At 36.2% G+C, this 121896-nt stretch overlaps 2 protein-coding genes across 2 annotated transcripts; both read right to left on the reverse strand.

Annotated features, from left to right (window-relative positions):
• Positions 1–33789: 33789 nt before the first annotated feature.
• LOC129247726 (zwei Ig domain protein zig-8) lies at positions 33790–102027 on the reverse strand. The gene is made up of 6 exons (XM_054886997.1): positions 101693–102027; positions 97232–97309; positions 92959–93091; positions 40939–41179; positions 40293–40390; positions 33790–34443 (listed from the first exon to the last, which is right to left on the reverse strand). Exons 1-6 carry the CDS (start codon positions 101867–101869, stop codon positions 34106–34108), a joined length of 1065 nt encoding a protein of 354 aa, XP_054742972.1. The 5' UTR covers positions 101870–102027; the 3' UTR covers positions 33790–34105.
• Positions 102028–117308: 15281 nt separating this feature from the next.
• Positions 117309–119823, reverse strand: LOC129247800 (protein I'm not dead yet). The gene is made up of 11 exons (XM_054887112.1): positions 119738–119823; positions 119538–119664; positions 119345–119461; positions 119134–119282; positions 118946–119060; positions 118819–118868; positions 118299–118751; positions 118150–118244; positions 117813–118093; positions 117620–117757; positions 117309–117560 (listed from the first exon to the last, which is right to left on the reverse strand). The coding sequence occupies exons 1-11, from the start codon at positions 119740–119742 to the stop codon at positions 117426–117428; spliced, it is 1665 nt and encodes a 554-aa protein (XP_054743087.1). The 5' UTR covers positions 119743–119823; the 3' UTR covers positions 117309–117425.
• Between the last annotated feature and the right edge of the window lie 2073 nt (positions 119824–121896).

The raw sequence follows: 121896 nt of genomic DNA on the forward strand, positions 1-121896 counted from the left end.
ATGTTTTAATGGATTTATTTAATTAAATTTCCGCCATAAATGTTTATGACCATTAGGATGTTAACGTATGCTGCGCTTGCCTGTATGTGTGTGGTATATGTCGCCACGAAACGGGCCGAATGACAAAGGTAGGGATTAAAGGAAACTTAAGGAATACCTCAAAATTTCAGCAGTTGAATTCAAAAGGTTTGTTTCTGGAAAGAAAATAAGGGGTTTTCACTGCTTTAAACCGTCGCAACGTATTGTTTATGCATCAATGCGATTAATGTTGTTAAATTCCAACCCAGTCACACAAATGCAAGTACAAACGCGAGCAACAGAACACCTTTATATGTAATTGTATTGCGAGAGAGATTGAGAGAGAGAGAGGAATAACGGTTTTTATTTTATATAGAGTTAATGAACTTTATTCCTTACAAACGGCGCAGACGCTGACAGTATTGATGGCAGTGACGGTGGAAGTTAAAGTTATAAAACAGGCTTGCCGCTTTTGCTGCATGAAGCAGTTCCGCGCACATTTTATTAACTCAGGCTGTATTGCGGCACCGAAATGTGCTATTGACTCAAATGCAAATAATTTTACGCATGCAGATTGTGCATATGGAAATGTATGTACATATAAACGCACATGGAAGGAAAAGATTTTTTAATGACTGCAAATATTGCAAATGTTAAAAGTCATTAAAAAGAAACTTAAAAGCAACTCAAAAGCTACATATACACTAACATACATGCATATGTACGCAATATGTTACAATGCTACTCGTATCGTAACACTCATCAGCAGTCAAGAACCCTTTCGCCGTCAGCGGGCTACAAGCCGACCGGAAAGAGTAATGCTCGCATAATCACTCCAAGTAGTTGGGGTCATTAAAAGTGTGCGAGCACGTGCAAAAACTTTCAAAATTCATAACTTTAAATTATACGGCATGCACGAATTTGTCCAATAAACATAGCAGTTTGGTGGAATACAAAGCTGCAAAGGATCCCAATTACGGTATAATCAGATGCAACGACATACATAATTATTTTACTAATTACCTCTAAAAATGTTGTCATATTTTTAAATGATTGCTTTGAACACTTTTCTACTATTCTGCAGCATCCTAAAATTTTACTTTATCTTTAGAGAAAGTCAGCTAATATATTTGCAGATGATATATATATTCTCAACTCTCTCTCTTGCAAATTATGTCTATTAAATATTGACTAAATAGAACAGAGTATTTTCATATATCCATTAGCATTCGTTTTTTTTCTTCAGGAAAGAGTATAAGGTTGAATGTTGTTATTTCTAGGTGAAAACCTCATAGAAAGTGTATTTCGCGTGACATTTATACACCCATGGCATAGTACTCAGAAAGCTTTACCGATATTTATATAGAATTTAATAATACTACATACGAGGGTTGCTAATTACATTTAATTTCCTTTTGCGTGTTTTCACCACGGTGACGACCTTACTGAAATTTTCCTATTTCACGGTCAACTAAATAAATAATACTATTGATAAATCATATTTCCTGCTTTCACGTGCCGTTTTAATTCTAAATTCACTGACCCGTACACTTTAGAAATGGTTTTTACTTCATTAATTCGCTCTAAGTTGGAATATGCAGTATTTGCATGTAAATCACATTGCAAAACTTGAACATTAATTATGCTTTGAGCTTTTTAAATTTGGAGGACCCTCCTTTTCATACAACGATAGAAGTCAGTTACTCGACCTGAAAACGTTGCACAGTAGAAGTAGATTTTTTTTATATTTGAAGGGGTTTATTTTCTCGCTCCCCATAGAAATCTTCGAAGTACTGAAATATTCTTTTTAGTGTGCGTCAATGCCAATTGTGTATATTATGACCCAATCAGAAGAGTTCAATCTAGAGTTTTCTATGGGTATTCTTACCCATTCATTTAATTCATTATTAAACGATTTGTTCACTAAGTCTGCTTTCTTATTTATCTATAAGTTGTTACGTAGCATGAAAAAAAAACACTTTATATCATAGAATACCACTTGTAAATGAATAAATAAACACTTTTTTAAATTCTACCTGCTTTTTCATTTACTTAAAACCAAGTTTTAGATAAAGTGTCTCAAGTGTCAAATGCATCGGCATTTTCGTCTTTTAAACTTTCAGTTTTATGTGGAGGGGCGGCAAACTTTATCACGAAACAACTAGCATGTGATTAATGCTACGCTCATCCAATTAAAAATATTCGTGCCGCAGCAAATTTTCCACTGGCTCTTTTTGTACCTAACTACATATATATATAAAAGAAAGTCATGTTAGTTACACTATTTACAACTCGAGAACGGCTGAACCGATTTGGCTGAAAATTGGTGGAGAGGTAGCTTAGAACCACTTTAAAATGTGGCATAACAAAAACACATCTGATATGGAGTAACAAAACGCAAATGACAGCTAAACGTAATTTTGTCTATGGTTAAGTAGAAAATTTAATATATAAATTTTGTCAGAAATATATAATCACAGTAATTTGTATTCTCTTTGAATCATAATTATCAATGCCGCGACCAAGACGATCGAATCTTTCCCGACAAAGCCGTAATGCAAGAAGGATACGAAACATTGCGAATGAAACGACTGAAGAAGCGCAAGGAATTGCCCGTGAAGAGCGCCACGTTAGTATGGCTCGACTTCGTGCTTCTCAATCACAAGAGCAAAGCGAGGCAGCCCGTGAAACGGCTCGGTTGGTAATGCGAAATCGTCGAGCGAATAACAGAGATCAACAAATAGATTATTTTCGACGCACAAGAAGAGAATTATCAAGTACTGATTTGAATCGAGCAGCGTGTCGATATGATTGCAACACTGATTACTGCTTGCATCCCAGCGTTTGCATTGGGCCAATGAACGTTGTTTGCGAGTATTGTGGCGCATTGAAGTTTTCCGGAGAAAAGCCCGGATTGTGCTGCTTTAGTGGAAGAGTGAAATTGCCATTATTGACTTTTTTGGAGGCGTAATGATTTTACTGTCTGGCGACTTGCGCCAAACACTGCCAGTAATTCCAAGATCAGCGGCTGCTGACGAAATAAACGTTTGCCTCAAATTATCGAATCTATGGCGCTATGTGAAGAAACTTCAGCTGACAACAAACATGAGAATTGCATTACTTAATGATACATCCACTGAAGATTTCTCTGAGCAATTACTGACTATCGGTAATGGTCGAGTACCTGTCGACGAATCGAGCGGATTGATTTCATTTCCTCAGAATTTCTGTAACTTTGTCTCATCGAAAGACGAACTTATCAATAAAGTATTCCCAAACATCATTAATAATTACAAAAATAATGAATGGTTGAGTGAGCGAACAATTTTAGCGGCTAAGAATAAAGATGTAGATGACCTAAACTACATAATTCAAAATGCACTCCTTCAAATCCATTGACTGTGTAACAAATGAAGATGAAGCCACCAACTATCCAATTGATTTAAACTCCTTGGATGTGCCTGGCTTACCACCGCATAATTTACACCTAAAAGTTGGCTCGTAGTAATCATGCTTCGAAACATAAGCCCACCAAAACTTTGCAACGGTACGCGTTTGTTGGTAAATAAATAGATGAACAATGTAATTTACGCGGCGATACTCAAAGGAAAATTCGAAGGTGAAAAAGTTCTCATTCTGAGGATCCCGATGATCTCAACCGATCTTCCGTTTGAACTTAAAAGAGTTCAATTTCCGATCCGTCTTGCATTCGCCATGACCATTAACAAATCACAAGACCAATGCTTGAAAGTTTGTGATCTGAATCTAGAAAATCAATGTTTCTCATATGGTCAATTATATGTGGCATGTTCACGGGTCGGAAAACCATCTGCGTTGTTTGTTCTTGCACCTGATAATAAGACAAAAAATGTCGTGTATAACAAGGTGCTTAACTGAAGAGTGCAATCTATTAAAGCTTCATTGAAATACTTGATTAATAAAAAAAATTAACTTAATAAATTAAAAAATCTCCTTTTTTATTGCCTCTAGGGCGGAACAAAGTTCGCCGGGTCAGCTAATTATAATAATATAATAAATTACACGTATGAATTTTTATAATTTTAGTGATGTTGTTAGTGTTTTTCTCAAATCTTTTTCACATTAAAATGAGGCCAACATGTTAATATAAAGAAGAAAAATATCCCGCCCCTCATCACATACCGCTCAAACTGTTATTAATACATTATTTGCGTTTCAAAGCATCCGTCGAAATATGCATTGAAAAATTGCAATAGATGCTTTCCATTTCAATTCAACCGGGCTATTCGGGTCATGTTCTTCGATTTCGATGTAACTGAAATATGTTGCTCTCTAGTCAAAATAATGAGACATGTATTTTTTTGTTCGCCCGAAAAAAATTTTTTTCAAGAGTTATCGGCAATTTTGTTTTTCGGCTCAAACTCGATTTTTTTTAATTATATAAGAAAAAAATTTTTTTAAATGCCCATAACTTAGTCAAAAATGAACCGATTTTAATAATTCTGGGTTCAAAATGATCGTAATTACTTACACAAGCGACTTCATGTAGAAACAATTGCAAAAAAGTAGTTGAAAATTTTTTATTTAGCAAAAAAGAAAAAAAATTGAAATTTTTTTGAAATTCAATATTTCAAAAAGTGTATATTTGTTTTTTTCTAACTTTTTCCAAATCAAGAGGACACCTCAAACTTCAATTAAGCTGAATGCCTAGTAGCTAAAATGAGTTGTTTTTGAGTAATGAATTTTTGAGTAAAGAACCTGTTTCGCACTTTTTGTTTTTTGCAAAATAAAAAGTTTTCAACTACTTTTTTGCAACTGTTTCTACATGAAATCGCTCGTGTAAGTAATGACGATCATTTTGAATCCAAAATTATTAAAATCGGTTCCTGTTTGACTAAGTTATGAGCATTTAAAAAAGAAATTTTCTTATATTATTAAAAAAAAAATCGATTTTAAGCCGAAAAACAAAACTGCCGATAAAGCTTGAAAAAAAATTTTTTCGGGCGAACAAAAAAATACGTGTCTCATTATTTTGACCAGAGAGCAACATATTTGAGTTACATCGAAATCAAAGAACATGTCCTTTTGAATTGAAATGGAAAGAATCTATATAAGAAAATTTTTTTTTATTACTCATAACTTAGTCAAAAATAAGCCAATTTGAATGATTCTGGGTTCAAAATAATTGTAATTACTTACACTAGCGACTTCATGCAGAAATAATTGCAAAAAAGAAGTTAAAAATGTTTTATTTTGCAAAAAACAAAAAGTGCGAAACAGGTTTTTTACTCAAAAATTCATTACTCAAAAACAACTCATTTTAGCTACTAGGCATTCAGCTTAATTGAAGTTTGAGGTGTCCTCTTGATTTGGAAAAAGTTAGAAAAAAACAAATATACACTTTTTGAAATATTGAATTTCAAAAAAATTTCAATTTTTTTTCTTTTTTACTAAATAAAAAATTTTCGACTACTTTTTTGCAATTGTTTCTACATGAAGTCGCTCGTGTAAGTAATTACGATCATTTTGAACCCAGAATTATTAAAATCGGTTCATTTTTGACTAAGTTATGGGCATTTAAAAAAATTTTTTTCTTATATAATTAAAAAAAATCGAGTTTGAGCCGAAAAAAAAAATTGCCGATAACTCTTGAAAAAAATTTTTTTCGGACGAAGAAAAAAATACGTGTCTCATTATTTTGACTAGAGAGCAACATATTTCAGTTACATCGAAATCGAAGAACATGACCCGAATAGCCCGGTTGAATTGAAATGGAAAGCATCAATAGGTATTCTCTTTTCGCCAGGAGTTAGCAATTGGCGAATATTGATATTAATTGAAGGAACTGGCATAAATGAACATATATTGGCATCGCTGGAATAGTAGAATACATGCGTTTGTAAGACAGTGAGTTATACCAGTTTAATGAGGTATAACCATACTCGCTAGCCGCGAATCTTGCTCGATAACTTTGTTGTTGCTTTCGCACGCAAATTTTTTATTAAGTTAATCGAGCCTAGAGATAACTATCGGGGAAGTGGCGTATAGAAGAGACGCGGTTTGCTTATGCAGGCAGCAGACGAAAAAAATCGAAACAATCGGTTGAAATTTCAACATATGGACCATTTGACTAGCAATACTAAGGTAATAATGTGAACATTTTTTGTAATTTTATGGTACAATTTCTCAGATATTTATATTTACTAGGATCGCCCGGACGTCGAAATTTCGACGTTATTCGACGTTATATAAATACGGAGAGCAAAATTTAGTCATCATTTTTGTAGTATTTATAGTCATACAAAAAAGTTGAAACATACATATATAAATGGATAGTTTATGTTGAAACTTTTTACATGATATATGTGAATAGATGTAGTAAAATTAAATGTGAAAAATGTCCCATTTTTCCCGTATTATGCGATGCTATATTTGTGTATTTCAAATATCATAATTTTTTTTATTTATGAGTTGGAAACATTTAATTTCATGTATTACGGAAAAATAAAATATTTTTTAAAAATTTTGAAAAACCATAATAAAAAACAATCATTAATTAATCCATGACCAGCATAGTTTCTGAATGAAATTTATAATAGTATGCATTCACAATAATATAGCTATGTTTCTTATTCCGTCTTCACATTATTCGTTTATACATTTCAACATTTATATGTGTATGGCAAGAGCTGCTTGTAACAAAAACTTAGCAACAGAGGCTATATAGTATGTATATACATATATAGCAATATTTTTTTGTATTTCATGCGATTATATAAATAACTAGTAAGCCCGGCCCGCTTCGCTGGGCATACTAAAATAGAATAGATATGGTTTAGAACAGAAAAGATATGGTTTTCATATTATTTATTTCTTTATTCTTTATTCAAGCGCTTTGGCATAAACAATATTTTTTGTTTTTCTATTTGTTTTTGAGTAAATATAAAATATAAATTGAAAATCAGGAAAAAAGAAGATTGTTTTTAAATTTCAAATCAACGCAAATGAATAACTAAGAAACAATCGTCTTTTTTCCTGATCATCCATGAATTTTTCGTTTCAATTTATATGTTTTAATAAGCATTGGAGCTTTTTTAACCATTATCCATTTATATTTTTCAAAAAAAAAACGAAAAATTTTTTTTTTCCACGAACACATAATTTCATTTGAACATTCGGATTTCACATTAAATTCTGAAATTTCGTAAGAAATTATTCACTGTTCCAAAATCCACTCCAAAAAAGTTCACAAAAAAATTCACAAAAAATTTGTACACTTTGCACTTACGTCTTCTCCTTATGACATCCAAATTTGAAAGAAATATTGACACATTGTTACTCACACTGTCAATTTGACAGTTCAGTTCCGCCCCAAGCGTTAAAAAAGTAAACGTCATTATGGCTGGTTCAAAAGAACGCTGTACGTGTTGCCAGTGTTCCGAATTACAACCAAACTTTACGAAACCCATTTTCAATACTTACTTAACAATGTGTGTAAATTTGGTTTAATTCGGTGCAAAGACCCTAGTCATCAATAGATATGAAAACTACCCCGTATTAAAACACTTATCAACAGCTTTCATTTGATACCCATATTGTACATACACATCCGAAGGTTACCCGGGTCCACGTTTTGACCTATATCTTGAGCCCTATCTACCAATAGGCATCCAAACTATACGTAAACCATCTTCAATACCTACTTAACAATGTGTGTAAGTTTGGTTTAATTCGGTGCAAAGACACGGCCGGTTAGCGAACACACACAAAAAGTTGACTTTATTTTATATTATATATATAAGATATATATAGTATTTTCAAACAAACAACTCCGTTGCCATTACAGTACGACTATATATATGTAAAAATATATTTCTCCCGCTCGAACACACTATTAACACAGGTAAAATAGTGTGATTAATTTGTCCTGCAATTATTCACTTATGTATCTATTTTAATACATTGTGCAAACCGTCTCCACATATGCTATCCGTTGGTGTATGTTTCAAAATTTTTTCTCTGACTATAAATACTAAAAAAAGTACAACAAAATTTTGCTCTCCGTATTAATATATACATAGATTTTTTACGCTTTCCACGGTACTACCGACCATTATGAAATATGTCTAGGGTGCTTTGTTTAGCTGCATGAGAAGTTTCAATATTGACAATGGCAAAACTTTGTTGACATATCTGGTGTATTTGGAAGATGGCGTGATTAGAGTAGCTGATTTCTTCTTCTTCGATTCGGCTTTGATTAATAAATGACAGTAAAATGGGATGGCTGAAAGTTATTGTTGCATTGGGTATGCGCGACTAACCACATGTACATATCTATTTGCCATTTATTCCATTCTTCTTTTCTCCTCCTTTGACATTTCTAATTTAAAAACGTTGCTGTTGCTCGAATGTCAACACCTTGTATAGATACGCCTTGCTTCCACAGAATACTTCCAATACCGCATAAGACGCCGAAATGTTGATTTGGCATCGGTCTCAACTTGTTGGCTTTTGCCTTTCGAAAACGTAGTAAATTTTACGTAAGGATCTTCGCTTAGGTGTCCATAAAATACAGCACGCGCAAGAGTTGAAGCCAAATAATCATTGCTTCCTTCACAGTTTTGTTGATTGTGCTCCTTTAAATTTATTATTCAGATTTATTGGTAAATGTAGTCAAAAATTGGACTCATCAAACGGAACATGTAACTCGTAGCCGTTGTGGACGCAAGCCGCATATCATACCCAAAAAACAAACAAAATGAAATTATCAACCAAATTATAAGAAGAAAATACTCCGTTCAATAATATTTCAGTTTTGTATTATTTAAAATTCCAAAGCTTTTAAAATACACCGCCTACATTTTCATTTCATTTCATTTTCTTTCGTTTATTTCAAGTCTAAAACATAGTAAAGTTTTTTACGAACCTCTCAAACGTAATATAAGCTTAAATTAGTAAAGATAGTTAAATAAATAAATTCTAAAACCTCGTTTCTTCACACCGAAAAGTCAAGCGGAATAGAACTCGATATCCCATTGAAATCTCTTAGTGCGCGGGTAAGTTTCTTAATACGCGCAGAATTTGCATCATAGTTCTAAAATGAAATCAGGGATATCATTAACAAATATTAATTTATGCCAAAACATGCTCATGCAAATCTCTCTTGTCGTATACGTAACATCCCAGAAAATTGCTCTCTACCTCTTCGCAGTACTCATACGCACCGGCAAACCTCAATACCTTCTTATTCCTACCTTCGAGTTATAATTATTAATTTTACATGAACCTATTCACTCATGTATCTATTTTAATACATTGTGCAAACCGTCTCCACATACGCTATCCATTGGTATATGTTTCAACTTTTTTCTCTGACTGTAAATACTAAAAAAAGGTACAACAAAATTTTGCTCTCCGTATTAATATTTAGATATTATTTCACATTTTTACTAAAACTTAACATTTTTGCCACCTTTACATTTTTAATTCCAACTTTTAAGTACCAGCGGAACATTATTTACGAACAAGCAAATTTTTTTTTTATGAAAATACAACTTTATTCTGAAAACCTGAAAAAACAAGTGAATCATTGAAAGTATAGCCCATCGCTGGCTACTACTTTTTCCCATCTTTTTGGTTGATCTCGTGTACTGTCGCGGTAAAACTTTTCATCTTTTGAGGCTATCCACGGATCAAGCTATTTTTTGATGTCTTTATATGAATGGAACTGCTGGTCAGCTAGACTATGTGCCATCCATCGGAACAGGTGATAATCGAACGGCGCAATATCTGGAGAATAGGATTTCCCCGGGTGGGAGAGGATTTCCCATTTCAGTGTTTCCAGGTAGGTTTTAACGGGTTTGGCAACGTGAGGCCGAGTGTTGTCATGCTGTAGAATCACTTTTTCATGCCTCTCCGCGTATTGCAGCTGCTTCTCGTGCAGTACTCAACTCAATCGCATGAATTGAGGTCGATACCGATCGCCAGTGATGGTTTCGCTTGGTTTTAAAAGTTCATAATAAATCACACCAACTTGGCTTCACCAAATACATAGCATAACCTTCGCAGCGGGAGTATTCGGCCGAGGCGACGACGTAGAAGCATGACCGGATAGTCTCCATGACTTTGTTTTCTTTGGATTGCTGGAATGAAACCATTTTTTATCACCCCCTCCTTTTTTGCCGCTGGAGGAGTTGTTCACAGGCGAAAAAACGACGTTCAACATCCTTTGGTTTTAACTCATAAAGAACCCAAGTCCCCTGTTTCTGAATCATTCTCAAAGCATGAAATCGCTTGGTAATGGATTGGAGGGTAACTTCTAATACTGAAGTAAGCTCTTCTTGCGTTTGACACGGATGTTCATTGAGCAATTCAGCGTCTTCGAAGGTTTTTGGCCTTCCTTCACGCGGACGGTCGTCAACATAAAAATCACCGTCTTTGAAGCGACGGAACCAATCTCGGCACGTTGTTTCACTTAAAGCAGTATCTTCATAAACTTTTTGTAGCTGTCGATGCGCTTCAGCCATCATTTTTTTCGAATGAAAGAGGAAAATCAACACTTCCCGCAAATGACGATTATTCGGCACAAAATCAAACATTTTCACAAAATAAAACAAAGTCACTAATGTGTCAAAGCAGTTTATTTACCATATGTCTAAGCTTGGTTTATGATGTTTAAATTATGTTAGAATCGACTAGCACCCACTGCTGGCAGCATCTGTTGACAAACAGCGGGAACTTAGTTGCGCACCAATATCGCACGACCAGGGGAAAATACTCCGTTTTTTCCGATTCTAGAACAAAAATGAGTTGCTTGCTAAACACTTTGGTAATTACTCATAATGATAATATAAGCCATTATTTAATACTCAGCTGTCTTACAGGATAGTGTGTGTTTTTGGATGAGTCTTTCTTTCCCTCTGTTGCGTGCGTCGTAAAGCTTCTGCATACATATGTACATATAGAGGCATATAGTTTTATGTCGCCTCCGTGTGACAGTCGGTTTTTATGAAAAGACCGAAATGTATTTCAATGTTTGCTTGCTGAGTAGATTAGTCTTCTTAAAATGGATATATCTACCTTGCACGGTCTTCATTGCTAGTTGTTTTCCAACTAAACTTAAAACTTACCAACTACTAATTAATTAAATTCTTTCATCATCTCTAATTACTGCCGTTGCGTTTTGTTCCATTTTTTAGCTTTCATTTCTCCATTTGTAAACTTTTAATTCATCAGCGTCAATCGCCAGTAACGGCTGTCCTCATAAGCGATGTAGTAAGAGCGCAAGGACGCTACCTCGTTATATAAATACGAAATGCGTAACTACATAATCTATTTAAACAATTCTTCCCCGTCTGCCCGTCCATCCGTCTGTGCGCTTGCATCTCGACTGACCAGAGTGTAGACTCCCTTGATTCACATGCGCCACTTCATGTGGTTAAGAATGCAATTGCCACAAAGCTAAAATCCCAACAAAGAAACCCTATAATAATGCCACGAATACGCAAATAGCATTTAACTGCATTGCGTGCAACACCAGTGAATTCAATCTCTTATAACTTTTTGGTCGACACTCAATTCAAAGCACGCGCCCGAGAGATTTGTGTCGTTGCGTGTATTAAATCGCTAAGCGAGCTTCAACGATTTATTTAAGCGAATACAAATTGAAATGTGATATTACGAGCTTTAATAGATATTCAACATGCCCAAAAAGAAATACTTCAAAACATTTTATTTATATTTGATCATTTTAAATTTTTTGTTTATTAGCGGTAAAAATTGTTCTGTTAGCGGTAAAATAACGTCAAAGATGGGTTCTATATAAGTCATATGATTGCATGCCTAGATCAGGTAAGACCACAAAGTGGTTCTGGTTCGGGATCTTAGAGTATTTCTTTATTTTTTGTATACATGTATTTATAAACAAATTCAAATGAAAAGCAGCGTAACGCTTTGTATGAAATACTCTGCTTTTTGTTTTAAGTGCCATGGGTTGAGGGCATGCGACAGGAATGGCAAAAATACCTTCGTCTGGCTAGTCTTTGTAAGGTAGGTTAGGATTTATGATGAAAGATCGACTTCGTCGCTAAGTACTTTTGGTTACTCCGGTAGACGAGCATCTCGCCAGAATACTTATCAAAACGTTGAAATCGTGCTTGCTAATTTCCACACCAGGATGGCATGAAATGAGTATTGTAATTCACAGTCAGAAATTTAGCCTCCACATAACGTCAGTGGCAATATGTAGCCTTAGCTTCAGCACAAAATTGTTTATCGAGGAATATGACCTGATCAAAAAACTACAAGTTAAACCAAAAAGATTATGTTGCGTTAGTTGGATGGCAGTTAGCGATGTGCGTACGGTCCGACGACGGTCACTGCAATTGCAATATACTCGTACAACCAGGTTCGCCACTCGCTCACGTTCAGAAAATCTAGTGCTAAACAAAATTATCCTCACGAGCGTCCCAGCCGAAAAGCAATTGATATAATATAACGAAGAATACCATGCTGTCACAGATAGAAAAGACACAGCTACTGAAGATTAAAAAGGCAATTTTTGAAGAAAAGAGAGTCCGAATAATAAGACGGCTTACAGAAGATCAAGCTCTCTCTATCCAGTCTTCAGGAATGGCGATCCCAAAATCCGTGTAAATTATAGCGTACATTAATGATGAGCGGGTAAGTCTAGTAACGGCCAGATGTACACAAGTCACATAGTCGACACAACAACATTTTCTTTCATCTGTATCGGGCGTTTTTTTATGTTTTTGAGAAACAAAAATATTATTAGAATGCTTTTTTTTATTATAATCCGCCGCGGCAACGAGTTATTTGGTACATTCGATCAGTTTTTGACTATTTTTTTTTACTAAATCCAAATAAAAAATCTGAATGAGCCCAATCAGCAAAAATGCGTCGCAAACGATGATGATTTGGATTAAATTTTTGCACGAGCTGTATTTTATTGGTGCATAAGCCAAGATCCTTATATAAAATTTTCCACGTGGATGAAGGTGAAAGGCCAACAAGTTGAGAACGACCACGAATCGACATTCGAATCAACATAGTTTGCCATTCTTAACTGTCAAACCATAGTTAGCGATGTTGATAGTTATAATACAGCTAAAAAAATACGCGATATATGTACATATATTTAGAAAGAACCTCATCGAATCTTTTTTATGCCAAATTAGGTTTCAGACGGCGTTAAGATTCGTTTTTATTTAGTCAATGAAAATATTGTTTATCCCTGAGTGGTATTGAAAAATATATACATATATGTATGTGCCGTCTGACGATATTTTTGTACTTACCATACACAAAATTAATTTTCGGCAGCGAATGTCGGTATTTTACAAGATGTATTAAAAAGACCCGGAGCAGTTCAAAACTACGGCAAATAAGACAAAAGGAGGCATTTCATTTGCTCCTGGCCTCATGAAGGAACGTCTCACAAGGCATTGCAATTTCTGCAGAAATGAGACTATTCTTAACATTGAAGTAAGTAGATGAATATGATTTCTTAAGCCGACAGTCTTAGCTACTAGTACCTTTCGAAATGTAATATAGTTATTCATAATCATATTTCTAAAAAATAAATAATATAAATAAATGAATTATGGTTTGTACAGAAAATTTAAAATAATTTGTGTGCATTGCATTCATAGTTTTCTAGCACACTGAGAAACTCAGCCACTGTACCTTACAATTCACTATAAACTTATTGAAATTACTGTTTCGTAACTATCTTTAACATTAAAAACAAAAAACGTAAAAACAGTTTACTGCGTAGAATGTTAAAATTTATAATTTTGCTAGGATAATTTTACAAGGATAATTGTAAATATATGTACATATATAATTTTCCTTTTATGTGAATTTGATTCTAATAGGAGTGGTTATTCATTGTCCAAAATCCAAAGGGATGGCTGGCTTTAAAATTAATGACGGAATGAGCCTGACATTGCTTAAATTACTTTTCGTCAGTTTTTTTTTATCCGAGGGCGTAATTTCTTTTTCAAGCTTGAGCCATTTGTTTTTATAGTAAACCTATTCATCCTATATGCCTTGAACTAACCACTTCAGCGAAGCTGAAGCTGTTGGGACTGCGAGGCCACACTATATGTCAGGTAAGGTGGTCTACAGAGAGAAATGAGTACGGAGTAGACATATTTTGGGCATTTTGGCATCAAGATCAAAGAAATTTATAACAATGAAAAAAATATGGTTATTACCAGTTTCATGATAATTTTCTCTGTGAAACTTGAGCAGCATTCCGAATCTTTATTGAATGGTCGATATTTGGTTCACTTGAAAGAAAATATCCGATTGGATTCATTCAAGAAAGACTAAAAAATGTTCTAACATGAAAACTGGTAAATTTTTTGAAAAATATTTCATAATATACGCATATCTCAAAAACCATAAATGTTATAAATGTTATTTGAAAAATATCACACTTGTTACTTGTTTAGCAAATTTATTGATACAACATTCTACGAAATATTTAGAAGATTTAGTCGGATTTAGAAGAATGAACTCAGCTAAAAGCCACATACACACACGCACTAACATTTATAGCTTGAAATTACAGCCGCATGATTTAATCCACTTCCTTTAAAAATCGTTTACTTCAGGGATACTGGCTGCTACTTGAGTATTAATGCGTCATCACCTAGAACTTACGAACAAACTCAGCTTCCCTTCCAAAGCAGGATTTCGCAGTAAAAAAATTAATGAATTTGCTACTTGCATAATTACAATTTTTTGCCGCAGATATTTTCTTTTTTCATATTTTCATTTAAATTAGTGTTATTTATAGTACGCGGTGCCAGCTAACAGCCATAAGAGCCAGGATGATATGAGTAGATGAGTCTGTTGGTCTCGAAATGCGATACAATGGGGATTTAAAGAAATCTGAAAATTGTTTGATGCCATAAAAGTGCAAGCAAGCAGTATTGGGTGGATGTTGATAATCCAGAAAAAAATTTGGATTTATAAAAAATAAGCAATTTAAGAAATAGGGCATTCGCTTTTGGGGGAAACTCTTAGATGTACAGTGAAAAAATCCCTGTTTCCTTTCGAAGCTTTAATATTTAATGGTTAACTACTTCTTCCATAAACTATTGAAAGTGCTGCACATATTTTTTTCTCTCTCTAAACATTCGTCCGCAAGCCTTAGGAACCGTTTTACCATGTTTACAGGGACTGGCACGGATCTTCGTGCAGAAAATCGAATAATTCTGAATCTTCAAACGCTTCTATATGGCAGAGTGGCATTCTGATCTGAAAAACTCGCTGTCAACTTATATGGGTATCGGATAAAAAGGGCATTGCTGAAAAGTAATGTGCAAAGGGAGGTGAAAGGATCTCTTGCGATACTCTCTTGGGTATTGCGCTTAGTGTAAACACTATGATGCAAAGGCGCGAAATCTTCTCGGTCACATTTGGGACACCAGCGATCGAAGGAGCTTCCAGGCTGGCAAAGACACAACTTCCGATAGTGTTAGGTGTTTTCACTGCACTCTATCGAATACGGTGCGCTTTAACATAACTTGTACAGCGTTACATAACTTGTACGAAGTATTGCACAGCTCCCGCGTGTTGAGGCTTTTTTATTGCGCCTCTGAAAACATCAGTCATGAATATTAACTGCCTAAGGAATGGTTTCATCAGCACCTAGCGTTATTACATGTGTTGTTTTTCCCTTTTTAGAAAAACCTTTGCAAAGTTATTCATTCAATCGCAGCAAAAAGTCAAATGTCAATGTAAACGTAAATATGTCATGGATATGTCGTAGAGCGCATATATGCATCCACATACTCGTACACACATAAATATATATTCTATGACTACACGGTTTTGCTATGTATACCATAATCACACAATTCATCAATCAATGCCAAATTGTAGCATTTGATTCGAACACATAATACTTACTTGTAAATACATTGTCCAACGAATACAACTTGCACACAATTTAGAAATGGTTATGCTTGCCGAATGATGACAAGTAACAAGAAAACATCTTAATATTTTTTGCAATTCAGGGTGGTACAAAATTTCATTCTAGTTTAAGCATTTTATGTAATAGTTAGTGAAACAGAACAGAAGTGAAATTTTTTGTAAGAATCAAATAAGAATAGCCGCAAAAAAAGTCAAAAGTGCGATGAAACATAAAGGGACAATTCAAACAAAGATAATAAAAATGTAAATTTGATTACACTGTTCAGTTTTAATTCTTTTTGACAGCAAAGAGCGAAGTGAAAGTCATAAAAAATAATATTCTTGAGTTGAAGTTGTTGGTGTTTTGCGCTTCAATTTTTGTTTTATACATTCAAATTTAATGAGAGTCTACTATTTTGTATTAAGATACTAAATAAATCAGTGTCCTTCTTAACATCAGTTGCACATATATATACATATATGTATGTATGTACATATTTCAAATTAAATTGTTAATAATTTCGGTAATCTCAAAGGGAGCGGCGGAAACTCGAACCTGAATAAACTACGCCACCGATGACAAAAATTATTTATTTCACATTTCTTTCATCTATTGGAGAACCGCTGAGGTAATTAGGTTCAACAAGCCTGGAAAACCAGCAAACGACGTTTCATCACATCGCCCCATATCTCTCCTTCCTACGATTTCAAATAGAAGCGATTTCAAGAAATAGAAGCGAGAGTATATACGCCATAACGACCTTGAAAGCCACAATACAAAAGTATGCTAAATCTAAAGATGAAAGCGGCGGGCAAGGCTTATGCGTTAGAAGGGCTCTGCCGGCCCTTCTGCGTCTATGTCTTCCAAAAGACATAGTGCGGAAGTGATACCCACGAAAGCTACCGAGTCCTCGATGGGCACGGGCGCTCCCAAACTGTCTCGCTCTCGGAGACGGACGATGACTGAAATCAGTACACCTCCCTGCCCTGCAGCTACCGCTACGAGCTCGGTCTTAGCACCGGCCAATGTAGCAGAAAAAGGTTCTGCTAAACCACGTCCCTATCGGCGCCTCGACAAAATGTCCAGCACAGCTGTCTGGCCGGCGAAATTTTCGTCAGTGGAGGATGGTGACTTGCGTGTCTCTGGCCAACTTCGAGTGGATCAGGAAAGTGGTCAATAACGTGCCCCCAATGCTCTTATGGTGCGAGTGGATGAGGCCTGTACTAATATCATGGGCTCGCGATACGGGAACTGTCTGAGTCTCTTCATTGTTAATTTTCGCGTAGACCTAAGGCCGCTCTTATAGTATCATCTCATCTCACTGTGACGGGTCTTAAGCAATTCTGTGGTCAAGACCTGGAAACGGCTGAGGTGTGTTACAGGGGTAGAGACGCGGATGGTCGAAGTTTCTGATTGAATCTGCTTATTTTTGGGAAGAGCCAACATATTCAGGAAAGGGTTGGAAACAAGAGAGTAAACTTTTGGTGTGTTTGTGGGCATTGAAGGAACTTTTGACAATGCAACCTTTGACTCTATGTGCTCTTCTATCAGAAGTTATGGAGTAGAAGAAATCATTGTCACATGGATTCACTCAATGCTACTCGTATCCAAAAGACTGCTTACCATGGATAGAGAAATCGATGAAAGAGTCAGGGTTGAGGTTAAGAAGGGTTGCCCACAAGGCGGTGTACTCTCTCCCTACTTTGGTGCTTTGTTGTGGACACTCTTTTTAATGATCTATAGGAAATTGGACACATGCAAGCCTACGCGGACGATGTGTGCGTATTAATCTCAGGACGATCACTTTAAGCTATATGCAATAAAATGCAGGTAGCTCTAAATAAGATTGAGAATTGGTGCGAATTGCATGGTCTTTCGGTGAATCCTATAAAAAGTACCTAAATGCTTTTCACTAGGAAAAGCAATATGGAAGTCCTATTACTATCCACATTGAAAGGGGTAACATTGCTACTGTCTTCTGAGGTCAAATACTTAGGAGTTATGCCAGATAGTATACTTACCTGCAAAAAGCACGTCAAGCAGAAGGTCTCTCGAACACTAAAAGTTTTCTGGCAGTGTAAGAGAACCTTGGCAAGACATGAGGTCTAAGACCGGCGATAGTACACTGGTTGTACATCACCCTTATTAGACTTATTATTACATACACGCTTCTGTAGTATGGTGGAAGGCTACAATGGTTAATTCCAGAGTAAAACCCCTAACAGACTACAGAGAAGTGTGTACTTGGGTGTCACAGGTGCTATAAGTACGACATCTGGCGATGCCTTTAATGCCATATTGAACTTGCAACCCCGAGATTTTTAAATTCAAAAGGAAAAGGCTATGAAGACGGTGTACAGGCTCAAGTTAAACGGAGTCTGGGGAAATAAAGAAAGCTCTGGCCACTGTTAGATATACCAGCAGTTGTTGAAGCGGTGCACACTGTTCTCGATGCCAGTGGACAATCGGGTGCCTGTCGTTAGCTTCGGTAGGAAATATTATATGATGTTTTGATCCCAAATAGAGATCAATGGTTAAGTCCAGAGAACTTATTAACGGGATATCAGCACACTTTCTACAGCGACGGATCCAAAGCCAGTGATGGTAGGGGATCTGGATGGTACTTAGACGAAGACACTAAGTACTCCTATGCCACAGTACAGATGGCCACGGTATTCTTTACGGAAGTCCATGCCATCTTGGCAGCCTTTTTTCTGCAACTCAAGCAAATGTTTATACGTCGCGTACTAAATTTTGTTTTGTTGTAACATGTGCTCCCAACAGATGTACATATATTTGTGTTTTCACTGTTTTTTGCCGCAGTTATAAAGGCTAGACGTGTTTTTTTTTTGTGATAGTCGATTTTTTTCTATCGAAAACATTCATCAAAGTAAATATTATTTTTGGCCAAAAGCAACACGTTAATATATCTCAGCCACTGTTTTTATCGGACTTGGCTCCCAGTGAATATTTCTTGTTCCCAAAAGTGATTTCTCAAATGGAGGTTTGTCACAATTGAGGAGATAAAACCTCATTGTTGGAAGAGTTGAAGGCCATACCAAAAATCACATTGCAGATTGCCACAACAATTTTGGTTTGAAGATTTCTCCGAGTGGAACATAATAGATACCGATGAATAGAAAGTAATATTTTTCGAGCAAAATAAAAAGCACCCCTTTTTTCATAAACCCGCACACACATACATTCATACATATTGTGGAAGTGTGTACTCATTTAATACTCTGACCGAAAGAGAAATTAAAAATTAAGAAGAGCAGATTACGTTACTTACACATGCACATCCATAAGTAAACTTAAAAGCTAATGGCAGCATAATGGATTTTAACATGAAAATCCCGAAGAAGGTGGCAAAAGACCGAAGGAAAAATTGTAAAGCAAACTTGAGTTAAGCATAACTTTATGCGCTTACATTGTAATTTTAAGACTGCTAATGGATGCAATAAGCATTCCTGTAATTTTATGATGAAAATGGAATGCCGGATTGATCTATTGAATAAACGCAAATGTGTGTGCATGAGGTTCTTAGATATTTATTACTTATACTTTTGTGGTAATAAAATTTGTATAGCAATACGAATAAATTGGGATATAGTTAATTAGTTTTATTGAGCCAAAATGCATTGCAACCTTTAATGTGTTCTACTATGCTTGACTGCGAGCCAATAATTGAAGGCATCTAATGAATTTGACCACCTAGGTAAGTGAGTTTTAGTTTGGTGGGAGCTGCACAGTCGCTAGAGGTGCGACTTCCTTCAAACCGATGTTTGAGTGAGTCCACACTTCCACAATATGTATGAATGTATGTGTGTGCGGGTTTATTAAAAAAGGGGTGCATTTATTTTGCCTATTAACCTATTTTGAAGGAAAGGTATATCCTGTTCCTTAGATCAAGCTTTTCTTCAACAACACTTTAATGTAGTCCCTACAGTTTAATAGAAGCTTCGAGCGGCAGACTTCTTGTATCAGTAGATTTTTAAGTTACGTTAAGGTAGCGGCTAAAAAATTCACCAGCACACATAGACCTGGAATTGGGCCCTTTGTGGTAGCGCATGCATGCAAAAACCTCTACTACTTCTTAAGCCGAAGAAGCTGCGATACATTTAATTATTAATTATTTAATTATTTAATTATTATAAAAAACCTTTTTCCCTGCGAGTATAAAATGCTGGACAACCTAAATACTCGTAGGAATTGTGTTGCTACTCCTTAAATTTAGATCTGTTACGAGATATATACTCTCATTCTCTGAGTTTGTTTAATTTAAAAAATCAACAGCCAGCCTCAATTAAATTTTCCTAAAATCTGTGAGAGTATATCAAGCTCCATCCGGATCAAATTTCATACTTCCTTATTTGAGATTTTAAAAGTAACATAAATTTCGAGATCTTATAATCCTGGCTGTATGGGATAGTCCAGTCAACATCGCTCCGCGCGTGAAAGCTATTTTAAAAGTGTGTTAGGATTTTGCAGTGGCGAAAATGCAGCGATTGGAGCAACGTTACTCGATCAAATTTTGCGTAAACCAACAGACGCAAGGTGTGAACCGGGTTCGTGAATTTTTGAACATTGACCGTCGTGCTAGCCTACGTGAGATCAGTGAAGAGTTAAATTTAACTTATTACAATGTGCGGGAAATCGTGATTGGAAATCTTGAAATGCGCAAAGTGTGTGCAAAATTGGTTCCAAAGGTTTTGACTGATGAACAAAAGCGATTGCGTGTGGAAAAGAGTCGTAAAGTATTGGAAAGTGACGAACAGGATAATACAATACTTTAGACAATTGTATCACAGGAGATGAAACCTGGTGCTTTGAGTACGATCCTGAGGGCAAGTGAGCGAGTGTGGAGTGGCATTTTCGCCACTACAAAATCCTAACACACCTTTAAAACAGCTTTCACGCGCGGAGCGATGTTGACTGCACCGCTGTTGCCAGCGAACTGTAGTCGGTTTCTAGTGAAAGGGGAAGGGGAAGGTCCAACGATCATTTTCCCCCACCACCCGATTCGGTTGATCGCTTGGCAGACGCTCCGCGCGGGAAGGCTCTGTACTTTTCAATCAAACCCTCTATCCCTATAAGTATGTAAATTATTTGATTTAGTATGTTTTGTTATAGATTTTTCTTATGGATTAAGATTATTATTATGTTATTTAATGAAACATTTGTATTAGTCTGTAAGACAATTTGTTTTTGTTTTTTTTTTTTTGAAAATCTTTTATGGCACCATATATTCGGATAAAAATGCTGATTCTTCTGAAAAAAATTTTGAAAAACTTTTTAAAAAATAATCTGCTTGTTGAAAATAGCATATAAATGTATATATGAGTAGTGTTTTATTGAAATTCAAATTTCGGGTTAGATATATAATAATATTTTAAAATCGTCTTTCAATGCATGACGGCACAAAGTTCGCCGGGTCAGCTGGTAAATAAATAAATAAATAAATCCGAACGGCAGATGTATATATTTTATTTTTATTTTTATGAGGAGCTTTTTCATGGCAGAAATATACTCGGTGGTTTGCACTTGCCTGCCGCGGGGCGACCGCTATTAGAAAAAAATTTTTCTTCACTTTGTTGTTTCATACAGATTCGAACCTTAATTCTCTCCGAATTCCGAATGGTAGTCACGCACCAAACTATTCGGCTTCTCAAATTAATTATTGGATTTCAACAACTTCTGCAACTTTCTCAACGTTTCACAAACGCTTTGATAACCCACATCTTAAAAACTATAAGCTTCCCATAAATAAGATATTTATCCCTTTCTTATTTCGTTACCGCGCCAATAATAAACTAAATTTGTTTATTTCACGTCGCATTTCTCTAATACAATGTTTTCTGCGTGCGAAAATAGTTTTTTTTTCGTAACAGATGTACTATCGAGTATTTCGTTTGCATTCAATTTAGAAAAAACTGCTTACAAGAGCTTAGTTTTTCTTAAAAAATCATTTGAGACATATTCACTTAATTTGGGCTTGTTGTACACTGGTCTATTTTTGTCTCTCACAAACAAACTAAGAATGCTATATTGCGAAAACTGTACATATCTTCAGGACGAGTGTACCATCATATAAGACATAATAATCCAAAGCAGAATGTACATAGTTTACGAGATTTTAAAATTCACCTTATTTTTTGAGTACACCTCGTATACCTATACCTATAATATAACGATTGCACTATTTTTGGGTGTTTAATTTGGAGCTCCTCCTCCAAATTGTTCTTGATGCTGTTCCACAAATGGAGGGATCTACAGTTTTATGCCGACTCCCAACGGCAAAAATAAACATATGTAGGTATATTACTGAAAACTGAAGAATGGCTAACTCTGTTGATCAAATAAGAAGCCGTTTTTTTCTTTGAAAGCGAGAAAGCTGCTTGATACAGAACCTTTTATTATTGAATCTGGATATACATTTATTTTGATTTCTTTTTCTTGTATATACTACATATTGGGAGAGCTTTTATAACACACATTGTCATTATTAAACACAATTTTGTGTGGAATTGACAATTATGTTAAATTGAGTTATCGACTTGGATGCTCACATACACTCCCATCCTATAGCACAGAAACTTATTAACAAGCCTTCAAAATTTATGTATTTGCTATTAAATTTAATATATTTTTTATGAAAGTATGGTTCATTCTACTACAAAAACCAGAAAAAAGCAAATTAAAAAAAGCTCCAAAAATTTGCATTAAAATTTGAAACTTTTTATGAATAGTTTTTAATGATTTTTAAAAAAACTTTTAACAATAACTTTTCTTTTCATATAAAATGAAAGTCAAAAAATAACTTTTTTCTCGATACTTGTATGCTTTTTATATTTCCTTCAAATGTCTCCATGTTCTCCTCTAATGCGATCTGAGGTTTAATGTATTTTCATGTATGTTTTTGCAACGCTTCAAACACCTGTACGCTTTAGCATATGTTGCACCTAAAACCCTCCAACTATTCCGAAATATTGGCCTAGCTCATCATTCTTCGTTATTCAGGTGCACATCCTCATCATTCGCTTAATCATAACTGACGCGCAACACTTTTTCTCAATGGGCGTATACACCGTTGTAACAACGAAATGTTACGCAGGCTTAAATGAATGCAAAATTACTAATGCAAAGAAAATAATGCTCATTTTTATGCGGTACATACATACACATTTGAATGCATGTACGCATAATACATAAGTTGACCAGGAGCAATAATTCATTCGGACTACACTACTACCCGAAGTATGCTCATTTATGCTTCCATAGATGTATGTAAGTCTCTTAGTGTTAATACCAGTGCTGTTTGCTCTGTCGCTACTGTTGCAGTGTTCAGAATAAATCCACACAAAAAGTATGATAGTTGCTCCTAAAACAGACAGCAACTACAGCCTACGTTTAACCCTTGGCTATAGTACCTAATATTTCGCTCTGATGCTCAGATTGAAAATCAAAGACATAAGGCATATAGGGGGCATTTGGGGATACATTTGATAAAATAAATTTGGCCACCAAATTTTAATTCGGTTTCGGTTTGGCTTCGGCCAAAAGAGATCCGAGCATTAGCCCAACATTTCTCTAAATTTTTTTGTTCAAAATTTATATCCACTTTTAGTTTTTTTTTAATTTATTAAATACTGGTATCAAAATCCACATTCTTTTTTCAATTGCTTTAAAACATCTATCTTCTCCCCCATCGAGTGCGGCTTGTGAGCAATTGTTCAATGCTGAATTTTTTTTATTAAATTACTAAATTTTTGAATAGTCATCGGGTCGTGTAAAATGTTTGGTTCGGCCTTAAAAATCGCTGTTCGGTCGTTCTCTAGATACATTATTTAAATATGTATCAAATAATTAGAGCAATGGTTATAAGGTTTTGAATGACCTCCATTTTTCATCATATAAAATACAACTACAATACATAGAATATTAACCAAACCACAATAAGTCAGTGAAATCTATGATTAGTTGACCTCTTGCTTTATATTAAGATTTTCGCAAAGGGTATACAATATAATTTTTGTATTAGATTTTAAAGGAAAGTAATATGTAAAACCAGCGGTTATAAGATTTAAAGCCATTTACTTTAGTGCAGACACGATAAAGATAGTATGTAATTATCTAGAAATTTCTGTCTGTTATAACTACTTGTTCAACCCCTAAAATGGACTTGAAATACTTATACCCTGGCGCCTAGAAGTATTGCTTATAGAAATTATGGTTTGCCTTCCCATATTATATTTATTTGCACTTATATTAGGGTTAATGCTGGAAGTGGAATATATTCGCATACAGAGGATATTAAATAATTTCACACATTCTCCATTGTCGTAATTTTCAAATATGCTTTATGATGCATGAGGCAAGTTCTAATTTAATGACTGATGAGCGCAATTCCGGAATCACCAAGCAGTGGAGTAGGTATGCAGCCAACCACCCCCTTGGATGCCCACAAACAAGCGGTTACACTTTTCCATGGAGAAGCACTAATGCGTTTTTCAGAACTGCACTGAATTTTCGGAGCAATGTTACTTTCGGGAATCACATATGTATATACTTATGTACATGTATAAGTAGGTAGGAAGGTGCAACGTATGGCGCAGAAGCGTGGACGATGACAACATCCGATGAAGCAACGCTTGGAATGTTTGAGAGAAATATTCGTCCGAATGGATACTAAAACTCCGGCTCTGAAAGTATTCGATGCGGTATCAGTTGGTGGTAGTAGAGGAAAAGGAAGGCCTCCTCTGCGTTGGAAAGATCAGGTGGAGAAGGACTTGGCTTCACTTGGTGTATCGAATTGGCGCCGGTTAGCACGAGAAAGAAACGACTGGCGTGCATTGTTAAACTCGGCCAAAATCGCGTAAACGGTTATCGCGCCAATTAAGAAGAAGAAGGAAGGTGCAATGGTTAAAGTGCCAGTCTGGTACCCCTCAAGTAGCACTAAAGCGCCGCTTTGCTACCATCATGAGACCTCCAACAGGCAGATATCTATAGCCAGCCAGAGCTGTTGATATAATGGAGAACATTGATGAGATTTAGGTTGGCGCACTGCCCCAGGCTGTCGAAGAAAGTTCATTTACAGAGAAAGTGATCAACAGTGTCCTTCTCTGCAACAACTTCCGCAATGGGGGCTAAATGGCAACCCCAACTTTGCCGCGTGTGTGCCGATCGTCCAATGACCGGTAAATACAGCTACGAGTTTGGAAATTGAATGGCAAAGAGTCCAAAGGACTTTCTGAGTCCTCCGTATATTGTACTGGGGTCAAAGGGTTTTCGAATTAGCACATGAAGAAATGGAGCTCCATCTTTTCTGCACTTTCCTGAGAAATAATTTGTGCAGTTCTAGTTTAACAACTGTCAGGGGGATGGCGATGCCCGAGTAGGAGGTCTCTGAGGCCAATTCAGTCCCCTTCCTGGCAAGGTCATCAGCAGTTCGAGAGATTTGATCTCCTCCTTACAGGAGCGTACTAGTTTCGTTCTACACCATGGCGTTGTCAGATCCATGATCGCGACTTGACTATCGGAGAAAATGGTAATATCTTTCTCGCTCCCGTGTTCCCTAAACATTTTGCATGCCTTCAGCAGGGCAAAGACTTCTGCTAGAAAAAACACTTCCATCTTGGAACCGTTAGTGAAGACAGAGTTGCAAGCTTCGGTGCAAATTTTCCCCTCGATCCAATCCTGCCTATTTGAAAAGATTGCCCTAGCACGACCCTCAAACTCTAGTTTGCGGATAGAGAGATCTGTTCGAAGGTCGGAGAAATACGGTGTTAACTGCCCGAAAATGCTACCATGTTAGAGATTGCCTCCAGAGGTCAACCTTCTTTAACATGATTTCACTTTGAGCTGCGGTAGAAATAACGTACAAGTCGATAGGAAGTAAGTGCAAAAGGACATCCGGTCATGCCAATGCATGCATTCTTCCCAGTTTAGTAATATTATAGCCCCTTCGAAGAGCTCCCACCAAACCAGGCATCCATACGTTCAAATTGGCAAAACCACAGCATTGTACATCCACAGCACGAACTGTGGCTCAAGTATCACTCCAAGATACCTAAATTTCGATGACAGCGGGAGAACATGGTTCTTTAATTTGGGAAGTCGAAAGGGTGGAGGTTTATATTTTCTAGTAAATAGCACCAGCTCCGTTTTTGTTGAGTTGACTCGGAGGCGGCAAGTGGCACCCCAGCGACCACAAAATCTCAGCCTTGATTGAGGGAAACGGTCCTGATATCATTAGGACCACGTCATCGGCGTTTGCTACTACCTTAACCCCGCCCTTATTTAGCATTATCAGAACTTCGTCAATAGCAACTAGCCAAAGTAGGGGCGAAAGGGCACCACCCTGCGGCGTCCCCTGTGAACGAATCTAGTAACTTTAGCCCGTCTTGCGACCGCATTAACTTCCCTGCAGCCAAGGAGGGACGAGATCCAGAAACAGATGGGTCTTGCCACTTCTAGTCTATCTAAGGCAGTGACAATTGACTCCGCCCTGATGTTATTAAAAGCTCCTTCTATATGTATAAAGGCCGCAAAAACCATTTGTTTGCCTTTCAGAGATTTTTCCACAGTCCCTTCGACCTCGTGAAAGGCTACTTCCGTGGATTTCCCTTTCAGGTAAGCATGGTGCGCTGGAGATAATTTGGATTATATGTGCTCTCAGATAAGATAATCAATAAATTTTTCAAACACCTTTAGGATAAATGAGGCAAGACTTATAGGCCTAAACTCCTTGGCCGAGTCGCGACCCCTCCTCCTTGCCTTGGGTATGAAAACAACCCTCGTTTTCTTCCAGTTGGCGGGGATGTGATTAAGGGCGATACACGCCAAGTAGATTTCTTGCAGGACAGGAACCACCGAGGGACTTGTTTTCTGAAGCATCTTAGGCAAGATATCGTCAGAACCAGGAGATTTAAAAGGGGAAAAACTATTTATTGCTCACGTGATTCTGTCATGTCACTGTTACGTAGGGTAATAGAATTTTCCGGTAAGTGATTATTTACCAGGATAGTCAGAGATTCTTCTGCAGATTCAGCCCGCTCCCCATCCTCCCTTTTTACAAGAGTTCTGTAGGAGTGGTCTCTCAAAAGGAAGTTGCTAGCCTAGCAGAATCCTTCACGGATTCAACGGATTCGTAGTACTCCTTCCAGGAGTGGCGTTTCTCATATTTAATGGCTTTTTTGTATTCATTCAAAATTATACGGTAATTTTCAAAGTTTTTAGTTTGGTAGCTGTTCGCAGCAGCACTAATCGGCATCTTCGGTATTCGCAGCAGCACTAATTTGGCATCTTCGGTATTTGCATCACTAATTGGTATTTTTAATTATTTGCATCACTAAATGGCGTGATCATAACTGCAACTGTAATGTACCAAAATTCTTTGTATTTCCTTTTATTTCTTTTTATATGTTGTACATATACATGAGTATGTACCAACATACCTAAGCATAGCATAAAATTATATTGCGACAAATTAGAAGGTCACTTCTAACGCGATCGCCAAGTAATAAAGTTGTGGAGAATTCGTTAGCGCTTGTCTTTTTTTATTTCGAAGCTTATTGCGTACACAGGTGGTGCAAACCAGCTCCTCCTCAAACAGTAGCATTCAATAAAAGCCCCCTAACCTTCTTTTTCAAGTCGGTCGCTGGGAGGAAAGTCTTTCTTGTTAAAGATACTGAACAAGCCACATTGAAGGCCGTCTGATCGCTGCAAGTGCTCCATCTGCTTGTCCAGTAGATCAGTGGATGAAAAAGTTCGCATTTCAATTTATTATTAAAAACCCAATTATAAACCCTAACGGCAGGCGAATGAGGATGGCCTCTTTATTAAATTAAGGTGAGCCCACCAAACACCCCACTTCCTCAAAAAGTGCTGCATGTATGCAGAAACCCAATAGTAGCAACGGCCACTAGATGTTTCTACACGCATTGTTGTCACGTCTGGTTAGCTGAAATGAGAGGTCAGAAAGGTATTAGTAGTATTCCTAACGCGGATACAACCCTTGACTTACCTTCCGCCTGGACATAAAAAAGATCATAGTGTCTGCTCTGGAGGCCCATGATCTTAGACTGCCGAACCCAGGGTTTTTGGATCAGGCAGATATCTATGCATTTCTTCCTGAGGATAACACAGAGGCGAAACACAACAAATATGGCGAAACTAGCGTGCCGAAGGTTAATCTGAGCTACCCTTAACATTACTTTGTTAAAAGATGCTCACCTAACCCTGTTTTATGGCCTTCCCAGGCTCCGAGGATTTCATGGAGCTCCTGGCTTCGGGTACCGCGTCCGTCGAAAACGTCTGTAGTTCGTCGAGCTGATTAGCTACTTCCCCTATTCCATCCAGGTCGCCATCCGGAGCACCAGACGCGGGGAAGATCTTAAGTTTAGCCGTCTTGAGGCCAAAACTTAGTTTGTACTTCTTTTCCTTCAGGTTCTCTTCTATTTACGTAGAATACACAGTTGCAAAGAAAAATGTGCTGAACAACTTTTTGGGCAATTTTAAATTTAAACAAATTTTTTTTAAGTTTAGGCCAGATGTCAAAGTTTGCGTTTTAATCAAGCGTCACACAACTTTCCAATTTCTGCGCATACGATCTCAGATTAAACCCACAATTGGGACAATGTCGCGATTATCACTTGAAGTATTTAGTAGTAGTCCTCGAAACCTTTATGGAAATCTTACTTTCATCACAATACTTCTAAAGTCTTAACAACATTTTGGACCGATGATAAGGTTTCTTACTCTCCTTGACGCAGATTTCATTGTCAAATTAGTATAATACAGGGTCCGGCTATCGAAGTGTAACAATCAGTAAATGATTTCAAACGTAGGTATGTAATAGTGTGATTGCTCGAGCACCTTAAAGTAAATAAAGTTTTTGTTTACCGCACAATTATCGATACTGAATTTTGGATTATTTTCACACATTTTTTACTTTGAATTGAATAAAAGTAGTTATCAAAACTAAATTTTTATTTGGTTACACTTCGAGTGACGGGCTCTGTATGTAGTGCGGTGAGGAAGAAATCACTATTGGAAAGGGGCCTAGAGACTTTTGTTGCCTCAGAATAATGTGCAACTATTTTCTGTGTTAGGCTGACGCTATTGATTAGGGTGACTATATTGAGCTTTGAGAATTTCACCCTGCTGCTATAAATACGTTTTTTGTAGGTTTAATCTCCAGCACAATACACATTTCTTTGTACTATTTATATTACGATTTGTCCGTTTATTGTTCTTTGATTAAAAAACTTCCATGCTTATACTCGTACATATATGACACGAGAAGAGGCTAAGAGGAACGCCGCGAATATTTCACTGCAGCGTTTTATTGCTTTCAGAATGAAATAATCAGTATGCGTTTATATGCAGAAAAGAAAATGTGAATTAACAAGATCTATTTCTAATGCACAGTCATTTCTGTTTTGGTTATTTAATCAACTGCATTTACTTGAAAATATGTTTATATCTGCTCCTAATATTCTATACTCTCCTAATATTCTATAATTCCAACTCTCGCTAAGTTATAATATAATTTAAATGGAAGTTACCTCAGTAAATCATGTCGTATATACAATCCTTAAGCTAGGTTGGATTATGCAGTAGCTAATATTCAAGCGCACGTTTTTAAAAACAGTCAAAAGAAAATCGCTCATATATGCAATTAATCGAAATACAAATCGTAAACCAACTTATTATATAATATGATAAAAAATTTAATAAAGGCAGAAACATATTTACGATGAATATTGTCGCAGATATCGACATCAGGATGTCCTTCAGTAGCAACTCTTCTCCACCTATTTAATTTTTAACGAGTTTCAGGCTCGTACTCAATCTACCCAACTCATCAATTTTAGGTAATATGGAGTTTTCGTAGCGTTCCGTCACTCTGCCGAGATTATCAATGAGGACTCCCTCTTTCTGCCAGGGCACTAGGCCACACACGTGTTGGCTACCGTCTCTCGCACTTGGCCTGCTCACAAAATGAAAATGAGAAATCGTATATTTCTATAGCTGCGTAGTTTGTAGTAACCATTTAATGTAAAACACTCAAGCATATTTTTTATAAAATCCAATTTAATATAGCATTGTTGGTGCTACAATCGATGCATTTTAGGATAACTTATTCTTACCCCTATTTTCATTAAATATTTGCATAATGTTACTAAAATGCGCAAAGTCCTTAACTAGTTTATTTTGCGAAATGGTTATTTTCGGAAGTTAAGTTGCTCCAACGCATTTATGGTTCCTTCGAAAAACCCTTATTGTTGGGAATGATTCCTCTTCTAAAGAAAAATAACCTTTAACTACCCAGTAAAAACGAAAGTATTAATTTTTGAAAATTCACTTTTTGTGTAGTCTAACCATAGAATTTCAATCTGAAAATGCAATAAAAATATTTCTAACAAATATAGTTTAATATTAATTGACAATGAAGTGAAGTACTAACTCACTAACTTACAAGTGTCTGAAAAGCCCAATAGGAGAATTCAACAAAACTTGCGAATTTCCCATTTGTGTAATTGGGAAATTTTGCACTATGTCTGGCTGAAACGCACTTCCGATAAGTTTTCTTCCCAAATTCACTCAGAAAATAGTAAAAGGGATATTGGATAGCGATATTGTTGTTGCCGATAGACAGTTTGTACCTTTTCACGTATTGGAACTTATTGTAAAATATACCAATGCGAAAGCGTCTCGAGTGTTACAAAATCAATGGGAACATACCGATAAAACAGAAATACAATTACTTACTTATTGGCCACAGATATTAATAAACAGGATTTCAGAGAATACTGGGACCCAATTCTTGGGAAAACGAAACTTCGAGCATCAATGGGAAAACATATATTTGCTTCCATACTGCGATTCTTAAGATTCGATGATAAAAATACTAGATCTCTGAGGAAGTCAAATGATAAAGTAACACCTGTTAGAGAGTTACGGGAGTACATAAACCAAAATCTAAAAACGTTGAATTTACCCGGGAAAAATCTCACTCTTGATGAACAGCTTATACCTTTTCGAGGACGAATATCATTCAGACAATATCTACCCAGCTTACCTGATAAATATGGCATGGCAAATTTGGTGGATCTGCGACAGTAAAACTAACTACTCTCTATATGGTATACCATATCTTGGAAAAGAAGGACAAAACAGAGCTAAAAATTTAGCATATAGTGTAGTCAACCATACATGTGAAGAAACAGAAATATTTCTTTTGATAATTATTTTACTAGCCTTGAAATTGCGAAACCGTTGACATATTGAGAAAAAACAAAACTCGTATATCACCAAAGTTTGAACCCAACAGAAATCGTGACAACGAATATAACGTCTTTGGTTTTTATAGAAATATGACACTGATTTCGTATGTACCGAAAAAAATCGTGCAATAATTTTCTTGTCTACTATGCATCATTCAAGAGAAACAGATGTAAGCAACAAAAATAGTTCTGTAGTAAATTTGTACTATAATTCCACTAAGGGACATATAGACACCCTCGACCAGATGGTTCATGAATATTCAGTTCGCCGAAAAACAAATAGATGACTGATTGCATTTTTTTTTTTTTTCAAAATATTATAAATGTGCTGTGAACATTCTGATAAACAAATGATCTGAAATATCTGCTAGCAAGTAACAACTAAATAAACGTTTTGATGTGACTGTTGGACACTACTGGTCAGGTACGTTACAAAAGCATACTGGATAGTTAGGGTTACTCAAGCGTAGCGAGAAATACCATTCTAATGGGAATGTCTAAAACCGTTCATTTATTCTTTGATTTAATGTTCTCTACAATCATGAAAAGTAATATCTTATCTCTCTCTTTTGTCTTTCTAACCCTTCCTTTCAAAATTTTATTAAAGAATCTCAAATTTTACAGTTTCATTTTTACAGATCCAATGCAACCATGAACTAATGTAGTTACTAAATATTTGCATCGGAATAGTAATTTTTGTATTTTTCTTTTTCTGGAAACACATTTGTCAAAAAATATTCTCTACTTAAAAAATTAGTTTTAAAACAGCTTTTGTGCGATATTTTAACAAACTTACTTAACTAGATTAAGTAAATAATATCACTGCATCTACATTTTTTCCGATTACTCTCTATCCATAACATTATTGCCAAATATTATACTAAAAGTGTTTAATATTATTTTGAGTTTTCTGGGCTAGATAACACCCGCCTTACCTTATTACATACTCATTTGGCAATTTCCACTTACATGGGTTCTACAATTCGTTACAATTAACAATTTTGTAATTTTCATTATTTTACAAATATTTAAGTAACATATAAATACCGTATAAATATATAATTATGTACATATTTATGTATGTATGGACAGAACTCGCGTTACGATTTAAAACCTATTTAAGCACACGTGATCTGAAATTGTGCTAATGTGCTAAAGATATTGTAATATTCATGTGCATGCAGAGGACGTTTAGCTATATCTTCGCTGCTCTCTAGACTTTCTCAATGCATGCATAGAGAACTCAACATTGGTGTATAAGTTAATAATTAACATATTTATTTTAGTAAATGTAATGTAATGTTAAATTTACGCGCCAAATATCTGAACGTCAGTTAAGATTGAGCTTATGCGTAATTTTACTAAATGAATATTAAAAGTCTCTACATCTTTTGCTGTCTCTTTCAAATCTATCTTCATCGAATTTTTATCTTACTGTATTTCTCTTCATATCCCTTACTCTCTGTCTACTTTTTGATAAATTATTTCAATAGTCTGTTGGGCACAAAAGACCGTGGGATCGAAGTGCACACCCCAATTTCATTCATTCATCGGTCGCTATGAGCGACCAAATAAATAAAAAATAAAATAAATACCCAATCAGTGCATGATTTGATACAAGTATGGTATATTCATTGACTATATAAGATTGAAAATGTGTAGGCCTTGAGACTTCTGCTTCTGAGCTAGTATTCAAAAGTCATTCCTAAACCGTAGGTGTTTCTCACTGGATGCCGTTTTTTTACCTGGAAAGTAATGAGGCTGAATTCCATGACGTACGTATTTGACTGTAGAGCGTCTGGTCGAATCAGCCACACGTGTTTCAATAGAATTATCTTCAGAGACTTTGATCTTATATATCTTATATATATATATATATACTTATATATACATATATATACATAATTAATTCGTACACCCTTTTTGGGTGTTTGGCCGAGCTCCTCCTCCCATTTGTGGTGTGCGCCTTGATGTTGTTCCACAAATGGAGGGACCTACAGTTCTAAGCCGACTCCGAACGGCAGATATTTTTATGAGGAGCTTTTTCATGGCAGAAATACACTCGGAGGTTTGCCATTGCCTGCCGAGGGGCGACCACTATTAGAAAAATGTTTTTCCTAATTTTGGTGTTTCATCGAGATTCGAACCGACGTTCTCTCTGTGAATTGCGAATGGTAGTCACGCACCAACCCATTCGGCTACGGTGATAGTTATAGTAAATCATGCTTTTTTTCAGCCGAGCTCCACACCCTTTGGATAAAGTTGGTGACGGAGAAACACTAGTCTGAATTGTCTTCACCGGTTTCCTTGCGAGCCGATGGCCAGCAGATTTATACTCAGCTAGATTATATTAGCCACAGCCCATTGCAAAAGCGAAGTATTCGCAAAGGTAAATTTAATACGCGAGTGGTGAAGTGATTTCGATCTCAAGATAGCACCAGAGTAAAATAAACTAAAAACCTAAAACTAAAGTTAAAGTTAAAGAAAATTTATGAAATTATAATCTACGGAACAAAGCTTAAAAAAATATATTCTTTTGTTTGTATTTACAATGGGGTTTCGCTTAAAAGGTATGTTATTATACTTAGGTATCATACCATAAAAATAAATATCCTAAAAATATTAGTTCGGGCAGTGCATTTATGGCGTAAGCTACTTATGTACAAAGTTTAAATTTTCGAAAGTATCTAAGCAGACAGGTATAAGCTTTGAAAAAATTTACATATGTATCTGTATTACATTTAAAAGAATTCGATTATTTAAGTCAAGCACACATCTGACGTCTGTATGTATGAATATACTATATTAAAATTTATATGGATAGCATTTTTTGGTAACTAAACTTTTCCTTAAATAATTACATGAAATTTTATCTTTTCTCATAACTAAATATTTTATGGAACGAACATGTACGCACGTAAATTTGTTCACCTTTTGCGAGACCCCACGTGTCATATAGCAAATAAAAGTAAATATTTAGCGCTGAATTAGATTCGCCTTTCATATGCTTGAATTTTGGCGTGTCTACTGATTTGAGCAGTGGTTGAGTCTTATTGAATTGCTGCGGCCGTTGATGATGTTGCGGTGAATGTAGTGAACAAAGCGAGGATAACCACCTCACTGAGAGTCCTACTAGGCAGAGGAGAATAACACAGTAGCTTTGTAAATGTGAAGCTGCACTTTTTTGCATGGCCGCTGGATTTTCATCTGAAATATATTTAAACAAAAATTTGATAAAAGATATATATAAACTTTTTAATAATTCAGTGAAGTAATGAAATGACTTTGTTAATTTGCATATAAAGGAATATAGATAATGAAAAGCAGGAGCCGGTGTCCTCATAACATTGAATAAAATACAACTGATATTCCTCTGACAGAGGTAATATTGGAAACCACTGAAAGGATTTGGATGCGATTTTTCATAATGTGATTAGTTGATATTTGTAGAAGAATAATACCCAAGCCGTTTTGAGTTTTTTCAAGAAAGCGTGAGGCACAGTTATAATGTGTATTAGCTGCTCTTCTACAATATAATGTTTAAAGCAAGCAAAAATATTTGAAATGATAAAGATCCTTACATCTCTACACGATCAAAGCACCAACCATGGCTATACATGCCAATTATATACATACATAAATACCTATACATTGAACTCAAATTTTTAAGCAGGTGGCAACCCTCTTCAGAAGTTTGTATATTTGTGCAGCGGATACTCCGTCAAGTCTATGAAAGCTACTGAATAATACCAGAACTTTGTAAATATATTGATTTATATTGAAATTGAAATTGAAGTGTAAAACTCGTAAAGAAGATGCCAGGCAAATGAACGAAAGCCGTTCAGGCGAGGAAGGAGAAGTTGACGGCAAAGAAATGTGGTTTGAACTAGAAGAAGTTAAAACCTATAATCAGATATAAAAAAATGGTATCGTCTGATATCACATACCTATAATAAAGAAGTTTTAGTCCTTTGTTTAGAATATAAGGATGAATAAGATTTCCTGCATTTAAGACCGGGTTCATCCATTTGTACAAAATTGGTCTAAGCTCGATGTAAGAGAGTGGTGGTTTTTGCACACCTAGGCATTTAATTTTTTCTCCCCGTTTAGATTAGTGTATTTTCTTTCGAGCTGAGCCGACTGCTTTTGCGTTTCGACTGAGAGCTTGGCGACTTTAAGAATCTGTGGAAAAACCATCGCTGACTGCAAAAAAATTTTTTTTTCTTTCCCCTTTATTTTGTACATCTGTCCATTGACATTAGGTATGTTGTTTAATTAGTTGGCCACGATTTACATACATCGCTTAATGACCGGTGCCAAAAGCGATAAAAATTAAAATAAAACAAATAATAATCAATTAAATAATATAGTATGCAATACAAGTTTCATTTTACATAATTACAATTGTACAGCAATATAACAGCAATTTAACTACTTTTACATATTTATTGTTTTCTAGCATTCATTAAGTCGCTTGGTCGAGTTCTCTTTCGACGTCTTTTCGTGTTTTTTGCCTCTTTCAAGAATTTTGTTGACTTCTGCATTATTGGGTTTGTGTATTTTTTCAAAGTGCTTTGTTGTTTCTTTGATTTCTTCGTCTACTGTTGCTATATTAAACGTCCTGTGGATGTCATCATTTTTCGTGTACCTGTCAGACATAGTCAAAAAACGAAAAATTTTTGATTGTTGTCGTTTAATTTTTACTACATGAGACATCTTAGCCGTTCCCACACCTGTAGTCCATATAGCCAGATTGGTTTAATCATAATTTTGTACACTAACAGCTTGTTCTGGATAGTAAGTCTGGATTTTGTGCTGACTGACCAATCAAGTTGTCGAAGTTTTTGTTTTATTTGTTTGACCTTTTGCTTTATATGGTAACTCCAATTTAGTTTGGAGTCCAAGTGAATTCCCAGATATTTAGTAGTTGATTCTATTGTAATTGCTTTATCATTTATTTTAATTGGAACTGCGGTAAATTTTGATTTGTTAGTAAATATAACCTGTACGGTTTTGTCTTCTTTTTTAGGCACCAATTATCGAACCATTCCTTAACTGCGTTTGTGTATCGCTGCAGTTTTCAGTAGCGATAGTTAAGCTTTTGTCCGATGCCAATAGTATTTTATTGTCTGCGAACGTATCAATTGATGAATTAGTTTCATCAGGAGATGGTACGTTTACGGTGAAAAAAACATATATAGGTATAGTAGTGGTCGCTTCCTTGCGAAACTCCAGCTGTTATTTGATGAATATCTGAACATTGATTGTCATATTTAATATAGACACTTCAGTCGGTTAGGTAGCTTTTTATGATGAGGTAGTTGTCAAAACGTATCATTATTTTTATTTGCATAAAATTAGGACAATATTACCACTCGACTATTATTTAATTATCAAGAGCTACCTTACCGACCGATGCTTCTACATTAAATACAATGACAAATACTCACATATACATCCAATAACAGCAGGAGTTCCTCAAGGCAGCGTTCTAGGACCACTGTTATATGTCTTATTCACCTCTGACATACCACTACCAGACGAAACTAATTCTACTATAGCAACATTCGCAGACGACACAATTTTATTGTCATCTGACAAAAACCTCTCAACCGCAACAACAAAATTACAGATGTACACCAACAATGTAAAGAAGTGGTTTGACAAATGGAGTTTAAAAGTAAACGAGGACAAATCTGTACAAGTAATATTTACGACAAGAACAGAGATTGCTGCTATGCCGATTAAGCTCAACAATAAAAATATACAAATAGGAACATCTGCAAAATATCTTGGAATCCATCTGGACTCAAAACTAAATTGGAACAACAATCAAAAATCTTACGTATAATAACTATGTCCGACAGATACACAAAAAATGATGACATCCATACTACGTTCAATATACCATTAATCGACGAAGAAATAAAAGCGATATCAACAAGGTATTTTAACGAAATAAACCAGCACAAAAATAGAGAAGTCAATACACTCTCACAACTTGAAAGAATAACTTTACGACGTCTGAAGAGAAACCGACCAATTGACCTATTAAATTAAATATTAATTCTCGTATACTAAAATAACTGTATATATAAAATGTAATTCTTTTCCTAAAATGTAATAGCTGTATTTGTCTTGGCATTGGCCATGATGAAATATATTTAATAATTTTCCTAACTAATTGTCAAAAAATATACTAGATGTCAGTATGACAGATGTATGATTAATGTAGGAATAATAAAAAAAAAAAAAAATTTATTTTATCAAAACGACTGCAAAAATGGATTTAAAATATCGCCGATCTTTTACCGCGATGACTGAAATATTGTAAATAAATGCGAATACGAATAAAATAAATAAATACGTAAAGTATAAGGTTGTCAAAAAAGTCTTGCGGTATTTCCGGAAGCTTGTCTTTGCAAGCGCGTAGTTCTAGTTGTATTCGTCGCATCGGTTCACGCTAGAGCTTTTTGGAAAGCTCTTTTCACGTGCTAACACGTGTTTGATTAATTGTTGTTTGCTTTTAGTCGTTCGTGAGTTATAGCGTCGCAAACATGGAGCAAAATAAAGAGAAAATACGGCATATTTTACAGTACTACTACGATAAAAGCAAAAATGCATCTCATGCTGCCAATAAAATTTGTGCAGTTTATGGACCCGACACAGTTTCCATTTCCACCGCACAACGATGGTTTCAACGTTTTCGTTCTGGGGCAGAGGTGATCGAAGATCCGTCACGGTCCGGAAGGCCTGTCGTCAAAAATTGCGATAAAATCGCTGAATTGATCGAAAGAGACCGGCATAGTAGCAGCCGTAGCTTCGGCCAAGAGCTGGGCATGAGTCATCAAATCGTTATAAACCATTTGAAGAAGCTTGGATTCAAAAAGAAGCTCGATGTATGGGTGCCACACGACTTGACGCAAAACAACATTTTTGACCATATGGATGCATGCGAATCGCTTCTGAATCGCAACAAAATCGACCCGTTTTTGAAGCGGATGGTGACTGGCGATGAAAAGTGGGTCACTTACGACAACGTGAAGCGCAAACGGTCGTGGTCGAAAAGCGGTGAAGCTGCCCAGACGGTGGCCAAGCCTGGATTGACGGCCAGGAAGGTTTTTCTGTGTGTTTGGTGGGATTGGCAGGAAATCATCCACTATGAGCTGCTCCCCTATGGCCAAACGCTCAATTCGGACCTGTACTGCCAACAACTGGACCGCTTGAATGCAGCACTCATGCAGAAGAGGTTATCTTTGATCAACAGAGGCCGAATTGTCCTCCATCAGGACAACGCCAGGCCACACACATCTTTGGGGACGCGCCAGAAGCTCCGGGAGCTCGGATGGGAGGTTCTTTTGCATCCACCGTATAGTCCGGATCTCGCACCAAGTGATTACCACCTATTTCTGTTCATGGCGAACGAGCTTGGTAGTCGGAAGTTGTCCACAAGAGAGTCCTGTGAAAATTGGCTCTCTGAGTTTTTTGACAATAGGGAAGCGAGCTTCTATAAGAGGGGCATTATGAAGTTGGCATCTCGTTGGGAACTTGTCATCGAACAAAACGGCGCATATTTGACTTAAATCGCATTATTATAACCAATTTTATGAACAATTGAAAATTCAATAAAAATACCGCAAGACTTTTTTGACAACCTTATATAAATATTAAATCTTTACTGACTTTCAATTGCCGGGACATTCATGCCAAATTGGGCGTTCCCCGGAATAACTTCTGCATATGTCATATAAGAGTATATAGGTACAACACCTTCTCTAGCACTGCATATCCCAATCCTGACGAAGGGCTCAAAAGCAGATCCAAATTTATTATATAATGGAACTAACGAAATTGATTGTTCTCGCTGGGGTTGCCATCCAACCTAATCTCACTTAACCCATTCACGTACTTCTATGTCATAAGACCAAGTTTTCTCACAATTAATATTAGAACTTACCCCTAAGCGGGTAGGGGGAAAAAATACATCAGCGATAAAGAATGCCTGACAATCACCAGTGACTAGTGTCTGATTCTGGCTCTGGACACAAGCTTCCATAAGGGCACGTGTCAACCCTCGCGTGGCCTCCCTGTACTTGCATAGATAACCACGGGAATTACTTTAAAGACAACTGTACATCATGCAGAGGTAGCGGTTTGAAGCGGCGACCCAAAAACACGAAAATGGAAAATAAACCACAACAACTACAACAAAAACAGATAAAGAAAACGCCGATGAGAGAAGCGTGTTCAAAAGGAGCAGAAGAGTACTACGATCTCCGGTGCTGAGTTCGCCTCAACCATCAAAAAATACAAAGGAGACATCCAGGAGAGGCTTAGAAAAACGATAGTAGAAACCCAAACCGAAACACCAAAACAGTCAACACAGCCCGCCACTCCTACACATACTGGACTACTGCCATACTATTACAGTTCTCCAAAACAGGAGTACATACACAAAATGAGAGCAGCCGAAGAAAAATCACTTACGAAATACAAAAACTTGATAAATAAAATGAAGCTTGCACTACTAAATCAGAAGAACGTCTGCATGGACAGCATGATGAGGATAGTGTACAGGAACTGGAAGAATTGTTCGACGTAATTGGCAGCTACCGTCGAAATTGGATGAATAATGCCGCAAACAGTGTGACTAAAGCTATACGAGTTACCATTGTGGCCACACCTAGCACATACCAGGCGAAACGACTGGCCACAAACCACATGTCAAGAAGGAATGCGAAAGCGGTTCCAGAGTGGGTGCCGGCTCCAAACGAGGCGGAGTTTTTTAGTCCCCGGACATACCATTGCTACGACGACACCTTTGCATTAGGCATTTTAAACCCCCTCAACCGCAAAAAAAAAAACAAAATAAGCGACGTTTGGAAATTATAAAAATTACTACCGCCATTCACAGGGGGCTTCTCACGTTAAAAGTGCTTACTCTAATAACGCCAATTATCCTTCTGGGTAATATAATCTTATTTTTATAGGCTGAATAAAAATAATAACTATGAAAATATATAAAATTACTTTTTATTTTTATCAAATATATTTACCGTTTATGACATTCACCATCACACTGGCTGCTTCAGCAGTGGTCGGCATGCAGGTGTAGTTGCCCGAATCACTAAGTTGTGCGTTCGCTATACGCAGCCTATAATTATCGAAATGGATACACAGATTTATTAAAGAGCTACCGAAAGTAAATAAATCATTCATATAGAATTCTCAATAAAGCTGCAATTTCAATTAACAATTAACAAAAAACCAGAAAACCAGAAAACAAAAACACTTTCAATTTGTACTAAATAATTACATCGCCTTTGCCACCATAAAAGCATTCCATGCGGTCGGAATCCACATTTATATTTTTCCGGCATCTCTTTGTCATAGTTTAGTCACGCGGCTTAAATGCCACATCAATTCAACTCCATTGATCAAAGTATTGTGTTTCGCATTCTCGCTACACATCACACACACCCAAACATACAGAAGTGCATATGTGTACTCGCATATGAATCAATACATGGACTGGATGAGCTCAACAGAGCGTTTATATGTATTTTTTTTACACATGACTCCATTACGTTTTCCTAACAGCGACAGAAGCAATAAAACTCAAAAATACCTCATTTCACGGTTTCACTAACTCATCGCTATCGTCTAGTCCCAAGCCAAAACTGAAGCGAATTTTTCACTCACCGGCTTTCCAGCTTTACACCCAGCTTCGATTCCATTGATATGCGCTGCATATCGATGGCGGCCTCATTGGGATGGGACACGAAAGGCGTCAGCATGTAGTTGGCTCTGTACCAGTAGATAGGACCGATATCCGGCGCCGATAACGGTTGTTTCACATGACAGGTGAGCGTAATGGCACTGCCCACTTTCACATAAAGAGCAGGAGGGCCGGTAATGAACGCTTTGGCATCCGGCGGTGTCACTGCAACGAAAAATAATAGTAATCAAAGCATGGGGGAAAATTTTAGTATAATGTATATCGCTTTGAAAAAAAAGGTTCAAAGGGGAGGATAGAGGGGTGTATCCCCATCTTAAATCTGAGAACCGCACCCTCCGGAGCCTTATAGTTTTTAAGTAATTTATTTAGCGAAAAGTTGATGTTGCGATACACCTGAAATAAAAACGAAGTTCGTATGCAAAGATGATCAGTGGAGGATTGATTGTAAAACTGCAGTATTTTTTGCTGTAATTTAAAATTAAGAAATATTTTTGAAAATAAAAACATACAGCTCATCGAAACTTAAAAACAATGATGTTAAGCGTGTCACAAAAAATAATAAAGTAATTAAAAGCCAAAAATTACTGTTCATAAGTGTATTGTATTGCTTCGATCAGTTTTACAAACGGGTCCTCATGCCTTTTATAAACAGATTTTCTCCACAAAAATTCGATTATCATGTCTGCAAAACAAATAGGGTGGTCGTAGTTGTCTTTATTAAAATACTCGTTTCCTTTCAAAAAATAACCCTCATCAGTCCAACTCTGACTACGCAATACACAGTATTTTTGCGTAGAACTCCTTTCCGTGTTAAAACCATTGAACCCAAAATTAACACGTCATAAGCGTGAGTGTAGTAAGAAGGCACATAACCCCCATACCCATCATTAACACTAAACTGAAATACTTCATTTTTCTTCATATTTTTGTTTTCCTTTGCAGGCATCCGGCAACACCATACTGTTGTCATTCCAATCTTCTTCTTATTCGCGTTTAAAATTGGAAAGTGATTATATGGACAAATGCATTTGCATTTAATTTTAATGAAAATAATTCGAATATAAGTATAAAAATAAGTAAAAGCACGCGTATGAGTGTACATTTAGTGAATTTTAGTGAAGTATAAAAAATATATATGAAGTGTAATGTGCCAAATTATAGTGAAGCTCCCGAGGGCACTTTGAAGGCAAATAATTATGAAAGTATTATTTCCCGAATAATTTGGAATTATAAAGATTTCATTAATAAATACATTATACAGGGTGGGCCAAATAAGACCTACTAATGTTAAGCACAAATAACTTTTTTATTTTTTGACATATTTATTTTTCTCTTTTTGTAGATTATAATTGAATTGTTGGAAATTTATTATGGGAACAAACTGTAGATTGTAGGGCTCTGAAAATCCAAGGGCAACACACCAATATCAGTTGCACCCATCTAGATGTAATGTTTGGTGCGGTGTTATGGCCACGGTCCATATTTCTTCGAAAATGAGGATGAAACGCAGGAATCTGTTTCAGGAGCTTCTTACAGAACATTGATTGAAATCTTTTTGCGGTCAATGGTGGAGCACTATTCTAATTTGTGGTTTCAACAAGATGGAGCAACTGCGCATACTGTTAGCCAAACTATGGACCTACTGCGTGAAATTTTTGGCGAACGTCTGATTGCCAAAAATTGAGATTTCCCTTCGCCACCTCGTTCGCCAGATTTGACTGCGCCCGACTTCTTTTTATGGGTATATTTAAAAGACAAAGTGTATCTTAATAAACCAGAGACTATTAGACAGCTGAAGCAAAATATTCGAGACGAAATACTGAGCCATCAACCAGAAACATTATGTGGTGTAATGGAAAACGCGTTAAAAAGAGCCAATCTTTGTATCGAGAAAAATGGTGGAAATTTGTCTGATGTAATATTTCATACATAATTTCCATAAAATATATTCAATGTATAAAAACAATTAACCAAAATAAATGATTATTGCAAAAGTTATTTGTGTTTAACATTAGTAGGTGTTATTTGGCCCACCCTGTAGTTCGCCAAAAATTGCCCAATATATATTACTGCGAATCCCAGCCAGGCATGGATTTATTTTCAGTGATTCGGTAGTGATTCTTACTATTTATAATTTTATATAAATAAGTGTGAAAATTCTACAGTAATTTGTGAAGATATCAAATTTTTAAGACGTTACTTAGGGGGAAGCACGAATTTAATTTTATTTTTGCGTGTTTGCATACTTAAAAAGTAACACCACACACGTCCAATCAACAATTCAAATGTGAAATTCTTTATTACATTCTGTCCTTAGATTATGCTTAAAACCAAGATTAAAGAAATAGCGGAAATGGAAGAACAGTACGTGGAGAGTTAGAGAGAGTATATGTGAGTAAGGAGTTAGGTAAATAGAAATAAGAAGAACGGAAAGTATAACTGTAGAAATAGAGTCAATGATCGAAAGTAAATAGAAAAAGGTAAAGAAGATAGCGAAAGCGAGAAACAGTAATGTACATATATATTTGTATAGAAAATAACTTAATATTAACCTTAAATATAATTTACATTTACATATTTGTTCATTTATTTTCTGTTGAGTCCAACTTAGGGTTCGATTGAAATAAGTCCTTTGAGAAATATGTTTTCATTATAAACACTTTGATGTTTTTCAACTCTTGTTATTTATTATAATTTTCTGCGAAAATAAGTAGGCTTTGTTTGAAAAGAAATATTTATATATAGGGAATACTTTGTAAAATAAATTCAGAGAAAAATTGTAACTTTTCAATTGAAGCAGCAAATTGTATTATTGTTTTGAACAATTATTGGATAAAGGATTCTCCCCGCAACATTAAGGATACAGGACTCTGCCCACAACGGATTTATAGCCTCATACAAAATTTTTCCAGCATCAATTTCTTCCTGCAACCTTATTGGTTCTTCCTGTAACATTATTGGTTCTTCCTGTAACATTATTGATTCCCGCAACAGATTTGTAGCCGCATACAGGATTCTCCCCGCAACTTTTTATTACCGCAACATTATTTTCAATTATTTAAAAGTTCTAGTAACTTTTTAATAATAGTTTTCATTTATCAAATTTAATTTCAATTTTAATTTATTTGGTTTTATTTTGCTTGAGAAATTGGATTTCTTTAAATCTTGAAAATGTAGAGTATTTTTAAAGAATTAGAAAAACTTTAAAAGTTTAATGACATTAGTAAATTTATAATTTTAAATACTTGCAAATGTCAATTGAAGTCTTCTAGGGGCCTTGCTCTGCGCTTGTCCTTCCTCCTCGCTTTTGCGTGAACTAGAGTGAACTAATGCTGGAAATCAGATGAGAAATGCTAGTCACTAAAATCATAAAAATTGGATTGACAACAAACCTATTTTAGGTTTTCAGTTCAAAATAAAATTAAGAATTGTTCAGAAGTGTTTCATTATACTTTAGTATCGTTTCGGCAAGGATCAAAATGATTCATTAAAATCATACGGCATTTTACATGGTTTAAAAACAAAGAAGAAAAGGCTGTTTGATACTATAGATGGAGGGTGATATTACGATTAACTTTCACCAGAAATCGGGCTAAAAATCGGTCATCTGGTAGTTTAATTTAAAATTTTATTCCTAGTACTCTTCTTCGGTAGTTGGTGCTGTTAAAGTCTCAGATATGCCCTTAGAAAAAGAGAATATTTATGTGTTGTATTTGTTGTTATCATAAATAGCCGTAGAAGATATTTTTTTTGCAGTGCCGTTCGTGGAACGTCGTGTAGTGAACTCTGACGTGTATGTTACGTCCAGAAGGGTTTGGTGTGAATCCTTTTTAATTTGTTGCAATTATTCGTTGAGAATGATTGCCTGCGCTTTCACTGAAAATGTTGAACTCTAACCGGGTAAAAGTGAAACTTTTTCTGCTCTCTATTTAGCATGACTTAAACTTAATTTTCCATTGCTGTTTTTTTCTTTTAAGGCTAGCTTTGTATCCCTTGCATCATTTTGCAGTACTAAACTAAATTAGAAAATACCCAAGCGACTAGTCAACACGCAAGGAAGTACAAACTATATTTTAAATTATTTCTTACTCACATCCCCACATACGCACCTACACATACGAACTTATTAGAGAACAACGCCAACCGCCAGCAAACACCAAAACAACCAAGACGGAATCTCTACTAGAATTATACCGACTCGAAAAGCCTCTTTTCAATACGAGTAAGTGCCGTTAACACACAAACGAACAATCACACGTTTGAGGAGCAAAACAGAGGCAATGACAAGGGCCATTAGTCATGCCAACATAAAACCGAACAATAACTGCATAAACCTTTACCTCATGGCAAAGTTACCGGGATCCCAAATGATTCACAAATAATGTAATCACAGCTGTTCAAGGCGATTCCTTCCAAAAATGCAAAGGTCGGTCATAAAAATGGACAAAAACGCAATGTAATTAAACAATAAGGAAGTAATGAAAAAAGCAATTTAAAAGCACACAAATATAAAAGCAAGTAGTGTTTCTGATAAAAAAACGAATAAAAATTTGAATAATGATCCCAAAATGCACACACCAAGTAAGTAAAGAGATACTAGGCAAATCCAGATCAAAAACAAAATCTATTGCTTATGCGAGAGACTGGGCTAATGATTATCAACTGCAAGCAAAAAAAGCGTATGCGTAATGCACTCAAGCCATATTACAAACATTGCAGACAAGCTTACAATTCTACTGTAAGAAATGCCTAGCTTGAGTAGAAAAATGTGCCTTTCAAGAGAAAAAAAATGTTTCATTTAGTGTTGATACAAAACTGTTGTATAATATTTTGCTGTAGGTGCGTATGTAAATAGCAGGGGTGTAGAGAAATGACAACTTTAAAGCATCACTGCTGCGAAAACGTAGACTAAATCAACCATAAATGGAGAAATAAGCAGTAAAAAGCGTAAAAGGAACATAAATTAATCCAATGTGAGTGCTCGAATACCTCAATATGTCATATGTATATGTATGTATACATTCACGCACACACTTCGAGGATAGGAAAATATGTATGTGCGGAATCTATTAAGAAAGCAGTTGAACATGTAAAAGGGACAGGAAAGAAATATACGGTAACAGTTACCGAGAAGAATGATCTCTAAATATAAAACTCTGCTAAGGAAAAAAACTGTGCTAATATACAAGGTGCATACGGTAGTTGAGGGCATGCATATATGAGGCTATAACTTCCTAGTACCATTATTTATCTTTTTGTACTTTTACAGATAAGACATGAGAGACTACAACTGAAGGGCATGTAGTCGCACCGATTTTGCAATCTCTAATTTTTTAAGTGCGGCCGCTCATTCGTTCACAAGATTTGCCGTGAATCGGGAGCATCACCCGGTGATGTAGAATCTGTTGCAAAACGCAAAAACACAAAGAACGTTGTGACACTATGCGATCTACAGAATTCATTAAAAAAATACATGCGATCATTGACAAGGGCCCTTCAAAATTGATGAGGGTCCTTGCGAAGGAAATTGTGGCCGCTTATATCCCTAGACCTTAATCAACATCAATAAGTATCCTCATAACACGATTTCTTCTATGAAGGTTGCTATTAATACCGTTATGGTAAATATGAATAAAGAACATTTGATTCGGGCATACAAACGTTTTGTTAGCCAGATCGAAGATATTATCGCAGTTAACGTTTTATTAAACGATTTTATAGATACGAGTATATAATAAGGTAATATCGTCTAAAAATTCGTGAAGTTTCATTAAATTTTGTTCAAAAGCTAATTAGTTTTTCTCTCAAGATGTCGACAAATACCGATGGGAATTTTGTTAGCAAAATAAGACCTATTTCCAATTATCAACTAACTATTACAATCTTAGTATTACGAACTTCTTTATGAGCTATGTGGTAAAATTATTTCGGACTCATTATGAAGAATATTTTAATGTTTCTTTCGCAAATGTTAAAACATTTATATACATATAGTATATGTTTTTCTCAAAATAATAAAACGTCAATTCATAATCACAGAAGCTTATTGCTGCTGAACAGATCTCACGAAATAAAGCCGGGATGCATAAGTAAGCTAAAACGAACGAAGTTACGGCGGAATGGCAAAGCATTGAAGCAAGTTGCGCTATGTCTGTATCACCGCAAAGTTTTAAGATAAAGCATTTACATCCATTCAGCAAATTTACTTGATCTTTGTTGCCTGCTCTATGTCTAAAACATTGGAAAGCTCTTAGACTTTCAAATTTCTATCAGCTGCGATACCCACCGTCGCCCGCTTTGCTCTTCTTTCCTCCTCCGCTTTTTTACCAAGTTTAGAAAAGGCAGAAGTAGAACCATGGATACTGAAGTGAATCATATCAATATCTTTGCATACGCCAGTAATTATACGTTGAACATGTTACAAGCCTTCCATATCCTTTATATAATTTTCTAATCTCTCTGTATAATATGGCACATATGCTAATCAGTTCAAAACAACCTTAAACTGTGATTGGGTGAAAATGTAGTTTGCTTAATTTACAAAAATAGTTCTTGCAAAACGTTTGGAATGATCCCTTATTCCGATTCATTTCGATTTGTAAAGAACTGATAATTTGCTGATACCGTAATAATTAATTAAGTCAAGAACTTAAAAAAAATTCTTCTTTTGTTTATTTTATGATAATTAGATGATCTTCTTGTTAACATTTCGTCATATCCTGTGCACATCCACTTAGGTACATACATACAACTTATTGAATTTTTTACGTGGCAAACACTTTGAGCACAAATAAAAGGACATAGTTAACGCTGATGGGCACGTGTCATGGCAGTGTTAGAAGCACTATGCAAAGCTCTTCGACTATCACTTATACTCATATGCCCTTTGACTTGAATGTCTGTACACCTAAATGCGTTTTTAGTCAAGTACTCTTTTTTCAAACACTTTTTGTACCACTTGTCTGACTTTAACGATGACGACTAGTATAACATACTATAGCCAACAGACTATGTAGATGTGCATAAACTCGTACTCATCAGGAGTCAGCAACTCAAACACTCAAAAACTGTTGTTTATTTCTTTTTGCACTTTATGCTCATCGTTCATCAACTCACATCAACACTACGATAATAGATATATGTAAAACACAGTTTCGAGCCTCTATAAATGTAGCAGTATGTACTTGAAACACGTGAGGCTGGTGAGGTCTTCGTGCGTGTGAGAGTTTGGAGGCGTGGCTTGCATACATACATAGGTGAAGTAATTTGAGCATACGAGTATGTGGCGTCTAAAGATAGACATAAATGTTAGAAGTGTCGTAGCACCTGAGCTAGCTATAACTGCAGAAAGCCTTTGATACGCATACTTTGTTTATGTGCATGTTGGAGTATGTATGTACTAGCGTTTTTGTTTTTGTATTGACAGAATATTTTATAGATAGTTTGTACATGTGCAAGGAGCGTAATTCAAATCATTGCCCACTCTCTAGAAAAGTGTACGTAAATGAACAAACGAACTGTGCATATTTACATCTGTTCAATTCTATTCGACACTACAAGTACTTCACAGATCGGGTATGTCATATAAAACTAATTTTTATACACCAATTCCGAGCAACTGGCATGGAATTGGCTGGATATTTGGTTTATGTTTCTCTATAATGTGACGCTTAAATTAGCGCGAGTTAGTGAATTGTGACAAGAGAACAAGTTGAAGAAGCAGGGAGTTGAAAAATTAGCATAAACGCCTGTGTGAGAAAAAAATTTGTTTTCAATGTTCGCACAAAAAACATTTTGCCAAATTAGTTTTAAATTTATCAGACTGTTAAAACTCAAAATAGCAAGGTTTCGTATTGAAATTGTTACTTAAAATTTTAACACCCTTATTAATTTTGTGTTCGATACAAATCAAAAATTTTCCATCTCCTACAAAACAAGTGAAAGAAGACATACCAGCTGAGTTTGTTTACATATTTTTGTATTGTCCAAAAAAATTACTAAAATTAACTCAGGTTTTTTGTTGATCAATTTTCCATTTTATCATTTCTGACTATATACTGCAAATTTCAAACCGGAACAGAAACAAAAATATACAAAATACCTGATTCCACAAGAAGTGAATTTGTTTGTTTACAAAAAGTTCAGCTATATGCTTGCAGGTCATATGTTTTCTAAATGCATAATTTTTGTTGGCTAAAATTTCTACAGCACAAATTAAGCGTCTCTCTTGCATCTAACAGTCACGGAGCTCTTTCAATTTTTGAGCGATGGTTAATTTTTTTGGCATTAACGAACTACTTGCAAAAATTATAAATAAACATTACAACTTTCGTGTTATCGAACACGACTATTTATTCGGTGAAACCGATGACTGCTTAAATTTGGGTGGCCAAAAATAATTTAGTTTTAGCTGTTAGGGACCGGAATTGGTTTACCTTCAAACTACTTCTGGTATTACAACTCTGGTATTACAACTCCCTCGAAAATGTGAGCACCAAAATGTTTAATGCCATATAAATCTTTATGCGCTGGACTGGCAGCTACCAACAACTTTTCGTTATTTAGTTTAGTGCTCAGAACAATTGAAAACTGCCTAAATAGATGAAGCTAAAATCATAAATAAAGATAACCAAACCGATGGCTTTTAACTTAAATCATTTACTGTATTCCTGTACAGGAAACCATTCCACTTAATGCACTTGGATACAATTATTGTTAGATTCAAATGCATTATTGTAATGGCTCTTTTATCCAGTGGCGGACTAAGGGCAGGGCAGAGAGGGCGGTACGGCCGGGCCTCTGGTCTTGGGGGCTTCCAAATGGCTGCAAATTCCCTTGATTAAATCGCAATTAAAGCGTTTTATACATTAACGTTTTTGACGGGACTCCCGCCAAAGTCATATACCATATACCATATTTAACTTCGTCTTGGTTTTACTCATGTTTAAACGAAACTAAATATTTAAGGAAATGGATGCTATATTCACCATCATCATGTCGGTTATTTGAATCTGAGGGAGACAAAAGTGTTAATAAATTTGTCTCTGGTTTTTGTCAATGGTGGAAATTAAATCCAAATCCAAAATCCATCGCAATTTTCTAGAATTGGTACAACTGTAATCAAAATATGCTCCAGTATTGAAAGAGCATTGCCTTAATCTTGAAGCTACCGCTGGTGGGTCAAAACGAGCTCCAAGTTATTTGTCAAAAGGTAGATATTCAAAATAAATTTATTCAATGTTTGGGTGCACATGTAAAGCGACCAATTATTGCAAATATAAAAAAATCCAAGTATTAGGGAATCCTTTCTGATAGCACTCCTGATGAAAGTAAAACAGACCAAATGAGCCAAATCATTAGATACGTTCATATAGAGAATGGCATCGTGGAGATACGAGAATCTTTCTTCGGTTTCATTTTGATGTCTGGAAAAGTGCTGCGGAAATGTCGAAAGATATTCAGGAACAGCTAGAAAAAGATGGACTTGATATGTTGTTGTGCAGGGTTCAAGGTCATGATAATGCAACATCAATGTCAGGTATTCACGGAGGTGTGCAAGGGAAAATCCGGGAAGTCAATCCAAAGGCGCTTTTCAATCCTTGTTCGAATCATTCTTTGAATCCTTACTGAGTCCACGCATTTTCATGCGTTCTTTCTAGTGTCACGTGTTTTGGAGCAGTAGAGAAATGATATTAATTTTTTTCGGCATCTACGAAGAGATGGGAGTTGCTTAATGAGAAAACAGAAAAAAATTAAAAGGTTTATCTGATACCCATTGTAGCGCACATTACGAGTCAGTAAAAGTAGTCAAAGAAAACGTAGAGGCAATAGTCAATGTTCTCGAAAATTTACAAGGTCCTTCACAAGCAAATTTAGATACAAGATCAGAAGCAAGCTTGCTACTGCCGGCTATTTGCGATTTTACCTTTTTAACCTATGTACAATTTTGGCTCTCTATACTGGAAGAAGTTGATTTGGCTCAAAAATATTTACAGTACCTAAAATATTTATTTAAATGATTGAACGAAGCGCGATTGTAGAAAATGCTGTAATTTTTGGCACTAAAAAATGCAATGATATGAATATAAACCTCGAGAGACAAGGAAGAAAGATGGTAAAAAAACTATGGTGGGTGAATTAGCTCGTAATGCTGAATTATCGATTCAAGATGAAATACGGCGGTCAATGTTTGAATGCATAGACCGATTTATACAGGGATTGTCGCAACGATACAAGGCTATCAAACAAATTAGCAGTATTTTCCAAATAATTGAAACAAAGGTCATGATGGAAGCTTCAGATGACTCTCTGGCTGTAGCACTGGATAAGAAATTTACAATTAATTCGACAAAGAGCAGGTTTTACAAGAAATAAAAAGATACCGCAGGCACATCCGTGCTACCGATACGAGTGCGCACGTCGCATCTAGATGGACCGCCCAAGAAGTCCTACAATTCATAATAACATGGGACTTTACTGAATACTTGCATTTGCATTTCAAATGCATCATGCCAGCTAAGTTTTTCTAAATAGAAACCAATTAAAAATTACCTTCGATCTACAATGAATCAAGAGCGACTCGTCAATCTGTCTGTGCTCTCGATTAAAAGAAAAGTTTCAAAAGAAATTGATTTCACTGCAGTTATTCAAAAGTTATTTTACTGAACACGAAAACATAAAATTTAATATAAGTATGTATAAGGTTCATGTTACCTACATAATATTATATATGTATATGTACATATCTCTTACGTCTTCATTTTTACATTCTTACATACTTGCATATCATATATATATAATATATGTAAAAATATATTATTTCTTAATTCTATTGCATGTTTTTTGAAAAATTATACTTACTTATTTTATTATTCCATTGTTTATTAAAGTCTAGTTCAAGCTCGAACGGCAATAATAAAATCTGAATCAAATAAACATACTTATGTAAAAATACTTAGGCAGACATATTTGAAATTAATCAAAATCTTTTTGCACTAAGAAGGGCCTCATTCAATTATGCCGCCCTGGGCCTCTGACTAGGTTAGTCCGCCACTGCTTTTATCAATAACTATTAGAGGACACTCGCTCATGCTTGAATGCATTCATATGACAAAATGTAATTCTATGTATGTATATCGTTCATATATATGCAAATACATACGCATAGATACTACGTGGTACTTATTTATGTGCATACTGGCAATGTATGGGCCAAGCAATTCATGCCGCTTATTTAGTCCAACTCCAACGAAGCTCAATCATTTTTGTTTTATAGCAAAAAATATAGCAATAAGAGAATATACATACATAGGTTTCGGCATATGCAAAGTGCATGCGCATACATACACACATACACAACATGGATTTCATGCGATTACTATTACATGCCATATCAAAATCCATATGCAATACTCTGTAAACAGCACTCAAAGCCCAACTGAGAGTTCAACTCATTACACAGCTTGCTTCCTTTTCTCTTTTTAGCACTCAGTTTTTATTGCCTCATTGCCCATTGACTTTGACCAATTAACGGTAATAGCGATAAAGTGGCATACTAAATACATATATTTAGACTTTATAAGTAAGTGGGCAGGTTAACCACTTCTATATTGGCTTTAATATTTATTGGAAATATTTGCTTGTACGGGTACTCGTGCTGCACGTCGTCCTTCCAAATAGTTTGAATCAATTTCATGTACGAGGTTTGCTCAAAATACTCGTATAAGGTGAATTTTAAAATTTCGCGGGCTGCGTAGCATGTTTAGTTTGTTTGTGAGAGGCATAAATAAGACAAGTGTTTTGCGTGTTCGGCGATTTTCTGCTATGGACTCTTGGCTCTCCTGGGGACTCTTCCATTGGGACGATTGGGCTTTGGTTTCGATGTCCTAACCATATACCCATGATTCGTCATCAGTTATGACCCTTTTAAGTAAATCTGGAACATCGTTGACGTCATTCAATAATTCCTGAGCGATGCTCATGCGCCATTGTGTTTGGTCGAAGGTCAGCAATTCTGGAATGAACTTCGCTGCCACACGCAGCGAAATTTCCAAAAAGATTGCATGACACGAACCAGCGATATGCCGACATTCTCAGCAACTTCTCTAATTGTGATTCGACGATTCTCTATAACAATTTTCTTAACTTTCTCAACATTTTCATCGGTTGTTTATGTGCTGAGGTGGCCAAAGCGAGCGGCGTCATTCACATCTTCTCGACCTTCTGTGAAAAGCTTATACCACTTCTAAACATTTTTTGACTCAGAGTGCTCTTACCGTATATCACTCTCAACATTTTAAGAGTTTTTGAGCACTTAGTTCCCTTTTTCCATTTCCTTCGATAGCAGAAAATCGCCGAACACGCAATTTATTTATTTTTGCCTCTCACAAACAAACCAAACATACTACATATATTGCTAAAACCGTGAATATATCTTCGAGACGAGTGTACCATCATTGCCCGCGAAATTTGAAAACTCACCTTATTTTTCAAAAATTATGGATACTATAGATTTTCATATCCATTTTACATAGTAAATGAATGTCATGACGCCTTCAAACTTCTGGTAAAGAAAACCAAGTTTTGATGTGTGAAGTACCTGGCCACCGCGTGATGTTAGGAAACGAGATCGCCAACTAGCGGGCAAGTAGAAGTTAATCCCTTCTAACTACGTGGTAGGAACTATTTTCTGGTATTAATTGGTATCCGTTTAAGAGAATAATACATGTGGGGATGTATTATATATACAGTCCTGTGTATGCTAGATTTAATAAGGGCTTCGTGCAAGCAGCATATTTTGGACACTCTTTACAGGATTGGCGGGTTGAAAGTTACAATATACTGAAACAGAGTTCCGACTGTGTTTGGATTATGAGAGGCTTAAAAATACTTTATTTCAATGCTTGGTCTTGGATGGAACTTTGTTAATATTTTTTAATAAAACTATAACCGTTCCTATAGTAAACAACTTGGCTACAAGGACATCCCAACTCGTATTAGGTAGTCTGAAGGTGCCTTGGATATTGGCGATTAGGTGCATGAGTCTCCATTTCTGCGATGCCCAAATAGCTTACCTTATAGACCAATTAAAAATTGATATGTAGGTATTAAAATTATAGGATTAAGTTTCGCTGGTATAACTCAATTTTTACTATCATTTACACGGACGAGCGGGAGGTTTAGCGAATATATAAGGTTGTCAAAAAAGTCTTGCGGTATTTTGATTGAATTTTCAATTGTTCATAAAATTGGTTATAATAATGCGATTTAAGTCAAATATGCGCCGTTTTGTTCGATGATGAGTTCCCAACGAGATGCCAACTTCATAATGCCCCTCTTATAGAAGCTCGCTTCCCTATTGTCAAAAAACTTGGAGAGCCAATTTTCACATGACTCTCTTGTGGACAACTTCCGACTACCAAGCTCGTTCGCCATGGACAGAAATAGATGGTAATCCCTTCGTGCGAGATCTGGACTATACGGTGGATGCAAAAGAACCTCCCATTCGAGCTCCCGGAGCTTCTGGCGCGTCACCAAAGATGTGTGTGGCCAGGCGTTGTCCTGATGGAAGACAATTCGGCCTCTGTTGATCAAAGATGGCCTCTTCTGCATGAGTGCTGCATTCAAGCGGTCCAGTTGTTGGCAGTACAGGTCCGAATTGAGCGTTTGGCCATAGGGGAGCAGCTCATAGTGGATAATTCCCTGCCAATCCCACCAAACACACAGAAGAACCTTCCTGGCCGTCAATCCAGGCTTGGCCACCGTCTGGGCAGCTTCACCGCTTTTCGACCACGACAGTTTGCGCCTCACGTTGTCGTAAGTGACCCACTTTTCATCGCCAGTCACCATCCGCTTCAAAAACGGGTCGATTTTGTTGCGATTCAGATACGGGCAAAAATGTTTTTTTGCGTCAAGTCGTGTGGCACCCATACATCGAGCTTCTTTTTGAATCCAAGCTTCTTCAAATGGTTTATAACGGTTTGATAACTCATGCCCAGCTCTTGGCCGATGCTACGGCTGCTACTATGCCGGTCTCTTTCGATCAATTCAGCGATTTTATCGCAATTTTTGACGACAGGCCTTCCGGACCGTGGCGCATCTTCGATCACCTCTGCACCAGAACGAAAACGTTGAAAACATCGTTGTGCGGTGGAAATGGAAACTGTATCGGGTCCATAAACTGCACAAATTTTATTGGCAGCATGAGATGCGTTTTTGCCTTTATCGTAGTAGTACTGTAAAATATGCCGTATTTTCTCTTTATTTTGCTCCATGATTGCGACGCTATAACTCACGAACGACTAAAAGCAAACAACAATTAATCAAACACGTGTAAGCACGTGAAAAGAGCTTTGCAAAAAGCTTTAGCGTAAACCGATGCGACGAATACAACTACAATTACGCGCTTGCAAAGACAAGCTTGCCGAAATACCGCAAGACTTTTTGGCCAACCTTATATAAGTCCATATTTCTCTCAATATTTTGGAATAGGGTATACATATCTATTTTTGTATGCCGTAAGGTCCAAATTATGTGATCGTATACTGATGCTTATAAAAATGGAAACACTGAAAAGTTTCAATAGGTGAAATACGCAATTAACCGTAATCTTCCATGTATCGAAAGGATGTTTTCCAATATTGGATTCGGATACCAAACTGGCCCTCCTGGATGAAATATTTTAATCATCAGCTTTTACTTAAGCTAGTTTTTCCATTGTTTAATAAAAATTTAAAATATAAATTTAAATTAAAATTAAAATAATTTTTACTAGCTAAGATCTTAGAAATAATATTAAAAAAAGGGGCATACAAAAAATTGTTTTGCCACAAAAAACGTAGTTTATTCCTCCAATTTCAGTTAAATAAAGTATTAAAAACACTTTTCTGCTCAAATATGAACGAGACTGATTTAATAAAACACAAACGGTTAATTATTGTTCAATTTTTATTTTATCTCCTTCAAAGTAATCACCATTGGAGGCGATACACACATGCCAACGTTTTTTCCAATCATCATAGCATTTCTGGAAGGCCGATTTCGGTATGGATTTCAGTTTCTTCTTCGAATTCTCGAATTCGGCAACTTGAGCTTGGGAAACAGGAAAAAGTCACATGGAGCCATATCAGGCGAATACGGTGCTTGCGGAACGATATTAACATTATTTTTGTTCAAATAATCGCGAACAAGACGTGATGTGTGAGCTGGTGCATTATCGTGATGCAAGAACCATGACTTGTTGTCCCACAATTCCTTCCTTTTAAGAAGAATGTTCTCGCGCAAACGCTTTAAAACGTCTAAATAATATTCAGCGTAAACCGATCCGACCTTGCGGAAGGAACTCCGAGTGCACCACACCTTCGTAATCGAAAAAAACAGTCAGCATAACCTTAATTTTTGAGCGACTCTGGCGTGGTTTTTTGGGTTGATGTACGGCCCTCTTTGAACGAGTTGTACCACTGGAAAACACGTGCACGCGATAGAGCAGAGTCCCCATAGGTTGTCTGCAACATTTTTAAGGCGTCTGAAGCCGAAATTTTGTTGGAATAACGAAATTTCAAACAAATTCTTTGTTTAACTTGAATTTCCATCGTTAAATTCGAAGAACACACTCGAGCTTGACTTGTTTACAGTAGCACAGAAAACAAACTATGTGACATATCACGCTGAAATTTGCCATGTAAGCTTATAACAGTCCTACCATCCAACAAAAAATTTATTTTTGCCATATGTCATCCGCGGACCGTTTTATTGATAAAGTCTGGTTCATATTTGAGCAGAAGGTATAATGATAAATCATTCAACATGTACAAACATTTTACAAGAAAAAAAGCGGATCAAAAATACCAGTCTGAGACACACCAGTAAATTGATCTATGGTTTTTTACACCACAATCAACGGCAATCTTTTAACACAAATAAAAACAATTAAGGTGTAAAGGGAGACTTAGAATGTATTTTATTTCAAAGGCATACGGGGAGAAACTACACTTCTGAATTACAAATAAAGATGTCCCATCCATACCAGTTTTCATTTATCCTTGTAGGGAAGGGTTGCTTTTAATACCATCCGATTAGCTGACAGACATTGCGGTAAAGTCCAATGCCCAAAGTTCATAATTCCAAAAGTGTTGGGACTTATTTTGTACCCGGTACAGTAATTGTACCAAAACTAAAAGAGCACATTTATTTAAGTACATAATTAAAGTAAGTGTGAGTAATTTAATACCGCCATCAGTTTCGCTAGTGAACTTGCACCACACTGACTGATTAGTACACAGCCAATGGCATAGGCACACCCTTACAGACATGTTAGCTACTTATTTTTGAGAAAATTGTAAGAACAGCTCTATCCATAAGCAGATTTACTATTTGGGGCAGACAATTTTTCAGTGAGTTGGGGGTTCGCAGCTCGGCGGAAATCTGGGACCTTTTAAAGTTTCTGAACAGTTCCTTTGGTTTTGGGAGAGATAAGGACTAATCCCCTATTATAAGTACAATGGGCTATGAGCGTGAGTGTGCCAGCCGCTAAAACCTAACCTAACTTAACATCATGAATGTACATACTGTGGGCAAAAAGTAAGGTGAATTTATTTGTCAAACTCCGCGGGACTAAAATTTCGCTCTACTTATTGTTTTCATGAGTTGGCAGCACTGTTAATAACATCTGGGCCAACTTTCATGTGAATGTCATTATCAGTAATATATTTACGCTTGTGTTTACCAAACGACCAAGAGTGCATTTTTCGATTTTTACAATGCCTGATTTGATTGAGCAGAGAAGTGCCATTAAATTTTGTTTGCGGAATGAAATTTCGGCTGCGGAAACGTTTAGCATGTTGCAGAAGGCATTTGGTGATTCGACCATGTCGCAGAAAAATGTTTATAAGTAGTACAAAGACTTCAAAGTGAAAACCATTTTGAAAGACCATTTGGGCCTACGAAAAGTCAAATCTCGTTTGGTATCTAAAACTATCAATTTCTTGGAAAAAAGTCGTCGCGTTGATGTGTGTGAAACAATGCTTTCAGACTACCAGGACAAGCTCAAATGCATCATTACGGGAGATGAGACTTGGATTTATGCTTACGACCCTGAAACAACCGACCAATCAAGCGAATATCGTGCTAAAGGCGAGGCCAGACCGAAAAAAGCACGTCAAAGTCGTTCAAAAATAAAGGTCATGATGACAGGTTTTTTCAATTTTCGTGGTGTGGTGCACTATGAATTCCTTCCACCTGGCCAAACTGTTAATAAGGAATATTATTTGAGCGTTATGCGTCGTTTACGTGAAGCAATTCGTCTAAAAAGACCAGAATTATGGGCCAACAACTCTTGGTTTTTGCATCACGATAATGCACCGTCTCGCACTGCACTCGTTCTTCGTGACCATTTCGCTAAAACTTCTACGCATGTCGTTCCGCAACCACCGTATTCGCCTGATTTGGCTCCGTGTGACTTCTGGCTATTCCCAAAACTCAAGAGACCACTCCGGGGAACGCGTTTCGAGTCGATTGAGGAGATAAAACCTGAATCGAAGAAGGTGCTGATGGCTATACCGGAAATGGACTATTCGGCATGTTTCGGGGTTTGGAAAAATCGTTGGCATAAGTGTATTTCATCGAGAGGGGATTATTTTGAAGGGAATAAAATGGATTTACAAGAATAAATAAAGATTTTTCATTTTACAACCAAATTCACCTTACTTTTTGCCTTCAAAGTTTACAGAAGTGATATCATGATGACAGACTAATTGCACTTAATTGTGAAATTAATATTTCAGACAAATCTATACATGGATTCCTTATAAAAATGTATAAAAATATGTGGAAATGAAAAATATTAAGCTATTTGAAGGAATAATCTTGCAACAGAGTGCATAAACACTTTCTCTTTCGATTTTATTAACGACGGAAATAAAATCAGACGAAATCGCTGGAAAACCTCTTAAATGTGTATGCCGAATCCAAGGGAATCATGAAAGCAATAACAGTTAGAAAAAATTACCAACAACTACACCTAATCGATATGTTCAATACTTTAACATGAAAAGCCAATTACCCAACAACGAAAATACAATAGACCATAACGGTCAATAATAACATAGTGGACAGTCAGTCGACCCGATGTCAGAAGAGGATACGGTTCGTTAAATATAAACAAAACGAAACATATAATGGTAATTGAAAAGACTTTATTAAAGGCAAATCCAAACGCTTTTGCGGTTTAACACATACGAGTATAAGTGCATTCTGCCACAAAAATACCACATAATTTGCAGGAATTAAGGAATTCCATAAAAGTCTGGCGGAAATGAAGGGATTAACGCTTTGGCGATCAGATACTTTGAAACCATGCGAGATGGCTTAATGCACAACTCAAACAAACGAACTGTTGTTTAATTATTTGTGTATGTGTATACTTGTACACAATAACTAAATCGATTTAGGTGAAAATGTGTCAATAAAAACATTTTCATACACACACGCATAAGTATGTACGTACACATATATGCAACTTTGATGGCCATCTATGACTCTATGAAGTGAATACTTAAACATAATACATTGTGCCATTCTCGGCCTACGTGGCTTCACATTAATTGTAAATGGTTGTATCACTGCCGAAACAAAATCATGGCAGCAAAAACAAGTGAAAAAAGAAGAAAACAAAATTACCTAAAGAATGCTGCAAATACGCCTACATTTATACTAATAAAATATACAAACGCGCGTACTTATAGATTACAGCAGATGCTAGAGTGCTGGACACATATTCAGTATATAATATTAGGTCAAACAAAAAGTTCTCAACCTTTATCGCTTCGTTTCTTCGCTGAAATTGACATAGTTATAATTGTCATTATGCAGATAGCTTCTAACCATTCTTCAATTCCTAGACAATGGTAAAATGCGTATATACCCCAGTCGGTCTCGAAAATTTCCACGATTTTGCCAATATTTTCAATGATTGGAGTAACTGCACGAAATCGTTGGAATCACCGCTTTGCTGATACTTGATAATGTATTAGGCCCATAAACAGCACACTTGTTTTTGGCCGCCAGCTCCGAATTTTTAACCTTGATCGCGGCGTACAGAAAATGTGTCGAAGTTTGTATTTTTTTAATTTGTAGAGCGTAATGACGTGGCTCATTAAAGACATCTAGTGAAAAACAAGAAGAACTTTTTAATTCACCTAATATTTAGCTATCTGAAAAGACGTCGAAAAGAGTAAATGTGCGCGGCGAACAAAGACACCACAGTTCCATTTTTATTCTGATAATAATTGTTTGCACGATTGCTGTTTTCATTGCGTTGGATTTAGTCGATGTTCCACATACGAATATGTGTATGTTGGCGTTCGAAAGATTGAACTGGGTACAGGCATTGAATAGCGAGTAAGCGTTAGTGGTCAGTCAAACGATAATGAAGTCGCCGTCAGCTCTGTCGACTCTTCTCTGCTCTTACGCCTTTTAGATTTTTCCTAGTATTTGAGAAAGAGAGTAAAACCTTTATTCGAAGGTTTTTAAATTTAAAATTATTCCTGATATTTTGTGCAGTTTAGATGAAGCTGTTTGGTTATCTTTGCACCACAATCTAGGCACTTTAGAGTTGAAAGATATTTCTATGAGTTTGCCAAACTTTTGCCTGTGGAAAGTTTTTATTTTTCATTTCAATGCCACATTGAAAGAATTTTCTTTTCAAGTTTTTTTTTTCAATTCTAATCCAAAAAGAGTTTACAAGAGTTTAAACAGAGTCTTTAAATTGTGGTGTCGCATAAAATCATAAAAAATTGATAAATTTGAAAATGTTCCTAAGTATTTGAATATTTTTTACTTTTAGATATCCACATGCAACGAAAATATTAGATTTTGAAATCTATATAAATTACTGTTTCAGAAAATTTTGTTATGCAGTACTATGACTATCACAATTCGGATCCGTGCTTTTGTAAATATGTATGTAGGTGTGTATATACAGTCTATGTTAGAAGAAAAGAACCGGTTTTTTGTTGTAACTTCAAGATATATTTCGTTCTGCTTTTTGCTGCATAATAGTCCCAGTCAAGGCCTAAGACGCTAGTGCTAACAATGATACAAGTAACTGTTTTTCTTTTGCCAACTTCCTTATGTATGCGGATGATTTAAAAATAAATTATATTATTTCAAAATTGGTGGATTTGCATAAACTTCAAGCGGATATTTATCAGTTGAGGAAATCAAAAATCTTGGGATGGGTTTTGATGCATGTTGTACCTACGTATCTAAAGCGTGCCAAAGCCTGCTCTTGATTTTTTAAGAAGCAATAGCTCGAGTTTTTCAGACACTTATACTTTGAAGTTGCTACTTACAGCTTTTGTTCGATCTACATTAGCCGTTGTTATTTGGAGACCTTACCACCAACTCTCTAGTGATAGGACTAAACGAGTACAAAAAGTTGGTAAGTATTATCTCTCTTCCCTGAACTTCTCTGATCCTGCCCCATCATATGAAACTCGCTTACTTCTAATGAATCGTAAAAAACTTGTCTGTTCTATTTGAACAGATTCAGAAGAAATAAAGTCTACAATACTCCTATTGGTCGTTTCCTTCATGAACTCAACAATATCTCGAATTCTATTGAGTTTGATGTCCCATTATCTAAACTTTACAACTGTGTATTGTGATTTTACTAATATTTAATAACGATATTTTTGTAGCAAATAGTCAGTAAGAACAATTGTTTATTGATTTCAGAATAAATAAATATTTAATACACTCCTTTTAATCGTATTTTTGTATTTTTCATAGATTAGAGTATTTAACGAATAAATTAAATGGATATCTTTTTTTCTTTCGCGTCTTTTATGTCTTGTCTTTTGACCAGTCTTGTTTGGCATATGCTAGAAAATCGTATCCGTAGATCCAATTAGGTGATACTCATCCAATTAAACACTTTACACAATTTCAGAACTCCCGCTTAATTAGGCAGATAATGCGATTAAATGGAAAGTTCACATTTTAGGTGTACTCATACACGCATCCACTTTATTTAAGGTTCAATTACACTGGATCACAAATTTCAACTTTTTTTCTGCACCAGAGACGCCGTTATGAAATTCCTATGTAAAATCACCGTTTGATTCCGAAAATCAAGGTTATTTTTTATTCTATGGTAACGTTTTTGAGATATTTACGAATTACCGTTATTTCAAAAAAACAAAAAATTCGGCCCACTTAATCATATATATCTCGAAAACGAATTGAGCGATTCCAAAACCGTTTAAAGCTTTTAAAAGGTAATAAAATTTCCTATAAACTGTGTGTAAAACACTTTTTGCTAGGCCCTGCAGATTCAAAGATAACGAACTATCATAACGGATTTTTTAAATTTTTTTAGTAAAAATATAAAAAAATTTGTACTTTGAGAGAAAGGATCTCGAAAACTTTTTACTTTTTCGTGTATTTTTTGTTTTCACTCTAAGCTCTGTTTTATTACAAACAAAATAAACTTTGATTAAACAAATTCGATGAACTAATACAAAAGTTACAAGCATTCAAGTAAATATATCCATATAGTAAAACTTAAGTACCCTACAAATAGTAGCATATGTACATATGATTCTTAAACTATCTATTTAGGCGACATATGAAATTTATTACACCAATGAAGAGGAGGGAACCAACTTGCCATTCAACGGACTGCTATATTTGTACTACAAAAGTATTTGGGGTTGGAAAGTCAAGAAAAGTAACCTATGCGAGCGTATCTACAGTGTCATTACCAGAACTAAATTCAGAAGCTACATTGCCAGAATCAAATTTAACTTTAGTCTCGGCTCCAGTTTCATTGTCAACAGCAGTATCTGATTACGCGGCATCATGTTGTACTGAATTGCAAACGGAAAACGAAAGAAACCCTTTGTCACAAGCACAACTCAATGATTGGATAAGGGATTTGGAATTGTCAAAAGAAAAGGCCAAACTACACGCCTCTCGTATGCAACAATTTAAATTTGTTTCATCCGGTGTTAAGGTAACATATTATATGACTCGTCACGAACAATTCTCCCAGTACTATACGAAGAAGGACAGTGTTTGTTATTGCAAAAACATTGCTGGTCTATTTAAACAGTTTGGTGAACCATATGATTCAAAAGAGTGGCGATTGTTCATAGACGGCAATTAATTAAGTTTAAAGGCCGTATTATTGCATATTGGCAACCAAAAGCCATCTATCCCGATCGCGCATGCAGTAAATGCGAAGGAAACATATGAGACAATGCAAAAATTGCTTGAATTAATTAAATACGAAGAACATGATTGGAAAATATGTGCCGATCTAAAAGTCGTTGGAAAGCTATGTGGTCTACAACCTGGATACACAAAATACTGTTGCTTTCTATGCAAATGGGATAGCCGAGCACGTTAAGACCACTACATCATAAAGGATTGGCCAGAACGAATCGCGTTTCAAGTTGGAGTGGATAACATAAAATACTCATACTCCGCTCCACATCAAGCTCGGCCTTATCAAAAACTTTGTCAAGGCTTTGGACAAAGAAGGCGAAGCTTTTCATTATTTGAAAACAATCTTTCCACAGATTTCAGAAGCAAAAATAAAGGAAGGGATTTTTGTGGGGCCGCAAATAAGGAAAATAATGGTCAATACCCATTTCAAAGAACTATTGTCACCAGTGGAGGCAGCGGCGTGGGACTCTTTTGAAAAGGTCGTTACTTCTTTTTTAGGCAAACACAAAAGTCCTTCGGGCTGATAGAGAACGATTTAATCAAAAACAATGCGGAAATGGGTAAATAAAAAACACATATAAGACCGTTATATATACAATATATATATATATGTATATAAGACCGTTTTCTCAGTTAACTTTAAAACTAAACAAAAAATTTTAAAGCAAATTTTTAAATTTACATGAGAATATATAGCTCTTAATCTAAATTTATTGCCCTGCTCCGAACAAACAAGAACGACCAAAATTTGTTCTGAATTGGAAGATTAACCCAGCCTAAGAAAATTATATGCTAATGTGTCACTTATGTATTTATCTAATTCCTTTTTTAATTATCTTTCAGGAGTAAATATGTCTTTAAAAATTCATTTTATGCACTCCCATTTAAATTTTTTCCCGCAAAATCTTGGCGACGAAAGTGACGAGCATGGCGAAAGGTTTCACCAGCAAATGAAAATGATTGAAAGTCGGTATCAAGGATTCTGGGATGTCGCTATGATGGGTGACTACTGTTGGTTTCTCATAAGAGAAACCGATCCTTATATAAATAAGCGTCAAAACAAGACACATAACTTTTTCAATTATAAAATAAGATCATAGAGTTAAGACAGAATACATACAGTACATATGCTATTATTTGTAGGATACTTAAGTTTTACTATATGGATATATTTACTTGAATGCTTGTAACTTTTGTATTAGTTCATTGATTTTGTTTAATCAAAGTTTATTTTTTTTGTAATAAAACAGAGCTTAGAGTGAAAACAAAAAATACACGAAAAAGTAAAAAGTTTTCGAGATCCTTTCTCTCAAAGTACAATTTTTTTTATATTTTTACTAAAAAAATTTAAAAAATCCGTTATGATAGTTCGTTATCTTTGAATCTGCAGGGCCTAGCAAAAAGTGTTTTACACACAGTTTATAGGAAATTTTATTACCTTTTAAAAGCTTTAAACGGTTTTGGAATCGCTCAATTCGTTTTCGAGATATATATGATTAAGTGGGCCCAATTTTTTGTTTTTTTGAAATAACGGTAATTCGTAAATATCTCAAAAACGTTACCATAGAATAAAAAATAACCTTGATTTTCGGAATCAAACGGTGATTTTACATAGGAATTTCATAACGGCGTCTCTGGTGCATTTTGGCTGTAAACCAGTGTTATCTTAATCGCCAGTGCTGCGAAGTACATATGTATGTCGTGCCTCTTTTTTATCGATAATATGTTTGATTGATTAACCAGTAATATTTGAAGACTTGATAATTTTTGATTGTTCGATGTTTAGCCAGTTATATGGAGTAACCAATTTTGTTTATGTGTCTTTTATACGTTTTTTGATGAAGTTATTTTAGAAGTCCGGGTACGCACAACTGCCGAGTGAAATAATTTTTGTAGAAAAGCATTAAAAGTGAGAGCAAACTTACGATAAAGTTTGCTTATATTGTGCTCCACATTGTCGATTAGTGATGATAGACCTGATTCTGATAAGATGTTTTTTATTGGCGAAGTAGGAAATGCACGTAAACATCGTAGGACAGCATTAAGGTAAGGAGACGCTAGCAGCTTGAGGTTATTTTTAGCATGTTGGCCATATATTTCTACCCCATAGGTGATAGAGGATAAAAGGAGTGTATTTTAACGTTTACCGGCAATTTAGAGTTGATAAGCGAGCGTTTGCAAGATAAATATTTCACAATGTTTAACTTAAGGAATAGTTTACCTCTAACGTATTTACAGTGATGTTTAAAGGAATACTTAGAATCTAATATCATACCTAGAAACTTATAACTGTCTGTACAAGTTATATTTATATTGTTAAATATAAACGTAGGTATATTACAGTTTTGTTTCTTACAAATAAGTAGTAGTTTAGGTTTATTGTGAGAGGAACTGACCATGAAGAAATGTTGGATGGTGCCTATCGACATTCTCGCGCTTGAGATGTATAGGTTACATAACACCACTGGGCAGAAATCGTCGAGCGTGGTTATACGAGAAGAAAGGCTGCGAAGAATTAAAGAATGGCAGATACGGTGGGAGCAATCCGAAAAAGGTAGGTGGACTTTTGAACTGATTCCAAACATTGCGAAGTGGATTGAGCAAAAACATGGAGAAATTGATTTTTGTATCTCAGATTACTTACTGAACTCGCAGATTACTTACTGAACAAGGTTGCTTCAAAGCATACCTACACAGGATCCATCTTGAAAACGACCCGTACTGCCCGCAGGTCCCACACGACGGCTTCGGCTATAGGCTTTTGCTGCTTCCTCTCCTCCACACAAAAATAAAAAAACCGACCATGACTGAAATAACGAAGCAATTTGCCATAGTTCACAGGCAGGGAATGAAAACTTATGTCAACGATGCAGTTTATTTCAGCTGAATTCTTCTCGAAGACGATTAAAACACCCAACGGTAGCAGATTTTGTGGAGAGCGAGTAGCGATTATGTTGTTCTATGTGCAATTGTACAACGCTTCTAAAAAATGAATAAGAATCAATAATAAAAAAATTAAACAAATAAATTCTGACGTTCGGAGTCGTCAGGCAGGTAGGGACTTTCGGGAAATGTGACATGATTGCATTTTTTGATATTTAAAGAAAATCTACACCTGCTGGAAGCCTCTTAAGCGGTTAGCATATCGCAGGAAATTAGCGAATGAGAAGTAATAGCTCTTCTTAAGGCACACCTGAATAGGCAACGAATGTTTCATGGGATATATCGTCAATTGTAGCCACGCTAAGTCTACGACTTCACCCACTGCAGTAAAATATAGTGAAATCCAAGCGAAGATAATCTATAATAAAATGTTATGAGAGACTTTGAAAAAATCCATGTAAGTGCAGCCTGCTGCCGTGCAGCGAATGCTGTGATATATTTATCACTAAGTCGGCGAGATTGGATACTGTGGACGGTCTAGCGTTGGGTCCAGCTGATTACGCGAAATTAGGTTTTTAGTGACAAAGTACATAGTTTCTTTGACAATGATTTTAAAATGTTTAGAAACTGTCAACAGGTTAGAAATTGGTTGATAATTCTTGCTTTATTCTTATTACCTTTCTTTCTTTATTCTTATTACCGCTTTAAAAAATTGGGATATACTTGTCAGTTTCGAGTAATCCATCAAAATTTCAGATGATAATTGTTTATTTAAAGGAGAAATAACTGCATGAACTGCTTTTCTTTGAAAAAAAAAACACAGAAAGCCCTGGATGAGGGGTGTTTTAAACTTATGGTCCCATTTCTGTTAACATCTTTATGTAATGTATATGTTGAATACCACTTGTTTGAAAAATACTTGCGAAATTATGGAAAGTAAAAACATACGAAGCTATGAAAAGGGAACGGTGGCTGATAATTACAATATTATTAATATATTATTCCAAAACACGCGTTGGAGCATTGCAGATTTGGTGATTGAAAAAAGAGTGCGTGCCGGTAACGAAGTGAAGTGCAGAATAGTGCAGCCACGCATTGCATTAAGATTCTTGTTAAGAATTTTGATTGCAACAGTCAAAAGCGTACTTCAGAAAGACTATTAAAAGAGTATTCGCTCTTTGATTTTTGGTGAAAGGGGGAACTGCTGTATCGCAGCAGAAAGAATGAATACACTAAAATAAAATATTGTCAAAATTAAATGCGAAAATGTCCGCATTTCGGTTAGGCTTCGCATGAACGAGTATTCGTCATTCAAATGAGTACTTACCCAAAATTAAGCATGTAGTATAGTACCCAAGTGTAAGCCCTTCGCTATGCATTTATGGTATACCTAACCAAACTTCCTCTAAATGAGATCTACCGATTGTTTTCACACAATTCGAAAAACTCTTGGATAATAAAATATCAGTCCGTAATTTTTGTCTTCGAAGCGAAATTTGCCCCGCTGATTCGTTTATCAGTATTTAGTTTATCGGAAGCAGTACGGGCGAGGGTAAGTAAATAATAACTTACGTACATTGCTTGCCAACTGCTGCTGCCATAATGGAATATAAAATAGCAATAAAATTTGTTGAGTTTTTCTTTATCGAGTTCATTTTGTAGGCGAAGGAAATTTGAAGAAGAACTTGCAATATAATGCAACCAATTCAAATCAATATGTGAATATACATACAGACAAAATGAAATGGACGCAATAAACTGGAAATGGCACTGACGATGGCAACACATGGTCAACTGGATGTTGCTTACATTTAGTAAAAGTTTTCTTGTATGTCTTGCTTGTAAGCATGTGTTTTTTACCTAAATGCAAGATGCTACATTATTGACATACACCTACATATGAGTACATGTAGAATTTATATGACTATGTCAATTTCTTCCAAGACGATAAAAACTTTCGTAAAAGTGATAGAGGTATGGAGTTTTTTATTCAATTTTTTATTTATATATGTACATATTTACATATTTGTGAAAAGATGGGGCATCACAACCTCTCATACATACATCTGTATAAATGTATATACGTATATATGTATGTACATATATAGATATGTATATATGAGTATAACTATGTAAAAATTTTATTCTTTAGATTGTACTTTTCTGTTAATTTAAAGCGCTTGTTACATTCAATAAAAAATCTATTTCTTTTTGACCCCTAGCACACGCATAAGTCTGGCCGAACTTCAGTGATGCTGATATTTGCTTAAAGGTTTCTGAGGCTTGAATAGCAGCAATCTGCCAATATGATTGTAAACTAACCGATTATTCTACAAAATTGGTCAATTATAAAAAGCTATTCTATAAGTGTACTTTCTCTAACGCCATTATCAATGTTGCCTTCTAATTTAAGGGCCCATGATAGCTACACTGAATTTTCAAATGCAACTTTCCGTTTTGGACGACGCAAAAGCTAACTCGGTATTATAAAGAGAAAACGCTTTCCATATCATTAATAAATAAAAATAGAAGAAAAGTTTAAATTCGATCAAAAAACTTTTTAAATAACAAGTCGCCCCTCGACAGGCAATGGCAAAACTCCGAGTGTATTTCTGCCATGAAAAGCTCCTCATAAAAACCATTTGCCATTCGGAGTCGGCTTAAAACTGTAGGTCCCTCTCTTGTGCAACAACATCAAGACGCACGCCACAAATAGGAGGAGGAATTCGGCCAATCACTTAAGAGAAGTATACGCGCCAATTATTTATTTATTATTTATATATGTATATTCATTTCTTGAAGCATCTTAAAAGTATACAAACAATAAGAACTCAAAAATGCATGCATAAATTTAGTAGATGCGTCGCTCTTAATTGGAACATACGGTGAAATCTAGTCTCTTCCAATGGCTTCAAATACGCATATATTTTTTTTTTACTTCAGGAACCGAAATGCTCGATTTCAGTACATACAGTTCTCACCCATGTCATCTTTGGGTAATCACGACCTCTTTTCCGATGTGGATTCCATTCAAAAGCCATTTTTGCTATGTTGCTGAGTCGTTATTTTACCTGGAACACCACTATTTTGTTGTGCTTCCCAAATGGCACATCTATTTATGATATTACATGCGCGCTCAAAATCCACAAAAAGAAGGAACAAAGGAGAGTGTCATTTATAATTCAGACCGTTCAATGATGATTCTGAGGGTAGTAACATGGTCCACGCAGGATTTTTGTGGCCTGACGCCATTTTGCTCTGTCCTTTGCAAGGTGTTTAATATTGGAGGAATACGCTTCAAAATCATAAAAAATAGAACTTTCTGAATGCTGTTTAACAGACTGATGCATCTCTAGGTGAAGAAAGACAAAGTCCACGAGGTGAATAGTATCGCAGAAGGCGCCGAAATGCAGCACACCGAAATGACCTTATAGGCATATATAGCGTTATCAAAAGCCTTGCAAATACCTAGCCGAACATTCCACCTCTGAAGGGTGCTTAACTCAACTTACATTAGATGAACAGTATCTTCTCAGATGGAAAGAGTTTTTCGAAGTTGCGGTAGACAGTTATACGACTGTATGGCAAAATGTAGCCAAGAGACCTCATCCAATTAGAAACATCTGAACTGATCACCCTTCGCTAGCAAAGTTGCAATAAGAAAACTAAAACTATAAAGCTGTTAGGACCGACAACAATCTTCTGAACTCATAAAGTACCATTCAAAGCAGTTAGCCTCAATCTTCATCGACTGTTGAAGGAAGTGTGGCAACGGAGAAAGTACCTAATAAATGGAAAGAAGTAGCTACAATTATATATATATATAATTGGCGCGTACACCCTTTTTGGGTATTTAGCTACAATTACAATACCTAAAAAATAGGCCCTAAGTATAAGCAAAAACTGGAGAGGCGCTCATTTTGGTGAAATGTAATTTCAACCGGGTATTAGTTTTGGGAATCAAATAAGCTGATAGTTAGCGCGAGTTATAGTTTATAATATCAGATGGGCAGGCGAAAATTTAATCTGAACATACAAAGTGGCAATGACTTTTATCGGAGCTCAATAATATTTAAGTCGAATCCAACTGAGGTGGGAAGCAATGCGTGCACAAAGTTTGGGGAAATGTTTTAAGTCTTCCTCGATATACACGCATTCACCCAAGAAAGGGGCTGGCACCGCTTATTTTCCAAAATTTGTCTTTTATCATGTTCTCAGTTATGTTTGGATTTGGATAAAGGGTGATCAATTTCGAGGTATCGAATTTCAATTGAAATAAAATAACGAAAAATCAAATTTATTCGGCAATCTTTATTATTTTTGTGTAGAACACTAATTTTGAATGACTCGCTGGAGAACTTCGGTCGGTATCTCGTGAATAACTTTAGTAATGTTGGCTTCCAATGTTTCAATCGAAACTGGTTTATCCACAAAACATCTAGAGTTTACATACACACACAAATAAAAGTACAAAGGTTTGAAGAAAAAGAGGTTTTTCGAATCATGTACACAACATGCATTAAAAGCGGAGTCTTACCTGTGAAATGGAAACAACAGCGACTAGACCTACTGCCGAAGCCTGGAAAACCCCCAGAAGATCCTTCATCATACAGGCCGCTCTGTATGCTGGACACCGCTGGCAAAGTGCTAGAAGCAATCGCAGAGCAGTAGATGCAATAATAGAAGTATGCGAAATAGCGAAAACTAGTATCTCTGGTAGAATATTAAAAATGCGTTCAATACGGCCAAATGGGACCAAATACTGATGGCACTTCGGAATATGAATGTGCCGAATTATCTGATAAAGCTAATCGCTTCATATTTTGATAACATAACCGTATGGTATGATACAGACGTAGGCCGCAAAAGTTATAAGGTAACTGGAGGAGTTCTTAAGGCTCTGTACTAGGGCCGGCACTGTGGAATATCATGTATGATGGAGAGCTACGCGTTGAACAGCATGAACAAGCCAGCATTGTTGGGTACGCAGATGACTTAGCTGTGGTAGTTGTAGGGAAAACGCTAAAAGAGGTCTCACGAAGGGTAGAGGACACCATCAATAAAATTAAGCAATAGTTACAATCGTCTGGGCTAAGACTAGCAGACCATAAGATCGAACTGGTTCTCATAAGTTCTAGGCGAAAAGTTGAAAACATTCAAATAAAGGTTGGTGGTCAAAATATAACATCAATATAAATATTTAGAGGTAATGATCGACAGAAGGCTCAATTTTAAAAAGCATCTGGAATACGCAAGCCCCAAAGCTGCAAAATCCTGTGCGGCCTTATCGCGACTGATGCCCAATGTGGATGGGCATGAGAGCATTGTTAGCAAGCGTCTGCAACTCGATCCTGTTTTACGCTGTGGAAGTGTGTGGCGTGAAATATCCCAGCTATTTGAGACAGGCTAAACGGGTGTACAGATTATGCAATCTTAGAATCATTGGAGGCTATAGGGCCATATCTGACGAAGCAGCAGGGGTAATAGAGGGCAGAATCCCCCTCGATATAAAAGTTAAATGCATGAAACAAAAATACCAGCATGCAAAAAATGCGTGGGTATCTGGGGACAAAGCCTCACTGATGGACGCCCTACAAAAGATCGATTATACCGCTCTGCAAAACTAGCAGACCAAATGGAACGATAGTGGGAAGGGAAGAACTACTTTCACTATGATCCCCGACACACAGAAATGGATCCGGAGAACATATGGAAACGTTACACAGTTTTTAACTGGGCATGGCTGTTTCAGGCAGTATTTGTACAAATACAATCACACAGGCTCCCCATTCTGCCTATACTGCCAAGAAAAATATGAAACGCCTGAGCATGCCCTGTTGGAGTGATCTATACCTTTTCAACTTCAAATTGGGACTAAACACATTCAAATTGGGACTAAACAATTTCAAATTGGGAATAAACACATTCAAATTGGGAATAAACACATTCAAATTGGGAATAAACAATTTGAATGTCTTTTAAACTTTAGTCATAAGGATTGTAATTAAATAAATAAAGAATGCTGTGCATAAAACCGATATTTTTATTGAATTTTGTTTTTCTTATTTTATTCATATTTTATTAATTAATATGACACCGTGAAATGGCTTACATTAAAAAAATTGAAGCTGATAATATTAAAAAACAAATTCAAGCAATGTACAACAAGAATGAGGATTGGAGAGCACTATCAAACACATTAGGAGTAAAAAAGTCTACTGCATATAGGTGGGTTAAGGAAAACCCACAAAGTGAAAACCAACGTGGAGGAAAAAGGAAAAATAAAAAAACAAATGAACATCATTTTTTAATGGAACAATATATTGAAGAAAATCCAAAAATAACACTAAAACAACTTAAAGAAAAATTCCAGCACCATCATCACGTTAATGCCTCTACAGAATGTTTCCGCAAACATTTAGATAATTAATCTATACATTGAAAGAGATTCGAAACGAACCTGAAAGAGCAAATAATGAAGAAAATAAAAGAAAAAGATGTGTGTATGTTCAGAAACTTTTAGAATATCAATCGGAGAATAAACCTATTATTTATATGGATGAAACCAATTTTAACTTATGTATATCCAGAAAACGAGGCCGGTCCAAAAAAGGAAGCCGTTGTACGTTTATTTCAGCTGGAAGTCGTGGAGCTAATATTCACCTAATTGGATGTATAGGAAATCTGGGTTTAATTCATCATGAAGTAAGAAGAGGTGCATTTAAAAAAGCAGAAGCCAATAAGTTTGTTCGTCGTTGTCTTCGTAATGCTCGAAATATTTACCAATCACCAGAAATATTGGTAATAGATAATGCACCTTGCCATACTTCCATTGAGGATGTCTTTGCAGAAAACGAATTTGTTGATCACCGCCTGCTGAGATTAAGTCCATACAGCCCAATGCTCAACCCAATTGAGCTTGCCTGGTCAACCCTGAAAGCTGGTGTAAAACGTGAGCTGGCAATTGAACTGCCACAAATTTTGGCTGGCAAAAATAGAGTAGATATGACTCAAACTGAGTATCGCCTGCAACGGCTAGAAAATGTAATACAACCGAACATCGCCAAATTAAATGTAACTACTTGTGCCAAATATGTCGCCCATGTCCAAAGATTTATACCAGATGCGTTAAATATGAATGACATGTCTTTTTAATCATATGTAATAATTATTTGTATTAATCAATTTAATTTGTTGTGTTATTATATATATATACCTTTTCAATTATTAGTTGTGTTATTTGTTATGATGATTTATAATGTTTAGTATGTTACAATAAATAACTTCAAATTTGCATCAATTTAAAAATGCTTAATTTCTACTTAAAATGCTAAATTCCAACTTAAAATTCTTATTACTAAAGTTGAAATTGTTTATTCCCAATTTGAAATTGTTTATTCCCAATTTGAAGTTGTTTAGTCCCAATTTGAATGTGTTTAGTCCCAATTTGAAGTTGAAAAGGTATAGATTTGATGGGGAACGAAGCATGTGGCGCTCAAATACGGTGTGAACATGACAGCTGCTAGCCTAGTACAATATATGCTAGAATCTGAAGAAACGTGGAACTATGGTTGTAACCTCCAAGGTTCGCATAACAAAAAAAAAAGTGATATCCCACGATCTTGGTTGCCAATCCACTGATCCGAGAGGAGAGATAAATTGCTCACCGAAACAACGACGCAGTAAATTTATTGTTGTTTTGTTTGAACCAAATGCTTTGGAAATCACGGCTTTCAATTTCCGGCATTAAAAAGCCGTTTATCATGGCCCTATAGCGTTCGCCTTTCACTGTTAAATTGGCGTCAGCCAAGAGTTGTACGACCACGTTTAAATTCAGCAACTCATCTTTCTATTGTACTAATTGATGGCGAAAAGTCCTTATACACTTTCAACATTCCTTCATAGATTTCCTTTGATTTTAAACCTTCCAAAAATAAAAATTCAATCACTGCACGATTTTTTCAATTGTAGAAAATACTGTGACACGTCGATACTAAATTGCTTGTAAACAAAAATTAATTGACAGGTTGAAATGACATAACAAAAGAAATATATAGGCTAGTAGCAACGCTCTCTCTTATCTAAATGCAAAACTTATTGAACGACCTAGTACATATGCTACACCCACCTGGTTTGAGTGTCTCCGTAAGTTATTTGCAACAATCGGTCATTTAGAGCTGTGCACAACACCTCGAGGGATGTGAGTTATTATTGCTTTGAATTTATATTATATCTAGGGTCCTAACTTCATCTTTACCGGTTAACCTTTCTCCCACAGCGGATCGAAAAGTTAAGTGCTTAAATCAACTGGCTTAATTAGTTTGATAGCGATTGCATCCGGGCGGGAAGGCTTTATCTTCCATCGTCTTTGATCCTTTGGTATTTAGCAAGACATTGCTTCGCATTTGTTGGTCGGGTGGACTTGTTTGCACTTAGGGAGAGAACGCTTTGTCATTGGCAGGAGTGTATTTTATAAACAGGAGTCTTTTTCATTAAGTGACGCATCTCTTTTCTTCTTTTGACTTTCATTGGCTATCAAGCTTTCTCTCAGTGCCAAGAGTCTCGCGATCCATGATGGAAAGAATAATGAGATGGCACCTATCCTGGTCCCGTTACTTTGCGCTCAGCGAATTTGACAACTAGTTACGTGATTTTAGCTCCAGTATGGCCAGATTACCATTTTCGTAACTTGATTTAGCTTTTTTTTTTTAATATTTAGTCTCGGAGTGTTAGTTCTTTCTTCATGACATTTTTCTAGCTGTTCTAATTAAAATATCATGTTTATAATTTTGTAAAATATACATTTTTTAATAATTATTTAAATAATTCACTCAGTTTTATTTAGCTTTACTTTTTTTAACATCTGGTGGCATTGCCCGCAATTGCAGGTGTTGTTGATGTTCTTCTGCTTTCGGCAGTCAAATCTCTCTCTCGCTACTGCAGTGTTGCCTAGCTTTGGATATAAAAACGCACTAAAATGCCCATTCAAAGAAAATAACCCAACAAATTTTTATTGAATCACTTAAAGAACTTTGTATGCGTGACAAATTGTCTTTAAAATGTGCGTTTTTTTAAATAAATGTGTTATGCTTATGTACAATTTAATTTATGAGGTTTTTTTGTTAATCGAGACTCTTTTGTTAAGAGAACGACTTTTTTGCTATATTTGAAGTTATGTATTGTTGAATTAGTTTTAAAGGTTTTTTTCGAAGATTTGGGGCTTTATTGTGAAAAAACGGTACAAAATATTTTATTCGAAGTATTGGCCATCGCTAGCTACAACTTTCGCCCATCTTTCGGGCAATTTCCGGATGCCGTTTCTCCAAAATTCTGGCCGCTGCTTGGCTATCCATGACTCAACCCATATTTTGGTAGCCTCGTACGAGGAGAACCGCTGGTCCGCCAAATCGAGACTCATATGCCGGAACAAATGATAATCGGAGGGAGCTATGTCTGGACTATACGGCGGGTGGGGTAACACTTCCCAGCCAAGCATTCCAAGGTATTTTTTGACAGGTTGAGCAACATGCGGCCGAGCGTTGTCATGTTGCAAAATAACCTTGTCGTGCCTTTTTACCGTTTCCGGCCGTTTTTCTTTCAATGCCCGGCTTAAACGCATCAATTGCAGTCGGTAACGATCCCCCGTGATTGTTTCGCCCGGTTGGAGCAGCTCAAAATATACGACGCCGACCTGATCCCACCAAATGCAGAGCATGATTTTCTTGCCGTGAATATTCTGCTTGGCCGTCGACGTTGATGCGTGGCCGGGCAAACCCCATGATTTTTGGCGTTTTGGGTTATCGTAGTGGATCCATTTTTCGTCGCCAGTCACCACCCGATGCAAAAAACCCTTCCGATTTTGTCGCTCGATCAGCAATTCGCACGTAAAAAATCGCCGTTCGACGTCGCGCAGCTTCAACTCGTACGGGACCCAATGTCCTTGCTTTTGGATCATTCCCATCGCTTTTAGACGCTTGCAAACGCTTGATTTATCAACGCCCAATGGTTCAGCAAGCTCTTCTTGGGTTTGGCACGAGTCCTCGTTTACCAATTCCCCCGCGTCCTCGAACTTTTTGGGCTGGCCAAGACGCTCCTTGTCTTCGGTGTGAAAATCACCACTTTTGAATCGTCGAAACCAGTACTCACATGTTGAAATCGACGGAGTATGGTCTGGGTAGGCCTCCTGCAGCAATTCACCGGCTTGGGCTGTATTTTTTTTTCAAATTGAAACAGAAAAGCAAAGCTTCCCGCAAATTGCGTTTCGACGGCACGAAAGTTGACATACTCGGAGCACGAAAACACTGCGTTATTTATACTTCAGCGAAATGACAGATACTGATAAACAAAGCCTAGGGATGAGGCTTTGTCATGAATATATATTCAGTATTGCCAACGCGATAAAGTGATAAATAGCGCCATCTGTGTGTCACCTTTAAAACTAATTCAACCTCCATAACTAGATAAGGTACTCTTTTTGTAAAAATGTCAGTATGGTTTCTTTAGTATTTTCTGGTATTTTCTTGTTTATTTTTACAATGAATATAACTCTTAATGTCTTATGCCTCACTAAGGATTGATGACCCTCTATGGTTTTAATTCGCATTCAATAAATTCAAAGGCTTTTTAAAATATGTAAAAAGGTTTTCAATCTTAAGAAGAGTTGAGAGAGGGGCATTTAATATTTTTGCATAACCTTAAATGGAGCCAAAAATTAAATTTGCACTTTCAAATTATCAAATTTTATAAGAGTAAAAAAATTTTCATTAGCACTAAAATCTTCTCAGAGTGGCCTTTTTTAACCTTCTTTTGTATAATAATACAATTTTTTTTTAAACCCAAAGTTTCGGTAGCTTTAAATTAAAAAAAAAAAAGAAACAAACACGAAACTTCAAAATTTTCGCATTTTCGGTATGAAAAAGCACTAAATTTATTGCGAACAGCAAATGGTTGACAATACTGCACAACTCAGCAAACGTGACGTCACGTACTCTCTGATGGGCGCAATCTTCTTTCTATCATTCTTGCTCGCGATCGATAGTATTGTGCGATTGTCTGCTGTAATTAAGTTACCTCTGAGTGTGGTTACTAAGCTTTATTTCCACCACTCGCCGTCGCTTACGTCAACAGTTTTATCACTGACCAATCATATATTCTTACGTACTTAAAAACCACTTTTCTAAAAAGGACTTGGAGCTCTGGGCAATTGCAACGTGGCACATCTATATATATAAAAATGAAATGATGTTCGTTTGTACGCATTTTTTTGTGCCGATACGAGGCCAATTTTATTCGTTCTTTTTTCATATTATAGGGATCCACTAGGGGAAGGTTTTTAGCAAAAAAAAAATTCTTTTAAATATTTTCTTCATATAAAAAAAAAGAAAAAATCAAAATATTGTACAAAACAAAACTTGCTCGATTCTTAGATTAAAGTAAGTTTCGAATCGACATTCATTTTATGTGTACAACTTTTTTTGAATTTTTCGTTATTGTATACAGTAATTTCAAATGATTCGAATGAAATTTTTTTTTTTATTTCTCCCTTAAAATATTACACCTGTCGTTAGACAATAAGTAATTTGATTTACAAAAAGATGGAATGAGAGTGATATTGAAGGGCCATTCATTTAGAAGAAATATATACATATTATTTAAAAACAAGTGGTTAACAAACAATGACATATACGATTAGTTGACAATTGATTACAAGGATTTTGCAAGATCTGTTGGTGTTTGACGGTTAAGCCGACTTTGGGTAGATTTTTCATTTGGTAGTCTTCTCATCATAGGATTTGTATGCGTTAATAGTCTATTTATGTGTCTTCTGCTAGCGCTTTGTATTGTTTCATCAATAGTATCGATGTCAAGGACGCGATGAATATCTGCGTTAGGTATGTACCAAGGTGCATTAGTTAAGGTCCTAAGTATTTATGAAAATAATGTTTCAATTCAATTGAGCAATGCTTTCTTTGACCAATTCTATATGGAAATGAATGCGTTTGCAAACGATGTTTTCGGCTATGAACAAATGTTGGAATCGAATGAAAAAGGAAAGAAACGCGAAATGATAAAAATAAAAAAATTCATTGGAAAAATTCAAAGGTAATAAGAACATACACAAGAGTGTATGAAGTTATATATATAAGTTAGAATTCGAATTTTTAGATTTATTTTGTTTATTTCTCATTTTTTCAGAAGTACACCACACAACAACTCATTCCAATTCTGATTTTGAAATCCTGTTGGAATTGGTGATCGATAATTTTGTCACTATAATGGTCAATGGAAATTTGTGTGTATCAGACCCTGCATATTATTTACCATATCAACTTTTTATGGAACATATGGACCAAATGAACACAAAAAAATAATTTAGTTTTGTTTTGATTTTTTGCAACATTTTGGTTTTCAGTTAATACAATAAAAACAATACTGTTTTTTCGTGAACACAAAATTCTAAATTTATTACGTTGTTTGTTTAGAATTTTTTTAGAAAAAAAGTAAATTTTTTGGTTTTGAGGAAATTTGTTTATTGTTGCTATTTGTGAAAGCGTAGATATTTGTAAGTATTTGACTATAATCCTAAAAGTTAATGGAATACCAGTATGACACATAGAAAACATTTTTTCAAAGGGGTGTTTTTCGAAAATTATAAAAGAAATTGTTTTCAAAAATTTTGAAGAAATAAAGTAAAATAAAAAAATTTCGAAAGCATGAAATTTTTTCAAAACCAAATTTTCCTCAAAAAGATAAAAGAAATTTCTTCGAAGAGGTGTTTTTCTAAAATTACAAAAAATAAAATTTCAAAAATTTTAAACAAATAAAATAAAATAAAACTTTTTCAAGGGTATGAAATTTTTTCAAAACAAAATTTTCTGAAAACCAAACAAAATTAAAAAAAAAATGGTGTTTTCAAAGCATTTCATATTCCACTATTAATAGAGAATACATTTTTTCGAGGGGGTGTTTTTCAAAGCAGAAAAAAATCTTTTTTAACAAATCAATTTAAACTTTTACAAAAGTATGAAATTTTTTCAAGAACAAAATTTTCTCAAAAACGATAAATTAAAAAAAATAGTTTTTTCAAAATATTTACTTTTCAGCAATTAACTGAGAAGAAATTTGTTAGAGCGAAGTGTTTTTCAAAACTTCAAAAAACACTTTTTAATCAAAAAAAATAAACCTTTTTTCAAAAACAACAGGAATCATAACATTGCCTAACAATTTCTGCACTTTTGCACAGTCTAAAGAGGCATTGATACAGAGTGTATTTCCAAACATAGTTCAACATTACAAAAACCATGATTGACTCAGCGAAAGAGCAATTTTAGCTGGGAAAAATAAGGGCGTCAATGATATAAATTCAGTTATTTTAGATCAAATACCTGGTGACATAGTTGCGTATAAGTCAATGGACACTATTACGGATCAAGATGAGGTCGTAAATTATCCAACTGAATTCTTAAACTCACTCGATTTGCCAGGCTTACCACCTCATAATTTACGATTAAAATTTGGAGCACCGATTATTATGCTGCGCAATAGTAATGTGCCCCGACTTTGCAACGGTACCAGACTCGCTGTGAAGAAGCTAATGGGTAACGTTATCGAAGCAACAATTTTGAAAGGGAAGTACAAAGGAGAAGACATTTTGATACCCTGAATTCCACTGATTCCGGCGGATTTACCATTCGATTTCAAACGTTTGCAGTTCCCTATTCGCCTTGCCTTCGCTATGAGAATTAATAAGGCGCAAGGACAGTCTCTACAAATGTGCGGTATTAATTTAGAATACCCAATTTTTTCTCATGGTCAATTGTATGTAGCTTGCTCACGAGTAGGCAAACCATCGTCATTATTTATTTACGCGAAAGATAGAAAAACCAAAAGCTTTGTCTACCAAAAAGTGTTACCATAAAGTTCGAATGAAATTGTATCAAAGAATTTGCTTTGTTTCTTTTATTCTCTTTCAGCAAATCATTGAATTTATCGTCTAGCGAAGCGGGCGAAGGTACGCTAGTAGTTTATATTTCTCAATCTCTCTTCTTTTTATTTTTAACAACCTCGGATGCTTTTAGTAGATTGTAGATCACTCCAGTGTTTGATGTACTAAAAGGAGAAGCTGAGCCTCCAAATGTCGATACACTACAACTCACTTCAAATACACAAACATGTAGCCTGTTTCTACTTGAGTAGCTACATAAGTGAGTGTATGTACCTGTACCCATTTTATGCTTTGCTACTTTCAACAATTTTTATACCTAATCCCACTTACATAATGCCTCCACTAAATGTATAAGTATATTGCTTAACTCTCGCTTCTCACTGCTATTTAATGAGTACTTAATAATGGCTCGCTTCTTGCATTCTGGTACTTTTTGTTTCCTCATTGTTGTTTTAACCGATGTTATCCTTTGTAATTGCGGTTCGCTTTTTGTTATCTATAATCAGAGCACCACATTGTGCTTACCAAAACTGACCTTCTCTCACGCCTCAACAGTAATATCTTAAAAGTGGCTGAGAGAAATATATTTTCGAGACAGCAAAAGAGGGGGGGCGAAAATTATGTAAACTTCTTAGGCTTAGTTCCCTTAAATGAGGTTGTTATTTTTAATGTTACAGCCGCCTCGTAATTATGTTGCGCAACAACAATTGCAACTTTTTGCCGACACTAATGAAAGCACGTAACTCTGGCAGTCAAGTGACAAAGGTGTTAGTAGTTGTTCATCCTGCGGCTTGAAGGGGAGGAGTCCGAGCCTTTTTTGCCACCAATGTTGCTATTGTTTTTGCAGCTGTGCAAGTGTTATTGATGTTGTTGCGGTTATTGCTGACGGCGTAGAAGAGTTGTTGACAGTTTTAATGCAGTGCAATTCTTTAATTTTTCCTTTTTAATTTTCGCTGTTGGTGGTCCACAATACGCGTTACATCACCTAAAATCCAACCAACTATTTGAGGCAATTAAGGCAGGAGCAGTTTACTTAAGTAAAAAAATACAATATATACATACATATACTCGTAGTTCATTACGAACGCTTACCGCTAGTCCTGTTGCGTAAATGAGAAACCCAGGCCGCAGTTATTGTGGGCCTCTTTCAAACCTGCTCCGTAATGATACTCACTTAAGTGATTGTGTTGAAAGCCATTTAAGAGCTTGCGATTTTAATACGTGTAAGTACATTAATTAACCTTATATTTTTTTACAGATTTAAGTTATTTCTCTTTTCATAAAATTTTATATACTCGCAAAATTCCTTCGTTTAGCATAGGCACAGGCAGGTAAATATATTCACTAAGATCAACAATTAATAACTGTCTGACTGGGATTAACTTTGCAGTTTTTTAAGTATTGGCACAATTTGAGGAAGAGATTAAGAAATTAGTAGATTAATTTAAAAATATATTTTCTCCTGCTTGTACTCTTTTCTCCTACAACTACTCTTTAAAATATAGAAAATATCGAGAGTTAAATATTCATCAGAGCGCTGAACTACCTTAGTTTCGTCTACTGACGAACCAGCGTAACATAAATGCCACCCCAACGTAAGCCTTGTGGTCGGATTCGTATCATGGCGGTCGTTTTATATGATACTAGCGTACCCTCGCCCGCTTCGCTAGACGATAAATTCAATGATTTGCTGAAAGAGAATAAAATTAATACGAAACAAAGCAAATTCTTTGATACAATTTCATTCGAACTTTATTGTAACACTTTTTGGTAGACAACGTTTTTGGTTTTTTCATCTTTCGCGTGAATAATGACGATGGTTTGCCAACTCGTGAGCAAGCTACATACAATTGTCCATGAGAAAAAATTGGGCATTCTAAATTAATACCTCACATTTGTAGAGACTGTCCTTGCGCCTTATTAATTCTCTAGAGGAATTGAATCAACATCCCGATTTTAATAATTACCTGATGTATGTACTGACGAAACTAAAAACTGAGGATGAGCAAACACGTTCTCTAAGTGGTCTAATTTAAAAAAATAGCATCTGGATTCATAGAAATACTCTACCGCCAGAGACTATTGAATATATCAAGCATGAATGTTTGCAAGCTATCGGAGATCCGTCACCTCTGATAAGAGCCACTGTTGGTATATTGATCACTACTATCACCAGCAATAGCCGTTTACAATATTGGCCCCAATTACTTCCCTCTTTGTGCGACATGTTGGACTCGCAGGACTATAATGTATGTGAAGGTTCTTTCAGTACTTTACAAAAGATAAATATGTAAAGATGACTTGGGTGTAATCAATCGGTCTCTATACATGATGATTCCGAAATTTCTTCAATACTTCAACCACAATAGCCCGAAGATACGTTCACATACCATAGCTTGTATCAACCAATTCATTGTGAACCGATCACAGGCTGTGATGATACACATCGACGAATTCATTGAAAGCTTATTTAACCTAACGTCCGATGAAGATTATGAGGTAAAAAAGAATGTATGTCGCGGGTTGGTCATGCTGTTGGACATTAATTTATTAATTTACGAGTAGGCAAACCATCGTCATTATTCATTTACGCGAAAACGTTGTCTACCAAAAAGTGTTACAACCTAAATGAAATATCTTCTTTGTTAATAGTTGAAAATGAAATGTTTTGAAAAACTATAAAATTTGTTTCTAATATATTTTTGTACACATAAAATGAATGTCGATTCGAAACTTACTATAATCTAAGAATCGAGCAAGTTTTGTTTTGTACAATATTTTGATTTTTTCTTTTTTTTTATATGAAGAAAATATTTAAAAGAAATTTTTTTTTGCTAAAAACCTTCCCCTAGTGGATCCCTATAATATGAAAAAAGAACGAATAAAATTAGCCTCGTATCGGCCCAAAAAAATGCGTACAAACGAACATCATTTCATTTTTATATATATAGATTACGCCACAGAAAACTTTATACCCAGCCGGCAACTTGTGCAGCTTTTAATGCCATTAGAAATAGTCGTTAATTGGATTATTTTTAATGAAGCCAACTGACTATTTTAACATTGCGATGTCCCAGGCAGTAGTAATTATTCGACTTTTCTGAATTTACAACTAACTTAAAGATATATAATTTATAGTTAGATATAAACTAATTGCAATCCAGTCAGCTATAAGCCAACTATTAATTAATTTCATTAAAATTCGTAAGAATTTCTCTAAACACACCCAATATTACTTATTTTTAAGTATCAGCACTGATTTTGTTTTGGATGTTTTTTTTTTTTGGTCTCTTCAAAATAATTGCTTATAATTCATTTTGGCACTGCGATTCTCTCTGGGATTAGGTTTCTGATTAAGCTGCATTATATGAGATGAGTTTATTTAAATATAGAACTTCTTAAATGTCTTTGGATTGCTTCTCTCATTTTAATTTAACTTAACACGTGGGCACGACTCCGGTCCCTGGGGACGGGCGCTGATCTTTCCCCGTATCGGCTCAGACCTTTGGGAACATCGTTACACTTCGTAGGGCTTACTATATTAAAGTTAAAAAATTGATGTAACCTGAATGAATGTGTTCAAGTGTACTTTTTATGAGCTTTCTAAACATACGTGTGGCTGGGATCTACACATGTAACAAAATGTAAAAACGTTTTTTGTTAAATTTTTGGCTTTCTTAGACCCAAATGATCTAGAATTTTCATCATAACAAAGAGAGAAGTATTTTCACACTTTATGCACGTATCCTTGCTTTTCAGTAATTTATGTGCAATTTTTCTTTCCCAAAATAGAATTTGTTCATCTACTCACAGCGCCCGTCCATTTACCAATTGTCTCCGAAATACCGAAACTGATATTTTTTGTCCGGTTCCTTTTTGAAAGAGACACAGGGAATTGATCGCTGATAACATTACATTTTCGCATTCTCAGAGAGCGACCCCTTTCTGTCGACCGAGTGAAAAGGTCAGAAATATCGTCGCCACGCTCAACGTTTAAATAATTAAAATTAAAAAGGAATTATGATATCATATTTACGGATGCATTTTTGAGTTTTTTAAGTGTTGCACACTTAAATATGTTGTTAAATTCACAATGCATAAAAAATGACTAATAAGTGGAGAATTTTTACAAATACTCGTATCACAAAAAACAAAACACAATTAAGTGCTCGTTAAATAGAGACAAAAAATATGTGAAGAACAACAAATTCACTGCACAGAATATGCGCGCTTTACTTTTGGTAGTCTGCAGCACCAGATTCCAGCATAAGAAGATACACCAAACTAAATGGCTGTCCCCTGATCGACAAACGCGAAATCAGATCGATCATGTTGTGATAGATGGAAGACACGCTTCAAGTGTTTTAGATGTGCGTACGATCCGAGGACCCAACATCCACTCGGCCCATTACCTCGCTACAGCTAAACTACGCACACGACCCTGTGCAGCAAAAACCGTACATCGACTCTCACTCCTGCTCTGTGAAAGTACTGCCCAACAATCCGGTATGCACGAGCAATGGAGCGACATTTTCTTATTCTCTACGTATCGCCGCTGAAGAAGAAATCGGATTCCGGCGAGCCAGAAAAAACAGTTGGTGTGACGAGTATTGTCATGCAAGCGCAGAAAAAGAAGATGCTGCCTATAGAGCCACGTTGCGATCGGGCGCAACGCGAACGAGGTGGGATCGCTGTCGGTAACTAAAAAAGGAAGAGAGGCGTATTATCAAAAAGAAAAAAACGAGAGGTCGAAATACGTGAAAGCGAGGAGCCTGAGATGCTGGCCAATAGGAACAATGCCCGAAAATTCAATCAGAAAATTCGGCGGCTTACAGAAGGTTTTAAGACCGGTCCGTTTTCATGTAAAAATAAAGACGGCGATCTGATGACTTACATCCAGAGCATGCTTAAATTATGGAGGGAACACTTCTTGAACTTTGTATATGGTGACAACTGCGCATGTCAGAGAGAATGTGAAGATCCCAATACCCCAATCGTTGACGATAGAATTGTCGTTCCGCTACCCGAGCATGACGAGGTGAGAATAGCGATAACGCGGCTAAAGAACAACAAAGCCGTGGGAGCCGACGGACTGCCACCTGAGCTATTCAAACATGGCGGCGAGAAGCTGGTAAGGTGCATGCAACAGCTTCTATGCAAAATATGGTCGGATGAAAGCATGCCTGCCGATTGGAACTTAAGTGTGTTCTGCCCAATCCATAAGAAGGGTGATCCTGCAATCTGTGCCAATTACCGTGGGATTAGTCTTCTAAATATCGCCTATAAGGTTCTAGCGAGCTCATGGTGTGAAAGGCTGAAGCCCACCGCCAACCAACTGATTGGACCTTATCAGTGTGGCTTTAGACCTGGAAAGTCTACCATCAACCAAATATTCACAATAGGCCAAATCTTGGAAAATACCCATGACAGGAGAATTGACACACACCATCTTTTCGTTGATTTCAAAGCGGCATTCAACAGTACGACAAGAAGTTACCTGTCACGATGTCTGAATTTGGTATCCCCGCAAAACTAATCCGCCTATGCAAGATGACGTTGCTCAATACCAGCAGCGACGTCAGAATTGGGAAGGATCCCTCCGAGCTGTTTGATACCAAACGAGGTTTCATACAGGGTGACTCGCTGTCGTGTGAATTCTTTAACCTGATTTTGGAAAGGATCGTACGAGTCGCAGAACTTAATGACTCAGGCACAATTTTTTAAGAGCGTACAATTGCTGGCGTATGGCGATGATTCCAATATAATCGGCCTTAACAACCGCGCTGTTAGTTCTGCCTTTTCCAAACTGGATAAAAAGGCAAAGCGAATGGGTTTGGTGGGGAACGAAGACAAAACGAAGTACCTCCTGTCATCAACCAAAGTGTCGGCGCGCTGGCCTATCGGCACCCACGTCACTGTTGACTATTATGATTTCGAGGTTGTCAGAGAAGAGGCGGCTGCCTCAGCCGAATGGGTTGGTGCGTGAATACCATTCAGAATTCAGAGAGAACGTAGGTTCAAATCTCAGTGAAATACCAAAATGAAGAAAAAGTTTTTTCTAATAGCGGTCGCCCCTCGGCAGGCAATAGTAAACCTCGGAGTATATTTCTGCCATGAAAACGCTTCTCATAAAAAATGTCTGCCGTTCGGAGTCGGCATCCATGATGAATCGGGACAGCAGTAGTTGGAAGGTCATTTGTGATTTTTGGTAAAATAAGTGTACTTACGTAAAAGGTTGAGTCTAATGACCCGTGCCGACAAGCGTACCTTGCCTTCTCCCTTGGTACGTTGGACGCACGATTCAGTGAAGAACGTAGCATGTGAGCGATTATGGAGAAGCCCCCGATCGCGTTGCCACAGACCAGTGTGGTCTTACAAATAAACCAGCCGTAACCAATAGTGTAACGCATTCAGTATTAGCATAGTGCAAGGTAACGTTGACGGTTTGATTGGTGTCATTGTTAGCAGGTGTGTGATGACGACGCTGGCATATGTGACACGATGATTGACTGCGACAGTTAGCGATAACGTGCCCATTACTCAAGCAGTTCAAGCAAGCACCTTGAACCTTGATTGCCGTAAGCTTAAGTGAGTCAAGTTGGCCAAACTTTAAGCAGAAGTAAATTTAATAAAATACGTTCCAGTACGTACACACTATTGCTTTAGGAGCACTAGCCGATTTACAGCCATGTGCTTCGGCCCGGTTATACGTTGAGTGGAGAACGCTCTTTGCGGCTGGCCTTGTATTTGCCAAAATTACTGGCGGAGCGTGCTCGAGTTTCGAGGAAGTATCGAAGTGCGATAAATGATGGCAGATCATCTGCCACAAGCGATAATTCCCATTGCTTACGAGTTTCGTAGCTTAATTTTGAAACAATAAGCCAATCATCTCAGAACTTCACTGGCCGACCGAGTGCCCGTAGCGCTCCAATGTGCTGCAAAGTTTGGTTAAGCACGTGTTTGATGGCCTTGGCGGAGTCCTTCGTTGATTTCTTTATGGCTATCCACTATCACTCGCATAACCTTATACCTTGTGGTTAGCAAGTCCCCGGCTTCACTGTAGTTGCTATGACTCACTGCTAAACTGCTTAAAAATGCCGGTGCGTCGTCTTTTAAACAGTTACGAAGATATTGTAGCTTCTGTCCGTCCGACAGACCTGCATTGACATTGACGAGCGAAAGAAATGTGTCCTGAAATGTGATCCAATCGGTGTGATCGCCACTAAATGATGGCAGCTGCAGCCTTGGAAGCGACACGACCGCGCGTAGTTTGAGTGGCTTGAAGAAAAGGCACATTAGGTGGTGCAGTAAGGCGTTTGAAATTCGCCTTGGCGATAGTGTACCATTCCTCACCTTGAATGCGTGATTACTCTTTTATCTCAACGTTTTCCTCCCCACAAGACAATTCCGGCTCGAAGGTCTAAATGTATGATACACGTTTAAAGGTGTTTGTAAGACGCACTGTGGTTTGCTCGAATTCATTTAAAAGTTTAAATAAAGAAATAGAAAAATTTTCAAATTGACAATTGACAAGTAATTGAGCCAACTCAAACGTTTAGCTACATTTTTAAGGGCTAATTACAAAGTTATCTGTTAGGCGGAAACAAATACGTTTCACTTATAAGCTACACATTTCATGGAGCAGCTTCTTCAATACAATTCGACTTACTCGACCTGTATATATAAAATAAACATGTCTGAACATATTGATGTAGTAGAATGGAGTAAAAAGGTAAAGCTTGGGTTCTATATACCTTATTATCAATATTTTTTTTACAATTTTCATGAATTTTTGCACATGAATTTAAATCGCATACCAACAATTTTTCGAGCCACTAAACTATAAAAAATGCAATGACAACTCAGCGTCAATCCCTTTTATCTGCTCCAAATTCGACCAGTTCACAAACATTTTCCTGTGGCTGTTTCAACTTGGCCCATAAATAAAGTCAATGACGTAAATTGGAATGCTCGTTTTCAGGTTGCTTGCCAACTATCGCAAGTGCACAAACTAGTTACAATTTGAGAAGGAGTAAAGGTATGGAGACGCGAGTGAATGAGTAAAGTTGGATACTCCCTAAGCACTTTATGGAAATTAAATTCAGATGCACCTTCATGCAAGCATTAATCGAAAATGTGGTGAATACCGTCAATCCATGAAAAGGTATTGGCATGTGCTGACGCAGCATGTTATTCGAGCTCCTAGCCGGCGTTTGTCTTGCTAAGGAGATCTTAGCAGTGCTTTTTGCTCCATTAAAAATCAATTGTGAATAATAGGAAAAGAGCAAGTCGGAAGAAGAAAAGGTTGGCGCTAAAAAATATAAAGTTAGAGCAGACTAAAGCGAATAAAATAAAAATACCATCATTGCTCACGTTTAAATTGGCACACCAAGAGTTAACGCACGTATGACCGTGTTGCATGCAGCAATTAAAAATATACTAAAGAAGTCCATGCGTTGTGTATCTATGCACATCTCCATACACAACCACATACAATATTATGTAGTTTCTGTGCTTGAGTTTTCAGTCGCGTGCAAAACTTCAAATCTGAATTTCAATTTGATTTCATTTGGCCATATTAGCGTTGGCATTTGCATTTGGCAATTACTTTTGATGCTAAATTCGAATTGGACCTTGAGTATGAATCTGAATTTGAATATGCAACGTAGCCATTCGCAGAATTCACATTGTCTGCTTTGCAAGATTGGTTTTTGGTGCGGTTTGTTGTTGTACGCAATCAAGGCAAACGTTTAAAGGCATTAACGTGCATATAGTTCACGTATTTTCCTAAAGAGCGAATATTCAGTTGCGAGGTAGCATTGCACTTCATGCGTATCTTAGCGATGGCAAGCGTTTTATCAAACTTTTAAACTTCCAATTACTTACTTGCATTTTGAAAGTTTCTCTGCCGTCTCGATGCGACTTGAAGGAAACCAAGCCAGCATGGAGAAAGAGTATGTAGTTGAAATAAAAATAAGAATTTCACTAAAATATTTATATCTACAGACAATGTTAGAATCGAAATTTTTTTTCTTCACTCATCTTATAGTAAATCATTTCAAGAATGTTGTGTCAAAATTTTAAGTGGATCGGAGCAGAACTCTCAAAGTTATAGCCTTTGTAGGCACTCTACCTGGAATGCGGAGCATAGATAATTTTTCAGTCATTTTTTCAAACGCGTTTTTCCCGAAACGACTTCTTAAAAGTCGGTGCCAATCACAACTCCGAAACTATTCAACCGATTCTTTTCAAATTTGGCACACGTTTTCTAAATCAAAAACACCTCCCCCCACACTGTTTTTTATTTATTTTTTTTTCTTAAGGTTATTTTTCACTTACAAATATGGCGAAATTTTTCGCCAAAAATGCTCGTTTTACGTTTTTTTGCCACCAAAACTAATATACAAAAATGAAAAAAAAAATTGTATTCATGTGGGGGGGGAGCATTACGTTATACTTTAACTGAAAAATTCGACTTTTTTAGTTTCAGATGATTCTACGACGAATGCCGATTGGCACCGCAGAGCACCTCTCGAAAAACATATCTCCAAAAAAACTCTGTCATGGGCTTATTTGTCAATATTTTATTATTAATATTTTTTAAAAACTTATTGAAAAGATGTACAATAACATGCAACTGATTTTATTAAAGTATCTTAAGCCATATTTCTGTAAAAAATTCAAAAAAAAAGTGTTTTTTTTTAGCGCTAAACCCTACCACCCCCTTAAACAGAAGACAAGTGTAAGAAATTGCATACATTTAAGACAATGGAAAATAATTTTTCTTGTATAACATTTTGATCGAGTTCAAAAAGTTTTTTTAGTTGGTTGTCCATTTCGATGAATTCTTTTAATTACTCATACCAAATACAAGCAGTTCCATCTGAGCTTGGCACTTTCACTCGAATGTATCTGTTTCTGCGTGGTATCAAAGAGCTCACATGATAAGAGACTTGGATAGGATGGCTTTTTATTGTCGAGAGAAGATCTTACCAGTCAAAAATCTTGAAGCCGGCATTGTTTATGGTATTTATGTAGGGTCCCAAGTAGATAAAGTTCGTAGATGTGAATACCGTTAGTGACGCGAGTTCTAGGGATCGAAAATTCTTCATGATTACCAGAAGTTAGTTTGTTATGTTTCAGTTATCCGCTCTCTTTCGCCTCCTTCAACTCATTCTGCCTTTTTTATCTGGAGATAAGATGGGTGTATAATACAAAATTTAAAATGTTGCACCAAAGTGAGTCGACTTTCTGTTCTTAGCTGTTTCTATAGATACGAAATTCAAATACAGCATAATAATGCACAGTTATTTCTTAATTTTCATAAATGTTTTTTTATACATTCTGTCAAAAAAGTACGGGAATTGTTCAATAAAACGCAAAACAATTGTTTAATCATCAAAATGTATTTTGTCGCCCTCAAAATAGGCTCCATTTGAAGCAAAATGTTTATGCCAGTCATCAAATTACCTTTTAAACGCGTTTGAAAAGATCTTCTTCAACTTCTTCAGCGAATTCTCCTTAATGCTCTCTATCGACTCAAAGCGGCATCCGCGGAGTGGCAATGTAAGTTTTGGGAAAAGGAAAAAGTCACAGGGGGATAAATCCGGTGAAAACGGTGGTTGTTCGACGATATTTGTCGAATTTTCGGTCAAAAAAGTGTTCACAATATGAGCTTTGTGAGACGGTGTGATATCATGGAGCAAAATACATAAGTTTTCTTTCCACAAATTGGGTCGTTACCTACACACATTCTCCCTCATACGTCGCATAACTTTTAAATAATACTCTTTATTTATCGTAAAACCATTTGGAACGAATTCTGAGTGCACAGCACCATGATAATAAAAGAAAACGAGTAGCATGACTTTCACTTTTGACCAACTTTAACGCGGTTTTTTGGGTTTCGGCTCATGTGGATAGGGTCATTCAACCGCTTGTGGACTAGTTTGCCTGCCAAACTCATATACCCTCGTCTCATCACCTGTAATGATACGCTGGATAAAGCTGGATAAACGATGGGTCCGAATTTACTTTCTCAAGCATATCTTCTACCACCTTCTTCCGATGAATGTTTTGAAAGAAATTGAGCTCTCTTGGAACGAGTTGAGCAGCCATACGTCTCATGCCCAATTGATGGTGTAAAATGTTGCGAATTGATTAGTGAGACACGCTAAGGTCACGAGCTACCTCGCTCAAACTTCAATGATGGTTTTTCAGCACCATTTCCTTAACTTTGTGGAGGACCGTCGGTCACCCGTGTTTTTTGATAAAGCACAGTCGCCATAGGCTTTCAGATCACGCTCAAACTCTGCGACACTATAGAGGGCAGTTGTACCATCATTCCAGCAAAAGAAATTTAGATATATATGTAACGCGCGCTTTTTAAATGAATAATTCCCGGTATTTTTTGGCAGAATGTATAAAGCTACTGAAATCACTTGTCACCACCTAAATATCGTGATATTTTTTAATGAAATAGAATAATTTCCAATTGATTTTTAATGATATCATCGCTATTAAAACCGTATGAGGACTTTGCGATGGTAAGGTGAGAATGTTTGCCCATAAGTATTATAATTTCAGACCTGTATACTAAATGAACAGGATGTATATCTCTGCCATTGAAATGCACTTGTTAAAAAAACCATCTTCGGTTCGATGGTTGCATAAAAATCTAGGTCCCTCTTTTTGCAGAGCAATATCCATAATATAATTTAGGAACTACAAATACCGTTGATGTACAGTTTGGTTTGTACTTTATGCGTGTTTTCCGAAAGTAACTTTTTAGTGGCGTTGTGAAAATTACAAGCGATTTCCGAGGATTTGTAAGCCATTTTCAGAATGAAAGAGGAAATAAAGGCAATATCCGCGGCACCATTCACCCGGAATTCGTTCCTTTCAGATGGAAACTGGATTGTCAATGTTGACGTCCTGGAGCCACTATGGCCACTGCAATTGCGAAATCACCCAGATCATCTTGCATTACGACAACGCATCGGACATCTCTCGTTCCTTATGCAAGAATTCGCAAATCTTCAAGCGCTCTAAACTGCTCATGTCTGAAGTTAGTATTATTGTACGGAAGTGAAACATGACTGGTCTCTAATACCACCACGCAGAGGCTACAATCTTTCGTCAACAAATGCTCCGCATCATCTGTATATTCTGGCCAAACACCAGCAACGATGCGCTGTGGAGATCAACGTATGAGGAACCCATCCTATGGCAAATCAAACGCAAAGTGTGGCGATGGATAGGTCACACGCTTAGAAAACCACCAGATAGCATCAGGAGAATGGTACAGGACTGGAACTCACAAGAGAGCAGGGAACTCGCGTTTGGCCAAAGAATACTTGGAGAGGGCCGACGTTGCGTGAGATAGCAAATGCCGACGTCACATGGGACGGCGCAAAAACAACAACCCATAACCGTGTACAATGGAAGAGTCTTTTCGAGACCCTCTGCTCCCGAGCGGAGTGAACAAGGAACAAAAAAATAGCAAAAAACCGAGGGTGATGAAACATCGCAATAGATTTTATGTAAATATTCAGCCTAAGCTGTATAATAGCTGAAAATGTGGCTGATCCCATGTGACTACCAATAACTTCTTAACCGTCATTACAGAGTATACTATATTGGGTATTAGAGACTTGATATCGGGTTACAAAATATAATCTAGGTTGTTCTATTCACTTATCCATTATCTTCAGTCTGCTAAACGATCCACTATTATTACATAATATGATTTAAAACATAAGCAGGCAATTAAACATGTTTTAGTTAAACCATAAAAATCCCCAATAATATAGGAAAACAACGCTTTTGGTTTTCCAAAAACAATAGCTTTGATAAATGGCAATTTGAGAGAAATATGCAACAAAAATTTGATTCTTTTTTATTTTCCCCTCCTTATTTTTTTACTCACCTATTACATGCAGGCGGAAAGCCATCGAAATCTTTGGCTCTGTGTTCACTTGACATTCGTAGATACCGCTGTCGCGTGGCTGCGCATACTTCACCTGCAGCGTCCAATCTTTTAAATCAGCAGTGCGTACTACCTGCGAATGTAAATGCGAAAAGTTAAAATGTATATATAATACAAATAACTAAACAAAAACTTTTGTGAGAGTTTCGGGCTTACATGTGTTACATTTAAATTATACTTTTTTACAAATGTCATCACTGCTTCGTTGTGAATTTAAAATACCTGGTTATAAACATAAATACTAAATAGCCGGAAATAAAGGGCATTTAGGACTCTTTATAAAAATGATTAGGTCTCATTTCTTTTTAGCACGAGAGAAGCAACTGGGGCGCTTTGTTGAACTCGGCCAAAATCCCGTAAGCGGTTATCGAGCCAATCAAGAAGAAGACTTATTATACACACATATATATGTAAGAGGGAAGACTATTTATGCTTCTCTGACTATTTATTTATTTAATTTAAACTATTTTTTATAAAAATATATGTATTTCATTCTATAACAAATGTAAGAAGGAAGTCAGTGCTCATTTTAATGCTCGCGACTGACTTATCTGCTATTCTCTATCTTCGTTCGCCGGGGCTGTCTTACAGGTAGGGTTACCACCCTTCACATACATGTATTTAGCTACTTAACTTCCCCTTTCAGATTATTCATTGATTATGCTTATTCAAAATTTAATTAAATACAAAATATACAAATGCTGAATTGAAAGGTATTCATTTGACCCAGGGAAGTGGGAGCTAGTTAGTTAATTAGATCTAGTAAGGTGCAATAGGCACTCTAGTCACTACACTGTGACTATGTCAGTATATGATTGCTACACTGGTACTACGTATTGTTATCTTACCAGTACTGGCGAGGTGTATGACTAATGGTAATGCAGAGGCAGGGCAATTGCCTTCTGCCTAGGCCATGTTTACGTTAAATTCACCACTTGATTACAAGGAAAGGCGCGGCACTAGTGACGCAGACCGAATCTTAGCGAAGTATAGAAGCGCAAAATTAATAATCCAATTTTGTTTTTGAATAACTTTTCTATTAAATAAAAAAAAATGATTTTTAGTGATGGAAATCTTCATTTTGACCTTTGACGTGCTTAAAATGAATTTTTAGACATTAAGATCCTATGATGACAATTTTTCGATGTTACAAACAACCGTTGTGATGAATACTAATGAGTTCAGAACTAAAAATTTACTAGTCATTTAAGAGTCAGTTAAAATAAATTCTCCGTGCTTTGTAGTCCAGTTGGGTTAGGTTAGTTTTTTGTGGCTATCGGGTTAGAATTGCCAACTTACTTGCATGCAGGTCCTTGGTGGTACCACTGTGCAACACGCAACCTGAGTATTTATTTATCATGGAACCATTTAGACGCTCTTATGAAGCAGACCTGTAGGATAGGTAAATGGTAATGGTTTTCCTAACAACCTTGCTGTACTCCGAGCTAAGGTGGAAAATTACAGAGGAAGTGATCTTCCTCTTCTTCGTCTCTACAACTTCTGCAGTATTCATGAGAAAATACTCCTTGTATAGAGCCAATGACCGGTAACACAAGCCACGACCTTCGAAATGTTGTCTCTTGAGAGGTTGAGCAATTCTCATGAGCTCTTCTTATCTATTTGCGACCAAATTAACCAGGTTGTAACACAAGTATTTTCTTAATTGTTTTATTCTTAATTTGCAAGTTGCCATAGGAATTCCAATACTGCCTCTGTTTTCCCTTCCCCGTTTTCCCTACCCTTTCAGGATAGCCCACCGGCCTTTCAATTTCGTTCAATATCTCTATTCCGGAAGTTTTTGGTATATATGTGTATATATATACATATATATTATATATATATATAATTGGCGCGTACACCAATTTGGGTGTTTGGCCGAGCTCCTACTCCTATTTGTGATGTGCGTGTCTTGATGTTGTTCCACAAATGGAGGGACCTAAAGTTTCAAGCAGACTCCGAACGGCAGATATTTTTATAAGGAGCTTTGTCATGGCAGAAATACACTCGGAAGTTTGCCATTGCCTGCCGAGGAGCGACCGCTATTAGAAAAATATTTTTCTTAATTTTGGTGTTTCGCCGAGATTCGAATCTACATTCTTTCTGTGAATTCCGTATGGTAGTCACGCACCAACCCATTCGGCTACGGCGGCTGCCGTTTTGGTATCGTGCCAAAATTTGTCGTCTAAGGCGTTTTAATGTGTTTCCTGCTAATAACAAGAATAACATGTAGTGAACTAAGAGCACAGAGATGCTTCCGCGATAGATAATATCTGTAATGTTGCAATACTATGGTTGTTGTTTCCGGCAGCTAAGCAGCAAACCAGATTTCGTATGGTGTATTAATAATTTCCATTCTCAGACACGTTTTTTCCGTGCCACTGTAAAATACTTTACTCGTTTGTTTTTAAATTTTTTTTGATTTTCCTCGAAAAATATTTATGTATTCATCAAAATTTAATAATAATTCACTTCTGCCAGCGCATTTCGAATCCTCAAAGCATTTCTGCTAAGCGCCTTCTGGCATGTCCTTAGGCTCTTCCAGCAATGATATCTTTACATTCTCAATCGTGAAAAATCTTCATCAGTTGGTAAATTTTTGAAGTTTTGGGAACAAAAGCAAAGTCGCAGAAAGCAAAGTCCAGTAAATACGGTAATTGAAGCATGAACACAGTGTTACATTTTATAAAAAAATACAGATTTTTTTATATACATATAGACACAATTTATGATACTAAAGAAATTATGCTCAACACTACTGAAGGAGTTATTCTTAAGGGTACATTTAAACGGAAGAATGTTTTAATTCGAAGAATTTATATAATCACTCCAGTTAAGCTATCTCTATGGCACCCTTTCAGTTAAGTCCAAGTATAATACCTATATGTCTGTGGATTTAATCTAGGAAAACGATCAGTTATATAAAATATCACATTATCTGCTCTCAAGTGGGCAACCAAATACTTTATTTATTTTTAAACAGTAAAAATTTTTTTACTTTCATACTCTATTTGAACTGAAAATTTGATCCAGAAAATAGTTCAACATATAAAATGGAGCAACTGATCCACATACGTACGAGGTGTGTTCAAAAAGTATAGCGAATTTTGTGTTTTTTTTTTCAAAAATTATTTAATTATTCATTAAAATCTATTTTGTCCAAAAAGTCACAGGGGACCAGATCTGGGGAATACGGTGGCAAGAACTCATGATGCACAACGCCCCTGCAATCGAAGAAAACGGTGAGCAAAACTTTTACATTTTCTCGTTTTTTTCGGTCTGGGCTCGAGCGGCAACTTCCATTGAGACGATTGGCTTTGGCTTCAACGTCATAACCATAAACCCACGGTCGTCACCAGTTATGACCCTCTGTAGCAAATTTTAGTCGTCGCGGACAGAGTCCAACATATCATTAGCAATGTTCATGCGATGTTGCTTTTGGTCGAAATTGAGCAGTTTTGGTACGAATTGTGCGGCGACCCATCTCATGCACAAATCATTAAAAAAATCGAATGGCACGAGCCAATCGATATGTCTAGGTCCTCAGCAACTTCTCTAATGGTGATTCGACGATTGGTCAATACCATTTTCTTCACCTCATTAATATTTTTGCCTGTTGTTGAAGTGCTCGTGCGCCCGGCACACTTTTCGTCGTTCACATCTTCTCGGCCTTCTGAGAACATTTTATACCACCGATAAACGTTGCTTTGGTCCAAAGTAGCTTCTCCGTATGACACAGTCAACATTCGGAATGGATCCGCGCACTTAATTTCGTTTTTCGCACAAAATTTGATACAGGTTCTTTGATCCATCTTTTTGAATAGGTAAAAATCGAAGACGAGCCGAAACACGTGCAAGTAAAGCAGTTGTCAACAATTAACTGAACATTCAAAATGGCCGAACTCATCGGCATGAGTGAGAGACATGAGTAGCAACATATGTATCGCCACAAAAAAATCGAAACTCGAATATACGTAACCTGCGAAAATTCAAAATTCGCGATACTTTTTGAACACACCTCGTATGTTAGATTTGTTATTGTTGCGTATAGTTGATTGATAAACTGTCGGCGTCGTCTCATCATTCATCTCATCATCATTAGTCACTAGTAATTTAACCATAAAGCCTATCATTTTTATTTTTCTTTACTCTTACTTTTGGATAAATTAAATCGGATATATATTTGCCCATTCGTGAAAATAGTACGAGTACTTGCCTGAAACCTGTCGTCAGACGTGTAAGTTGAAATATCTGCGGTCAAAATATGTAAATCGCGTTTTCGAATCCATGAAACCTGCAGAAAAGAAATGTTTAACCATAAATTATTTTTAAGAGAAAAAGAAATAATATTTTATTATAAATTAAATAATCTACATAAAAAATTTGCTTTGTTATATTAAAGTCCACACCATGACAGTATTAAAATATGTTAATTAGCAAATGTATGGAAATAAAAAGGCTGAAATTCTTCCTTATAAGTCAAAGTAGTATTTTCTTAATGTATCGAAATACTCCTATACAGTTACTGAAATAAGCAACCACGCGTTTGAATATTTACCTTATAAATGATTGCGACAACAAAAGTACCTGCATATTTCTTGTTGTGTTTTCTGCAAAATTAACAGAAGGAGAGCGATCTCAGAAACCGTGACCTTTTCATTATCATGTGGTCAATTTTTTGTGATTATTCAATTCATGGTGGCATGCTTTCAACAAGAGCTTGCTGGACGATTTCATTCTCAAACTTCCACAATCCGATGTATTTGTTTTAATTCGAAAATCCCTTTCCTCCAACGTGCAATTTGAATGTGCTGCAGTGAAATCCAGAAGGACCTTGTGAAATTTTGCTATGCTCGGTTTCGAAACCCAGCAGAACGCAATATCATATTGTACTAACTTTTTCTTGATTCTTACTGCTGGAGCAGATCCTGAATAATTCGTTGCTTTTGGTCTGCGCTCAAGAGTTTCTATCACCCACTTGAACAAATTGGAAGGATACACATTCTGTTTGCTATTATAACAACGCTTCTGCTCCTATTACACGACAGATTTTTACCTTCCTTAAAAACGGCTAAACACTATTCTTCGGCAACAATTAAAATTTTTTGCTTCTAGCAGCACTCAGTAATGTAGAATAACGGTTTCTTAGATTGCTCTTCCAACCAAAAAGCAAGGGATTGATGAGCAAATCGTTGTAAGCATTTAAATGCAGAGTATTTAAGCCTGTGGTCGGTAGTTTGACTAACTGTAAAATTATAAGCAAATGTATATATATATACATTTATTTGTAAAACACACTAGGATTGTTAGCTTCAACATACAATTCATCAACAAACAATAATGAACCAATCTATTTTCACAAAAAATAAATCCATATACGAGTAAGAAATTGAACCAAATGGAGTTGTGCAGATAGATGAAAAGCCTTTACTGCTTCCGGGAATTGATTTTACTAAATTGGCAAAGCCAAAGGAAGGCAACAAAAATTTCAAGGTTTGTCATTGTGGGGTTTGTTGCATGTTGACTATGTCAGAATGTGCAAGAAGTGAAATGCAGAAATCATTTATGTTTATGGGTTGAAAATGCCAACGAATGTATTACAGTAAATTAGGAAAACATGTGAATATAAGAGGGACGGCTGGTAGTACTACAAACTAAGATGCTTAGCGATGCCTAACCTGACGAAGTGCCAATCAAATGGCGAAAGAAGTGAAAATATCCGACGGTAGCATCCGCCGCATACTGAAAAACGATCTCAAAGTCAAGCCGTACAAGATCCAAAAGGCGCATGACTCACACCAAAGCAGCAACAAGTCAGACTTGAGAGAGCGATGGAGTTGCTTCGCTTGGCCAAAAGCGGTCAATTTCCGGACATGGTACTTCCAGAAGAGAAAAATGTTCAAATTGAACAATTCGTTAACGCCCAAAACGATAGGATTTATTTGCCCGACCGTTCATACGAGCATTTGAGCAACACCCGCCACAGGTACTGGTTTGGGCCGCTGTAACCGCAGATGGGTGCTCTCGAATCGTTTTCATCGAGCCTGGCGTTAAGGTAAATGCAAAATATTATCGGGAAAGCATTCTGGAGGTTGCGTTGACTCTGTGGGTAGGCAAATAATTTGGTGGCAGACCATGGACGTTTAAAAAACAACGTTCCGAACTTCATAACGTCCACACAATGGCTCTCAAATTCACCAGATGCGAATCCGATGGATTAATCTCTTTGGGCCATTTTGGAGAGCAAGGTGCGAACTAAAAGATTCACCAGTATCGAGGCGCTGAAAAAAGCCATTGTCCACGAGTGGGTCAAAATACCAAAGCAAAAGGTGGTCATATCGAGCACAAGTAAGTAAATGATTCTTAATTTTGTATTATTTTCACACAGTTTTTACTTTGAATTTAATAAAAGTAATTTTCTAAACTAAACTTATGGCTTTTTTAATTGGTTACACTTCGAGTGTCGGACCCTGTGATATTCTGCCGCCCCATTTATTCAGAAAACAATGCAAAACAGCATGCTAATCGTCGTATATACCAATTCCTCTGACTTACTTTCACAGCGTTCAGAATGCCTACCAAACAGTACTCAGATATACTACAAAGTTATGTAGAAGGCGGATTTATACGCATACATTTCTATATGTACTCGTAAATACCACACGTCACATCAAAAGCTTGAGCAACCATTCAGTTCACACGTTTATTTTAAAGACACATATGCAATAAATAGAATGTGCAAATGTTGAACAATGAACAAATATTGATCGGAGATGTAGGTATTGAAATAATGTACGTGGCACCTCCTATACGGACTAAACTTCACGACTCTCTACACTTACAAAATTATTTCTTCTGTAAAAGTTACGTTATTGGAGAAATTTTCAAACCAAAAATTACAAATCATTGCAACCGAATTACTATTAGTATTAGTAAATGCATGAAGCACAGAAAATAAGTTCAAGTTATTTAGATAAATAAAATACACTAGAGCTCAAATTTGTCTTTTAAACTTTTGTTTTTCTTAAGTAATAGGAATAATATTGGTAATATTCCAAGGAAAAGGAGCTACTGCATATAACAAAAATGTGAATGGTGAAGTGAGAATTTTCAAGTTTTCTCTAAATATATTGCTAGGGTATATTTCGAAAGGTATTTTGATGCTAAAGGGAAGAAAATCAGTCAAATTTCGAAATACCCCTAATTCTGTTTTTACACGGTAGATTCGTTCCAGAAAAAATCGTGTAAAAAAAGACATTGATCGTATGCAAAAATAGGTGATTGGTTCCTAATCTCTAAAACCTATTAAAAATATATACAATAAATAGTGAAAAACAAGGATATTTAGGAACAAGTATTCGTGTTTATTTAATTAAATCATAGTTATTAAAGATAAAAAAGTTATGCACTCTAATCTTAAAAATAATAGAAATTAAATCCATAGCAACTTCAGGGACTAAAAATAATTATGTAAAACAGCTATGTTGTTAAAAGAATAGGTTATTCAATTTTTAAGATAAAAAAATAAAAAATAAAAAATAAGTGATAATCATAAATACAGGAGCATAAATTTAATTGCTGACATCATCAGTTATTCGCATTCGCTTGCTTCGAACGCGTATACAATTACTATCATCGCTGGAATAATTTTGAACTGGACTTTCTCTTTCTCGTTCAGCATCTACATTTTTAACAATGAACACTGTTATGAGCCGTTGTTCCCCAATTCTTGCTACCTCTTCGTAACGCCCATACATGAATTCAGCTCATGTTGGAATTGTGCAGCTCTTTCGACATTGGGATCATTTGAGATGAAATGGTGTCCTAATTTATTTGCAAGTTGAAGTCTTTCTTGAATTAAATTTGTAGTTAATTGTACAGGTTCTTCACTATCACTGCTTTTTATAGAAGCAACATTCTGTGGGGCAAAATGTAATATTTCCTCTTCGCTTAGAACTTTATCACTCATCTGTTCATCAATGTCATCGAATACCAAGTCATCAAAACCCTCCCCTTCAACTGCGTGTGCCAAATCAATTATATTGTGATATTCTTTTGTATTTGGATCCGCAGGATTTTTACTTTTTACACATTCTGGCCAAATTGCTCTCCAACATCCGTTTAAGGTTAATGGTCGTAAATCTGATAATGCTAAAGCATTGAATTTCCAACCCCGAGCCATTCCAGTAAATATGTATTTGTACTGCCACGGAACGGCAGAGGAACTTTTTCATAGTAGAAATATACTCGACAGATAGGTCCAAAGTCGAACCCACTGTTCATCATATAATTATAGAAAAGTTGTTTCTAATAATAGGCGCCTCTCGGTAGGCAATGGCAAACCTCCGAAAAAATACCATGGAAATCCAACGATTTATTTACTCAATTGATGTACTGAGAAAATCAAATTTCATCACCCGCAGTAGTTCCCTACGTAAATTGAAATTCAAGATAAATTAAGAGACTATTCCATTTCCGAATATCGATCTGGTTTACAAATGGCCATATAAAAAACTACTAAGCATGCAATTTACTTATAAATAAATTGTAAAAGTAGTTAGCTGAAATCAAAAGAGAATAAACAAATGGTGTTCAGCAAACTCAACTGCTTTCGTATGACTGTACGTAGTGTATAATATTTAAGTAAAAGTTCACTTTTATACTTGTCCAAACTCACCGATTTATCACCCAATTGCTCGACTCGGCAATTTATCGTTGCCGTTTGACCCGAACGAGCTGTTATATTTCGTGGCATACCAAAATCAAATGTTGGAGGTGGGTATGTAGTAACCTCTAGTTGTTGGCCTTGCTTCAAAGGCGCCGATTCCTCAAATGAAACGCTTAAGTCCAACATGTTGATAGTTGCTGATTGATGCTGCTGTTGATTTTGATGCAATCCTCGTTGTTGATATGACTGACTACTGCGTTGTAAAGAGGAGTAGTAACTCCGATTTTCAGTGTTGATTGGCTCATAACCTGATTCACTGGCAACGCCATTACGGGGCAAGTCAAATTGAGTGCCGGAGGAAGACAACTGTAACGCGTGTTGATATACCAGAGCAGCTAAAAGAGGAAACATCGAATTTGCAGAATTTTGAAAGAACTGAAGTTTTTATATTAATTTTCAATATTCTTGAATATTTAGTAGTTAAATAAATGCAACGTTCTATTGATAATCTACTTGTAATCAGCAAAATAGCAAAAAACGGAAATTCTGAAAACTGCGAAACAACTGTATTTAGTACTGGTACAGGAGACCGTTAGGGAGAATTTGATTGCCTACTGTCGAACAAGATGTGAAAACAAAGTCTAAATATACTCATAGAAAATTAATTGAAGCCAGTCAGTCGGATACAGCACAGTCACAACCGTTCACAGCTCACAAACACACGTACAGGAAGAAATGGTCGCATGTGCATATGTAAATCTATATGTAGATACAGTACATGCCCATGCCGTATGAGAACTTGTGCATACATATTTATGTATGTAAAGTTTTCACAATATATTCAAATGTACGCTCACCAACCAAATGTATGAGCACCAACTTGTTTTGCTTACTCATGAATACGGCACGCTGACCGGCCGAGACTTATCTGCTCCAACTTTATCAGGGTTCATGCTTGACGCACCTTATTGCTTTAAGCACACTTCTCGCGAGAATTTAATTGCTGAACAAAATAAATGGATTCTGAGCCGACTTTAGGTAGTTGACCTAGAATCGGCTGTATGTCTTCAGGAATGGTAAAGCGTTGGAAAAATATATCTTCAAAGAAAGGGAACGCACACCTTAATCCCGAATATGCAAAAAACTGAATCGAACAAATGCAGAGAAAGTATATACTTAAAGTACACTGCTTCAGTGACAGAAAGTATCCACTATGTCCAAGGAGTAATGATGACCAAAACGCAAATAATGTAGTATTCGTTTCGGTATGCCTTACAACCATCTGCCGTTTGGAGGTGGCATAAAACTGTAGATCCCTCCATTTGTGGAAAACATCAAGACGCGCACACAACCAGAAGGAGGAGTTCGGACAACACCCAATTAAGGGTATACGAAAAAAACATGGCATATTACTGCCTAGAAAAAATGCCAAGAAAAAAAAAATACCAAAACCAAAACCCTGTATCGGTGCAGTTAGGAATGCAGATCTTAGTGCGCAAAGCACAACCCGACGAAATACTAGATTTATGTTTTCAAAGTAAATATCATATGAATGTATTACGTATTTTTTTTTTTTTTTTTTTTATATTTGTTTATTTATTATCAGTTAATATTATTAAGTACTACAATAAACAATAGTATTAGTATATTAATGATGTGTCGTACAATGTCTCTAGACGAGCTCTCAAGTACGTATATTATCTGATGTCTAGTAACTTTTCCTTAGTATTGAAATTAATTTTGTTTTAACTTACAAGTTATTAAATATTTTGTATCTTTGATGCAGGGAAAAAGGGAACAAAAACGATGCATAGATTATTGTTTATAATAAAAGGCTTAAAAGTAGTAAAAGAAGGTAGTCAGACTAGAAAGGTGGTATGAATTAGTGTTGCGTGTCATTTGTTAACCACCAACAGTTTTTAATAGTAAGGGTGGATTCGATTTTGTCGCAGCTTGAAATATATGTATCAAAACGTTTATTATTTGCATTAAGTGTTTTTGATGTGATTATTTTATTGTTCGCTCTTCTGAATATGTGATATATTATTGGCGTGTGGTTTTCGTTTTGTATAAAGCCATTTTTGTCGAGGTATAAGAAAGATTCGGCAGGTGCAAATCCATTAGAAATAGCTAGTGAGAAATAATCGTCGCTTTCGTAGTAAAACGCTCTTATTAATATGTTTTTGGTATTGTGTAGGCAACGCTGGATATGTTTTCTTATTAAATTAATAATATGACAATCAATTCTGGGCACTTTCGCTGTGTTATAAAGCTTTGAGTTCGGTATGTATTTGGTGCAGTTACTATTTTGTGATCTATATAAGGAAGTACATGATCGTAGTATTCTTCTCTCGAGCTTCCTTTACGTATTTGTTAAAACGAACCACAAATACAGCTCTATAACGGGCAAGGAACGCGGCCCACACCAGTAGAAAAAGCAGCTGAACGACTGCTGACAATAGGCCGGTGGCAGCAGCGGTGGGATGAGTCATAAAGCAGACGTTGTACCTACAAACTCATACCACACGTTGATGAGTGGTTAATGAGAAAACATGGAGACATCGACTACCACTTTTCGCAGTTGCTCAGCGGACATGGATGTTTTCAGGAATACCTGCACCATTTTAAGTTGGCAGACAGCCCTTTCTGTCCAAACTGCCCGAATACTGATGAAAACACAGAGCACGTCATGTTTTATTGCAACCGCTTCAGAGAGGAACGAGCTATCCTGGATCAAGCTCTGGATCATCAACCATTCCCCAGTACCGCAAACGTTCGCAGGTAAGATCATGACGCGACTTCGCCATATTGATTGGGAACCCAAAGCGTTTCAGCAACAGAGAAGGCGTACAGTTTCTGACGAACCGACAACAAGCACAGACGTTTGAGTGAAACATTCAATACAGTATCGTGCAGAAGACAAGTCGGTGGTGAATTAAGATAACTCTACTGCAAGTTTTCAGATGTCTCCTTTACTTTGGAAGCACCTATAAACACAGTGGGAATGATTGGGACTATAAACGGTGTATAGCCTTCATATGCCTGCATGAAAGGAACCTGAACGCAGGTACCTGTTGTGTCTTCGGACATAAACGCGGCTCTACCCAGAAGTTATGCTTTTGTGTTCCCAGGGTAGAATTAGCCGAGGTGGAGGATTGTTATAAAAGGTGATTTTTTAAGAGCTATAGGTAAGTTTTTCAAAAAAAGACACGTGAAATTCAGAAAAATGCATGACATTTTTATTTAACTCGATAGTACAGTCCATATAATTTAATGTTTGAAGATTATTTCATGCAAATGTTGACCGCGACTGCGCCTCAAATGGTCCATCCGCTTAGTCCCATTTTGGCATACTCTTTCCTATGTTTCGGCCGGTATCTCACATATAAATGCTTTAATGTTGTCTTCCAATGCGTTAATTGAAGCAGGCTTGTCTGAATAGACATAAGCTTTAACATAGCCCCACAAAAAATAATCTAACGGCGTTATATCGTACGATCTGGGTGGCCAATCGACAGGTCTCGAACGAGAAATAAAATGTTCACCGAACTCGCCTCTCAACAAGTCCATTGTTACGCGTGCTGTGTGGCATGTGGCACCGTCTTGCTGAAACCACATGTCATGCAAGTCAAGCTCTTGCATTTTGGGCAAAACAAAGTTGGATATCATTTCATGGTAGCGCTCATCATTCACAGTTACGTTACGATTCGCAGCATCTTTGAAGAAGTACGGTCCAATGATACCTCCAGCCCATAAACCGCACCAAACTGTGACCTTTTCTGGATACATTGTTAGCTCTTGCAATTCTTCTGGCTGATCTTCACTCCAAAATCGACAATTCTGCTTATTTAATTACGTACCCATTGATCCAAAAATGACTTTCGTCGTTGAACACAATTTTTCTACTTTAAACTTTCTTAACAGAACACGCATTTTTATAATAAAATTCAATGATTTGCAAGCGTTGTTCGTTTGTAAGACGATTCATGGTTAAATTATAGGCAAAACTGAAGATGTTTGACAGTGAAACAAAACACGAAACGTGCGTCAGCTGTTTAAACCAATTAAAAAGATAATAGTTAAAAAAACACCCGTCAGTATTAGTGGGAGCGTGCCTCACATACCATTGGTGTGACGCCACTATTGAGATGTTTCTGACATTTTGATTTCAAAAAACACAAAAACCACAAATACAAAATTTCTCGATTCGAATTGGTAACTTTCCGGAAAAGTATTTGCTCTCATATTTTGCTAACACATATTTTGAGAACATGCGGAATCGCACAATAAACATTCATATACGTTATAAATATTCAAAGCTAGCGCCGCTTGGAGGGTAATATTTTCAGGATATAAAAGTAGCTTACATCTTGCTTGGAAAAATGTCCTGCTCATCAGTGAAAGTACCGTCTGATTTGGTTAATTTGTTTTATATATGAGCGTTTTCGAAAAAGCAAACATGGAAGATAAGGTTTGAAAAAATTGACATATCCTATTGCACCCATTACATTTGCCACAATATACAATATATTTTCAATATATGAACACTTTGGGTTATTATATACATATACATATGGTAAATGCATATTTACGTCGCATAGATGTAGTGAAGGCTCATTGAAACTAAGTCATTCAGTTTCCAAATTTTTTTAAATCCTATTTGGGACTTTTCGCTGTTTGCTCAAATTAATTGCAATCCCTGCAAATATCTCTGGGTGTCTTTTTTATATTTTTTTGCTTTGATGTATGAATTACAACTAATATTATTGCAGCTCAGTGCCTCTCGTAAAGACTCTTGTGTTTGTGCGAAGAGGGTGCCAAAATATGTAAATGCAAAGTGTATGTAGTATGCGCGGTGTACTCTTCCAAATAATTAGCAAAGCAAAACGTGCTGTACACGTACAGCAAAAAAAAAAAATTCCAAGCACAACGTGCTCAAACACTTCGACTTATTTGCCTAATCTTGCCTATTATATAGTTCCGATTTGTACAGAACATATCGCACCCTAAATACAAAAAGGTCACAACTCAAAATTTTCCACACTCGAGGTTGACTTGTTTACAGTAGCACAGAAAACAAACTATGTAACATATCACGCTGAAATTTGCCATGTAAGCTTATAACAGTCCTACCAAAAAACAAAAAATGTATTTTTGTCATATGTCATCCGCGGACCGTTTTAATGATAACGTCTCACTCATATTTGAGCAGAAGTACATTTTGAGTTGTGACCCTTTTGTATTTAGGGTGCGATATGTATATGACCAAATAGTGATTCATAAATGTTATTTTTTAAAAATATAAAGAAACCATAGAAAGTGTACTTAAAAGTTTATTTATTTAATTGGTGGTACAAACAAGAACCATACAGAGCTGCTCGGCTTTTTTTACGAGTCTCAAATTTCAATATAAATATTTTAATTTTTATAAAAACGAAGTGAACAAATACTTATGCAAACATGATCCGTTTGCAATGCTATCTATATCGATGTTGTAGCCCATCACAGATATGCAGTCATAAGGTGTGGGAGTTTAGACTTTCTTGTTTGCAGGAATTTCCAAAAGAAGTGGGTTGTGTGAAGCACTTAAAGTTCCTTCGAACCGCCGAACAATGAACTTCTTTTGGGTTCCCGTGAACTCTGTGCTATATTCAATAGGTTGTCACTAATGTTACGCTGGAATTGTATTTTAAATATTTGTTAGCAATCGTTACCTTCGCCTAAACGCCATGATACCTAAACAAATATAAAAATGGTTCAAAGGCAAATTAGCTGTTGCAATCGCAACAGTAAACGCCTTTGGGCAAAGCTAAAAAAACTTTTCGGTCAGATTAACATTTTAAATACAGATGGAACTTGGCGGCAAATTCGAAATTTTGGCATTCCATTCCGAAAAGGAATTTAAAGCTACTGAGACAACTGGTAGTTTTCAGATAAACATGCAGTTCAACATGATATAGACATTTATTTCAAAAAAAAACATTATGTTTTGTTGCCAAATTTTAAAAATACGATACAGTTTTATTATTATTTCGAAAAGAAAGTTTGTTTTATATCAAAATAGTGTAATATTATATATCAAAAAGCGAAAGCTCATCAAAGAATCATATTAGGTGTGCAACTAAGTTCTCGCTGTTTTATGATGAAAATACAACTTTATTCTAAAAAATGGTTACAAGTGAATCATTGAAAGTATTGCCCATCGCTGGTTACTACTTTTTCCCATCTTTTTTGGTATATCTCGTATGTCGTCGCGGTAAAACTGTTCATCTTTTGGGGCTATCCACGGATCAACCCATTTTTTGATGTCTTCATATGAATGGAACTGCTGGTCAGCTAGACCATGTGCCATCGATCGGAGCAGGTGATAATCGGACGTTGCAATATCCCATTTCAGTGTTTCCAGGTAGGTTTTAACGGGCTTGGCAACGTAAGGCCGATCCCCAGTGATGTTTTCGCTTGGTTTTAACAGTTCATAACAAATAACACCGACTTGGTCCCACCAAATATATAGCATAACCTTCGCAGCGTGAATATTCGGCCAAGGCGACGACGTCGAAGCATGACCGGGCAATCCCCGGCCGGATAACTCCTTATATTTGCGTTTGACACGGATCCTCATTGAGCAATGCCTCCAATTCAGCGTCTTCGAAGGTTTTTGGCTTTCCTTCGCGCGGACGGTCGACAACATTAAAATCACCGGCTTTGAAGCGGAGGAACCAATCTCGACACGTTGTTTCACTTAAAGCATCATCTCTATAAACCTTTTGTAGCTCTCGATGCGCTTCATCCGTAGTTTTTTTGCTGAATGAAAGAGGAAAATCAACACTTCCCGCAAATGACGATTATTCGGCACAAAATCAAACATTTTCACAAAACCAAAACAAAATCACTATTGTGTCGAAGCAGTTTGTTTACCATATGTCTAAGCTTGGTTTATGACGTTTAGGTTATGTTAGAATCGTCTAACACGCACTGCTTCCGGCATCTATTGACAAACAGCGGGAACTTAGTTGCGCACCTAATATATAAAGTTATAGGAAAATGCATTCCTTATAATTTTTTTTCTACGCTGGATATATGTACATACATATATATATTTTTTCGATACAATTTATTTAGTTTTGTTAGGATACTTCACGAATTGACCGGGATCAAGCTTTCTAAAGGTATCAAAAAATCTTTTATTTTAATGAGCCTTGTGTACTATTTATGAGCGTTTTCCGACTAAATGTTGTAAATTTGAGATATTTTTCGCCATCGCATCCGCAACCATCAACGCCGTTAATCAATTTCCTTCAACCAAACAGGTGTAACTGTAAATTTTCTAACTGCTGCGTCAGCTGATGGCTGACGACTTCCCATTTAGTTATTGACCTCGTTACACATCAGCAATTTCATGGCAAGCGCAATGTGCTCATATGTGTGTATGTAGAATAGCTACATACATTCGAACTGCTTTCCCGCTAGTGGAGTTCGGATCATATCTAGTTCTTCACATTCCTTCACTATGTAAGCAACTAGTGAGTTTTTCGCGCCGACATCCTAGAAGTGTCAATGATGCTTGTCACATGTTAAAAGGGAGGTTGTTTATGTATTTTGTCAAACTATGAGGTGAGACGTTGATACTCTCAACACTACTCTCTCTCATAGTGAACGGTGCACAATTATCGAAATGGCACCGATTCCAACCAGAATTGTTGATGCACGAGTTATGAATTTCCCTGCAGGGATGTGCTACATTTAACGCTGCACATGCATGTAAAGTGCGTGTGTGAGCTTTTCATATCACAATGAAAAATTTGGGATTTCAATGCATTTTTTCGATATCAATTTATCAATTAGATACATGTATTAGGTAAAATTAAGTGAATGTGGAATATTCGAATGTACATTTGGAGGATATCAAATGTTAAAAGAGTCAAGTATAACATACATACATACCTACATGCAAACGGAATCACACAAAAAGGAAAAGTAAAAAAATTCATTTTAATACTTTAATGTTTAATAAAAATCAAATGTTGCTCTATGTAAAAGTCTCTGCAACATTGAGAAATATTCTAATTTGTATTCATCCGCACAACGCAGCCTATGACCAGCTGGCTGCTATATGTTCATATCTATAGCTTATCGTTTCACCGCTTGTGGACTTCACAAAACTGTTGCCAAAAGTTAATAAATGCTCTACAGAACATTTGTTTTAAACACTCCATGAGCCAACTCATCAGATGATGTTATTGTCCATGCTTCCGCACCATACAATAAAAGGAGCTTGCTGAGATACTTACAAGTCAGGGTGGGCCATATAGGGTTTGCTTTTTGAACCACCTATTTTTTGAGATTGGTAACACAAATGACATGTCAAATGAGTTCATAATTTACTTAAAGGTTTGACATTTACGAAATGGGACGCTATACGCTTGAACAAAATTGGGAAATATTGAAAACCTTTTTCCAAAGTGGTGAGTCTTCTTCTTCTTTCTGATGAAGCTCATTTTAACATCGGTGGCTATGTCAATAAGCAAAATTGTCGGATTTGGGGCTCAGAAAATCCACACGTTACTGTAGAGAAGCAAATGCATCTACAACGAGTCACTGTTTGGTGCGGTTTTTCGTCTGGCGGCATCATGGGGTCATTTTTTTCGAAAATGAGCGAGGAGTCGCGGTTACAGTAAATGGCGAGCGTTACCGTGACATGCTCGACGAGTTTTTGTTTCCAAAAATTGAAGAGGATGACATGGCCGACAATTGGCCGCCTCGGAGCTGTTATTTAAACCCGTTGGACTATTTTTTGTAGGGAGCCGTTAAGGACAAATGCTATGCGAACCATCCAGAGACGATTGATGCTTTAAAACACGAAATCGAAGTTGCCATTCATAAAATTTGAGCCCAAACAATCGAAAATGTGCTTAAAAAAGGAGGTTGTCTGTAAAGTCGGCTTACTGACGATAGTTTAACGTGACAACGTCATAAGAAAATATTGATGGAATGGTTGCAATTTTCAAAACAAAATTTTAATTTTATTTGTTTGATAGATATTTTGTATGGATATAGAGGAGGAGGTAAATGGAATTGCAATGGAATAGGTCAAGTTACATTTACACAAACGTGAAAAATGACGAAACATTTATCAAATTCATGAAAGATATCTTCAATTTCGATTGTGCATCAGACATTAATAAGTCAACAACACTTAGAGGCATAATCATCGATTTGACTTTCTCAAGACACATTACACTTGAAACACTCCCTTTCATTTCCTATTTTTCCTATCATCGTTTATTCTCAACAGAGAATTGGTTCATTACCATGCACACAGGAAGAAGGCATATGCAAATACAAGTATGTGAATTTATATACAAATGCGCATATACATACATATACATACATATATATGCTCACTCAAGTAGGACAGAGCCAGATGTCGAACGTTGCCGAACGCGGGGGCCGATTGTGCTCTTTGTCGTTCGTTCCGCGCTCTCGCTTGCAGTTCAAGCACATTAGCTTACATTTGCTTGCGTACGGAATAGATTCGTATATTTGATATGTCCATATGACTTGTATGCATCTTTACATATAGATTTGTTCTTTTTGAAAATGGCGCGAAATTGTATATGTATATGCATGTTTATATACATATATTAGTATACAACATATCTTATAAGGTATATGGTAAATATTACCATACATTTTTTCCTTCATATATAATATAATAAAAAAATTAATAATAATAACATTAAAACAACAGGTATTATTAACAAACTTGGTTTTATTTTAAATTCTTCAAGTAAATCAAATTAACAATAATCAATAAGAAGGTATATGCAAATACAAATACGTGAATTTATATATATGTGCATATGCGCATATACATACATATATACGCTCACTTAAATAGGAGAGAGCAAGATATCGAACGTTGCCTTTCGTTTGCTTTCTTTGCTTTGTCGTTCGTTCCGCGCTTTCGCTTGCAGTTCATTCAAGGTAACGGCAATGAGCAAGGTAACGACAAATGAGCAAGGTAACGACACATTTTTCCGTGCGTGCAGCCTGTTAAATCGAATTATAAGACGTTATCACGTCAAAATTGGGTTGATCGAATGGCCTACTGTAAAGCCAGTCGTGGCAGTCATTTGAACGATATTATTTTTCATTCATAAATGACAATTTTCAATCTTTAAAACAAAAAAAAGTTTAAAAAAATATTGATTAGTTTTTTTTTTATAGCCGATTCAAAAAGCAAATTTTACATGGCCCACCCTATATTTAGATGGTCACGCGCAAACTGCAATCTCTTACGGACTATTATGGCATTTAAATTTGTGTGCCTCAGTTCGAATCAAGTCTTACCTAAATACCTAAATCGCTTGCTGCTGGATTTTTCCTCAATTGGCACAGTAACCACTGACACTCTTTCTCCCAGAAAATTTTATTTGGAGCCTGTCGTCACTTATTTACCAGACGAGTATTATGCATAAAGCGTTCAATAATGTGCTGATATTTATGACTATATCAAATAAGGTGTGAGTGACTGTATGTGCTACTCCCTTTGTAGTTCGCACATATATTTGTTACGTAAATACATAAATTGCGGGATACTTATATACGAATCCATGTGGATTTATAAATTTCAATTCTATTACAAAAATTTGCTTTGCTCCCTCTTGTTTTCTTGCGAAGTAAATTGATACTACATGTTTCTGTTCGTTTTTTTGCAATTTTATAGTGCTAGCATTATTTTAAGGTGTCGTTTTAATAAACCATAACTCTTATTTGATTTTATCATACCCCAAGAGTATCATCTTGCTCTTTTACGTATGTATCTGCTCTCATGGCACTATTATCAGGTGAGTGTATTTACTTACTTACTCAGCGCCAGTTGAATAAAGCAATGTCGCTTCAAATGGACTGACCAATTACTTCACTTGTTAATGTATATGTATGCATATGCATTTGGGTATCCCTTATATGATAAAAAATTGTTTTTTTCTAATTTCGAAATGTAGGGGGGTACATTTTTTACTAATGCTATAAGATGCTCAAACATAGAATTTCATCTTTCTAGCATAGTTGCAACCAGCGCCGACCGAGCTTCAAAGTTTGGTAAATCTCGTGTTTTGTCCTGATATTTCGATCTGCTATAAAATCACTATAAATGCAATAAATTGAGTGAATAAAAGTAAAAATTAAATGAAATGAACATTAATATAATATTTAATTAAACACAAAGAAATAACAATTAGTCAGAGTAGTTTTTACAGTCCGGATACAATTCTCTATGTTCCTAGACACAGCGCAGCAAGAACGGTTTTGCTTCCTCTTCAGCCGTGATAAGTCCGCTAAAACCTTGCATTAATTTAACAGCACTTTCTGCAGCATGATTTACAACTCTCAAAGGACTTTTCTTCTTTTAGCTTTTAGAAAAGCAGCTTTTATCCCAAGAAGATACATCTTCCTTTAGAAAACTGTCGTCGATCTGCAGTCGTGATAGAAATTGTTTGCTCTTCTCCGATACGAAACCCAGTGTTTGTCTGGACAAAAAAAGAAAAATAAGTTAAATAACCAAAAACAAAAAAATTAACAAGAGATTAAAAAATATGACAAAAAGTCATTCAACTTACCAAACAACGTTTGAGTCAATTCTTCCTTCGACGGGTCATAGCGTTTGCTAAAATCTGAGGTTTTGTCCCTGTTGGCAATCATTTTCTTTTTAGTTTGGCCATCAAATTTATCATCATTCAGTGATAGAATAATTTCACATGAATGCCAATAAACTTGCTTATGCGAGTAGAAGCTTTAGAAATTGTTGCGTCAACTAACTAAAAGAATTGCAAATCTTGGTTAAGTGCTTTGTTCGCCACTGTGCATTTGAACCAAACGTTAACATACAACACCACACTGTTTAAATTTTTGCTTGCCAAACTTGGTAAAATGTTGCCAACAACTGATAATAAAACCAGTAGGACTCTATATCCAAAGTGCGAAATACATAGGTTAAGCTGTGCTTTGCAACGTCTAGATTTTTATATAAAAATCAAGTTAAAATAAATACAAAATTAATCACTTGTTAAAAGCTCACTTGTTAAAAGCCCAACATTCTCCCCCTCGCGGGCATAGACAAGCTCACAATGCAACTGATCTAACTTCAATCAATAATAATCAGCCGTTTGCGGTCCGACCAAATATTACGCTCTCGCACGCGAATATGACTCTAAAAGAAGTAAACAAAAAGTGCAGCAACCACGGTACCAACTGCATTCGGCAGCACACCTGTTATGTGTACTGCTTTAAATACGTTCGTTGCTGAACAATGTCACAATTCTAAGCACAATCAACCGCAAGCGCAAATCAACCAAAACACTCTCCCAGCTCTCCAGAACAATTAAAAGACAATAAAAAACAAAAAAACAAGCTGCAAGGAGAAAAACAAAAGAAAATACACGACTACTGGCTTGGTAAACCGAAATCCACTAATAGTCCGTAAACCTGCTGCAGATTTTCCGAACAAGTTCCTCTCAGTCGATAACTCGGTTTTTCGGTAGCAGAAAATCGCCGAACACGCAAAACACTTGTCTTATTTATGCATCTCACAGACAAACTACATATAGTAATATATATAAACATGCTATCATACTAAAGCCATGAAATAATAATCGAAAGTCGAATGTACGTGAAATTTGAAAATTCAATTTATTTTTTGAACACACCTCGTATAATAGAGATACCACGTTTTTCTGTTTTGAAAGGTTTTCCCAATATATGGGAGATTGGCGTTAGTGACCGATTTCGCCCATTTTAAACACCAAACTAGCTTGATGTACTAAGTTTGATTGAAATATATTAAATTTTGCTCGTGCTATCGTGCGTGCGGACGAACGATGAATCGTAGTTAAAAAGATATATCTAAATCGACTCCTCTCATCATTCTGAGCATTTTGGTATATATATTCGTATGTATATATCTATCACGACCATGCCAAAACAGAGATCTGATGTTCTGTGGAGAAGGTTTATTCAGGATTGTTGATAGTGCTGTAAAAGGCCTGAACACAACTGATGGTAAGTTAATTTATGCCAACAGTCCTTGCCAAAGAATGGCGATAGTTTTAAGCAGTAAACTAACGTTTCTTCTCCAAGAGACGTTTCTAACAAGAGTATATTGTAGTTTCCGCATATCCCACAGGTGAGGAGGAGATAGCACCTCGTCGAACACTGTGGCCGAACTTGAATCCTGTGCTACGATGGCACCGCCCATCATGCAGTATGGGACTGCTTAAACAAGAACAGTAGGGGTGAGTACCTCGTTTAGTTTATTAGTAGTTATAATATAAGTATTATAAATCGTGGCAATGAGTCAACATTTGTTAATGCCCTTAAGGAGAGAGTTGAGAATACCCAAGAGGGCTACCTTGAGAGACGGCTGTGATGAAATAAACAACATTCTAACAGTGATGCACCTCAGAAAAGCCTTCTCAAAAGATCATACAATTAATATTTGCACTCTAAAAACCAAATGGGAGCTTTACACAGAATCCTAAAGAAACGAGGCAACTTTTGTATAAAACACATTTCCCGTGCTGCTCAGCAGGCAGGACAATCGACCCTCATGGACTGACCCACCGTCCGTCATAGGCAGATAACAAAGCCCTGCCAATAAGCTTACCACAGAAGAACGACTACAATGAGCTATATCTACGTTTCGCACATATAAATCACCAAGACTTGCAAGAGTCTACCCCATTCTACTCCAATGGAGTATCAAACATGTAGCCACGATCAAAGCCCTAAAGGTATGGAGAAAATCCTGGATCAGCACCATATAAAAATAAAACTGACGGACCGACCTCTGTGCATGAAACAACTTGCCCATCAACCGAGTAAATCCACGGACTTCAATACATAGCCTTAGTAGAAATGAAGAGAAACAAAACCAGCATGGAACAAGGAGGAACACATAAATTACGAATGACCCCCAGAGGATTCCCTCAGGGGTGTTTACTCTATCGTTTTCTGTGGATCTTGGTTATAGATGAACTCCCATACATGTTGCATGACCAATGGTTTCACCACAAAGTTATGAGGATTATTTGGTGACCTGCATCTCAGGGAAGCATGAGGAAACTATATCGAACCTCGTGAAATGAAGCCTGCGCGTCACTGAGAAGGGGTGCGACAGCAAAGAACTTTCAATAAATCCTATCTATAATATAACCGACTCTAGGCAGAAAAAAGATCAGTTTTTCTAAAGAAGCAATATATCTTGAAACCTCACTTGGAATGCTCACTTAGATGCTGTTACCAAAAGGCGATGGGGACCTTTTTCGCCTGCACACGTGTTTTTCGTAAAACATGGGGCCTATCCTCAAGAATGACTTATTGGTCATTTACTAGCATAAGTGGTGGCCTTATTTGGTACACAGATGGTCGATACCCATGGGCCTTTATCCCTCACTTTTTCAAGCAGAATTCCATGGCATAGAAATCTGTTGCAATCTGTTTGCATTTTGTTAGATAGCTTCATTGTTGAGGTATGTTTCACTATCCTCAATGCCTCGGGATCAAAGAACACTGTTTTACTGGGGCATGAAGATGCTGATAACCACGAACAGGTGGACTGCCTAGTGAAATTAGGCACTATATCAAAATCTCATGAACCAGAACGCTTGTGCAGGCTCACAAAAGACCACATAAAGGCTAAACAGTTGATCCTTCTTTCCAGAATAGCTTGAAGTATGTGTGTGAAGAGGGCTTAAGAACTCTTACTGGGTACTACCGGGAGTATTGATCGTTCTTTGTTATCATTTCACGAAACTTCCGAGTAGTAGAAATAAGCGTCTCCCGTCCCGTTTTTGCATACTGTATGATGAAAGTTCGGCCGCCGTAGTAGTATGTATTGGTGCGTGACTACTATTCGGAAGTGCGCAGGTTCGAATCTCCGTGCATAAAACGCCAAATGATAGTTTTTTCTAATAGCAATCGCCCCAGGGCAGAAATCGGCGAGCCTCGCGAGAGTGTTTTTGCCTTGAAAAAGCACCTAATAAAAAATTTCTGCCGTTCGGATTCCGCTTAAAACTGTAGTTCTCTTCATTTGTACAACAACAAAAGGCTCACACCACAAAAACGAGGAGTTCGGCCAAACATCCAAAAAGGGTATAAGCGCAAATTACAAAAGAATATATATATGTATGTGATGAAAGTTCAGACTACATTCTATGCGGAGCTCTCCCAAAACGAAGACTTATACACCTAAGTGGCGCGACTCTAAATCCATTACTGATATGTCACAAAAAGCCTGAGGAGGCACTTGAATTCAACTGAATAGTCGGGTTGGTAGTACACACACCGAAACTTAATATTTTAGGAATGCTACATCAACATTTGCAGGCTTTATAATCGGGTGGCTGTATTTTTCTATCATTTCACCGCCAAGTTCTCTTGAGGTACCCCCGGATTGATTTCCAGCAATACAGATTACAGTTAGTGCTTCTAAGGGTTTAATAGCAGGCGGCCAGCGCCGCTGAAGATTGAGCTGGTGAATATTTGTACTTACGTTTTGGTGAGGGACCCGGCAAACACAAATGCAGTGTTTTAAACACATTCACCCCCAAGGCAAAAGCAGTCATGCCGTCGTGTGTAAATATTTTAATTAACTAACAGAACTAAAATGGAATGATAATCCCATTATTTAAAATAAAATAAAACAGGAAAACGAAATCCGTTAGGCGAATGTTTAAGAATATTAGGATTTTGTGGTGCTAATATTAGCCCATTGTGGAAAGGTTTTGAGATCAGGATATATTACTACACCCCATGTTTGCGCAAAACAAAACAGGGAAACTATTACAATTATGGTTGGTAACACCCCGCCAATAGCCTGTAAAATAAACAATTTGTTATGACACGAACCAAACATATCTTGGTATATTTACTTACCATGTCCCTTGTTCTAATGTTGCCATAAGCAGACACTATTGCATTTGGCGGAGTACTGACCGGCAAATGAAAAGCCATGCTTAAACCTAATGCAGCGGGTAGACAGAGGTAAGTTGGATTTATTTTGATTGATAGCGCCTGGGGGTGCACAAAGTTTTTTATACCAGTGTATTAATTTAAATAATTTCTATACCAAATTCAATAAGATGGGCATCAGAATGTTGCACATGGCTACATTAGACGTGAAAGCTGTGCATATTACGGCAACGGTAAGTGAGGTAAGCTGTAATAGCCACGCAGGGAGTACTTTTAGGGCTGATAGCTTCTCTCCAACATATGACGCAAAGTGCGACTTTGATGCTCCTTCAGCGAGTGCGAATCCACCCGCAAGTAAATATAATAAGCCCCATGAATGACGGACGGTGAACCAGGGCCAATCCAAGAGAGGTTTTATAGTGCCTTCTTCGTTTGGCTCTAAAATGCAATGACAGTTAATTTGATACTCAAAGCTTTAAAAATGTCCAACTTACTGCGGCATGCGAAATATTTAATGGATAAATAATTAATGGGCAATGCAAAAAGTAGGAATGAGACGCCTATCAGCCCAGCAGAAGACTTAATTTTTCTGAAATAATTTTTCTTAAATTCGAAACCATTTGTTGGGCTTACCAGAGCTCACTTATCAGTTAAAACATCCGCATAGCCTTTTAGTCCACCCATGCCTGGTTTTCTAGTTAGAAAAAGGACTATCATCACTATAAAAAGCGTGCCAACTTGAAGCTCATGACATGAAAATTTTCCCAATTCCTTCGACTTTTCTTTAATAACCGCTAGAGCAGCGTCTTCTGCCTCTTTAGTCGTAGAAATTTTTTTATTACTCGATCTGAATAGGCCCATAAATTGCCATTGTAATGCGATAGAAACTAGAGTTGTGTTTAGCAACATTGGCAATACGTTGAAACACATAAAAGGTAAAAACTCCATGTCGTTTGTATCTTTAAACATTTTTTCAAAAATGCCTTTATATGCAATATTTGTACCAGTGCCAATAAGGGTGCCTAATCCACCGATAGACGATGAATAAGATACACCAAGGAAAAATGCAATAGCCACTCTCGATGGATAGGGAGGGCTAAAAATGGTAGATAATGGAAAACTATTATTAAGTACACATATCTGGAGGATGGCAAAAAACTTACTCGTCTGGAGCTAATACTTTGCTTTCATCATACTCCTCAACCACACCTTGCTATAATACACAAAAAACAGTGAAAATGCATTAAAATTTAAAAAATTTAAAATTTTGTTGATTTGCAATTTACTTACATTTGCCATCTCCTCTAAAGTGCCTTTGATGACTGGGCACATCAATGCTGTTGCCGCAGAATTCGAGATCCACATCGATACAAACATCGTAATATATAACATACTAAAATGTAATCTACGAAAAAATTGAATTGAAAAAAATGAATTTAGTCTTCATGAAAGGTAAATGTTATGCAAATTTCCTTTACCTGTGCAGGCCGCAACCAATCAAAGAGAGAATAGCATACGCTATGCGTTTATGTAAATTCGAATATTCAATAGCCAATGCCACGACCAAACTTCCGAAGAACAGAAGAATGGCGTTTGGGAAATATGCAACAACCGTAGTTTCCGTATCCTACAAAAAATGATGAGTGCAATAGTATTATGTGTTTGTAAATTGTAAATAATTATTTATACCAAAATGCCCATCACAGGGAAAAACGCAACAGGCAGTAGGGAGGTTACTCCCAGTGGGATCAGTTCAAAGATCCAGAAAGTGGCCATCAAACACACTACATAACAACAGCGCATCTCCTGGTGGAAAATAAATGCAATAAATATGTCCATACATAAATACAAAACTGGTTCAACAATAAACTAATTTATTTACCATCTCGGGCTTGGTGAATAGGATTGGCAAAAATATGATGGGGAACAGAACTGAGAGGCATCCTCGCCAATGATAAGAGAAGAAGTATTTCAAGCGTTTACCAATGCTCAGATTTTCCTGGTCGGTCCTGCAGAAAAAGTAAAATTAATACTCGTACATAATACATATATTCTACAAAAACTTATTTAGAGAAAACTTACTCCATTTTGAATCCGGCGACTTATCCGTTGAAAATATTTATCAGAAACTTGTATTTTTCACAATTACCTACAAAATCAAGGTTTACTAAATATTCATAAATGAATTATGCTCAGTGAATTATTTGTAGGGTACCACATTTGCTTATCCTTTTTTAGGCTCTTGATTACTCAGTATATCAGATTTTAATTAATTTATATTCTATTGGCATTGTTCGCCTATTATTATAAAATAATATAAGATAAGGAGTAAATGCAGATAAAACTGTATATATGTTCAATATCTACAGTGGCTCAATAAAGAACTCGGACAAACCTTAGTTTAAACTTTGTATAAAAAACACTGCTAAAATAAAGGCAATTTGAAAAAATATTTTTCGATTTCTAAATGCTTTATTTATATAATTTAAGAAATAACAAAAACATAAGATAAGTCGTGTGCACTTCTTTTACAATAACAAAAAACTTTCAAAATGAGGAGAATTCACGCCAAAAAAGAACTCGGACATCTGGCATCACTTCGTAATTTCTGACAGTTTAAATGGGGAAATCCCATTTTTTAAATTATATATAGTTAATTGAGGAACGATCGACAGTTTTGGAAGTAAATTGTGTCAAGTACGCATTTTCTTTTTTGTAAAATGAGTCGACAACGTGGCCAAACTTCGGTAGAAGTGCGAAAAAAAATTATTGAGTAACATAAAAATGGAAAAACCATGCGTGAAATCGGCTAACTTGTAAATCGACCGCGATCAACTGTATGTGACACCATAAAATGCTTTAAAGAAACAAAATCTGTAGAAAACAAAGTGAAAACAGGAACGCCAAAGCTCAATCCTCATTTAAGTGCTCCAAAACTTACAACACAAGTTAAAGAACATCTTGAAATTGACTGCAATCCAGAAACTTTGCGGTTAGTTCTAAGAAAAAACTACCTCAATGGCAGAGTCGCAAGAAAAAAACCCAACATTAGTAAGGAAAATAAAAACAAACGAATTAATTTTGCAAAAACCTATAAAAATAAGGACATTGAATTCTGGAAAGATGTGATATTTTGCGACGAAAGCAAATACAACATATTCAGATCAGATGGGCAGTCGTATGTATGGAGGAAGCCAAATGAGGAGCTGAAAGAAAAAACCTGCGTGCCACTGTTAAACACGGTGGCGGTTCAGTGATGGTTTGGGGATGTATGTCCGCCTCCGGACCCGGAAATCTTTGTTTTGATGATGGCATAATGGATCACAAGCAATATCTCTCAATTTTAAAAAGAAATTTAATCCAAAGTGCTGAAAAATTGGGTATAAAGGAACAATTTTATTTTTACCAAGACAATGACCCCAAGCATAAGGCGCTTGATGTTCGCTTGTGGTTGATGTATAACTGCCCGAAAGTGCTCGAAACTCCACCACAGTCCCCTGATATAAACGTCATTGAGCATTTATGGGCGCATTTGGAGAATAAACTCAAAAATCACAAAATTTCAAACAAAAAGGACATCGAAGCTGCTCTTAAGGACGAATGAGCTAAAATTGATCCTTCCGTTTGCAGAAATTTGGTGGAGTCAATTCCGAAACGACTAAATGCTGTTATTAAATCCAAAGGGTTTCCCACAAAATACTAATTTTTACTTTTATTGGCTTTTAAAGTAAAATTAATTTCCATGTCCGAGTTCTTTTTTGGCGTGAATTCTCCTCATTTTGAAAGTTTTTTGTTATTGTAAAAGAAGTGCACACGACTTATCTTATGTTTTTGTTATTTCTTACATTATATTGTATAAATAAAGCATTTAGAAATCGAAAAATATTGTTTCAAATTGCCTTTATTTTAGCAGTGTTTTTTATACAAAGTTTTAACTAAGGTTTGTCCGAGTTCTTTATTGAGCCACTGTATACATATATAAAAGAGAGTATAATTAAAAAAATATTTATTTCTAAAACAAATCGTCAACGTTGATATTTAAGCTAAAATTTCTTAAACAATTTTATTTTATTGGAGTCCAGCCGTAGGCCCTCGGACGGCTGGGGCAGGGAAAACCACTACAGAATATTGCAATAAGAGAAAGAATTGTGTTATATTATACTAGGGTAATAGAAACGATAGCTTTATTGTTTGAGGGCTATGGTCCGCGGGCGACACCGGTGTTATTCGTTCATTTCTTA

This window comes from Anastrepha obliqua, chromosome 5, assembly GCF_027943255.1.
Source record: "Anastrepha obliqua isolate idAnaObli1 chromosome 5, idAnaObli1_1.0, whole genome shotgun sequence".
Classification (NCBI taxonomy): Eukaryota; Metazoa; Arthropoda; class Insecta; order Diptera; family Tephritidae; genus Anastrepha; species Anastrepha obliqua.

Excerpts from the sequence above, each read along its gene's own strand:
- LOC129247726 (XM_054886997.1), bottom strand. The coding sequence starts at position 101,869 with ATGTTGGACTTAAGCGTTTCATTTGAGGAATCGGCGCCTTTGAAGCAA. Across the intron at positions 93,092-97,231 it reads CGTCTGACGACAGGTTTCAG|GTAGTACGCACTGCTGATTT; the intron begins GCAAGTACTCGT and ends TTACATTCGCAG. Across the intron at positions 41,180-92,958 it reads TTTCCGCCTGCATGTAATAG|TGACACCGCCGGATGCCAAA; the intron begins GTGAGTAAAAAA and ends TTTTCGTTGCAG.
- LOC129247800 (XM_054887112.1), bottom strand. Across the intron at positions 119,462-119,537 it reads TATTCACCAAGCCCGAGATG|GAGATGCGCTGTTGTTATGT; the intron begins GTAAATAAATTA and ends ATTTTCCACCAG. Across the intron at positions 117,758-117,812 it reads TGCCCATCTTATTGAATTTG|GCGCTATCAATCAAAATAAA; the intron begins GTATAGAAATTA and ends GTGCACCCCCAG.